The sequence below is a fragment of the Anopheles nili genome, chromosome 2 (assembly GCF_943737925.1).
Source record: "Anopheles nili chromosome 2, idAnoNiliSN_F5_01, whole genome shotgun sequence".
In the NCBI taxonomy this organism is placed as follows: Eukaryota; Metazoa; Arthropoda; class Insecta; order Diptera; family Culicidae; genus Anopheles; species Anopheles nili.
The window spans coordinates 36,362,695-36,504,313 of record NC_071291.1 but is presented as its reverse complement, the minus strand read 5'-3'; the positions used below and the strand labels follow the sequence as shown (position 1 = coordinate 36,504,313).

At 45.5% G+C, this 141,619-nt stretch overlaps 11 protein-coding genes across 15 annotated transcripts; 4 read left to right on the top strand and 7 right to left on the bottom strand.

Moving 5' to 3' along the window:
- The first annotated feature begins 8,773 nt into the window (after positions 1-8,773).
- Positions 8,774-9,664, top strand: LOC128721890 (28S ribosomal protein S11, mitochondrial). Its single transcript, XM_053815691.1, has 3 exons — positions 8,774-9,008; positions 9,089-9,386; positions 9,464-9,664. Exons 1-3 carry the CDS (start codon positions 8,809-8,811, stop codon positions 9,569-9,571), a joined length of 606 nt encoding a protein of 201 aa, XP_053671666.1. The 5' UTR covers positions 8,774-8,808; the 3' UTR covers positions 9,572-9,664.
- A 10-nt stretch (positions 9,665-9,674) lies between these two features.
- On the bottom strand, positions 9,675-15,527 carry LOC128721889 (kelch-like ECH-associated protein 1B). The gene is made up of 4 exons (XM_053815690.1): positions 15,444-15,527; positions 12,552-13,232; positions 11,791-12,473; positions 9,675-11,730 (listed from the first exon to the last, which is right to left on the bottom strand). The coding sequence occupies exons 1-4, from the start codon at positions 15,525-15,527 to the stop codon at positions 10,224-10,226; spliced, it is 2,955 nt and encodes a 984-aa protein (XP_053671665.1). The 3' UTR covers positions 9,675-10,223.
- Positions 15,528-23,890: 8,363 nt separating this feature from the next.
- LOC128731078 (ER membrane protein complex subunit 1) lies at positions 23,891-27,947 on the bottom strand. The gene is made up of 6 exons (XM_053824174.1): positions 27,841-27,947; positions 26,641-27,761; positions 26,461-26,481; positions 25,301-26,131; positions 25,059-25,211; positions 23,891-24,989 (listed from the first exon to the last, which is right to left on the bottom strand). Exons 1-6 carry the CDS (start codon positions 27,945-27,947, stop codon positions 24,424-24,426), a joined length of 2,799 nt encoding a protein of 932 aa, XP_053680149.1. The 3' UTR covers positions 23,891-24,423.
- A 339-nt stretch (positions 27,948-28,286) lies between these two features.
- Positions 28,287-32,098, bottom strand: LOC128731324 (DNA-directed RNA polymerase II subunit RPB2). Its single transcript, XM_053824434.1, has 3 exons — positions 32,080-32,098; positions 28,564-31,982; positions 28,287-28,485 (listed from the first exon to the last, which is right to left on the bottom strand). The coding sequence occupies exons 1-3, from the start codon at positions 32,096-32,098 to the stop codon at positions 28,396-28,398; spliced, it is 3,528 nt and encodes a 1,175-aa protein (XP_053680409.1). The 3' UTR covers positions 28,287-28,395.
- An 8,868-nt stretch (positions 32,099-40,966) lies between these two features.
- LOC128720263 (AN1-type zinc finger protein 6) lies at positions 40,967-77,749 on the bottom strand. Of its 3 annotated transcripts, XR_008410764.1 has the most exons (8): positions 77,676-77,749; positions 69,692-69,748; positions 47,987-48,074; positions 47,033-47,905; positions 46,636-46,947; positions 45,839-45,986; positions 44,594-45,700; positions 40,967-44,207 (listed from the first exon to the last, which is right to left on the bottom strand). XR_008410764.1 is itself a non-coding variant. In XM_053813922.1 (7 exons), the coding sequence occupies exons 4-7, from the start codon at positions 47,129-47,131 to the stop codon at positions 45,552-45,554; spliced, it is 708 nt and encodes a 235-aa protein (XP_053669897.1). In that variant the 5' UTR covers positions 47,132-47,905; positions 47,987-48,074; positions 69,692-69,748; positions 77,676-77,749; the 3' UTR covers positions 40,967-45,551. The 3 variants fall into 3 exon arrangements, 2 of the variants coding, with proteins under 2 accessions (XP_053669897.1, XP_053669898.1); XM_053813922.1 differs by having other exon boundaries at positions 40,967-45,700; XM_053813923.1 differs by lacking the exons at positions 69,692-69,748; positions 77,676-77,749 and adding an exon at positions 64,533-64,609 and having other exon boundaries at positions 40,967-45,700.
- Positions 77,750-78,295: 546 nt separating this feature from the next.
- On the top strand, positions 78,296-79,607 carry LOC128731906 (translation initiation factor eIF-2B subunit alpha). Its single transcript, XM_053825063.1, has 6 exons — positions 78,296-78,392; positions 78,455-78,556; positions 78,615-78,871; positions 78,942-79,054; positions 79,116-79,386; positions 79,461-79,607. Exons 1-6 carry the CDS (start codon positions 78,368-78,370, stop codon positions 79,605-79,607), a joined length of 915 nt encoding a protein of 304 aa, XP_053681038.1. The 5' UTR covers positions 78,296-78,367.
- A 1,559-nt stretch (positions 79,608-81,166) lies between these two features.
- On the bottom strand, positions 81,167-111,685 carry LOC128730555 (tyrosine-protein kinase Fer). 3 transcript variants are annotated; one of them, XM_053823611.1, is made up of 10 exons: positions 111,490-111,685; positions 109,216-109,406; positions 91,882-91,975; positions 91,537-91,732; positions 90,322-90,786; positions 90,077-90,251; positions 87,705-89,816; positions 82,640-82,837; positions 81,967-82,576; positions 81,167-81,895 (listed from the first exon to the last, which is right to left on the bottom strand). In XM_053823611.1, exons 1-10 carry the CDS (start codon positions 111,683-111,685, stop codon positions 81,567-81,569), a joined length of 4,566 nt encoding a protein of 1,521 aa, XP_053679586.1. In that variant the 3' UTR covers positions 81,167-81,566. The 3 variants fall into 3 exon arrangements, with proteins under 3 accessions (XP_053679586.1, XP_053679587.1, XP_053679588.1); XM_053823612.1 differs by lacking the exon at positions 87,705-89,816; XM_053823613.1 differs by lacking the exon at positions 87,705-89,816 and having other exon boundaries at positions 90,077-90,289; positions 90,444-90,786.
- Positions 111,686-122,357: 10,672 nt separating this feature from the next.
- LOC128720976 (DNA topoisomerase 3-beta) lies at positions 122,358-125,700 on the bottom strand. Its single transcript, XM_053814677.1, has 8 exons — positions 125,610-125,700; positions 124,769-125,516; positions 124,572-124,700; positions 124,426-124,497; positions 123,750-124,344; positions 123,010-123,667; positions 122,818-122,945; positions 122,358-122,739 (listed from the first exon to the last, which is right to left on the bottom strand). The coding sequence occupies exons 1-8, from the start codon at positions 125,698-125,700 to the stop codon at positions 122,587-122,589; spliced, it is 2,574 nt and encodes an 857-aa protein (XP_053670652.1). The 3' UTR covers positions 122,358-122,586.
- Positions 125,701-126,166: 466 nt separating this feature from the next.
- On the top strand, positions 126,167-128,378 carry LOC128720977 (aldehyde dehydrogenase, mitochondrial). Its single transcript, XM_053814678.1, has 5 exons — positions 126,167-126,279; positions 126,374-126,563; positions 126,652-126,800; positions 126,860-126,956; positions 127,025-128,378. The coding sequence occupies exons 2-5, from the start codon at positions 126,456-126,458 to the stop codon at positions 128,216-128,218; spliced, it is 1,548 nt and encodes a 515-aa protein (XP_053670653.1). The 5' UTR covers positions 126,167-126,279; positions 126,374-126,455; the 3' UTR covers positions 128,219-128,378.
- A 151-nt stretch (positions 128,379-128,529) lies between these two features.
- On the bottom strand, positions 128,530-134,471 carry LOC128730256 (PDF receptor). The gene is made up of 11 exons (XM_053823292.1): positions 134,309-134,471; positions 134,122-134,229; positions 132,331-132,491; positions 131,970-132,073; positions 131,190-131,349; positions 130,534-130,754; positions 130,331-130,400; positions 129,973-130,242; positions 129,734-129,879; positions 129,412-129,668; positions 128,530-129,227 (listed from the first exon to the last, which is right to left on the bottom strand). Exons 1-10 carry the CDS (start codon positions 134,469-134,471, stop codon positions 129,464-129,466), a joined length of 1,608 nt encoding a protein of 535 aa, XP_053679267.1. The 3' UTR covers positions 128,530-129,227; positions 129,412-129,463.
- A 2,621-nt stretch (positions 134,472-137,092) lies between these two features.
- Positions 137,093-138,601, top strand: LOC128722263 (rRNA methyltransferase 3, mitochondrial). The gene is made up of 3 exons (XM_053816093.1): positions 137,093-137,830; positions 137,911-138,349; positions 138,421-138,601. Exons 1-3 carry the CDS (start codon positions 137,107-137,109, stop codon positions 138,599-138,601), a joined length of 1,344 nt encoding a protein of 447 aa, XP_053672068.1. The 5' UTR covers positions 137,093-137,106.
- The last annotated feature ends 3,018 nt before the right edge of the window (positions 138,602-141,619 follow it).

Genomic DNA, 141,619 nt, shown 5'->3' with positions numbered 1-141,619 from the left:
ACATCGGTTTTACAAATCCACAACTTCATAAATAAATAAGATGCTAATTTAACTGCATATATTGCCGTTCACGTCTAAATTGTTGAAGTATGAATCGAGGATCAACATACAACTGTATACTATGAAGTAAAATAGTACAAGTGAACTTTATGTCATCACATGTAAATTAGTTATGAATAATTAGTTATGAATATATTAATATATATAAATTTGTAAGGTATATATATGATATTAGTTTAAATTAGATAAGTTATGAATAATAATGAATCATAATGATATATATAATGAATGATATACAATATAATGATATATAAATAATGTTCATTTAAAAAAGGGATACTCCGATCATCGGTTTTACAAATCCACAACTTCATCAATAAATGAGATGCTAATTTAACTGCATATGTTGCCGCTCACGTCTAAATTATTGAAGTATGAATCGAGGATCAACATACAACTGTATACTATGAAGTAAAATAGTACAAGTGAACTTTATGTCATCACATGTAAATTAGTTATAAATATATAAATATATACAATACAATATACATAAATTTGTTAGGTATATATAACATATTAGTTTAAATTAGAATAGTTATGAATAATAATGAATCATAATGATATATGTAATGAATGATATATAATATACTCCGAATACGAATACTCCGAACATCGGTTTTACAAATCCACAACTTCATAAATAAATAAGATGCTAATTTAACTGCATATGTTGCCGCTCACGTCTAAATTATTGAAGTATGAATCGAGGATCAACATACAACTGTATACTATGAAGTAAAATAGTACAAGTGAACTTTATGTCATCACATGTAAATTAGTTATGAATATATAAATATATACAATACAATATACATAAATTTGTTAGGTATATATAACATATTAGTTTAAATTAGAATAGTTATGAATAATAATGAATCATAATGATATATGTAATGAATGATATATAATATACTCCGAATACGAATACTCCGAACATCGGTTTTACAAATCCACAACTTCATCAATAAATAAGATGCTAATTTAACTGCATATATTGCCGTTCACGTCTAAATTGTTGAAGTATGAATCGAGGATCAACATACAACTGTATACTATGAAGTAAAATAGTACAAGTGAACTTTATGTCATCACATGTAAATTAGTTATGAATAATTAGTTATGAATATATTAATATATATAAATTTGTAAGGTATATATATGATATTAGTTTAAATTAGATAAGTTATGAATAATAATGAATCATAATGATATATATAATGAATGATATACAATATAATGATATATAAATAATGATCATTTAAAAAAGGGATACTCCGATCATCGGTTTTACAAATCCACAACTTCATCAATAAATGAGATGCTAATTTAACTGCATATATTGCCGTTCACGTCTAAATTGTTGAAGTATGAATCGAGGATCAACATACAACTGTATACTATGAAGTAAAATAGTACAAGTGAACTTTATGTCATCACATGTAAATTAGTTATGAATAATTAGTTATGAATATATTAATATATATAAATTTGTAAGGTATATATATGATATTAGTTTAAATTAGATAAGTTATGAATAATAATGAATCATAATGATATATATAATGAATGATATACAATATAATGATATATAAATAATGTTCATTTAAAAAAGGGATACTCCGATCATCGGTTTTACAAATCCACAACTTCATCAATAAATGAGATGCTAATTTAACTGCATATGTTGCCGCTCACGTCTAAATTATTGAAGTATGAATCGAGGATCAACATACAACTGTATACTATGAAGTAAAATAGTACAAGTGAACTTTATGTCATCACATGTAAATTAGTTATGAATATATAAATATATACAATACAATATACATAAATTTGTTAGGTATATATAACATATTAGTTTAAATTAGAATAGTTATGAATAATAATGAATCATAATGATATATGTAATGAATGATATATAATATACTCCGAATACGAATACTCCGAACATCGGTTTTACAAATCCACAACTTCATAAATAAATAAGATGCTAATTTAACTGCATATGTTGCCGCTCACGTCTAAATTATTGAAGTATGAATCGAGGATCAACATACAACTGTATACTATGAAGTAAAATAGTACAAGTGAACTTTATGTCATCACATGTAAATTAGTTATGAATATATAAATATATACAATACAATATACATAAATTTGTTAGGTATATATAACATATTAGTTTAAATTAGAATAGTTATGAATAATAATGAATCATAATGATATATGTAATGAATGATATATAATATACTCCGAATACGAATACTCCGAACATCGGTTTTACAAATCCACAACTTCATAAATAAATAAGATGCTAATTTAACTGCATATGTTGCCGCTCACGTCTAAATTATTGAAGTATGAATCGAGGATCAACATACAACTGTATACTATGAAGTAAAATAGTACAAGTGAACTTTATGTCATCACATGTAAATTAGTTATGAATATATAAATATATACAATACAATATACATAAATTTGTTAGGTATATATAACATATTAGTTTAAATTAGAATAGTTATGAATAATAATGAATCATAATGATATATGTAATGAATGATATATAATATACTCCGAATACGAATACTCCGAACATCGGTTTTACAAATCCACAACTTCATCAATAAATAAGATGCTAATTTAACTGCATATATTGCCGTTCACGTCTAAATTGTTGAAGTATGAATCGAGGATCAACATACAACTGTATACTATGAAGTAAAATAGTACAAGTGAACTTTATGTCATCACATGTAAATTAGTTATGAATAATTAGTTATGAATATATTAATATATATAAATTTGTAAGGTATATATATGATATTAGTTTAAATTAGATAAGTTATGAATAATAATGAATCATAATGATATATATAATGAATGATATACAATATAATGATATATAAATAATGATCATTTAAAAAAGGGATACTCCGATCATCGGTTTTACAAATCCACAACTTCATCAATAAATGAGATGCTAATTTAACTGCATATATTGCCGTTCACGTCTAAATTGTTGAAGTATGAATCGAGGATCAACATACAACTGTATACTATGAAGTAAAATAGTACAAGTGAACTTTATGTCATCACATGTAAATTAGTTATGAATAATTAGTTATGAATATATTAATATATATAAATTTGTAAGGTATATATATGATATTAGTTTAAATTAGATAAGTTATGAATAATAATGAATCATAATGATATATATAATGAATGATATACAATATAATGATATATAAATAATGATCATTTAAAAAAGGGATACTCCGATCATCGGTTTTACAAATCCACAACTTCATCAATAAATGAGATGCTAATTTAACTGCATATATTGCCGTTCACGTCTAAATTGTTGAAGTATGAATCGAGGATCAACATACAACTGTATACTATGAAGTAAAATAGTACAAGTGAACTTTATGTCATCACATGTAAATTAGTTATGAATAATTAGTTATGAATATATTAATATATATAAATTTGTAAGGTATATATATGATATTAGTTTATATTAGAATAGTTATGAATAATAATGAATCATAATGATATATATAATGAATGATATACAATATAATGATATATAAATAATGATCATTTAAAAAAGGGATACTCCGATCATCGGTTTTACAAATCCACAACTTCATCAATAAATGAGATGCTAATTTAACTGCATATGTTGCCGCTCACGTCTAAATTATTGAAGTATGAATCGAGGATCAACATACAACTGTATACTATGAAGTAAAATAGTACAAGTGAACTTTATGTCATCACATGTAAATTAGTTATGAATATATAAATATATACAATACAATATACATAAATTTGTTAGGTATATATAACATATTAGTTTAAATTAGAATAGTTATGAATAATAATGAATCATAATGATATATGTAATGAATGATATATAATATACTCCGAATACGAATACTCCGAACATCGGTTTTACAAATCCACAACTTCATCAATAAATAAGATGCTAATTTAACTGCATATATTGCCGTTCACGTCTAAATTGTTGAAGTATGAATCGAGGATCAACATACAACTGTATACTATGAAGTAAAATAGTACAAGTGAACTTTATGTCATCACATGTAAATTAGTTATGAATAATTAGTTATGAATATATTAATATATATAAATTTGTAAGGTATATATATGATATTAGTTTAAATTAGATAAGTTATGAATAATAATGAATCATAATGATATATATAATGAATGATATACAATATAATGATATATAAATAATGATCATTTAAAAAAGGGATACTCCGATCATCGGTTTTACAAATCCACAACTTCATCAATAAATGAGATGCTAATTTAACTGCATATGTTGCCGCTCACGTCTAAATTATTGAAGTATGAATCGAGGATCAACATACAACTGTATACTATGAAGTAAAATAGTACAAGTGAACTTTATGTCATCACATGTAAATTAGTTATGAATATATAAATATATACAATACAATATACATAAATTTGTTAGGTATATATAACATATTAGTTTAAATTAGAATAGTTATGAATAATAATGAATCATAATGATATATGTAATGAATGATATATAATATACTCCGAATACGAATACTCCGAACATCGGTTTTACAAATCCACAACTTCATCAATAAATAAGATGCTAATTTAACTGCATATATTGCCGTTCACGTCTAAATTGTTGAAGTATGAATCGAGGATCAACATACAACTGTATACTATGAAGTAAAATAGTACAAGTGAACTTTATGTCATCACATGTAAATTAGTTATGAATAATTAGTTATGAATATATTAATATATATATAAATTTGTAAGGTATATATATGATATTAGTTTAAATTAGATAAGTTATGAATAATAATGAATCATAATGATATATATAATGAATGATATACAATATAATGATATATAAATAATGATCATTTAAAAAAGGGATACTCCAAACATCGGTTTTACAAATCCACAACTACATCAATAAATTAGATGCTAATTTAACTGCATATGTTGCCGCTCACGCCTAAATTGTTGAAGTATGAATCGAGGATCAACATAAAACTGTATACTATGAAGTAAAATAGTACAAGTGAACTTTATGTCATCACATGTAAATTAGTTATGAATAATTAGTTAACAATATATTAATATATATAATATAATATATATGAATTTGTAAGGTATATATATGATATTAGTTTAAATTAGATTAGTTATGAATAATAATGAATCATAATGATATATATATATATATATATATATATATATATATATATATATATATATATAATGAATGATATATAAATAATGATCATTTAAAAAAGGGATACTCCGAACATCGGTTTTACAAATCCACAACTACATCAATAAATTAGATGCTAATTTAACTGCATATGTTGCCGCTCACGCCTAAATTGTTGAAGTATGAATCGAGGAGCAACATAAAACTGTATACTATGAAGTAAAATAGTACAAGTGAACTTTATGTCATCACATGTAAATAAGTTATAATGAATTATGAATATATTAATATAAATAATATAATATATATAAATTTGTAAGGTATATATATGATACTAGTTTAAATTAGATCAGCTATGAATAATAATGAATCATAATGATATATATAATGAATGATATATAATATAATGATATATAAATAATGATCATTTAAAAAAGGGATACTCCGAACATCGGTTTTACAAATCCACAACTTCATCAATAAACTAGATGCTAATTTAACTGCATATGTTGCCGCTCACGCCTAAATTGTTGAAGTATGAATCGAGGATCAACATAAAACTGTATACTATGAAGTAAAATAGTACAAGTGAACTTTATGTCATCACTTATGTTCCATTTGCCTTCTCTAATTCTAATCTAATCTTTCTCTAAGTCTAATTTAAGATATTTATATATTTGAATTCTTATATATGTGTGGGTGTATGAAACTAGTGTTAAACTAATATCATATATCGTTTGCAGTAAAATTAAATTGTACATTTCAATCACATTTTGTGGTAAATGATGGCGCTAGAATTTAATCCCGGTGCATGCATGGGAGTGGCATGTTGCATGTGCTTTGGTGTTAAGCAGCTGTACATTTCCATTACATTTTGTTCAAGAATCCACATTGCGTTAAGTACATTAAGGTAGGGCATTTTGGAATCCAAGCGTGGAGATGCTCCTAATTTTCCACTTCCACCAATAGTATTTCTATGGCTGCAAGGAAAACGGAAAATGATTACGATTTATGAGTGTTATAACAGGTTCATGCATGATTCTTAAAATTACGATGAGCGCAGCACGAAAATTATACAATGTATAAAATAATTATGAAAACAATTGAAGAGAAATTTAAGAATATACTTTGAAAATGCATTGGAAAATATACAAAACAAATTTCATTATAGTTGTCGAACAACTACAGCTATTAGCAACACACGGAGAACATTATTTTAAAGAAACGAAATTTTCAAAAATTTCAAATTTTTCATGCATCGTCTGATTTTCCCCCAAATCGTGTGCAAATATTACAAACTGTACATGAAAAATCGAGAATAAGAGGTGATTTTGTATACAAAAATCTATGAAAGAAAAATGCTGAATTCCCATTCCCCTACCTTTGGTGTTAAGCAGGCATTTGGAATCAAAGCGGGGGGATACTACTACTTTTCCACTTCCACCAATGGTATTTGCTAGCTTAGCTACTTGCCGCGATTTGTTCGTGAATTCGTATGTGTCCATGTCGTTGAGGTAAGCGACGGTTGGTTCAGCACCACTCAATTTCGAAACACTGTAAGGCATCCATCGCTCTACGTATTCAACCGGGTCATCCACGTCGTTGTTGATGCATATTTCTATGCCTGCAAAGAAAACGGAATATGATTAAGATTTATGAGTGTTGTAACAGATTCATGCATGATTCTTGAAATTACGATGAGCGTTTACATTTGTTAACCACTTCATCGGATGGTTCGATACCCAGCTCGTCGAACTGCACGCGAATAGTTTCAACGCACACTATTTTCACACTGTTCTAGACTGCTTTTCACAACTTTTCTTTGGAAACCACTCAATAACATACAACATCTCTTGCCACAACTTACTTACCGCGATTTGTTCGTGAATTCGTATGCTTCCATGTCGTTGAGGTAAGCGTCGGTTGGTTCAGCACCACTCGATTTCGAAACACTATAAGCCATCCATCGCTCTACGTATTCAACCGGGTCATCCACGTCATTGTTGATGCATATTTCTATGCCTGCAAAGAAAACGGAATATGATTAAGATTTATGAGTGTTGTAACAGATTCATGCATGATTCTTGAAATTACGATGAGCGTTTACATTTGTAAACCACTTCATCGGATGGTTCGATACCCAGCTCGTCGAACTGCACGCGAATAGTTTCAACGCACACTATTTTCACACTGTTCTAGACTGCTTTTCACAACTTTTCTATGGAAAACACTCAATAACATACAACATCTCTTGCCACAACTTACTTACCGCGATTTGTTCGTGAATTCGTATGCTTCCATGTCGTTGAGGTAAGCGTCGGTGGGTTCAGCACCACTCGATTTCGAAACACTGTAAGCCATCCATTGCTCTACGTATTCAACCGGGTCATCCACGTCGTTGTTGATGCATATTTCTATGCCTGCAAAGAAAACGGAATATGATTAAGATTTATGAGCGTTGTAACCAGTTCATGCATGATTCTTGAAATTACGATGAGCGCTTACATTTGTTTACCACTTCATCGGTTGGTTCGATACCCAGCTCATCGAACTGTTCACGAATTGTTTTAACGGACACCTTTTTCACACTGTTTTCACTTGGTCACACTGTTTTCACTAGATCACACTGTTTTCACTAGATCACACTGTTTTCCACTAGATCACACTGTTTTCACTAGATCACACTGTTTTCACTAGATTACACTGTTTTCCACTAGATCACCCTTTTTTCACTAGATCACACTGTTTTCCACTAGCTTGTTTCCACAACTTTTCTATGCAACAGATTTTCACAACTTTTCTATGACACTAAATTGCTTTTCACAACTTTTTATGCAAAATACCCAATAACACACAACATTTCGCGCCACAACGTTAATTCAACAAAACTAAGAGTAAAGCGCGCGAGCGTCTTGAGCGTACTGACAGTTACCGACGTCAGATACAAATGTCAATGAGGCTCTCTGTCAGCACGATGGAATGACAATTGCCGGTTTCGTAAAAAAACACCATCCAGTGATTGCTTATTATTAACATTATACAATGTATGAAATAATTATGGGTAAAAACTCGGTAAATACTCAATATAAATCCCCCCTCCCAATTTTTTTTGATAGGACCCTGAAAATTGGACCCATGGATTGGTGACATGTTTATACATCTATTGAGTGAACGTATTTTAAATGAGGAACGATTCATGGCTGTGTCGAACAATGCGTACGTTTTTAGTGCGTGCGTGTGGCGAGATTTACAAGCAATGCCTTAGTTTTAACTACAAACAGTTGAACAGTTGAAACAATCCATTTAAAATCGACGCACTACGCATGGCATGCTTTGACATGATATGACGTTTGGGCGAGTTCGCATCCTGACAACAGACGGTCGTAATTGCGTAAACATTGTGATCGTACGGTGCCAGTAAACCAACTAACCACGGCGTTGTGCCGACGATTGATCAGTAATAGCCGTATTTACCAAACCACGCAATGTCGCTCCTGCGTTCGCTAAATCTACTATCCACGCTAGCACACCAGACGACGGTGCGTGGTGGCAGCATACGGGCCGTGCACCGTACGGCAGCTCTCTGCAAAGTGGAAGATCGCAAAGCGATGCTTGCCTCGTTGCCTACCATGGACGAGGGTACAATAGGTGAACGTTCGATCGATATCGATTCCATGATCGACAAGTAAGTGGCCCCGTTACGGCCAACCCATCGGTGGGGCACGTGTTCAGGTTGCTTTTGACGATCGGATTTTCCATCGACAGAAAGAGCAGCATATTTCCCGACGCAAGCACACCGACGATGCTGTTTAACGGTGTTCCGTTCAACGAGCTACCGATCTGTCACATTCGCGTGTCCCCAAACAACACGATCATTTCCATCACGGACGCCAAGGGAACGCCTCAGTTCATACGATCTTGCGGTATCGAAGGCTTCAAAAACACACGCAAAGGAACCAACATTGCGGCACAGGCCACGGCCATCAGCATTTGTACGAGGGCGATCGAGCGAGGTTACAAAACAGTACGCGTAACCGTACGTGGCCTCGGACCGGGACGCATGGTAATAGTGGCGACGACGTCACGAGACGCTCTCCGTTTGATTGTGTCACTTACGATTTGTTGCTATTTTACTTTCAGTCCGCCATCAAAGGTTTGGAGATGGCCGGTATGAACATCGTGTCGATTACGGACACTACTCCCGTGTCCTGGAACCCGCCTCGGCCAAGAAAGCAAAGAAAACTGTAACGCTACACTCGAACAAACCGACGACTCGCGCGCGCGCACGTGGTTGTGCCTCTTTCAGTTATAGTTGTTGGGGTTTTCGTTTACTTTATTAAAAAAAACGGTAGCAAATAAAATTAAACCATAGCAGTTATTATTCGTCTAGGTTTCGAAGCAGCGACGCATTCGCTGGCGGAAGAAACGGAGCGCCACTGTAGCGAAGTATAGCGAGTGTGTGTGGTTGACTTGTTCCTTGAGGGCACTCCCCGTGCACCTACCGATCTCATACATGGTACAAGACAAACCGGATAGGCACGTCGTCGTCCCACGTCACACCACTATCACTAGTGTCCGTTATCCTTGGGATTTTCTCTTTTAAAAAAGGAATGTCTTCAGCTTGACCGGACCCCTGGCGGACTTTAGTTGGTTCGTTTGGCTCGCCGGTAGTCGACACCGCCACCACCGCGGCACTAGGGTAGCCTCCCTTGATTGTACGAGTTCGCTTTCTTAATCAGATTCATTCTAGGATCGACAGCAACGTTTGCACTCGCTCTGCTTTCGCCTCGGGTTTCACACAAATACTTCCACTCGTCCCGGTCGTAGTGGCTTGGAAGGCCACCGGACAACGAGGATGATGATCTCGTGCGTGTCACATTGAACTGGCACAGTGGTGGGGTCATAACTTGGCATTTGGTGTTGCTGTTCGGTGCTGTTCCATTGCAGCAACGGCCGTTGCGGGTGTCGTGGAGGTGGTTAGCAGGGGGATCAAGGAATAGGAGCTTCGACGCTGATCCACCGTCCGAAGTTCATCTGCTGTTGATAACACGATCGCTGGAACCGTCGGGAGTACGTCGTTTGGTGGCGTTGGAGTGGCCGCAGTTGACGAGGGTTCCACAGGATTAGACGCGGATGGCAGCGTGTTGGAAGTGCCGGATGAATTTGGTGAAACGAAGGCGGACACGAGGCAGGTGATACGTTTTTTCAGTCTCACTAGCGCGCAATTGTCGTCACTCGTGGAACCCTGGGCGGTCGGTGGCGCTTTTCGTTTGCTTTTACAACCACTTCCGGACTTTCGTGTGGCCGGAATCGGTGCCAATGTCAGCGTGTACCGGGCTGTGGAAGAGACGGACCGTTTCGGGCAGGGTGAGGATGCTCGCGTACCATTACCGGGACCGTTGGCACGGTGATCCTTGTTAGGACAGCGTTTCGCTTTTCGACAGGACAGGATACGGCGCGTCAACCGGCAAGGACCCACGTCGGTAACTGGCGATTGACGGTTAACGCAAGCCATCTGCCGCATGGCCAACACGCTAGGAAAGAATTCCGGTGGTGGGGCACCCTCCCGGAAGGGCTCACCGTCTTCTACGGTCGAGACGGCATCTTTCGTATCACATTCCTCTTGACTAGAGTCGGTTTCCATGGCAAACTGTTCACGTTCTGTGGTGTCTTCTTGCGTCTCACCGGTGACCGTCGATGAGCCTTGGGGACATCCTCCGCTACCACCTCCACTGGACGATCCGGGTGCGTCACCTGAAGGAGCCACCGTCGAGGACGAAGTTGACGGTTTCGTTGGATGTCCATTACCACCGTCATCACTGGCTCCACCTCCATCACCATCACGCTTATCTTGCCCGCCCAAATTGAGACCTTCCATGTAGCTGGAGATGCAGGATGGTGTGTAAATGACGGCAGATGCGTGACCACTGCGACCAGATGTGAGCGGTGTACCTTCGTCCCAAACATCCCGCACCGGATCGTACACCTCGACAATGGTCAGAAAGTCCTGCCCGTCGTAACCACCGATCGCGTACAACCGCCCATCCAGTACGGTTAGCGAGAGCGCACTTCGAGCGATGCGAACCGGTGCGACCATGTCCCAGCATTGCTTCTCCGTATCGTACCGTTCCACCGAAGCGAGTTGCCGTGTCCCATCGAATCCACCGACTACGTAAATGTGCTGATGTAAAGCGGCCACACCAGCGCCACTGCGACCGTACTGCATCGCTGGCACCATTGTCCAGGCGTTATTTTCCGGATGGTAGCACTCGACTGTTGCGAGTCGTGTCTTGCCGTCGAATCCACCGATCGCATACAGTAACCGATTCACAACGGCCACTCCAACACCCAGCCGCTTCGAGTGCATCGGTTGCACCAGTGTCCATCGGTCCGTTTCGGGATCATAGCTGAAGGTGAGAAAGTGAGATAAGCAATGGGTACACAACGAAAGGACTCGCGATACTCACTATTCAACCGTGTTATGGTAATCCGACCCGGACGACCCACCAAGGGCGTACAGCAACTCATCCATTACGGCCACACCGACCCGGTTCCGGGGCACGGACATTGGCGAACAAGGACGCCACGTTTCCGTCACCGGGTTGTACCGGTCGACCCAATCCGAATCGTACGACGATCCGGGCGAGTTGTTGCGCCCACCCACCGCATAAAACGTGCCCTTTAGGAAGGCGGCACCCAACCCGGACCGGGGAACCGTCAGTTTTGGCAACGTAAGCCACACCCGGTCGTCCACGTTGTAACCCTCGAGCATGTCAAGCGAATGCTTGTAGTAACCGCCTGCCACGAAAATCATGCGTGTCGTGTTTGGCTTACGTTCGCGTACACCCGGTCGTTTATGCAGCGTTAGGTCCTGAAAGATCTTGGCCAGGTACTCGCGACATCCGGGTGCTCGGCGCAACACGGCACAGTTTTTCATCTGCTCTTTAAGGAAGCTGGGAGTTAGCAGCTGACAACGCACCGCCGACAGGATGCTCTCCATCTTCGGATACCGATTGTCCTCGTCGTACTTCACCCACTTCAAGACCGCGTCGTACACGTCCCGTTCGCCCTGCACGTTCAGCTCGTCCTTTCGGATCAGGCATATCAGTTGCATCACAGATAGTTGCAGGAATTCCTCCTCACGGCAGATCTGTGGGTTCAGGGAGAGTAAGATAAAGAGTTCAGTTAAACCATCTTTCTGATTGTTTCTTCGAGCACACGTGCTTACTTGGGTAAAGTTGCGCTCGATGAATTGGTTCGCCTTCTGACGCAAGGTTTCACAGCCGTGCTGTTCAGCGAAGTTGGCAATTCCGATCGCATTGGTGGGATCAAGCTGGCGCTCGAGAAAGTCACAGCACGCGTCTATCACGTTCGGCACCTGAAACATGGTGGCCGCCGGAAGTAGCTGGCACACGGTCAGTTCGGTTACGCGGATCTGACCGGTGTACATGAAGAAAAGGATGCGCGTCATCGCCGTCGGACAGATGCCCTGTAGTTTTACTCGTGCCATCTCACACTCCTTCAATCCGCCCGTAAACATCGCCTTGAAGTACGGACTGGCCGCGGACAGTACGACCTTGTGTGCGTGGAACGTTTCCTGTTCGACCTCAAGAGTCACATCCGTCAGCATGTGATGGGAACGCATCATGAACATCATCTTCAGCACCTCGCGGGAGTAGTTCGGCATGAAGAACGCCATATCACCTAAGTCTTCCTTTGGGGTTGGTCCACCTGCGCCACCTCCTGTCCAGTGACCAGCTCGAGTCCTATCGGTGTCGGCCGGAAGTGACCCCACACCACCACCACCGCCTACGAGGTGCGGTCTGCCACTTCCGAAGCAATCGGCATACCCAGCGGCCGTCGCTTCCATGCTGGCCGTCCGCCGGTACGGTGTCCAATCTGAAGATTGCTATTTGGAGGAGAATGAAAAAACACACCATTAGTACTTCCGATGTCAAGCCACGGTTAGATAAACAACAGTCTGTCTACTAGAACTACTAGACCGAACTTGTGGACGACTCTTCTTACATCGGCTAAGATCGATCAGCTTGTTTAAGATCAGCTTGTTGAAAACAAACACAAAGCAACCAAAATTCAGCCAACAACGCATTTCCGCTTCGAGTACACAAACGAAATCGAAGCAAGCGATACTTCAGTTCTTTTACAAACGGATCGTTTTTAAATGGCGTTAGTCTACGAAACACTCAACAAAACCTGATAGGTGGCAATGGAAAATACACTGATCATGAATCTTTTGATTGCAACTCACGACTGATCTGTCACGATTTGTCATCTCTGGGATTATTTATTCCCAAAGCGATATAGATATAGTGGATCAATTCGATTATCATTACTATAATGTTGCTTTAAAATGTTCACAAAAGTTGTAAATAAAATTAAACCCAATCGAAGATCAGATTTTGCAGATCATTCCTAATATTGCGGGAGTTGGATGTACAAGCCTTGGGAATTTCCTAACTCGCAAACTGGCCTTGTGTGGTTTTGCTAAGTGTTACATTATCCGTTGTCCATACGGCTACAGGAACACGCCTCGAGTTCGCTTCGCCTCCCTACCCTCGTTCAAGTGATCGCGTTAGCTCCGCTGTTAATTGTTTACCACTTCGCACAAAACGTTAAGTACCTAATTTAATTAATAACCGTCCAGCACGGAAGCCGAAATCACCACGACGCACCGTAAATCACCGAATTCCGCACACACAGACACACAACGCACGCCATCCCGCGAGCGCACATGTTTGTTATCAGTTGCGCGGGGCGATCACATCGCTTAGGTGGGACGAGGGACGGGGGAGGGGGGGGGGGGTGGGATTTGAACAAGAAAAAGTGGGCTAGCTGGGGTAGTGAAGGTCGGTATCGGCGCGAGTCGGAATGGTACGGGTGACATGTGGTACGAAACCGAAACCATCCGCACGAACCGGCAGGGCAAACAAAATTGCGCCTCGTCATGGTGCGATGCGCCACGACCACGCCGCCGTACGCACGATCCGTCATGTGTGCGCGTATTTGCTTTCTCTCTTGTTCGCGATCGCGATCGCACCCGCGTCCTAGTGTGAATTTATTAACAGGGTGCTCCATCAGGCTCCACCGGAATTGATTAAAGAAGGACAATAAAAATAGAGCATTCGGGATTTTACGCGATCGTCACTGACTCATCCCTTTGCGATCTGCTGCGTTTGCTTTAGGGGCTCTATTAGGCAAGGCGTCCTTGAACCCGGTGCGACCGGGAGCTGATCACTGATAGCAACCATCTAGCTGCAACTGGTGAGCCATCAACACCACCACCGGCAAATGTCACGGCGTTTTTTTTTTTGCTTTATCGATTGCCAATCATCGATTGGCCCCTCCTGAATCGATTCCACGCGATCTTGCTGATCTCATCTGTCGTTCGTCCTTCCCAGCGCTCCTTATCTCGTGCGGGTGGTGGCCTCCAAACTGCCTCGATTTGATCTTTTCTCGATTCTCCTCACACGAGCCATCGCAGCGAAGCAACGCAATACGCCACCGGTGGTTTCTTTGTTGTTTACTGTTGCGTGCACGCGTTTGTGGGTGTGTAAGTGCTTTTTTTCTGCTCTTCATTTGTTTGTTTATTGTTTTACGCAGGCCAATGACGGCGCAACATCGTCGTTCGGTTCCCCCCACCCTCGAGGCCACTAATGAGCGACGGAAGAGCTCCAGCTGATAACTCGCAATCAGGCCTTCGTTTCTTTGTAAATTTTTTTTTCTCGTTTTACTCTTCCTTAACACACCAACCCTACGATAAAGCACCGTGCGGTGTTGTCTGCTGCAGGCATTGCGCAGGACGTAAGAACATTTTTATAGAGTTTTTTGTTGTTGTCGTTGTGGTGACGTGCGATAGCAACTAAGCATTCACAGGTTTCAAGCCACGAGAACCACACGATCGAGATCAATTGTCACACAAAACCCGATCCCAGCGAAATCATGCTTTTCCAGCGCACATTTGCAGGCACACGTCATTATTTGCGTCACATTTCCATCGCGATCACTTGCGCGAAAAAACGCTCGAAAAAAAGGTTCACCAACACACGCCCATTGGCTGCAGTTGCACTTTCCCCCTGCTGCTTCCAAAAAAAAAACTCACCGGCCATCCTCCCTTCCATTGGCTCGCGGCCGATGGTGGGGAAATCCCACCGTAAGGATTATTCGCAGGACGTTCGCAACACATTCGCATCCGTGGCCCTCTCGGCGGGGTGTGCTTCTTGTGAAACGAAAGGGAAACCTTCGTGTCGTGGGACGGTTCTTCACACAAACACACGTGCGACCGCAGTCCAGCACGCCAACCGACCTAATGACGGTTTCGAGCTTCGCAACTAAGACTCGTGGTCAACCGGAATGGTTCGAGGTTGAATCCAGCGATGGTGCCACCAATTGTAGGCCCCAAATTCTTATCACCTGCAGCCACTGTTGTCACTCGATACGCTTGCGCATAAGCGATAAAGGTAAATATACGCAGCATCATCGTTACGGCCAGGATTTGTTGTTTGCGTGTGCCAGCTTATCACGATAACGGGCGCAAGGATGCTTTATCGGATCCGGCTGTGGATTGATTGTAATCGCAAGCAGGCCTCGCCACACGACTCTCTATCGAAGAAACGTACAAAATCCAGCCAGGTAACCGTGGATGGCAGTGACTGGGCAAGCTGGATGAAGCCATTAAAAAAGCTTTTTTATTGGTAATGGGTTCTAATGGATGCGTTTGCGAGAGGCTTGCGCTAACAAAAAAATAATTGGTTGTGCCGTAACCATGTCCGATGGGTCTAATGTTTCAGCGACGCTCAAATTTACGCATCTCTTTGAAGATCTTTGTTTTTTTTGTTACATCCATCGTGGATACTTGAGAAGTTTAGTTTTTAATTTTAATGAATTTAATCTTCTACTAACGGTAGGAAGCAAAAGATTTTTTTATACAATGAATTATTTTTGAGCTTAATAACTAACCGATTGAATAAAATGAAAGTTGCGAGGTTTAAGAAATAGTGAAAAACATTTTACAAATTTTTATTCGGCAAAATTTCGCACCTACTCCTGATAAACTGTAGCTGGCGTGATGATCTAAGCGCTACACTCGCCATCCAAATTGTTTAGAGCCAGTTTCAGTGAATTTGGCATAAACCCAATTACGTCAAGCGCTTGCAGAGCAATATATTGCATTCAACGTTACGCTTCCGTTATACCGGAGGAATGCGAAAGAGAAGCAAGGCAGCGGCGTAACAATATCAATTTTTGGTAGCATTACACCACATCACTAATACTGTATCCCAACCAAATTGTATACCATCTTTTGCTAAAAGTTGTTTAAAAGAAAAGATAGAAAAAAAATCCTTACATCAGTGCTGAATTATAGATCGATACTTATGACGAGGATAAGAAAATTAATTTTTAAATACACCTTAGAATATTTAAGATACAACGGGAACTCAAAGTGCGAACCACGACTAACATATTATGCTTAAAAGCAAAACAGTATAAAAGTAGAATAAACTGATCGTTACAACGATCATAGTTTATATTAAATAAATAAACTAACGTCGGAAAATGCGTTAAACAAACTTAATATACAATACAAAGCAACATAACAAAGGGGAAAACACCAGTTCTGAACGAATCACAAAGGGGAAAAAATGCAATTCTTATCGAACTAAACAACCTTGCTGAGGCAGGAAGCCACTGTCAACTGTGCTTAGACATTGGTACCACCTGATCGCATTTTAGCATACTTTTTACAGCTACCGAGCGTGATAAAACTATGTCACACGATTAGCCTGACCGCACATAAAATGTTTATCTTTATGTGCCCCCTTTGGTCCGGTTTATTTGCATATATATATGCGCCCGGATATGCCTCTGGCGAGCGACAATTGGCGCAAGTCATGCTGAGTTTGACGTTTCGTTCATCGATCGCGATCGCACCAACCAAACCGCCAGCAGCCAACACATTGGCTAGTCGGGAGGACCAATGATCTTTTAAGCATGAAGTTGCAAGTCTACTTTGCAACGATCCCCGTTTGTTCACGGTTTTATCCTTTAGGAAAACGCACGACAAAGCTGGTACGCGCATTTGCGTAATCGAGCAGCCGGCGAGAACACGTCAGAGGATGGACGAATTTACTAAAACCAAGCATTCGTCGGCCATCCATCGTCATAGAGCAATGAAAAGCAGACGAGCGGCAATGATCGAAACGCGGGCAGGCTGAGACGAGAGTGGCGTAATAATTCCCCGATAATCTTGAGCGTGCTAAAAATAGTGAAATGGGCTTCCGAGAGGCAAACGGCTGGTTCGGATTGCTCAACGGCAACAAATCGACGTCAGCGGGCGCACAGTGAGGAACACGAAACCGCGCTAATGGGCCGGGAAACTCGGGGGAAATTCGTTCGGGATAAAATGTTTCGCTATCGTGAACAGTTTCTTCCTCGTGCGAAAGCATTTCCAAACATCGAAAGCGCGACATAATTTGATTTCAGCAACGAAAGACTGATCGCATTTTTTTGGAGCAATTTAAAACCTCAACTCCCTCTCAATTAATGCTCGAGATTTTCGTAAGCGTAGTTTTGGTGGCGTTGTGTATAAATAAAACAACCGACCGAGGGTCGCTATCGGAAAGCAAACAAACCAAACCACTGGTACGGGTTGGTTCATTTCCGTCATTTTAGAGTTACTCATAGCACGAGGAACGTGTGTGCGATAACTTCCACTCGTTCCCAAAAAACAGCGAGCAGTGAGATTTTTGCTTATAAGATCGCACCCAAGGAACTGTCCCAACAGCCCACGCAAAAGAGCGCGTTCTTCCAAGAATAGGGGGTGGGAAGGTTTGTTTTATCGCCCAAGGAATGTGCAAGCTTTTTTTTGTTCCAACGAGGCAACATTCTCGCCGGCAGCAGGTTATTAGACGGATCGGAGCACATTTTTTTTATTCATTGCTCACGGCGAACAGGGTGATGTCTTTCGCCACGACTGGCTGTGGCAGTTTTGCCGAATCATGCTGACCGACAACAGCAGCAGCTGTATAGAGAGGAACGCTGGCCCCAACACCGTGAATGAGCAGCAGCAGCAGCAGCAGAATCGCGCGTGTTGTTGATACTTATCGCTCACAGTCCTGTGCGTTGGTGTGTGTCAACATAGTTGGGGTCGTGTCTGCTGTTAGACAAGCTCGGTTCCTCGAATAGTTGGAAGATGGAGATCGCTCACGCACGCAGGTCTGCTTAGTTAGGCAAGGATCGCTCCTTTTCGGAGTTGCGTTAAGCTCTCGTTGCAAATTGAGCAACGATCTACAAAAAAAAAGAGAAAGTTAAGGTTCCTTCCGACAGGTTTACAAGAGGATTCACGGTTTGGCGGCAATTCAACGACGTGAACCAGAGCCAACGATTCCGTTTGCTTTCTAATCAACCCTCCCACTCGCGATAGATAAGATAAAGCGACCGGGGTAAAACGCAAACGACCGGGGAATGTTCGTTGTTCCGAGGGTGATAAATAATTATCCATTAGATGCAGTGGGCGGCGTCGTGTTGCCCTGCGGAGAAATCAAGAGTGCAAACAAGCCACCGACGACGATGCGAAAAGTCCCCTATTTTTTTCGGAAATCCATTCCCTTGGACTTTTTGTGTCTCGAAAGATATGCAATTTGTGAATCCATTGATGTATTTTATCCATACAAAGGACAGGTAATTTTGCATAGTCTATAAAAGGACATGCAATTTGCGGGTCTTTTGATGTATTTTGTTCAAACAGAGGCTCTTTATTAAAAATAAAGAAAGTAATATTATTTATATTTTGTAGGTAGGCTAGATGGTCCACCTGTTCTACCTCGTAGATCCATGATGGCATATTTCGATTTATTATATTCGATAAAAAATCGGTTCCTTCCCAAATGGATTTGTAATATTAATTTCCGGCACATGCACAAAGTACTTGTAGTGATAATAACATCGTGAGTGCTGATGCCTAGTTTACGCAAAGTTATTAAGTTACATACCGCTACAGTTCAGTTGAGGCATTCAAAAACGTGTTGTTAGTGCACGATTACTTGAGAGCCTATTGACGCAACTAATCGAAAAAGGTGCTTTTTGAACGTTCAAGTTTCAGCTAGAATTTGAATAACTAATCAGTACTGTATGTTGCAAATACAAATGTACACAAATTTGTCTTGACCCGTTTTCAAACCAATAGTAATGAAATGGTGTCGCTCAAGTAATCACATGTCCATTGGGATTTTTTTGAATAATTAATACAATTGATCATAAATTGTTCTATGAGATCTTCAAATTAAGCATATATAAATAGCAACTCATTTGCAACATATTTGATAAGAAGAGGAATCAATCGACCAAAGGGTGAAATAAAGTTTATCGCTTAAATATCGGTAAACATTATTTTGAAATCGACGATGATAACACTCGATATTCATGGTTTAAGTGGACTAAATTGCAACTAAACCGAAACGGCATCGTTCACCGTGAGATAAACGAGTACACATGTTTCGTTCTGCAATGATAAACGTCTAGACACTTGCTAGATGACCCGGTACGAGTTTCATGCCTGGTAGTATGGCAATGAATACGACTCGCACGTGGTACCACGACGTTTGCGTGTTCTGCGCGCGCCTTTGCACATCAAGCATGCATATGCCAACGAACGAGCGACGCGAGTTCGCGATACTTGTCTTCGAGTTCGGTCTCCACAAGAACGATAACGGGCACAAGAAAGACAACAAACACCATCGGCGTTTGGTGGAGGGAGGGCCCTAGCTATACGCGGAACACGGAGCACTACACAGCGAACTAATAATCGTGCTGATTCATTGCCCAACCACGTTCAGCAACGACCGCAGTTGAAGCGGTATTTCCACACAGCTAACAAAAAACAACACACTACCGTGCGATGGCGATGATCCAGGCAACCCACGAGTACGTGTCATCCCGTGGTGGAGCACCCGATGACGACAACGACCGGGCGATCATTTGATAGTGAAACTTGCGTACAGGCGTGTGAACGTCTCCTACACACCTTATCAATGCTGAAGTACTTGAATCTCGTAGTTCTGCACATGCAATACCAGTGCAATCCGAACAAGCCAGCGTTCTCGTGCGAGCAGCATGACAGTCTACAAATCGTTCTCGAAACGACGAGATTGATTCGCCGCACGAGAGCCTACTGCGATGCAACTGTTGCGTTACGGGTTTGGCCGATGGCTCATTTGCGCTTAGAATGGAGGAGTGTTCTTCGACAGAGAAGCAGATTTCTAACCCCTTTTCCGTCAACCGAAATGACCGAAAAAGGCATCCCCACTGATGGTTAAGGTTTAGCATTTACATAACACCCGCTTTTGTACATCTGTTTGAGTTGGTGACCTGTTCGGATGCGTCGAGCTTGGGAGAAGAAGTTGAACCAGCCGAGCGATGTTGAGAATTGTAGTTCCAGCGTACTGTTACCGAGCTACTTACTACCAGCCAGATGCGTGTGGAGTGTGATCCTCGCAGAGCACTCGTAACACACGTCGTACGCGTTCACTTATCGCTGCTAGCACGATTTGAAATCTTTGCGCTGCCCGCTGCTGTCTGCTTGCTCCGGATGATTTCTGCTCCTCGTTTTGCCTGCTTTCCCCCAACTAACCGCACACTCGCGTACTTAGTTAGAAGCACTAGCTTGAAATATCACACCGAGCAATCAACAGCCGCGCGCCAATGATTCTTGTCACCCATGCACTCGCTCACCTATCCACCATCACTATGAATTTACACTCTTTAGCTTCCCTTCAGGCTGCTGCCATCACTTTAACACATCTTTTTTGCGTAGCACAGCTGGCAGTGGGTCGAGCGGCAATCGAATACAACTTCACATAACACTGTACGAATGCCGTAGCTAGACGTTTGCAGTGGGTGGCATCTCGCACGGCCGAAAAAATTCCAAAACACAATTTACAACACAAACTGCGAGGGCACGGGGAACAGACAGATATTTACAACCAGCCCCGCTGTGTCAGCGCTTCGAACGGTCTAAACCGAGGTAAGTGACAATCGCAAAAGAGCGAGACAGCGCTATACCAAAGTAAGTAGATCAAAGATGAGCAGGAGGGAATTGGTTCGACAACAGAATTTTTTGGAATTTTTTATGGTATATTTTCGACGAATCATGCGATTAGCTATGAAATAATAGCTGATAATATTTAAAATCATGGTAAGATTTTATTCAGTCAGTTTATGCAAGTAAATAAATACACATCAAGTTAAAAATAATATTTCCTGGCGAAACGGACAGGCGGACGGGCTACAAGTTCACCTTCTTTCTAGTCACTTTGGTGGGAAAAAGTCACACATAGTGGCTGTGACAACCGAATACAACTGAGAATCCAACAGCTGCCGTAACGTGCGCTTTGAATTTGTAAACTAACGCGCGTAAAGCACTTAACCAACTGTTAAGCAATAATCATGACTTCAATTGAAAATTCACGTTGTTACAATTATCAAAAAAATGATGTGCACTGCTTTCCGCGATGTTGTAAATGTTTGTGTTTTACACCGTTTATTTTTTACGTATCCTCGAAAAAGGCAATGGAATTTCTGTCTCCGATACTGAAGGTAAGCTGTTAACAATGCTATCATTTTTGCTTCGTTGGATTATATGGATGTATTCTAATTGTTATATGGAAATTACCTTAGTCTTCGCACAATTTTTTCTGTGTAAATTGTCTACCCAAACCGGATCCTGCAAAGCAACGGGTGTTCTATCGGGAAGAAAGCTTATTCAACAATTTGGAGTTTTTGTCCATTTTCAAGGGTTACGAATACTCAAATCCGTATGATGATAAATATTTTAGCACGGACAGAGTCATTGTAACGGAAAATGCGAAAATCTATCCTGAAATCAGAAAAATGGTCACCAAGCCGATGCCGTTTCCCAGGAAGTTGAAAACATTGTTGAAAATTTTCCCTGCGGTTCATCGTCTGCCTTTTAACAAGTATTTGTCCTTGGTGGACATGTACGAAGACATCATTCGAAAGGAGAACGAAATCCGCAGTTGCTATCGCAACGGAAGTTTAAATACGAGATTGAGCGATAATTTTGATATTATGGTCGATCGCACGCCGCTACACTTGAGAATTTCGAGCCGTACGGAGGAAAAATCGCAAGGAGATTCGTCGAGTAAAAAATCTTCTTCAATTGAAAGTTTTCCGACTGATATTATGGTAGCACGAGACCCACCATCTTCATCGTCGAGTTCTAGCTCGATGACACAGGCAAGTCCGCCAGAGTCCTTAGGAATAACAGACAGTGAGCCTGGCAATGTGAGCTCTCAGCAATATTCTACCCAGGATTCGTATGTATGGCCGGAAAGTCCTAGGCTCTCGAACGTGACATTGCAAAAGTCTCCTAGAGGAATATCCTTAGAATCAACAGCTCAAACCCACAGGAACCCGGAAGAGGGTGAGTTTAGTGGGTTCCGACGTCCACGGCCACAGGAAGATAAGAAAACGGCTTCTGCAGCCAAACGCCGACGACTGTCTATCCGTAAGTAACATCACCGATTAGGTTTGTAACTAGACTGAAAATGTCTATCCTTTTTACTTGCAGCCATGAATCCAACTCCACAGGAGATACAGTCTGGTCCTCCACGTACACAGGGTGCAAGAGTGCCGCGCCTTCCAGGAGGATGATAAGGATGTTTGCCCTACTGAATTGTTCATATTATTTTGTATAAGTTTATGTTAGTGTTCAAGTATTCTAGTATCAAACGATGATTGTAATACATTTTTAAATAGATTTATTCTTTGTCAATAATTGATTGTTGCTATTGTACTAAAAATATAAAATAAACGAAGAAACAATGACCGGATTTGAATCTCGTTAACCTGAGTCGAAACATACCTTATTTTGTTATATACCACCAACTTTCGTTTTATGAAATAATTATTGGTTATAGCGTGGTTTTATGTTTGAAGTTATTATAGTTTTAGTATTTGTTTACGGGGGAATTTGAATTCATGTTTGCTGACTAGTGATTTTGCTCTCAAGCCTCCTCTAATCATCAGACATCGTATCTACCATTGCATTGGGTGAATTAAGTAGGAGATAGAGGTAACTAAGAACGAAAAGCAGTAGAAAACCTCACTAAATTGTAGCCTAAAAGCTACAAAGAAACAATGCCTACTCTTCTAACCACCTTATGTAGGTAAAGTGTTGATTGCTTTTAATACAATACAGCTCTATGCGAAAAGATTCACGTGGATTTGTCTGTACGATCAATTTCTAGCCTAAAACGAGTCAATGCATTTAGGCTGACACATACACCAATCAAGACCAGTTAATTGAATGTAAATTATAGATTAAATGCGTTCATTGTTTACGATAATATAGTATTTTGTATGTCGAAACCCGAAAATACTAAAAATATCCGAGTGATAACCAATGTTCAGAAACGTATTAAGTCCAAAATGCAACTCAGTGTGAACCTCTACTTCCTGAATGCTCTGAAATGAAAAATGTTCTCGTTATTTACAAAAAAGGCAAGTCTTTTACACAACATATTCTTGTGATAAATGGTTTTCCACATTCTTCCTTCTTTATTTGGTCTAGAAAATAATTCTATCGAAAAAAAATAAATGAAAAGAAAAAACAAGTCTAATATACATCCAAAGTCGTCCCCCGTTCGCCCACGGTTGGGATGCTAGAACTGGAAACCACGGGGAAAGGCGGAATTTAAAATAGTTGCCAGATATCATAGGCGTGCCACTGTTGTTGATGATCTCCCTAGGTGATACAACTATTCTAGGACAGCTCCAATTCCTAGCCCAAAAGCGATTAAAACTTAACGTACAAAAGAAAATACCTATGGGCAGTAACACAATGCGAAAACACACGGTACTCACGAGGCGTTCCCTTGCCCAATGGCCCACAAGGTTGATGGTTGTTGATTCAAGTGAAAATACATTTCAATGTCTTTTTGGTTGTACAATAGAATCGTATGGATGACGATGCACACCACGGAACAAACTCACACACGCACGCAACACACGAAATCCCGATGCCAACAAACGCTACGCCGCCACTGAAACGTTGCGTTGGTGTTCTACTTCCACGCCTGTTTGACCAACTTCTTCGAGGCGAGCTGCTTCACCACAAATGACGTAGTGGTCAGCACGATCAACACGACGGTGATGAGGAAGTAGTCAAAATCCTCCTTAAGCAAATCAAACGTCTTAGAGGGTGAGACGCGCGTCACAAACAGATCCAAACCGTGCACTAGCACCAAGCAAGTACTCTCCAGCCCGGATGGAGCCGTATGCATGCCGCGTATATGCGCCACCGTTTGGTTGTAATTGATTAGTATTTCGTGCGGCAGGGGCAGTTCTGGCATGTACGGTATAATGCCCTCTTCGCGGGCCTTTTCCGGGGACGTCACGGGACGGCGAGGATCGAGTAGCGCCCACGACATTTCCGCGACGGCACCCGTGGCCAGGCCGATGAGGATGTGTTTGCTGGTGATGCCCTTCTCGGTGATTGTTTCCTTCAGCGAGGCGACGGCCACCGGAAGGATGTACGACTGGCGTTCGACCATCGGAAGCGGGGGCGCGTCCAGTGAGCTCCACACTGTGCTGTTTGTTTGCGTTTTGCCCTCATACAGTTCGATGGAAGCTACAAGCCAAGATAGACATGGCAGTGTTTTAAAGCAATCTTGCCCAAATCAATAAATTATTTACTTACTCATTTCCGTACGCCGGGCCTTGTCGTTGTAGTACGAATAAACTAGCCAGTTCTCCGAGTGCACCATATGCAGCGGAGGGCGGATGCGTTTGTGGGACATTGAAAATACGATCGAACCAGATACGACATCGACTAAATGCACGTTAAGTATGTCTGCAAAGCAAAACCGCGTGTTATTTCAGCGTGTAGCGAATTCACTGTAGTCTCATAGCCGACGAAACGCGGGGGACTCGTGTACTCACACTTGTGTATGTTATCCGGTCCGTGGGTAGCTACGGCGACCAGGTTAGGATTGATGTACTTGTACAGCACTGACCGGTCCGCCATAACGCGTCCTTGCGAGTGCACGTGCTCGATGGAACTCTTGCTCTCGCAGGCGATGATTTGTTGGCTTTTGCCTGCCCCACTGAGATCGATCTGCCAGGTGGGAATTGTTTGCAGCATCTCGTTGCCCGCCGTCTTTTGACGGTATTGCACGAGAAAGCCGCGTATTTGTGCCGTTTCTTTGTCGATGCTAAAGAGATAGAAGTTGTCAGCGTGCATTGCTAGCGATTCCGGTACCACGTGCGCATGGCTGTTTTCATCGAGCAGCAGCAGGCCTTTCAGAAAATCGGTCCCCGTATGATGGAGCAGAGCTACTTGTTGCACGCGATAGGGCAGCTCAACGATGCCACCGCCCGCTACCGGCATGCCGGAGATGGGATTGAAGATGTACAGCAATCCCTTTCCTGATTGGCTCTTTTCTCGCCCAAGAATAACGCACTGAGCTGGCAAAGGGTAAAAGCGTGAGGTCCTTTGCACAAGCAGCCGCATCGGTTGGCCATTGCCGAATCCGCTGAACGACGGTAAATACCGCACCCAGTGGTGTTTGCCGGATACGTTATCGATGCCAAACACCTTCCCTGTGGATGTGACGACGACGAGCATCTTGTGTAGTCCAAAGTCATCTCGCACGAGTCCAGCTCGCTGGGCTTTCGATGGAGCAGGCCCGACGCCAAGAATGTGCAGAATTAAGTTTTTCACATGCGTTACCTGCGCCGTTAGACGACGCTGGAATCCTCCAAACACATCCCCTGGAGGTGTACAGAGAAAACATATTAACACACAAATCAACGCAAACGAACGAAGCAAAACTTTGTAAAACGAAAGAAAAAAAACATTCTAATCTGAGTCAAAAAGGCAACAGCAAATCGCTAATGTAAACGAACAACAACACTAACTAAGCAATGTCGCAATGAAGAATACAAAAGAAGCATAAAATAAATACTATCATTCTACGATGGTATGCCAAAAAATCCAGTTTAAACACACTCAATAAAAACTAGAAAAATTTTTTAAAAAAGCGACAGGCTTCAAGCGTCCTGCTATCAGCATTAAAACGCCAGGACGCAGCCACACTCACATTCAAGCCCATTTTCTTCTGCTTTTTAACCACGTGTTGAAATAATTGGCACCAAGTCACATGAAGCGATCAAAGAGAACAGGTGTAGAAATGAACGAGATCAGTTCCATTAGTAACGGACGAATGTTCCGCTGTTGCTTCGAATAAGTAAAGAAGCTTGCATGCCGGTGTAAGGCTTACCATTTTTGTTGTTCAACTCTTCCTCGATGGCTCCTTCGGCATCGGATAGCGTAAGATCGAGAAACTCGGCCGTCTCGATCACTGCAAGTGACTCCTCGCGGATCCACTTGACCTTACCCTGCTGTACCAGCACGATGGCCCCATCCTCGGCGGATAGCAGTACACGGCATACAAGCCCAGTTCCGGCGCGAGTTGCCGCACCACCGGATGGTTGCTTACAACGGATCGCGATTAGCTCAGGGTCACCCAGCGTATCACTGTATTCGGTGCTAAATTCGATCGGTTCGAAACGCACAAAGTCACGCAAACGATGGGCCAAGATCGACAACCTGTTATTGACACGATCGACCGTGCCCTGCAGCAAGATTGGTTCTCCATCCTGCACCGTCCGGTCAACTAGTGCCCCATCCCGGGGCCCAAGGGATATCTTCTGATCCGAGCGAAGCGCATAGTACCGGCCATTTTGCACGACGGCCGCCTCACCCCGAACAGGTTTTGGGCTGCCCACTGCTTCGGAACCGAGCGGTTTCGAAATCACCGCACTACTGGTATCGCCGGCAAGATCCAGCGCGAGTAGTTGTTCTTTTATGGCGCAAGCAAAGTACGAATCGACTAGGGTGCACCGATTCCGCGCGATCCAACCGGCAGAGATACGACTCGTCGTCGACCTTGCCTGTTGTCCGGTGACGGCCTGGTAGGGTGTCACCTCGAGATGCGATCCCCACACCGGTACCACGTGGTATAGCATGCCATCACGCTCGAACCACACTGCCGCGGAGGCGGATTCTTCTGCCACCGACGGCGACAGTGACCATTCCCACACGAGCGTACCCGTGTTCGAGTTCCATCCGCGCACAAGCGCCGGATTACTTCCGCTGACGGTAAGTACATCGTATCCGGTGCCACCCCGATTGAGCCGCGCACCAGTTGACGAGGGATTGACGACATGCAAGAGCTTCACCGTTCCGCGGGCACCACTTTCCAGTGCCTGCCGCCAGAGAATGTCGCCTGTTTTGGCACTAATTGCTGCTAGCACGTTGCTCTCGGTCGCGACAATAATGCGATCCACGGAAGTGGTATCGAAGGCACCGTCCACAATCTTACCGACATACCGCTGCTTCCTGCAATAAATCCCAACATTAGGCATTCAATTTAACTGACACTAATTATCCAAAGCATGGCGATCGCGTTAGAGCTTACCAGTCGAACTTTCCTATCTGGTCCTCGTACAATCCACTGCAGGCCGATAACAGGGTGAACAGTAAAACTAACCCTCGGGAGCATGCATTGCAGGACGGGTACCTCATGTTGTAAGCGCACTTGTCTTCGCCACGCCGATTGGCGTCGAGAAACGATGCTCTCCGGATAGCTTTAATTAACAAAACTCACTTATTTTCTAATCCGATTTTCCGTAAAGCAACCCTTTTCACTGCAGTCGGCTGATTAGTCTTTTTTCGCTCAATACGCGGACCTCAGTTGTTCTGTCAACAGTTTGACATTTGAACAACTCAGTTTGACAATCAGCAGTACACCAAGGTAGTTAGGGACAGACTAAAGCAAATTTGAATGCATTATTGATTTGGTGAAGATGCTTGCAAAAGAACCCCCATGTAGGTATATTAAAATTTGTAGTAATTATGTTTATGTATATAGAGGACTATTTTATTCATATTTATAGTGAACGTAATAAAAATACCGCATTCCGTCTGCCGCACAAATTCCTCATGTGCAATGTCGCTAAAAGTACATTTGCTCTTATAATACCATCAAACGAGGCGCAATGTTCATTGCCATCAGTTCCTGGAACAACAGCTTTGCAGCATACGGAAGCTTAACCTGAGATATCTGCAAACGACGAAGAGGAAAAAGGAAACGATTACTTAACGTATTAGTTTGTTGGCCAACCACGCTTGCCCTTTTTACCTGTGTTTTGTTTTTGCATCCCTTGCATTCAAACGTATTGTTGCGCAGGTTGGCGATAGCAATCAGACCGCAGAAATTGCACACGTGAATCCGGTATGGATCCGACACTTCAAACAGACGTTCACGCAGGAACTGTGCCGCACCGTGCGAAATCTGGCAATCACGCTCCATCTCTCCAAAACGCAAGCCACCGTCCCTTGCACGGCCCTCCATCGGCTGGCGGACAAGAATCTGCACGGGTCCGCGGGCACGTGAATGAATTTTATCGTCCACCATGTGCTTCAGACGCTGGTAGTAAGTCGGGCCCAAAAATACCTGGGCATTGATCTTGCGTCCGGTGTGGCCATTGTACATGACTTCGTTGCCTCGCAAATGGTAGCCATACTCTTGCAGGAAGGTGGAAATCTTTTGCACATTAACCGCGTCGTTGAACGGTGTGGCATCACCGATCTCGCCCTTGTTCGAGCCTAGTTTGCCCTGGATGCATTCGATCAAGTGACCGATGGTCATACGCGACGGAATGGCGTGCGGGTTGATGATAATGTCCGGCGTAATACCCTCACACGTGAATGGCATGTCCTCCTGGCGGTACTGAATACCGCATGTACCCTTCTGACCGTGACGGGATGCAAACTTGTCGCCTATCTGCGGGATGCGCACCGATCGCACACGAATTTTGCAAAATTTGTATCCCTCGCTGTTCAGTGTGAGCATCACTTGATCGACGATACCCGTTTCCGAGTTACGCAGGAATGTCGATCCATCTCGCTTGGTGTAACGCTTCGTCGTCCCGTCCAAATCGTCATCTGTTTCTGGGAGTGTGATCGTCTTTCCGATCACCACGTCGTCGCCGGACACACGCAAACCCGGGGCGATGATGCCATCCTCGTCCAGCTTGTCGTAAAGCGCGTTCCTCATACCCTGACACGTCTGTCGGTTCGGTTTCTCAAACTGCTCCTCCTGGTCACCGATGCGCTTGCTCTCCGAGTCCTTGTACGAGCGGTAGAACACAGAGCGGAAGAAACCTCGTTCGACAGCGGATGCGTTCAAGATGACACTGTCTTCCTGGTTGTAGCCTGTGTAGCACAGGATGGCTACGATCGAATTGATACCGGCCGGCAGCTCACGGAAACGCAAGTACTCCATCGAACGCGTCGTTACGAGGGGCTTCATCGGGTAGTACAACACGTGCGCGAGCGTGTCCATGCGCACGTGGAAGTTCGTAATGTAAACACCCATCGCCTGCTTTCCCATAGCGCTTTGGTATGTATTACGCGGGCTTTGATTGTGATCTGGGAACGGGATGATGGATGCGCATACGCCTAGTATCATGGCCGGGTGGATCTCGCAGTGGGTGTAGGTCGTACAGTACGCATACTCTTTGTCCTGCTTCAAATCATACGGTGTCATCGCAATCATGACCGTTTCCTCTTCGAGGGTGTCGATGTACTCGACTACACCGGATGCCACCAACACCTGCCAGCCGTAGTTGTTGTAGTCGCGGTCCTTCAGCATATCGATGTGGTGCTTGCGCAACAGTAGCGAACCGTTTTCCACGATCAACAGCGGTCTACAGATGCGCCCGGCATCCGTGTAGATGCGGATCTCGCGATCTCGAATGTCCCGAATCATTGATACCTCGGACACGATGATGTCCATCTGTCGACGCAGTTTTCTCAGTGTCGCCATCAGCTGCTCAGGATCGCGATGAATTCCTACCCAGCAACCGTTGACGAAAATCTTGGTCGCATCGGCGATGGCGGACGGTGCAATCTCTTCCAGGTTCTCCATCGACCACTCTTCCAAGAACTCGAGAATCGGGGACGGTTGCGAACCGACAGAAATGTACGCCATCAGTGCGAGATTTTTCACCAATCCGACGGCGGCGCCTTCAGGTGTTTCGGCCGGGCAAATCATACCCCACAGAGTGTTGTGCAGTTGACGCGGCTTTGCCAGTTTACCGTCACGCCCGATAGGCGAATTGACGCGCCGCAGATGACTGAGGGTGGAGGCGAACGTTAGGCGGTTCAACACCTGCGACACGCCGGCACGGGCCTGATGAGCTTTCTTCTGATCACCCCAGTTACCGGTGGCCAGCGAGTAGCGCAATCCGTCAGTGATGATCTTCGTTTTGATAGCCAGCTCCAGGTTGAAATCCTTTCCGCGATCGATGAACTTTTGCGCGTACATACGCACCTCCTTCATGAGGTTCTTAAACAACCCACGGAACAAAAATGCTAGCAAGGGACCGGCCAGATCCAGACGCTTATTGCCGTAGTGATCACGATCATCGAGCTCCCGCCGTCCAAGCGCGGCTAGCAGCAATCGATGTACCATGTACCCGAGGAAGTAGGCTTTCTTGGTTTCACAAAAGTCGGACACACCGACGTGGGGCAGCATTTCCTTCTGTAGGATTTCCTTCGCGTATTTGATACGCTTGTCCTTGGTAACACCCGGGCGGGCTCCGCGAGCACCAATGAAGTTGAGTGCTACATTTTGCTCCTGCACGACGAACGCTTCATCGAGCGAGGGCTTCACCATTTCCATCATCTCTGGATCGTCAAAGTCGTAAATGATGTGCTCCAGGATATCGCGATCGGCAACGAAACCCAGCGCTCGAAACACAATCATGATTGGGATTTCCTGCTTTACGTACGGCAGAATGGCAATCACGCGCTGCCCGATGGCGGACTTTTTGATACTTTGACCACCGCGAGCCATCATGTTGACCCACAGCGTCGAGGTGGGTCGGGAGCTGTGTTCCAGACAGGACCGGATCTCTGTCTTGTACGCGTACTTGCCATCTTTCATGCTGAACACATACACAGTATTGGTAGCCATCTTTTCCTGAGCGATCAGAACCTTCTCCGAGCCGTTGATAATAAAATAGCCGCCCGGATCCAGCGGGCATTCGTTCAACTCGGTCAAATCGCGATCCGTCAGCTGAGACAGCAAGCAGTACGTTGAGCGCAACATGATCGGGATCTTTCCGATGAAAGTTTTTTGGTGCTGCGTTTCAACCGGATCCTGTCCTTCGACGAGCTTCGTTTTGGTGATGTCCACATACAACGGTGCCGAGTAGGTCAGATTGCGCAGCCGAGCCTCGTTCGGCATCATTGGTGAGGGCGAACCGTCCTTTTCCCAGTGTGTAGGTTTGGAAAGATAGATTTGGTCAAACTTGAGCAGGTAGCGCGTCGGATTTTCAATCTCGCCCGAAGAGTGTTGCGCTTCGGCCGTTAGTTCGATGGCGGGCGAATCCTCGACGATACGCTGGACGGACATTTGGATAAACTCGTCGAAACTGTCGAGCTGCTGCCGCACGAGACCCTTCTCGTCGAAATATGCGTTGATAACGATCCAGCATGCTTCCTGCCACAATTCGTGAGAAATCTCCTCTGGATCTTCCTCCTCGAAGTGATCTACAAGAACCGAACCAGTGCCACAGTGATACCCACGAGAGCAGAATGAAAGAGTTGAAGTTTCGAGATTTCTCAAGCTTCAGAGACGTTTACTTACCATCGTCATTTTCGTACATTGCTACGGTTAGTTATTTAGCTAGCTCTAAGATAAAAAATGTGCGCTTTAATTGTTGTTTTTACCAAAACTTTCCAAATTTGCGTTGTATCACCGCTTGCAATGGCGGCTGTACGCTTTCTTCTTCTTCGTTTTCCCGGGTTTTCTGACAAGTTTTGATGTTTAGCATGCGATGTCATTTTCTGTGCTGCTTAGGATTGTACGCACGTTTATTACTCCACATTGCATTCTACACTGCTTGGTAAAATATCGTTAATGAGTTCGAGGAGAGCAAACTAGCCCTCCAATGCATTTGATTCGTATGGAAGGGTATTTAAAATGGCTAAACGGCACGATTCAAGTGCGGATACTAATCCAAAGCATAAAAATCGTCAGTTGTTGGCTACGTGATCATCCGCATAATCCAATAAGCTTAAAAAATATTCAGTTGTTGGCTATGCGATCATCCGCACAAAGAGGATTTTTATGGCCTATACGCACTGTTTTCTATTTAGTACTTTACCAGCTATTAACTATTTTAAGTTTCCATTCACTATGACCTGGTAAGATCTATCTAGACAATTTTTCAGGATTGGAATCATCTCTAATGGTCTCCATCAAATGAAACGCACTCAATGTTCCATGAAGAATTAACGAGAAAATCTTATGAGCAGTATTCTGCATCGTCATATCAATGCATTTATTACACTTCAAGCTTTCTTTTTATACATGGGAAAAAAATGCCAACTTTTCTATTCGTACAATGTTTCAATTTGCGAGTCAATTTGATAAATTTCTAGTTTCTGTGCTGCATTCCTGTTCTTGATCTATTCTACCACTATTTCGTATGTTTTGGATTACTTATCGTTCATAAATCGACGGATGGCTTTCTTCTTCCATCAATGATGATATTATCTGCTAGTTGGACCACTACCTGTATGTTGATATAATCGTTTAACCCCTTTACAGTTTTGCACGAGACGTGCACGGGTACTATTAGCGTGCATCTCCTGATTTGCCCGAACAGTGCTCGGTCAGTTTTGATTCACAGTCCTTAAATTTTGAATAAAAGGGTCAAAACTTTGTCTTTATTTTTTTGTGGAAAAAACGTGCTTTACAATTCATAAAATTAAAAGTTTTTATTCTTTTTTGTTGAGATTTTATGGTAAAATATGATAATTGATTCAGTGTTTCAGAAAATTAGTTAAAAACTGCTTGATTGTTTTCAATATCAATAATTCTATTTTTTTAATTAAAAGTAATTTATGTTTCATCGTAGTTTTCTTTTTCCTGGAGCAAGGAATTCTATTCAGAGTCTTATAATAATATTTAGTTTCCTTGCGTAGCTTTTTACCCCACTTGCTTTTGCACGAACGACAAACTTTGCACTCTCGTGACTTGAGTCAAAAAGTTCTTTTTTAAATATTTTAATGACGACCTGGCCGTGATGTTCTCAAAACTAAATTTCTAGTTCGCAAAAACAAGATTCATTCATTCTTATTCTATAATTTCGCATAGTCCGTGGCTGGTGGACATTTCCGTTCATCAAAAATTTGTAGTAATTTATTAAAATTTTACGAATTATACATAAAAGTACAAAATCGCAACACATATATTCATGACGAATCTATGCATGCTCATAAAAAGTGAAGAAATAACAGTGCACAATGCAAATGAAGAAGGATAAAGTATAATTATATCTATAAAGCGGTTAAGCTCAACAAAACCCTTCCAAACCCCCCACAAAAAGCACACGAATAGGTCAATCCGATAGTATTCAGTCATGCCAAACGTCGGCCTTGTTGCAACAAGTGCAAAAAATCAAGCCCACGTGGCTCTCGTCGCAAAGCAGTATCGATTCGGCGTCGGATTTTGCATGCCAAAAACGACAGATTTCATATTGTGAGTAACAAGAGATCATGCGTCGAAGAGGATGCATGTACCAGCTGGATTATCGCACTAAATTTAATGGATTTCCCCTCCTAATGTTATCAGTACATATTGTCGATCTTTCCGGCGCATGATAATCAGCATCCCATCTCATTTACACTCGTTTGCTATCGATCACATATTTCTAAGCACACTGTATGATTTTATTGAGCGTCTTATCTTGCTGGTCATAATTCGGTCGCAGAATTTTGTCGGTCATAATATATTGTCTGGCTGCTAACATAAAATCCTTTTTCGATATAGATCAAAGCACAGAAATGCAGTCCATTAGTTTCTGTGATATTAACAACTGTTCGCCATATCATTGAGCATCTTTTTTCCACAAAACTATATGAAAATAGCGGGTTGATCAAACACGGTGTCCAACTAGCACGCATCACTCCATAGTGCACCAATGGTCACCTTCTAAGCTCGCCTGGTACAAAAATATATAGTAGCTTGTCCTTGTTTCGCTCATGTGATACTTCCGTTATCCGAAATAGTAATCTTTAAGCCCATGCCGCACGCTTTTTATCAGCAGTGCCAAATCTGGTGTCGTTGCGCGTCGTTTTTGCGCACGTGGATTTCAGATTACGTAGCTCACGCGGTCGATCGAAAGGATTTCGACGACAGATTTTGAACGCCAAAAGCGACAAATTTGAATTCGCTAGTACCGAGAGATCATGCGTCGAAGAGGTTGCAGGCTAAATATTATGGATTACCCCACCAAATGTTATCAGTACATATCGTCGATCTTTCTGGCGCATGATAATCAGCATCCCATCTCATTTGCTCTCGTTTGCTATCGATCCCATCGTTCTACGCACACTGTATGATTTTGTTGAGCGTCTTATCTTGCTGGTCATAATTCGGTCGCAGAATTTTATCAGTCATAATATATTGTCTGGCTGCTAACATAAAATCCTTTTTCGATATAGATCAATGCACAGAAATGCATACCATTAGTTTCTGTGATATTAACAACTGTTCTCCATATCATTGAGCATCTTTTTACCACAAAACTATACGAAAATAGCGGGTTGATCAAACACGGTGTCCAACTAGCACGCATCACTCCATAGTGCACCAATGGTCACCTTCTAAGCTCGCCTGGTACAAAAATATAGTAGCTTGTCCTTGTTTCGCTCACGTGATACTTCCGTTATCCGAAATAGTAATCTTTAAGCCCATGCCGCACGCTTTTTATCAGCAGTGCCAAATCTGGTGTCGTTGCGCGTCGTTTTTGCGCTCGTGAATTTCAGATTACGTGGCTCACGCGGTCGATTGAGAGGATTTCGACGACAGATTTTGAACGCCAAAAGCGACAAATTTGAATTCGCTAGTACCGAGAGATCATGCGTCGAAGAGGTTGCAGGCCAAATATTATGGATTACCCCACCTAATGTTACCAGTACATATCGTCGATCTTTCCGGCGCATGATAATCAGCATTCCATCTCGTTTACTTTCGTTTGCTATCGATCCCATCGTTCTACGCACACTGTAGAATCTTATAGAGCGTCTTATTTTGCTGGTCATAATTCGGTCGCAGCAGTTTGCCGGTCATAATAAATTGTCTGGCTGCGGGCATTAAATGCTCTTTTGATATAAAACAAAGTGATTGCACTATGGAGTAATGCGTGCTAGTTTGACACCGTGTTTGATCAACCCGCTATTTTTATATAGATTTGTGGTAAAAAGATGCTCAATGATATGGGAAACAGTGGTTTAAATAACAGAAATTTATCGCACACCGTTTGCTGCTTTGTTTTGTATCGAAAAAGGATTTAATGTATGCAGCAACACAATTTATTAAAACCGGTAAAATACTGCGATCGAATTATGACCGATAAGATAAGACGCTCAATAAGATGCTACAGTGTGCTTAGAACGTTATGATCGATAACAAACGAAAGTAAACGAGATGGGATGCTGATTATCATGTGCCAGAAAGATCGACGATATGTACTGATAACATTAGGAGAGGAAATCCATTAAATTTAGTGTGGTAATCCAGCTGGTACATGCATCCTCTTCGACGCATGATCTCTTGTTACTCACAATATGAAATCTGTCGTTTTTGGCTTGCAAAATCCGTCGTCGAAATCCTCCCGAATAGCAGCAGCGTGCGTCGTGGACTTTGTCGTGATGGTTTATTGATAGAATTTTGTGAAATCCACGTGCGCTAAAACCAAGCGCAACGACGCCAGATTTGGCACTGCTGATAAAAAGCGTGCGGCATGGGCTTAAAGATTACTATTTCGGATAACGGAAGTATCACGTGAGCGAAACAAGGACAAGCTACTATATTTTTGTACCAGGCGAGCTTAGAAGGTGACCATTGGTGCACTATGGAGTGATGCGTGCTAGTTGGACACCGTGTTTGATCAATCCGCTATTTTGATATAGTTTTGTTGTAAAAAGATGCTCAATGATATGGCGAACAGTTGTTAATATCACAGAAACTAATGGTATGCATTTCTGTGCATTGATCTGTATCGAAAAAGGATTTTATGTTAGCAGCCAGGCAATATATTATGACCGATAAAATTCTGCGACCGAATTATGACCAGCAAGATAAGACGCTCAATAAAATCATACAGTGTGCTTAGAGCAATGCGATCGATAGCAAACGAGAGCAAATGAGATGGGATGCTGATTATCATGCGCCAGAAAGATCGACGATATGTACTGATAACATTAGGTGGGGTAATCCATAATATTTAGCCTGCAACCTCTTCGACGCATGATCTCTCGGTACTAGCGAATTCAAATTTTTCGCTTTTCGCGTTCAAAATCTGTCGTCGAAATCCTCTCGATCGACCGCGTGAGCCACGTAATCTGAAATTCACGAGCGCAAAAACGACGCGCAACGACACCAGATTTGGCACTGCTGATAAAAAGCGTGCGGCATGGGCTTAAAGATTACTATTTCGGATAACGGAAGTAACACGTGAGCGAAACAAGGACAAGCTACTATATTTTTGTACCAGGCGAGCTTAGAAGGTGACCATTGGTGCACTATGGAGTGATGCGTGCTAGTTTGACACCGTGTTTGATCAACCCGCTATTTTCATATAGTTTTGTGGAAAAAAGATGCTCAATGATATGGCGAACAGTTGTTAATATCACAGAAACTAATGGACTGCATTTCTGTGCTTTGATCTGTATCGAAAAAGGATTTTATGTTAGCAGCCAGACAATATTTTATGACCGACAAAATTCTGCGACCGAATTATGACCAGCAAGATAAGACGCTCAATAAGATCCTACAGTGTGCTAAGAGCAACGCGATCGATAGCAAACGAGAGCAAATGAGATGGGATGCTGATTATCATGCGCCGGAAAGATCGACGATATGTACTGATAACATTTGGAAGGGGAAATGTTCGGAACGAAATCCAGCTGGTACATGCAACCTCTTCGACGCATGATCTCTTGTTACTTGCGAATTCAACTTGCCGATTTTGGCGTTCAAAATCCGACGCCGAATCGATACCATTTAGCGACCAGAGCCACGTTGGCTTGATTTTCTGCACTTGTTGCAACAAGGCCGGCGTTTGGCATGACTGAAAACTATCGGATTGACGGATTCGTGTGCTTTTTGTGGGGAGTTTGGAAGGGTAACCGCTTTATAGATATGATTATACTTTATTCTTCCTCATTTGCCTTGTGCACTGGTATTTATTCCTTCATTTTTATGAGCATGCATAGATTCGTCGAGAATATATGTGTTGCGATTTTGTACTTTCATGTTTAATTAGTAAAATTTTAATAAATTACTACAAATTTTTGATGGACGGAAATGCCCACCAGTCATGGACTATGCGAAATTATAGAATAAGAATGAATGAATCATGTATTTATTTTGTTCTCGACGAGTATCGTGATTGGACAAATCGATCATCGGTGCACTATGATGTAATGTTTTATAAACGAGTATCGTCTTTATTTATTGCTTCAATTTCACTTGGTTTCGTAACATAAAGACACTCAATGCTATGGAGAACCTTGATTTATGTCGTAGAAAATGATTGCATACACTTGCCTTCTTTATTTAGTGTTCAAAATAAAACTGGTATATGTGGCAAAATAATTTAATCTTGAATATAACCTCTTTTTATGTCCATCACAATCTTACGGTGTTTACTCGCTACGATGGTAAATAGTTAGCGATCGAGCGTAACAGAGAAAGCATCCGAATAATCACGCGCGAGAAAGAGCGACGATATTGATAACGGCAGACAGAGCTAGCAATCAAACCTGACAAATGTGCGGGGGTGAGATCACGCGATTGAGATAGGGAATCCTCTTTGAAACATGATCTCCTGTTACCAAATCTCGCTTTTGGCAAGTAAAATTTTGCCGTGAATCGTGAGGATTTTGAGCTCGCAGCTGCACGATACTAACAGGAGCCCATGCAGCAAAGAGGCTGCATTTGTTCTATGTTGTTTATGGTGGAGCTGTTAGAAAAGATCCGCTAATGTTTTAGCAATATGTTGCCTTGTTAAAAATTAGTAAAATATTAGTACTTATTCCCATTTTTGTATGCATTTACAAACCTTGTTGTTAACAATATTTATCGCATAGTCAGTTATCAATAAGATGATTCCTTTTTGCAATAGGATCTGTAAATTGCAATAAAGATCGACAAATGATGTGGATCGCGACGAAAAAAACTGCGGATTCATTACTATTGGAAAATTGGTGCATCTTATTTCGGATAAAGCTGTAAATTAGATTCCATATAACAGAAGTAACAAGTTTTGCTCTCCTCCAGAATATATTGTACTTTTATATGTGAGAAAGATGGGAAAATGATAAGGTTAGCCATGGAAAAAGCATGGCTTAAAAATTGATACATATTGTTTCGGATAAAGCATCTAATAAGATTGCATAAGACAGAAGTAAAGTTTTGCTCCCATTTTCGAATTCATTGCAAATGCCTACAAGCCAACTGCCCTCACCTATGGTTTCAAATGCATCGCCATAACCATGGTAACTAAATCGACTTCACATCTTTGCACCAACTGTACGCCTACTGCAGCGTTTATCCTGATCAGGTGCGGTGATATGTAACATGAATAAAAAGAAAACAGAACACCATATGAAGTTCTTTTTCACAGTTTATTGTTTACCCTTCCAAAGTTGCGTATCCATAAGATGCACAGCGTCGCCTGGTGTCAGGATTATTGCATCCACTTTCACCAACGGCACGCACAACAAACCACGTTCATACGCGCACACACTGCACCCGGTTGCATCATTCTGTTGTCTCTCTTATGGTGTAATAGTATGCAATACACGTTCATTGTTTCTTTTTTTTGTGTTGTTATCATCTCGCTTCACTTCGGTTGGGTGCTGAATCCCTGTTTCTTAACTCTCTTCTTCTGCTGTCGTTAGTTTTGCGTCCTGTTTTACTATGTACTATTCTACTTGCATTTGCGTTGCCCTTATGTTTCATTCTTTTGCACATTTGTGTCACTGCTTTGTTGCACGGATGTTCGCTCCCTGGCAAATGTTTCATGTGCATTCCCTTTCCTATCGATTGATTCATTTTGCTAGCAGTTAAGTAATAGTTTTCCGCTATTGATAGTTAGCTTTCGTTTCTCGTTTTGGATTGTATCATTAGTTTTTGTTTTGCTGGATTGCGGAATCTCAATTTACACTGACCGCCGTAATTCACCAACGTTCGCAGCTCCGTGCCAAGGGACATAAGAGCGCTTTCCACCACCATCGCGAAAAGCCTGTATACTGAGCCATGTTTAATAATACGCGTGTCTGTTAGTGGAAAGAAACGTAAACGCTAACGGATGCGTTCCACTAGGAAACCGCATTCGCACACACGCAGCAAATATTGGAAACGATCCATTACATCGAGCTTCATTCTACGGGACAGTCAATGCAATCGTATTATACAGCACGCACATACGGTTGCTGGCAAAGTGCAGCGCTTTAGCAACTTAAATTCTAGCCGTTACGGGGGTTCATACATTCCGTGGCGAGCTCCGGTAAGCAGGTCGAAGAAACGGACATTCCTTTGAAAGTGTTTAATCATTACAGCTCCTTCTCGCCAGCTTCCGTTCTATCACGTTTGTTTTCGTTCTATCGCAGTTCATTGTGTGCCACGGAATTTCCTTCGCCTTCAGGATCGGCTTCTATCGGTACAAGCAACCACTTTAATGCCCGTGTCCTTTCTTTCTTGCGCTCGCAATCCTGCATCGTGTAACAGGAAGTTTACGATTCGTTCCAATATGCCCCCCGTTCATTACAGTTCCACTACTCTACTACAAGTCTACGTATAGTACACATTAATATATTCAGCGATAAGGGCGTGAAAATGTCGGAGAAAAGACGGCAATAATTGAATGGCAAGGCGGTGACAAAACAGACAGAGGGCACACTTTCGACATCGTTCGCACAAATTGCGTTCTTGAATGGCTACTAATTATGCAGGCAAAACGTTCACTAAGCACGATTTGCTGCTGATGTTTGCTTTACTTGCAGGGTATATCCAAAGCCACTGCTTGCCTGACGAATAACGACGCTTGGCTTCGATTATACAAGAAGAGAAAACGGGGATGCTGTAGTTCCGCTCGGCAAGGATAAATGTGATTTTCTCACACTGAAAATTACGTTTTGTCAAAATTCGAAGTATACGTGGATGACTAATCGAACCATTAATGCTCAATGAATGTGTACACAGGAAAGTTGAAACGTTAAAACAATCGCAAAAACGATTAGATTCAAGCTAACGTGAAATTAAATGAGATAACGTGGTAGTTCTAGAATCATACAAATTCATCGAATAAAAACGAGGGGCTACGAATTTAGAAAGATCTAATTAAAGAAAATAGATATCAAATACTCAATCGGCAAAACCCAAACATTGAAAAAAAGTGTGGAGAAAATGGTAACAGGGCGAAACAAAGCATGGACGAATAAAACAATAAACAAACAGCATGGATAAGGTAAAATTTTTTATGAGTCCTACTATAATAACACAACATGTATCAATTTCTCTAGTTAATAGCTAAAATCTATCCCTTGTTTCCATTCATACTGCATACCCATTACGTAGGAAAGAAGAGTAAACAAAACGCATATATTGAACTAAACACTATATAGAGACAGGAATAAACCACACACCCTCTCGCAACACTACGGGGAGGATTGGACATACACGCGCGTTAGTGAAAGGGATACTCGTTGAAAGTAAAAGTAGTATAAATCGTCAACTTTCTGTTACTTATTTTCCAAAGGAACCTAATTTTTAAACAGCTCGTAACACAACACTCACCCGTGCCCATACTAGTGTTCTTGGGCACACTACAAGGACACTCCACTCCACACACTACGCACACACCTATAGCAAACTGTGCACGTATCCCTTCGAGATGTTACTGTGGCAATGCTATCAAGTGTCAGGGCCGGCTTCCATTCAGGTATTATTGTTAATTTTTACCGCATTAGTGCGTTAAAAAGTAAGAAATATATCCTCCACATGCACGCCAGTGATTGAAGGGATTTCAACTTGATTGTTCATCTAATCTAACACGGAAAGCATTACCATAAGAACAAACAATCGGGTGAAAAACTTAATGTATACGTTTCTCGTGTTACTTGTAACCGTGTGTTTTCCGTTCGATAAACTCACATCTGCATATATGCCATGTGCATATGAAGGGGAAAGAAGCTGGCGCTTAAGGAAATCTGCTCTGGTCGAGAGTGTATTATCTCTAGATTGCCGTCCCTGATTGTGTACAGAACTAGGGTTAGAAAACCATTCCAACAGTGCTTATCAATCTATACAGATAAAACGGAAAGATCTAGCTAACGTTGAATCTGATCGCGATAAGAAAGCGTCAAGCAGGCATAGAACGAAAATCTCATGGAACGCAACATATGCCATTTAACATGATGTATTGCGTATTGTGTGTATGTGAGGGAGTGTGCAGAAATATATTTATATATTTGTAATATAATATATGCTGTATATTCAAGTTTGACCGCTTCGGCGCATAAAATCAATAGGCTGTCGTCTTCGCAAACTATTTTTTTATAAATTGTTCCGGTCATTGTCCGCAAGGTAACGAGAACCGGTGATTTTGGCAAAATCTGCCCGAATCGTTCATTAGTGTGTTTGGATTATTTAGCTTGTGTTGTGTCGTTACTCAAACAACTGTAAAGTCTCCGAAAAGTGACTCTAATGGCATATAGCAGAGACATTCAATAATTCAAAAAACATTGCTGAATCGTCAATTGTATGCTGGCAACTGATGTATTCTCACATCCTACCGAAATGTTTTTTTGCGCACTACTGTTGCTCTTTCATGGTCTTTTCGTCGTTTTCCTTGCCGTTTTCTTTTACAAACACTACAACACTATTAGTCTATTTTACATTCGATTGAACGGGGGTTCTTCATATATTTACGCACTCTACATTCACTCTTCTATTTGTTTCATCTGTTTCTCTCTATCTTTATCTGTTTTACCAACGATTGTTTCGCATTTCTCATTCATTCTGTAGGATCACTATTATCTTCGTTCGCTTGTTTGCATGTTTCAACAGATTGCGTGCTTTTAATCCTATGTATTAGAATTTAGAAATTAATTCGCTTGTTTTTCGCACTGCTTTCTAAGTTTGTTTAATGTTGACTTTCGGTTGCATCGTGCGAACGCAAGATAGCTGATTCTTTCGACATAATAAGCATATTTTGTCTGTTTTTTTTTGTTTACATTTTCTTTCCTCGTTTTGTTAGTAAAATATATGCAAATATGTATGGTATATTTATATTTTTATATGTATATGTATATTTATATACGAATTACTCTTATTTTATTCTTTTTCGCAATTGGATACTTTTTTGTGTCCATTCATGTTTATCCCATAATTTTCTGTTCCATTATCTACTTCGTGTTTCCGCAATCCACCGAATTTCTACAACTATATCTAAGCGGGAAAAACAATACAACACAACACGCACACTCCACGCACACGTAACACCGTACACGCCCAATCGCAAACCAGAAGAAAATTGCTAAGAAAAGTTTTATGTACTTTCTTACATTTTTTTTATTTTAGTTGAAAGATTGCTAATTGGATTCAATTGCCGATAGAGCCGCAGCAAAACATTATACGGCAATATTTTATGCGATCCTTTATGCTCTATTTGATCGCACTACACCTAGACGCCGATACAACCGGAACCTAAATACATCATGTGTTTGAGATAAAGTATTGTTGAACGAGCGCAGCGGTAGAAAATGAAGAAAAGATACAAAAAACAAGAATTTTGCTTTATCATAGAACAAGATTTTTTTTTGTATATATGAAATATTAGACGAATTTTCCAAGGAGTTACTCTGACAATTCGGTCATAGCCTTCAGCAGTTCGGTTTTACGACTGCGCTGGGCTACTATTTCATTGCCGACGGAATACAAGTTTTAGTAACAAAAACAACAAAAACCATTCGCAGACACACAGACACATTTGGAAAATGAAACACATATCAATTATTTAGCGTTTCTTATGCAACAATTCGTAAAATATCAAACAAATTGTGCTAAAAAAGAAAAACAAATGACCGAGACGGAAAACTCAAACAGCTAAAATAGTTTAAGCTCAGGAAAAGTAACGAGTAAAGTTGAGCCAGAAGTTGAATAATACAAACGTAAATACCAAAGAGACTTAATAACAGATTGAGGAAAGGGAGAGCAATCGTAGTTACAAAACTTCAAAGATAAGAAACGAAAACTCAAACGTTGCAAATGATGGAGGTTAGGTGCTCTATTTAATAAGAATTAAAATTTAAATAAACAACAGATTTGAACACATGAATGCACAAGCATTAGAAAAAAAGCCAACATACGTGGTTGGATAATGAATATTTACAAGAATTAAACTATCGGTTACAGTTTTTCAACGATGCGCATTTAAGGCTTCTGGTGTAGTGTAGTAAAAAGAAGAAAAAAATCACTGCTTGTTTGCTCACATCTTGCCAAATTGTATGCTATCTATCCTTCGTGAACACCGTGAACAGGTGATGTTCGTGCTGGATTAACTGATCATATGCGATAGAAGATATGCTATATATGTATAGCTGTGTGCACTTAGCATAAGCAAATTGCTGCTTGAATTTATCGTTATAGTTCGTTCGGTTAACACACAAAAGCAAGAGAGGGAAGGTGTTCGAAAAGTGCTTACGATTTTATAAACCATATATGCATGAAAATATTTATCATTGCTAAGTCTATCGTAAAAGTGTATACCAAAACATGTCGTTCGAGCATTGCTATTAAGTAAGAATTAACCAAAGAATAAAACACAATAATGAACATACATTTATAGAGTAAATTCTCGGGTTCGTTTCCCGGCAATAGCATAGTCGCGTGTATAGGAATAACACTCGATAGATTGCAATCATCCTAAAACTCATGCACATGCTCGTTTCCCGTTTTGACGCGCACGTTGATCAAGCGATCGACTAAATGAACGCAGATGGTAAATTCAAAGGCGTTTTTTTTTTCGTTTGACTGTAGCAACTGATTTCCACCATGTTGAAGAAGCTCGTGGAAAAGGGAGCACGTTACGATCCTTTTACCATCACTCTCAAGCCCCTGTGAGGTTGCCGTTTTGCGCCGTACGTGTTTGATTAGATGTGTGCGCGTTTTAGCTTTTACAGTAGCTACTTTCGCTACTGTTTCTATTCCTTTCTTACCCAGCAGATTGTGGAGTGTGCCGTGTTGTGTGTAAATAGTGTAAAGGAATTTTAATCCCATGATTATTTTTGTCACGAAAATACACCGCGTGCGTATGAGTTTTGTATGTAATCGTTTTGTTGCTTGTGTTGCAGGGATATATTTTGTATTTTTTCCTCGCGTATAGCCAGCAAATGAAAGCTTTTTCCTGCATTTGCATACACATTTACTCCGGTGCGTAAGCGTCTTGTGCCACGATCCAGAAGACGTCTGCAATAGCTCGCCATACTACTTCGCTAAATCCTTTCCCTGTACGCTGCCGCCATTTCTTCTACCGCATGTGGAGCTTACTACGTTCGCTGTATCTTCTTTGTTCCTTAGGTCTAGGATACTCCCTCCGTTTGCTATAGATTTTCACGTCAGCGAGTCAAATAATATTAAAATAATATTTCCACTGACAGCATCACAGCGAAGCAGAAGCGAAGGGAAAGGACGTAGAAACAGTACACCGTACGGTGGTGTTGGAATTTTTCGTCTTGAGAGTAAATAACTAAAACCAGGCAGTTTTATTGGGAGATGTTTCTCCACATAAATAGCCCAAGATGTTATTAAATTATCGATTCCTCTCAAACAAAAATTAATCTGCGAAGAAATTGCTACGGATTTAGATTTAACGAGACACTTGTTTTTCGCATGGTGGTTGGCTGTGGTGGAAGTGATGATGATATTGGTGGTGGTGGAGGGGGTAGTTGGTGACTGTAACGATGTTGGTGGCTGGTGCCGCTGCTACTGCTGCCCCTGCACTGTGTGTGTAAACTATTACGATACGATGGCACGAAGGGTGTTCAAATTTTCTGAATCTTTTCGCCAACCACGACGGGATTATTACGCCTAATTTCTGCAGCACCGAGCTCCCGGTAGTCAAACGAGCATTCGTGCTTGTCGCTGTATCGATGTATCGCGCAAAACAATCCTCCACATCTGCACTCGAAGCCTTGATTATTCGAAGAAAAAGTAAATTATCACATCAGTTTTGTGCCGAAATTGCCATGAATGAATGACAGCAATCAAATGATAAGCAAGTTGGCAACCGGAAGAGGTGCCCGGCTGTCCACGATGCGCATATACATACCGGTTAGTCCTACTTTCTTGCGGCAGGTTGCACATCGGTTCTTCTTCTTCTTGGCATCCTCCTTATCACCATCTTTGTCATCATTGTCGGCAATGGAGCTGTTATTACTATGACCCCCGAGGCTACCACTGTCATCGGTACAAATTTTCTACAAAAATTAAAAACAAAATGAACAAACATTGTTAGCCAGATCGTCACACTTCAAAAAGGACACGTCTGAAGACAGTAAAGTTAAGAATAAATCCAAAAAGGTGCTTAAGCAATCGCATTGCAGAAAGAAACTACGCTTCTCTCATTCAAAATAGACCATCCATTTACCCTTTTTCTCATTACACCTCCACCTCCGTTACTAGAGGATTGCAAGTTATTTGATTTATCTTTCTTTCCAGCTACAGATTTCACAGATTCCAAGGAGCGACTTGTTGGCGGATCAACACAGGTGCTCTTGGATTCACCCAAAAACTCGTAGAGTAAATATTCATCATTCGAATCCGAATCGCATTCTGCTTTCGAATTAGGACAGTCTGTGATAGAGAACAAATCCACATCCTCATCCTCTTCATCATCTTCTTCTTTTTCCACGATCCACGATTGGACAAGAAGATCTCCGTAGGCATCTGAAGATTCTTGCACGGGATCAACCTCGCAACTATTGCATTTACCGTGCCCGTAGTTAGTGCTATGAAATGACAGATTTTGTAACTCGTCGCCTTGATTTTCCTCCTTGGAAGGAAATTCAAAGTAGGAATGAAACATTACTCTACGGTGTTTGGAAAATCATTTGTGGCGATACTTACGTCCTTATCCGAGCAGAAAAGGGCACTGTGCACTGTTGATTGGGCCGAGTAGCTGGCCGAGACTGCCGGATTGTTGGCGGATGCGGCGCAGGACGACGCCGAAGGCGACGCGGCCGACGGGGACGCAGAGGAGGCTGATGTGGTTGTTGTGCTGCTGCTGCCAATGGTGCTAGCGAAACTCGACGGCGTCGCCACAGGACGGATACTGACTGAGGACGCTGTTACCGATTGGCTGGGTGCAGGTGTTTGAGGTGCATTGTTGCTGGAAGGCGTACTGCTGACCGGTGGCTGTTGCTTCTTTCTTAACACGTCCTGCGGGTTCCGGAGAAGCACAAAAAAACAATACGTTACACATAACGACGATTTGGCACGGAAGACATGCAAAATTTCTACTTACTTTGTAGCAAACTGAACAAAACCCTTCCTGTGCAGGATTGCCGTAGAACCCGCATCCAGCTCTACACATCGGTTGCATTGGATTTGATTCGCGCTCCATCCTCCCCTGTCCACACCAGGCGGCTCGCCCTGCTTTCCACGCACCGTCTGCGTTTGAGGCGGGACGTCTAAGTCAGATGTGCTACCTCTGGCAACTTCTCCTCCGTCGTCCGCCTAACGAGCTAGAGCGCAATCTTGACCTGAGCAATCACGACACAACAAACGCTCACAGTTCACACGTGCACGAGACTATTTCTGCTGCAATAGCACGACCTATTATCGACTCCTCTATATCTCTCCTGTGCGATATTTCCTTTCACGTGCTGTGAAATGGTTACTGGGATGTGACGGGAGAATTCCTCAACGTTGGTGTTTTCAATGGAAGAAAAGCGCTACTGTTGCTTACACCGCCAGCTCACTAAACAACCCCACGGGCCGATTGGTTTTACTAGTTCAGTACACACACACACACACACACACTCTCCCGCTCTGTCTCTCTGTCTGACCTGCCTTGTATTATGACGACGCAAAATTTCGTTTTTACATTTAACACGTCGCGTGCCGCGCGGTATGTGTTTGCAAAATAAAAACAAACCAAACCAAAACGAATGCACTAAAATATAAATCGCACGATTTCCGTGTGTCCAACTCGACGAAGAATTTCCTCTTACAGTAGCTACTACAGCTGAATGTGCGATGGCTCCGCTGTTTGGTCGCGGTGCATATACACCAGGTGTGAAACGAGATATATTTGCGTTTTCTTCTTCGCTCGCTTTGCTGGCAACCTTCGTTCTATCTCCAGTAGGCTGTGACGCCTTCTTTCTACCGAAGGATTCTGAAAAAAAGGAAAATAATACAAACGTCACACGATTTGCACACACCTCTGTCAAGGATGAAATGCCCCACTACTACTTACCTGTGATCGGCACAGTGTCCGAGGTATGTTGGCGAAAGTGTTAAGTCTCGAGTTTGGTCGTGTCACTACGAGTTGTTTGATTTTGGATCTGAAAGAGTACGCCAATAAAAAAAAGAGACAATTAGTCACAACAATACTTATTACTTATATTAGTTAAATCCGTAAATAAGCAACCAATTGATTACATTGCTTTAACATAAACATAAAGGCAAAAAATCTCGACTCAACCATCCCTCTATGAGCCAATCATTTTCGCTGATTTAGCAGCGTATGAAACATGTACATGCGGTACAATTTTCGACCGAAAATATCCTATTGTTTTCTTCATTTACAACATAGCTTCTATTGTGCCGTGCAACACAAGTCGCCGTGTAGTGTGCCAGTGTGTGGTGGTATGTAATCACAGCGGTCTTCCGTTTACTTTACGAGGCCTTCGCTACTATCCGAAGAGCCGTGTCTTTGGGCTTTGCATGTTGTTGTTGCTCTCTGCATCGTCTCCTGTTACTACCGCGTTCACGGGGAGCATATTTATTTATGTGTCTTATTCCGGTTGCATGTGTTCGAGCGAGAGTATGTACGAAGCAGTGGGGGGTAGTAGACGGTGAAAAAAAAGGGTTGGGATGAATTGTTTGCTAATGTTAGTGGGTGGTGGGTGGGCGATGAGACCGAGCTCGGGTGCGTGTTGGGAGGAAGGAGGGGGGCCAGTCGTCGCGAGAGAGCCGCGAGCAGAAAATCAAACGAATGAGGTCAGGAAAACGGACAAATGAAAAATACGCACATAACCTACTTTTGGGATGGATTCGCTATTTTCTGTGCCACATTTTTGCGGGGCCCACCTTGTTGCGCTGTTGTGCAAACCCTTCTTTTGCGCCGTGTCTAGCGTTCTCATTTTTTTTTCGAACACAATCATTTGGCTCGAGACAATTTTTTTTTCGGCAGCATGATCACACGAACTCTAACAATAATGAGTTTCAAATCGAGCAAATGGGCAAACGGGAGAGAACTGGGCTGATTTTTGCTGCCTTTCGTTCACTAGTTTTGTTTAACGAGATATGATTATGATTGGCGGGGCAAGAAAAAGGAATTACTTCCATCGCCTTGAAGCGAAGTGCCTTTGTATGTGCACATAAATCGAATCGTTGCGGTAAGCACGTCGTTGGTTAAAATGAACTAACTCTTTCGGTAAGTGCACACACTCTTCTCCTTTCAAGTCGTACAATTTGGCGCAAAAGAACGATTGTACGGTTGGGTCTATTTGCGAAAACGCAAATCAAGAGCCGGAAAAGGATTCCACACCCTCAAAAAATAATTCTCTTTCGCCTGCTCAAGGATATCATCATGACATCAAGCATCTTGCTCGCACATAATTATTACACCATTTTATATTTAATCGATGTTCCACAATGCTCACGGAGTGGAAAGAGAGACAACAACGAAACAAAAAAAGCACAAGAATTATGCTCCTGTCGAAGCTTCTAGGCGAATAAATCACTGGGAGTATTTCGACAAAACCCGTATCGCTTAATTTCGCCAACGATGTGGCACAACCGGGAAACATATTGGGAGGAAGCGTCGAAGGAAGGAAAACTGATTCCATTTCGCATGATGCATGCGAAATGCATGATTGCATTTCGCAACGCTTCCTGCTTCCGGTGTTACGAGCAGCAGAAGAAGAGCGAATGAAATTTCTGCCCGTGGGTGGCATACATCGTGTGTACAAGGAAAAGTGCATCTAGTGTGAGGGGGTAAGAGTTTGAATGTGTTGCATACTGTTAGTTACTCGAATGGAAAGAAAGCACTAAACTAAAAAAAAAGCTCGCTCGTAATGCAGCTGTGCGTGTGCAAAATGTAAATGCCGATAGTGCTCCATGACCAGTTAACGGTGGTCGAAACTAAACCGAAAGCATTATTACACGGCCATGGACGCCCTCTTCCACGCCCTCGAGACGGTGCGAAAAAGAAAAAATAAACCCCCGGAACTATGGTGGGGATTTCGCGGGGGAAAAAAAATAAAAGCACAGCCAAACGCAAGAAGCAGAAGAAGCAAAACATCACAAATAAATTGGATTAACGAAGCGCGAAAAATCAACCGAGAGAGAAATCGTTTACGTAACCAGCAAACCCCCAACATACGCACGCGGCGCACACGTCAGTTATGCTCCTCATGCTATCTATCACCCCTCTGTGGGCTCCTCATATAATGCATTTTTCACGCACGCACGAGTTTTTCCTGGGTGGTAGGGGTGGTGGGCGCACAAATGAAGCAAAAAATAGCATAAAACGCCTGGAAAGTCCGGCAGGGTGTGCTGAAGCTTTAAAGTAGGAAGCGCAATCTCCTGCTGGAGCTGACGATCGCCGCATATGCAGGAAAATAGCAAAGAGTATTATTTGACGAAGCGTAGGGCGTAGGGAGCAGGGTTTCGATCGGTAGACGGTCGTTAGTGACTTGTTGTTTAGTCGGTGCGTAATAACGTAGGGGCGCACTCGTCATTTTCCGGGGTTTGGGCAACGTGTGAGAACAACGCAAAAAACATAAAGGGTAAAACCGAAAACATAATAAAATAATGAACAAGGTTTGCATGCGCAGGAAACGCGCACACGGAGTACCCACGATCCAGTTACGTAGCACCATCGTGGCATAAGTACTGCTTACGTTCATAATACATTTTGCATGCTATGGCACGCCAGCAGCATTTTGTGCGCTTTTGCGGACATACTCCTTCCCTCCCATATGAGTCATGCCCATCCCGTGGTCCCGTATGCTTTAATGGCAAGTCCAAAATGATATACGGAGGATTTTTCTTGCCAGTGTGTGTTCGTTATTTGTTGACAAATCATAGGCAAAGCTTTTCATGACTCATGAACGTGGCAAGCGAAAAAGCCCGTCCCATTCCCAGCTGAGACCAAATTCGGGATCGGAACTCGAAAGAGATGACTCGCGATGACTCATGGGAAGACCATTCGAGTTTAAACGGCAGCTAATAAACCAACAATATAACAAATTGCTTTATGAGCACTCATGTTTCTATTTATTTTACTGGTGATGATGCAACAAAAATAACTATCCCGGATGATGCAAGAAAAAATAATTTCCTCAACAATGTATAACAGATTAAAAAACATCTTATAATCGTTCCTGTTAAAATTAAGAAACAGCAAATAAGAAAATTTTGCTTTCAGCAAGTTTTCAAGCCTAATTTTCAATTTCATCGAATGTAGAAATTAGGAACTAAATTCAAGACGTTAGCTAAATTGATTGTATTAATTTTTTTATAATTCGTGGCAAATAATGCAAATTAGACTACTCAATCCTATTTTCTGTGATACGAAACTATGTAAAAAATTTGAACTATTTCCACCTAACATTTTCTGCAATATTTGCCAATTATTAGATCAATTCACACGGGTATAGGAAAAATATGTTACATAGTACAACGTTGAATCCAGCCCGAGAATGTGATGCGTTTCCGCAAGCAACTTATAACATATTCCACATAAACTAGCACCATAATGCATTCCACAAGACGACTCACGGAAGTTCCGAACGAAACGTGGAGCTCTAAATCATCGCCAAAACCCTTCGTTGCCCTGCGAAGTTGATTTATAATCCCTAATAACACGTCTCGTAGCTCGACTGTGTGCGTGGTGTGCTGGGAAGGTGGTGCATAACTTCCCGATGCACTATATTTGGCCATTCGACATAATCACACACAGACAGGCACCCAAATACACCCGCCAAAACCGCCAGTGGGCAATGCTAATCGACCCCGCCTTAGTCAGTAATCCTGGCAAACGGTCAGTGATTCTCGTGGGCTGAGAGCATATGTTTTTCCTTTGGACGATGGCTCCGGAAATATGCTCGATGGTGGTAAAAAGGGTTTTCGCTGCTGGCAAACGACGCTCGAAAGGAAAGGCAAAAGACAAAGCAAAGAGCAAAACTGGCGAAAAAGGCGATTAAAAAAGCAATGGCTCGAGAAAGAAAATGGAATGGTAAATTCATAAGAATAGAATATCCAGCCTAAAATGAGACCAATGGAAAGGGATCGCGTGGCAAGTTACTGCGCAAAAGAAAACGTATAAAACAATCAAAGATCTACGGAGAGGACGAAGCAGCACGGAGTGTAAATCTAAAAGAGAATGAAGGAAAATTAAAACGAAAATGGAAAAATTGGAGCAGTTTGGATATATCGTACAAAGCACAAAAAGTGTCCGCCCGTCGACAGCATGGCGCGTTAGTAAGGAGATTGGAAATTTTTTTATTCAATTCCATCTAACTTTGCAGCATATCAAAACAAGGGAGCAAAAATATGCATCCACAAAAAAAAACATACATACGGAGAAACGAAGATAAAGGGATGTTAATGTAATCCCTCTTTTCCGGCCAGCAAATGGCGGTTTCGGCGTGGTCAAGAGGGACAACAGCCGGAAACGAGAAAACACAGCACAGGAAAATGGGAGGAAATTTAACTTTTCTATTTTATTTTTGGAATTACCTTCCTCCCCCGATCGTAGACCCGAGAGGGTGTTCAAAAAAGTCCTGCCCATCCCCCACCCACGGTAAGCCATTTGCGAACGAATCTCAATCAGCATTAACCCAAACGTTATCCGTCAAATCGCGACCTCTATACACCAGTGGGTGGTGGGTGTTGTATTACCTTGAAAGTGATTTGCTATTTAAAGAACGCGATCGATCGAAGCGCAAGGAAAGCTGCTGCCAAAGGGCGCAACATTCTTCAAAGCTTCTTTTTTCCATCAATCAAACTACTTTTTTTTCTACTACACCTAAAGCAAATACACTCGAATAAGCTTTATTCAAAAGAAAGCCCACAATGCGTTGCGGCAGGGTTGGGGTTGAATTGTGCTGTGATGCTTACGAAAAACCCGCTCGTTGGCTTCACTCTGCGGATTTATTTCTGATCTAGAATTGGGGAATCTTATCGTGTTATACACCACGAGAAGAGATTCATCAAGCACTACTGAAGCATTAATCAACGCCATACAAAGCCAAGGGCAGGAATTATTTGGGAATTACCGAATAAAGCACTTTTAGCTAGCAAAAGGGCCAGAAAATACTCTTCTGAGACGCACAAATTCTCTTGCTTCATAAACCAGAGCAGCTCCAGTTACTTTCTCATGTTGCTGCTGACAACGAAAGTGTGCTTTCGACGGAACCAAACCAACCACCCCACATATTTATTGATGGTGTGTGCGAGTGTGCGCTTCTTGGTGCTCTTTTTATTCAATATGTTTTTTCCCTTTATATTTTTGTTGTGACGTCTCGGCGACCTTCTTTCTATTTCCCCCGAAGCGGAGACTGGGCCGCACACACACACACACAACTCGCCAACTCGGCAGCAAAGATAACCTACTTTGGGAGCCACCATCATGGGGGGCACACATACAGCTTCACGGATTCCCCCCTCCCAACGGCGCACATCTTTCACCGATTTCTCACCTTCAACCCATACAAGAGCCACGATGGAGCATCCAACGCCCCCTGCTGAGACCATATACCCCGTCGTCTCGTGTCTCCTCCACTTCGCATTGTACATTAATTGCTAAACAATTTTCCTTTTCTATCACCCTAAGGCTTCACCTGGCCGAGTGGAGTGTGTGTGTTTAAGTGCACGTGAAAAACAAGCGCTCCAGTGATTCTCTCTCCTCTATCTTGGCAGGAGGGAAAGGAAATTCGCAATAAAATGGATCTGAAAATTAAGCGTCCCCGAGGCTCGATTACTGTAACACGAGAAGCTAGTTTTCACTTTTGTCCGATTTATAAAGCTAACACAATGACAATGTTTGAGCAACTTTGGGTAGAAAGCGAAAACAATGGCTCGTTTTTGTGATTTTCCCGTCATTTTCTTATAGCTGGGGATTTTTTTATGACATTACGTGCTATGAGAATAATTCTACATATTTGACCCCATGGGAATTGAAGTAAGAAAACTTAACAAATGGTATTAAAATTATTTCCGTTTTTCGGGGATACTGTACGGCCACAAGAACCTGGCTGGAATATATTGGGACAACAAACCAGAAAATCACTTTAAGCTCTAATCCAGGCAAGCAGAGCTTTACTATCAGCATATTCCGCTAAGGGTCTTTCTCGCTATTTTCTCAGCCCTTTAATCGATACCATCTCGCCTCTGGACGAAAGTGCACAAAAAGGCGAGGCAGGAATTAGGCGGGTACACGGCTATAAATAAAACGAATCCCTCCGGCCCTTTCTCATGGGAGGCTTGCTTTGTGTGCTAAAATAAAACCCTTTCAAAGGGGAGTTTTGTTGCAGATCCAAAACTCACTCCTCTCGTTCTTCTCCCAGAGCGCGAAGTTTCTCCAAAAAAAGCAACACAACGAATGCATAATAAATGAGCATCCTCCTTTTTCCAGAGTTTGCTGCAGAATTATGCACTAGCACCGCGCATATGCCGATGCTCCCACGGCCAGCCTTCTCTCTATCTCTCTCTCTCTCTCTCCCCGTCCGATTATTTTACATTCCATAACCACCCATGCATTTTCAGCACAGATCCCCCTGGCTGCTCCTGTGCCAGGCACTGTTTTATATTCGACACACCTTGAACTTTGAGAGGTGAGGTTTCGCCCTTTAGCGAGGCTCTGCTTCTTCGATGCTCGTCTTGGGTTGTTCTAATTCCACCACCATTGACCATCGAAGGTCCTGCGAAAGGCTGCGAAGGCACATAGCTCCTTCTTCGGCCGCAAATGCACAGAGCGTGGGTTTCTTCTTCTGCCAAAGCAGCCCCAAACGATCTTGTGGCAATCGAGTTGGGGAAGCTTTTATTTCTGCTCAATGCTACACACGGTAAGGGGTGAACTGGAGGACCCATCCCCATTTGCTGGACGGCATGTACACGGCATGCTAAGGCTAATGACCTTGAATCGGATATGGTATGGTGGGTCCTTCGCGCTCTCTCTCTCTCTCTCGCTCTCTCTCAGTTGGTGGTTGGTTCGTTTCGTTCCGTTGCAATAATAAAACGTGCTCCAAGTGGCGCTGGTTCTGGTGCTTTTTCTGCCCAGTTTTATGACCATCGGAGAATGCAATGACGAACAGGGAAGGAAGAGGGGGGAGGGGGGGGGAGAGGGTGCAGCCACGAACAAGCACACACGTATAGCATATTGCTATCCTTGTGTTCAAGACGCCGTCCAGAAATTGTATTGCAAAAACTGCCATAGCCTAGCAAGAGAATTTTCTTTTCCACCATCACATGCTTTATTCACAACACCCTTTTGGATTATGGATTGAATGAGCACAAAATGCGATTTTTCTAAAAAACAATGAAATAGAGCACCGTCCCTGCATTATTTTCTTCATGCAGTTCGCTTCAGAATGTCGTCAAGAAGGCAAAATCATTTGAGTATCTTTGAATATTGTGCAACTTTGCAAGCTTGGTGAATCATGATTCTAATTTACCTTTATCTACTTGTACTTGCGTCGATCAAACCGTGAATACTGGTTTTATTGAGCTAAGCTTACGTACCTGTAACAAAACAGAAACAATAAAAACACATTGTAATATTGTCATTCATAGCGTAACAGGGTTAATTCTATACAATGGATGTATTCCTTTTAGACGTTTTAAGCAGACCGAAAAGCAAAAAACGTGGCAAGCAGCAACATGACTTATGCGAACGATTATAGAACGTGTGCACAGACGGCACAATATGCCAAGCCAGAAACAAAACCTGCCATCCGTTACAGAATAAATCATTTTTGTTTTTACGATACGCGCTTGACCTCCAGCTGACAAGAATCGAAGCATGAAAATTTGGTTGAGTAATTGCGAGCCAATCTTATCCACGAAAATGTCCCATTGTGCCCTTACGAGATGTGCAAAACAACGCAAGAGAAGTGAAACCATAGGAAATAAAGCGTTTCAAGCTTGCAAAAGGAAAACTTTAGCTGGTAATTGTTGTAAAAACAAATTTAAAACTCATTTTGCAAGGAGTTAAATAAAAACTCTGTTTTGCTTTGTTATATTTTACTTCCTTCCATGATGGTTGAAGGAGAAAATCTCACCAAAAAGGACTTTTTTAACGAAACCTTTATATGCCTCAGTGAGGCCCTGAAAACAGAAGCGCTGCAGTTTATTATATCTATGCGTACATTAATTTTCGCACTCAGTAGGAAATTGCGCGCATCTGGACCACTTCATCAAGAAAGTGTATAAGATGTTTGAAAGCAAAAAAGCCTCATGCAGGCACAAGAAAAGGAACGATAAATAGGAGAAAATAAACCAAACGTGGGTGGATTGCGATTGTAAAATTACACCCAAAAGCAAGAGGATTTTTTTTTCGGGGGTGGAGGGCCCATTGACCCCACTATTATAGCAACCCCCTCCTCTACAAAGGCGGAGCATGAAAAATACTCCACACGCGTAATTACGCGTATTATTTCAATTTTCCTGCGTATTTTGTTCTCTTTAACGCAACGTTTCTTATGGAAAAGCTTTTTCGCGCCGTTGCTGCTCCATTTTTGCCACTTGAACTCCCCCTACCCTCCTCTCCGGTGGCATAGATGCATATGTGCTTAAGTGAAAAGTTCACAGTTATCCACAATTGCGCACAACACCCCGCTCAAACCGAGAGAGAGAGAGCTTTTCTCAGGCATTTCACACAAACCGAACAGGCAAAGGGTAAACCACCACCGCCCAGTTCGTGCGCCATGGCAATTATATTTTACTTCACTTTTCTGGCTTCTTAACTGTACGGAACACTTCTGCTGCCGGTGGTGGTGGTTGAGTTGGATGGGTTTCTTTTCCCACTACGGGAAGTGAATGACTTGACGACAGCTGATTGTAAAAGCGATTTGGCGACAAACACAAAATGCACCCAATTACATGAAGTTTTCCTTAACGGGAGAATTATGTGGTTATGCTGTTTAGTCTATTTTTAGGCATCAAAAACCGCCATGTTCTTGGCGATGGGAGAGATTCGTCGTTGCATTCACACCCAAAAAAAGCCCCTCATTAATCATTCATGCCGTTTCGTAGTATTTTTCACTTGGAAATCAGGTCAAATATGGCATGAAATCAAAGCGAGAGTTGTGCAGAGGGGAACCAAACACAGAGAGAGAGAGAGAGAGAGAGAGAGAGAGAGAGAGAGGTTGCGTCCTTCAGGAAGGTGCGTTTCGTCGTTCAAAAACAAAAAAAAAACACACATAACTACGTTTAATCTGGAGCATATCTTCTGCCCACTGCCAATCTGAGGGTCTGAAAAGCAGCCGAACCTTTCCGGATGCTGCTTTCTTGCGTTCTTTTTCACCCTAACACGGTCTGACTAGGCCCTTGACGGGACGAGCAAATGGCAGGTGGCAAACGTCGACGAGAAGCGCGATGGAAATGGAAAGAGTCTTCCATCACGGGGAAAATCCGAAACCAGATTAAACCGAACGAAACACACGGATGACACTCTCCATTTCGCTCACACGCAGCGAGACCAGAGCCAGATAAGTGAAGGTAAGCGCGTAAACGGGATAATAAGGTCCATCTCCCTCTACTGCTGCTATCGTTTGGGTCAGAGGCTTTAAGAGCAAACATGCTGCTGCTTTTCAGCAGGAAAGCCAGCAGGGCAGGAAAACGGACCAAAAGAAGCGTGGTCATTTGCTGCCACCAGTGTGGGGTTGTAGTTGTGCCCGCTGCCCGACGCGTATGTGTGTGCAGAACTGACTGACGGCGACGACCCATCGTTTGAGGTCATTCAACCACCAGGGGGAAGAGAGGAAGGATCGCCGGGAATTCGGGGGCATAGGAGACAGACGCAAGACGTCTCTTGCCTGTGTGTTTGTTGTGCGTTGTCTGTCTGCGGGCAAAGGACTGTTCTGTTGTGTATTGCTGACTCGACTGAGGGGTTGTAAGGTTTTTATTAATTCTCTACACACCCCCGGATGGTAATGGTGGTGGTGGTGATGGTAGTAATTGTGCGTGGAGGAGGGCATTCGGAAAAGCGGCACAAAAGCGATGGAAGTGATTTCCATCTAGAAACACAACGCGTACGAGAGAGAAAAAACAGCGTAAACAGCGAGCAACGCAACATCTAGCATCGGATTCGAATGAATAAACCGCGTTACGGAAATTAGGAGCCATGCCCAGGAAGCATTTTGGCGAAGATCTCTGGTAGCCAGAAAGAGACAAAAGCTCGGTCCTATCTGCTTCTCGCTTTCACAACGCTAGCCGAACTGGAAATTGAGCATGTGTTGAGCATAAATTCATTGCTCGACCCGTTTTGGTTTGCATGTGTGCAACAGCGCAGGCTGTTTTGTCAGAGTGTGCGCGTGCTTCCACATTTGGTGGTTAAATGACGCGCCAGCGAAGGGGACTTAGAGAATTTTCAGTCTAGACCAACCACCGCAGTGTGAAAGTGTTGTTCTTGAGGACTTGTCGTTTTTGGGTTAAACTACAGAGGTAAGCTTATAAGTATTGTTCTTAAACATAAGATTGCATCTTCTAATCCATGTTTTCTGATTATATGTTGGCTTCTACGCGATGAGAGGAAAAAATCAATCAAAAAAAATCAACACACATCAAATCAATTTTTTCGCCGCATATGCTGTTTAAGAAGACTGCCTAAGATAGAATTTGATGCATACCGCACATTCAAATGCCGCTGAACGATATCTACAAACGCTGGGCTACAGTTGTGCTACCGTGCTACCTAGCAAATTTGAAGCCGTCTCAATGACGCCGCCGTTGCCTTCAAGCCTGTGGAATAACCTCACGTGTGTAAACCATGCAGGAAGAAAATGAATAAACGTAAACACTACGCATAACCCAAAACTGCATGTGTTTGGCTTAAGGAGAGAGAGAGCGGGTCGATTTCTCTAGAATGCGGGGAAGGGCGAATGAAAGAAAAACCACCGAACTAGAAAAAACGTACCGAAAGCAACCCGAAAAGGCACGAAGGCGCTCGTTTTTCCCGATCGCGCGGTCGAGCAAAGTCGCCTGCTCAACCGTTGCTCAACCGCTGCTCGACCGTGATTTTGCCCGTTGAGATGGGTTGCGTGCGTGACAAGGACCGAAACAGCGGGCTAAATGATGGAGGAAACGAGAACTCCCGGCTTTAGGGGAGAAATAATTCTCACATCTCCGGGGCCTTTATGCTCAATCGAACGTTATGCTCATGCTGTTGATTTTCTCCTATGTTGTTGCCCCGTCAGATTCGTCGGCTTAATTCAACCAACATTGTTGCGCAACGTTCGCGTAGAAAGAAAAGAGCGAATAAGGCGACCCTCATATCCGCGCGCCACCTCGGGGGTCACCTTCTTCTTCCATTTGCTGTTGTCTGGTGGAATGCCATTGTGTGTTGCTAGGTTGTGTGGAACACAACGCACCCCACACACATGGTGCTCGAGAAAAATTAAGCCAGAAAAGCCACCATCCATGCAAGGCTCTATCTATGCTGTTGCTGTGTTGCCATCGCCATGGTCGTCCAGGCCACCAGCTGGTTCGGCGACGACTGCTTCTCCCTTTTCCCTGTCTTACCCCTCTTACCACTGATAGGACTGAGTCATAAAAATGCGTCGTCGTTGCTCACATACTACACAGGGCACACCACACCACCGAACCACACACAGAGGGACTAAGGCAGGCCAACAGTAGGCCGTTGCTATGCTCTAAACCGCACACACAAGTGTACACAAGCACGCGCGTTGCTCATTGTTTCGTTTTCGTGCGTGTGTATGCGAGTGTGATTGTGCCCCCTTTTTTCCTCTTACCATTCCCTCGACCATGCTACGAAAGGAAGGAGGAGGTTTTAACATTGAAAATGGCCAAGGACCCCAAAACGTAGGCTTTGCTCTGTTGTACAGATGCGAAAGGAACGCAAGGAAAAAAAAAAGGATGAAGCAAGCGAGAAAACGAGTGTACGTGAGAATGAGCGCGTGCGAGTGTGAGAGAGAGAGAGAAAGAGATAACCGAAGGTGTGTGTGTGTGTGTGTGAAAGGAAAGCATGCGTAGAGAGAGCATATGCTTTCAATTTTCCTTTCAAGTGAATCAACCCTTCTTCCCTTGCATTCTGTTCTGTTGCTCTCTCTCTCTCTCTTTTCCACCCCCTACCACACGAACGGGTGTCTCGTGGGATTTCTGTTCAGATCGCATGGGTTAAGTGCTGCCTGTTCTGTGAACCCTTCGTTATCACCCTTCGACCAAGTTTCCCATCTGGTTTTCCAGCGTGCTCTTTCTCTCTCTCTGCAGGAGACCGTGTGCCCGGTGGCATATTGCCCCGGGGGTGTGGAAACCATAGGCGTGGAAGGGATGGATTAGTTTCGATTTCGGGGAAATTCAGACGAGGTAGCCCACAGCCGGCCACCACCGAAATCGTAGGCCGTCAAAGAGATCGAAAGGAAGACAGGACAACGGGGATGTTGGTGGAATGAGGCACGACCTCCTCGGCGGTGGCAAGTTGTGTTCGTCCTCCGGGAATTTCCACCACCGGCCGTGAACCCGTCACCGAAACAAAACGATGGGAAAACAAAGCTGCGAACGTACGTGGTTGAATTGAAATGAAAAGAAAAAATGCCCACATGGAGAACTTGAATATCCTTATGACACATTCTACTCAATTTATCGTTTCAAAATCATCATTTTAGGTGCTCTTTGTTCCAGCACTTCAACAAAGGAGAGATTTTACCAGCCAAAAATTGTTAAATGTTTTTGATTTGGGGCTCTTTCACAATATGTTTTTTTGTGACCATCAAATAAAAAAGATTGAACCAAGAAATTAAATGGCAAACATTATTTTAGAACCCAAGACAAGGTAATAAAGATACAGATTTCGCCTTTTGGACTAGGGGTGATGCTAACTCCTATTGCCTCCTATTGCCTATTCGATATCTTCCCCTTAGTGGCGAAAGGAATTTTTTATGTAAGGCCATACCGTAAATATCCGAATTCTTCAACGATGTTTATGAGCAGTGAGAAAAAGATAATGCTATTTTTGGTGCTGCTGTACGGTACGTAATTAGCAGAACTTTCATTCCTCTTCGAACACGAGCGGGTGGTAAAATGAGAGAAAAACACGCAGAATGTGGAACAGAGCGATCGTAAAAAGGCAAAATTGCGATCGTTGTGCCCTAAGTTACGCAAACGAGAAAGTTCTGTAGCTTCTCAATCTCTCTTTCTACCTTCTCTAGAGTATTATCTCGCGTGTTTGCGATTATTCTGTAAATGACCGCCGCATGTCGTTACATCATGCGCTGCTCGTGCGAGAGAACGGCTAAACATAGCTGAATTCGAAAACAAAAGCACGTATTTTCGCCCGTGCTGCTATGGGCCACGTTTGTACGTGTACGGGGATAGTATGAATGTTCGTGACACGGGAGTTGTATAGGAGTAAAGCTATCTAGAGAAATGATCACCAGACATTCGTCACTTAGCAAATAATGAACTAAATTACTTGAAAAACGATATTAAATTAGTCTTGCAATTCGAACCATAAATTCTAGACACCATGTTACTGCTCTTGTTTATAACTCAGGGTTGCGAGGATTGACTAACCCGAATGCGAATTGTTGGGTCGGTAGGAGGGACAAGACATGTAGGGGGTAGATTGCGCGATTCAGAAACAACAAAATGTGAGCGAGTCAACATGCCACGTGCCGTCTCATTCGTCAGTACGCTCTCGCTCCCTTCGTCTCTCTCTTGATGTCATTGGAAAATAAGGAAAAGAATGCAACTGATAGTGGGTGGGAAGCAACCCAATAAAGAAGAAACGTCACAAGGCCATGAGAGAGTGCGCGAGTGCGAGTTGTGAAACAAAAACCATAATAAACAGTCCCGCATCCCGTCGATTGAAAGATGAGCGCAGTCGTTCACTGCTAACACTGATGATGACGCCAAGAAGAAGAGCAATCTAATGCAAAAAGACAAAAAACAAGCCTTGCTGATTGAGCGTGAGAGTGGGAGAAACATTCGCATTACGTCTCTCCCTGTACTGTTTCTAGGTTCGAGCAAGCCGCGAAGTATGCGGCGCACAAACAAATAACACAAACACACACGCCACTATTACCACTCTTCCTCGCGATCCCCTCCTCCCTCAACAGACTGCGTCACTGAGACGCCAACAGATTGTTGTGAAAACGTCAGCAGCACACCACTAAACCAAAGCAGGCCGGTGGTGACAGTACATTTGCAAACAGTTCTCCACGACGGAGAGGTTCGAAAGGCTATCATTGCCTGACCGACTGCCGCGACGCAAATGGACAGAAAATGGGTGGCCGAGCGCACAATTGCCTCCCCCTAGCCCTTGATGACGTCTTTGCCGATCCAAGCGCTAATTGGATGCCCTTTTTTCCTTTTTGTCTCCATCTTGCGGGCGGGCAGCGGTTGCGGTGGTCCTGCTGTTTGTCAAACCAATGATAACATTGTTTGGTTGACGATGTTAGAGCAAAAACGCCTTTCAGCCCACATGTCACATGATGTGTGAGTTGAAACGTAGTGCCTTCTCGCTCGCTCGCTGACGTGCACGAAAAATGAAGCTGCTGATTATTTTTATCGTCAAACGGACGTCGTGTCGCGCATTTAACTGCACGGAAACGCGCGTGTGGGCTAGGAGTATGTTTCTCTCGCTCTTTTTTTCTCATTCGACAATTTTTTTATTCGTTTTTTAAAGCTTGGTCTGTGTTTTTCATTGGAAATCTCTGAGCGCGAACGAGAACGAGAAAAATCCTCGCGTTAATTGTTGTTTTCAGTAACTTTGTAATTGTAGCATAAACACGTACACAAACACACACACACACTGCGCGTCAAATGATCACTCTGATAAGTTCACTTGCATGATATAGTTGTTGATAGTCCGGACGGGTATAGTATCACATCGTTTTTTTTTTTGCTGAACGTATGGCATGCAGGGAAACCTTCCTTAATTCTCAACAAAAAGGAACACACACACTGTTATCGACGCAGCAGTAATGCAAAAAAAAGTGGAATATTGCGTATCACGCTACACCTCATCTTGAAACACTTGCCATCAAGAGCCACACGGAAAAACTAGGCCAGCGACACACATACAGCAAAACCATTCGCGCACACACAGCAGCCCACATTCACGCAAACAGGCCACAAGCACACCCGACGACCAACGCCTTCTCTACGATGCAATTTTATACATTTCTGCTTCATAGCGCGGAGGTGAAGGTGATACACACACTCTACACGATATATCCACACTGCTGCTGCTGCTGCTACGCCCCGTGGCCACACAACGGGTTTAAAAGCTGACGGTTTCGTAAGAAACAGGGTGACTAAGCGAACAATTCAAGCAAACATTGTACGACGAAACCAGCTGTTGTTGGATTGCAAGAAAAACTCGTATAACGTGTATCTAAATCCTGGTGTTTATTGACGACGTGTACGAGAGTTTTACATTCAAGTTGCAATATTTTCCTCACAGCTAGCCCACGCACAGCACAAGCACACACACATACACTTATACACCTATACAAAGCGACATTAAGAAGCGCACGTACAAAACCAACACACAAACACAACATCGACAAACATTCCCCGCAGTAGGCGCGGGATTCACTTCATGTAAAACTCCTGGTGACGATAAACAGTGACGCAAAACTACGGGTACGTTACGAGTTATAAATTCATTTTCTGACGACAGCGGGCTAAGTCGCAATACCATAAAATACGCAGGAAACTGCGCCTAGGACACACAGGCCAAAAGGGATCCCCCCTTCCACATCCGCGGCCCTTTTTCGTATCGCGCATCACTTGATCTTTCCTTTTTCGCGATGAAGCACGAATTGGCCCCCGCAGCAAGTGGGCCCTCGTAACGCATACAAGCAGAAGCGCCCACTGGCGTGTGGTGCAAGCGCAACATAACACATGACAGGCAGGGGACGCACACGGGACCAAATGGAGGAAGAAACAGACTGCATACAGCGAGACGGCAGACGTTATGCAGGCGACTCCGTCGCTGCAATTGCCCTATTCGCATTTTAATCGTATCTCTGTTTTTGAGCGCTCGTTCTCTCTGTCTCTCTTTCTATCTACAGCTATCAAAGCAACCAGTCAGCGACAAAATGCTGTCCCCAATGAGAAGGGGCTGGGAAATGTAATGCGATAGGCTTCTTCCCTTCGCTGTACTGCTACAAGAGCACACATACACACCCCGGAAGTAAACACTTGCAGGGGCCTGCTGTCAAATCGCTATGCATCGCGCACACCACACACCAACACCATCCGCCGTGCGTCAACAGTGGTGCAAAGCGGAAGGGGCACACACACACACACACACGCATACATTGCTTGACAGTTGTACGGAAGGTTCGCTGCGAAGAGAGCAGACGACAAAGCAGGCCAAGGGGAGTTTAACTCCGCGCTGCTACACAACGGAGGCTTCTGCTGGCACACACAACTAACAAACAAACAAAAGGCGAACCCACAATCGGCCACATGACTAATGTGATGGAATCGATATGGAATGAAACGAATGACAGATGCTAAAAACCCTTCAGCAGGCGTTGCTGACTATTGTTGCCCATCCCACATCAATACGAAAGACGAAAATGTATTGAGATTATTACCATCAATTGACGTGGTGACGCCAGCACACCCAACACACACATGTACGCACACACGCACCGTCGTTGCGGGAACCACCTCTTCCTTCACGAACCGCAACAAGGCGGGCTAAGAACAAGGGTGGGCGCACACTTCACGCCACCACAGCACCAACACAATCACAACGGCAGTCACAATGGCAGAAAAAACTGCTACCAGCAAAAAAAAAGCGAACAGTCGACGCGCACACACGGGAGAACGGGCTCTGTGACCAAGATCCGAACGATTTCACAACTTGGCTCAAACTGAACGCTGAACGGCTGATGGCGAACCTTCGAACGGGGTGCCCTGATGACAGCCGCGAGAGAACTGCCCTCTTTTTACTCTCTCTCTCTCTCTTTCGCTGGCGTTACGCTCGCTCTTCCGTCCATTCGCTTTGTGTGCCTTTATTATCTCTTTTTTTGTTCTCTCTCACTCTCTCTATCTTTCTCTTTCTGTCTCGTATGTTGTATTTATACCCACGGCTGGGTCGTCTCTTTGTGCGTCGTGTGCAGACACGGCGCGTGTTTGTTTTTCTTTTTCATGCGGACCACCACCGCACACCACCCCCGTGGAGGTGGGATGTGCACCAAACCCCTCACGCACCCACCGAGCGGCGGCGGTGACAAGCACAACTTGATTTTCCACTTCGTCACACGCGCCGCCTCGCGGAAGGACACGCACACACGAGTAAAACGCACCCTAATATGTGGGTGGGGGGAGGTGGTTTCTTACGCAGGTTTCGCGTCGTTGTTGCGTTACACTGCGAGGCAAACACGACGCAATGAAGATTAAAGCTGAACCACGCGCACTCTCGCACACACGCACGAGTGCTAGTAAAGTACACACACGCCAAACACAACAAGCGGTGCGCAATTTAATAGCAATAAAAGCAAAAAAAAACCGCGTAATAAGAAAACCACGCAGCCTACAAAGGGACAGCAAGCATACCGGAACAGAGTAACGAACAGATGTTACATACGTTTGCGAACCAACCAAACGGTAAGTTAAGCGAATATTTCTCATCATTTTCACTCAAGGAAGCGCGCGGGCGAGCCTAGTGACACGCACAGCAAAGTGATTATTGTTTGCCCAAAGCCACAAGCCACCTGAGCCATAAAAGCGCACAGCCCTTCACGAGGCGACCTACGGTTCAGCCAGACGGCGACGTGCATGGAGGAGGGGCTCTGTTGAGCTTAGCAAAAGGCATTTAATGGCGTCAGTTCCGGCTAATCGCCTTCTAGGGGCAACAGCAGCAAACAAGCAGAGCCCGCCTTATCAAAGAAGATGGGCCAATAAAACACAACGCGAAGAGAAAGAATGTGCGCCAATGATGCCGCAGGCAGACGACGATCAGCACAAAACAGGTTGTGACGCATAAAAGGGGCTAAAATCCGAATTCCCCCCCACTCCCTTCCCGGGTGGTCTTTCCAAAGCCTAGCCTTGGGACTAATGGGAATTGGACGACGCATACTTTAGCTGCGCCAAGAGTCGTTTGCCTACACCGCAGCAGGACAAGACGGCACATATGTGAGGGATAATTACTGTACGGCGCAGAATTAAGTACAGCGACACAGGACACAAAAGTTCCCGTGTGTCCGATCTCTAAAAGGCAGTCGATTGCAAGAGGGAAGAAGGATATAAATACTGCGCCAAAAAGGGTAACAAACAACTGCATTCTCGCTTATTGTTGCTTAGCACAATGAAAAGCGCTTGCTGGCACAACACTGGCGTGATGGTGATAGCAAATTTCTAAAGAAATGCCGTCTGACTCGTACATTCACGCCTGTGTAATAAGCTATGCAACGGCGATAAGATAAGTAATGCCCTCCTGTGCTCTGATAACATATTGCTTATCTATTGTAGGGGGGATACGGTGCAGGGAAGCAATCAATGCCGATTTAAGGGAGCTTCTTATCGGGGTGGTGTGTGCATGTACGCATGACTGATGGAAATTTCAACACGCCCTTAAAGATAAATGGCACTATCTCTCTGTACGTGCGTGCTCTGTCCTGTCCGCAAAACCTCAACCGAAACTTGTTCCTCGGTCAAACAAAACGCTCACATAAAAACTGCCTAAAACCAACCGCGAGAGTTGTGGTCAACAGTTAGATTAATGCCCCGCGTGATTGCCATTCCCCGCTTGCAAGCTCAATTAGTGTCCATAAGCCACTTTTGAACCACACTTCTAGGGACAGTTACGAAAACCAAGCCTGTTATGAGGCCTCCGATGAAGTGGGTGAAGAAGAAACGCTTTGTATCGCGCAATTGTGAGAAAGACTAGCGCTAAAGTGCCTCACAAAAGAACGCTACCTATCAAGACCCGTGGTCGTTCTTCGACTTTGTGAAGGTGGCGTTGCAATGGAAATGAAATATGAATCTTCACTTCCTGCACCAACGGCTAACCGACTGCACGAGACAATGGGCGGTCGTCCGACAACACTGTATCCGGGAAGTGTGTTGCTTAATACAACGCCAAACAACAAAAAAAAACGAAACCCCACAAACAAGGACGGGTGGCGGGTGCACAAGCGATTCCCAGTATACTTGGCAAAATTTACCGTCGTCGTTGTTACATCAAGAAGAGACCATACCAGCACCCTTTTTTGAGAGTGAGTGAGAGACAGAGAGAAAGCACAGAGAGAGAGCAGAGCGGAAGCAGTAGAGAAAGGATTCTTTCTTGAACGGACGCCCGCATTTGTGGGGATGTGCGCCCGTGGAAGTCACGTAAAAAAAGCTGCTTCTTCGTCTTCGTGGAAGTGCTGTAGCTGTGTGTGGTGGCGGATTTAGTGTACCTTTCGTTCGAGCACACCTTCACCCGATGGACTGGAGTACCAAGAAGACGACAGGCAGCACCAGACACACTTAATTTCCTTTGTCACAGGTCATGGTTAGAGCGACTCGGTGGTGAAACCCATCGGAAGCAAACCAATCTTATTAAAAAAAGGAATATTAATTACGCGACAGTCAGTAGGGAAAAGCATACTTCACATCGTTGTGTTGTTGGGTTGGGGGGGCGAATATTGAACAAAGTCGAACGGTTGTTTAAACTAAAAACAAAGAATCCCATCTCACCGTTTCGATGCAAGGAAACACGATGGTTCGCAGCAAAATGCAACCGCACGCGCCATTATGATACGAAAATACGCAGTACACCATTCCATGCCAGGAAGGCACGTCGTCGTAACGAAGCAACGCTCATGTTGGTTTATACGCCCGGATTGGACCTCCGCTTGACGACCAGTTTGGGGCGGTTTAGGAAGATGGATCAAAATAAAAAAAAGTCCCATCAATTTACATCAATCATCGACCGGCCACTACACGGATCGGGGCGAGAACGGGCAAATATGGCGTCGGACAACAGCACAACCCGGTTCATTGGAGTTGTTCCAAGCGCACAAGCAAACACGTATCGCATACTGCGTTTGTGCTCGTAAACGCAAGGAAGAACGCCTCCGTCGGGTGTGGAACAAAGAATTCGAAAAGCAGCACAAAAAGTGCAAGCTTCGCTCGCAACCGGCGGCACAGAGGACGATCAAGCGGCGATCGTCACTACCAACAACCTTCTCGAGAGCAACACTTCCGCTAAATGCTGCTAGCCGCACCAACACAATCGCGCCACTAAGCCACCCCCATTTAGGGTGGGGAACGCTCGGTAGTGATGAGGGAGCGGGTGATGGTGAGTTTTTGTTGTTTGACTCGTGGATGGGATGGTTTTCTTCTTCATTCGCCCCCTCGTCCGTCTGACGCTTCTCTCACACCTCTCCCCGGAAGTCCTCAAACGGGCACACACACACACACACACCCTTATCTGGGTGCTTTTGTGCACCAACCAGCTGACCAGAGAGACGCAACAGCGATGGGCCACACGCGAAGCATACACGCGGGGAATCCCCGCGAATCAGCCAATTTGACGCAAATGGATCACCTTTTGCTCTCTTTCTCTCTCAAACACGAACGTTCCCCAGGGTGTGTTTGCTCTCTTTTTACCATGACGACCTTAAGCGAGAAGTGCTCGGTTGGCATGATGGGTGGGTAGAAAAAAAAAAGGAATAAAAATGGCAGCAGGCTGCGAGAAAGCTTGAACAACCCCGTCGGCATAGCCACAAACGTGCTGTCTCGCTCGCACACGCCCAGCTCCCAAAACAAAGCCCCCACCTCTTGTGGGCGCGTGCACGTGTGTGTGTGTGTTTGAGTGTGCAATCGTCTCGTACAATGATCAGCGAAAAACAAAGCCACAAAAAGCGCATATCGCGGTCGCGCACTTAAGACTCGCAGTTCTCGCAAAGTCGTGATAAGTTGCGCGTGCGCTTTAGTCTGTGTTTGTGTTGACGTTGAGCGGGTTAGGGAGGCCGAGGCTGCAGAAAAAAAAACAACCTTACTTAAGGTTTAGTAAGAAATGGAGGGGGATGTGGCTTCTTTATCCACAGACGATACCACCTCGTACAAAAAACACGTTAATTGTCGTTGTTCGATGGACCACACCAGCTAAGCAAGCATGGGGGGAATGCTCCTTTTTTCCTGTCAAGAAGGGGGGGGGGATGATCCCGCAACCTTCTCTTCTGGCCCACCAAGGGGGGTGCTTCCCATTTGCTTTACCTTCACATTTGGGCCGCGAGGCGAGACAGAGAGCATTTAGAAGATTCCGAGTCACTCTGCGGGTGGGGTACAAGCGGAAAAGCTCTAAGCTACGCCAAAGCAAGCAACACAGGTGAATGTATGTGTGTGTCTGTGTGTATTTGAACGTGGCGGTTGTTATAAAGGCATTCCTTCGATCGACCTTGCGCGTGACAGCAGCCAAAGTGCCGTTAGCGCGGGCTTTTGTGTCAGCAGCAGCAGCCGCACCAGTTTGAGGTAGACTCGTTTCCACTTGAAGGAGGGAGGGAGTTGTGTTGTTGCTACAAGGGAGAGGAGGTGGAAGAATTCGCCCAGTCCGGCAAGAAGAAGAAACGAACCAAAACCACACACTACAGAGATTGTTCGAGATATTTCCCAGATGTTTCGTGTATCGAAATAACGTTTGCAATTAGTTAGGGGATTTGTTGCGAGGAAGGACGGAAGAGGGAGAGAGAGATGATAGGAGCCACCCCACCTACCCCCACCCACTCCCCTGAAATCAACGATGTAAAGCTTAAGTGCTTACCGTGAGAAGTGTCAATCTGGGAGTGGATGTGGTGTGCAGGTTGGTTTGTGACTATATCTGCAAGAAAAAAGACAAAAGGAAACGCAACAATAGAGCACCGGTTCGTAATTAGATCAAAGTTTCGAAACCCGAAAATATTTTTCCACCAAAAAAAACACCCGGAACAGATTTCCTTTCACACAGAGTGCGCGCGAGTAATTTGTGACAGAGCAAATAATCGATGTCGTGTGTTTGTGCGCATTGGAGCCGTACACAGAGAACATCTTGTAATGTTTAACGCGGGTTAACACACGCGCAACCACACACATGACCTGACCTTGGTCAATAACCGGAGCACAAGGGGGTGGGGTGTTGGTTTTTTTACGAACTGATATTTACACAATCCAGTTTCGGAGTTGCGGCAATTTCAAAATCAGTTTTTTTACGAAAACGTCTTCTGTTTCCAGGCGTAATCCTTTTTTGTTTTTTAACTGCGAATGGAAACTCAACAAATGCCATAAACCTGTTGCGAACGAATGGCGCGTGTGCGCGCGCAATAGTGATTTAATTAACGCTTGATTGAAAACTATTCGCAGTTTTAGCTAAACGAAACACAGCCCACAGGCGGAAGTGTTAGCATTCCGTGAACAACCCCACGACGATTCGCAAAGCACGATATTATAATATCATGCGCACACACCGACAAAAAAAAACAATCCTCTCACGAATGATCGTGCCTCCACAGCCACGACGGTTGAGAAGGCCACCCCTAATGTGGCTTAACCGACCCGAGACGGTGGTGGTGGTGTTGGTTTTGGCGGAATTGTACTACACACGCTTGTGTTAAACGCCGGGAGCGAATAGAGTCGAAACGAGAAAACACGATATGGCGGACGTCATGCACGAGTATGGATTTCCATCCCGTTAGCTGACCTCGCGCGGTCAGCACCACCGAACGGAAAAAGGAAGTCCGTCAGAACATACAAAACTGCGCTCGAAACTCCTTCCTCTTGCCAGAACCCTCGACGACCAACAAGGACCAGCAGGGACAGGCACAGACAGGCTAGGTGAACTCATACAGGAAAACCGTGGATTGGATCAGCGCAAGCGAACGAACTTCAACCCGCGCTTAGTTATGCATGACAGAGCGTAGGCCCCAAGACCCCAAGTGTAAACAGGACCCTACGAGCTGTCATACCACCCACACGCCTGTTGGCTTTTCACGACGCACAATCACACACCTCCCATATGAAACGGTGGTTAGCGAATGTTCGCGATTCGCAGCTGAATCTCGTCGGCACACGAGCTGGCTAATGGTGGGAGAGTGGTCGTTCTTTTTTTTCTCTCGCCTTTTTATTCTAATGACGATTGTCGCACGGAAACAGACAGCGACATCCGGGATTTGCGGGCCACGTGGAGTTATGCCTCGATTCAAACTCATTGTGCAGAGCACACGTACCTTGCCGCGGCGAGTTTAATGGTCCGTGGATGGTACATGGTTGTGGGGATTTTTTTTGGTCAGGTTCAAACCCCTACCCACGAATCAATCGCACCACGGAATCATCTTCCTGCTTCGCTCGAGAGCACCCCCAGAAAAACCAACCGCACACACGCGCGCGGGCTGGCGTCTGGGGTTGTTGCTTGTGTTTTTTTTCTTGTTGTTTGAGTTGCCTTCCCCCGTGAGGTACGGGGCGGTGTGGGGGAGAGCGATAATAAATGAAAAAGGCCTTCAGAGTTCGTTGAATTCTGCCCGCGAAGCGATGCGTGAATATGATCTACGCCACGGCAAAGAAGTACGTTTGGACGAGATGAGACGCGTCCTTTTCCTGGTTTTGCTTCCACGTACACGACGCCACGTAAGGGAGAAGGAAGAGCCGCGCAGATCCAGCGGGTGTGCTCCTGCTGGACTTGTGTGTTATTTGTGCGTTTGTGTGTGTGTCGGGGGGTTTTGGATAATCCTACGCTCCTCCCAACCGAGGGGCCGATCTGTTCGACTGAGCTTGGTACGGAAAGGTAATAAATGAATAAATAAATTATACCATTTCCGTCTTGCGCAACCTGTAGCAGCAGTTGTAGCTGTTTTACAGCACATTTGGGAAGTAACAAAACTGAACTGCAGCAAAGCCATAAACCAGGCGAAACATGCAGAAATTCGGGCAGTTTGAACATGCCAATTAAGGTGGCACAATCGCTTATTATTAGTGCTAAAAATGGGTATTTGTTTTACTATCACACCGGTTCCGCATGAACGATCTGTTATAGCCCAATATTTTGTGTGGTATTTCATTTCAATTGTCATGAGCTGTTTGATTGAGCATAAGTCAATCAAACATTACATTAGCGTTATGTCAAACAATTTCTTCTTCAGTTTTAAGAACAGAATCAGATATGATCGAAAAAATTTCCCAAAACTAGCCAAATTTTTTTTGTTATTCTCGAAGAATTTCATTGAAATAAAAAATACTGCAAGCCACACGACTTTTGCTGATCTTCCTTATTCCATTTTTTTTGGCTTAAAATTCATCCAATCTCGCATCCGAACTCGACGTCCAAAGATCTTCGAGAACCAGCAATTACGGGTGGTTCGAAACGAAACTATAAATTCGTACGTTCCACCACAAACACCTATGTGCGGGCACTCGTCGGAATAATCTCATCTTTGTGTGGCTTGCACGATCGGATGGAGGGACAAGAGCATCGAGTTGGCGAGGCTCAGGAATAGGAGGGGGCGGGGGTTAATTCTTCAACCCCTCAACCGAGGTCGAAGCTGATCCCGGGGGCGCACGTTCAAATGGAACGCGCGAGACTCGAGAAACGCCGATGGCGAGGATAACGCAAGGAAAGGAGAGAGAAAAAAAAAAGATAACGGTCTTCCTTTTCTTGTGCGCCCGCGAGAGAAGGCATCGTCGTGTTCGCGTTCCAAAGAAATCCAGACAACAAAAAGCAGCCGCAACAGCAGCAGTTCGACGCGATTGGCTTAGACGAGACACGAGCTGCTGTCTGATCATTATGCGGGGCGAAGAACAATGAAGCAAAAAAAAAATATACCCCAACCTGCTGAGTCAGCAACCATCATCGAGAGGGCTTTATATGCGCGCAGGTTTGGTGTGCTTTTTATTTAAGGTTGGGAAAGAGTACGAGCGATCAAAACTATCGACACACGGCACACGGGGTTTTTTGATGCAAACCTAAAAAGGGCCCTTTTTTTGTAGCCGCGCAAAGAACCTTCATTTCCCACTGCTACGCAACACGGGCGGGTTTGGTTTTCAAATATATCTTCGCTTTTCGATAGCATTCATCCTTAGGGTTTGCTGCATCGGAGTTTTATTGGAGCTTTCCTGCCAACGTGTGTCTCCCTCGAGCCTACGGGAAATGATTCCATCTCCCGCGACTAGCCCACTTATTTCACTTCCTATCCGGCCACTTTCATAGCCCTACCAGTCGACCCGCCACCGCGTAGGACCTTGAACTTTGAAGTGAATGTGGAAGCATTATTTTATTATACATCCCTCCCATATCCTGGGTGCCTTGAGGGAACGCCGCATCGGTGGAAAGGGAAAAAAAAACAAGCGCATCCTTAGGACCGTGGCGCGTTTGCGCTCCGGAGAAGGGCTCATCTTTGTTTTGGGTACGATATTAATTTCCGTTCCACTCAACTGGCTTTCTCTTCGTGAGTCGTGGGTTTCCTTTGTGTCCGGACTTTTCGACTGCGCAGTAGCGTGCGGCCAACACAGGTGATGGCCGGGACGGGTTGCCTTGAGATGTGAGCTGATGCAGAAAAACTGCATTATCGCGCACCAAACGCGTCCTGGTGCTTCTGACTGCCGTGGCCGTTTTTCTTGCACGGTGCAGCGTTCCTAGGGGAATGGTGCGGTGAAGGAATGCTATTATGATATGACACACTCATCCACCCTTCCTCCCTTTCTCCTTCCCGCAGGACCAGACGAGTTCCATCGTCCTCCCGGGAGCAAATGTTCCGTTAGTGCTGAAAATGGAGAAGGTAAACCAGTTTCCACCCGACCGGTCAGAGAAACATTGTTTTCTCCCGTTTTCCCATGTCCCCCATTCAGGATCTGGGTGCTTGTGGGGGGTGGGACGCAGAGCAATGCATATTTTCCCTTTACCATGGTGGTGTGTGCGTGTGTGTGCTGCTCGGGAACGAGTTCTAAGTCCGAACCAGCCAGGACAAGTGCACCATATCTTTTTCCACACGTTACTGAGTAAAGAAAAACCAACCCTTTCGTACACATACACTGGCGGTATTTTGACTGCCAAGGTGTTGGTGGGTGCGTGGAGAAAACTATCTCCTGCTGACAGTGGGAGTTAAAAACATTTTTCCCCACGCAAAACATCGTTCGCAAAGTGCCTGCACGTGACGTTGAAGGGAAAAAACGGGCGCCCTGCACGAGGAACGGAAATTTTTCCCCAATGATGTCCTCCCCCAACACTCGCGTTCCTCGTGGGTATTTAAATCTATCACTGGGGGCTGCAAATAGCACCATTTTTTCAGTCCATTTCCATGGCCGCACGTTCGCACGCACGTGTTTAACCTTTCGTGCAAGGCACAGGGCACGTGCCATGTGACATTTCATACAAGCCTCACTTTGTTACGATTTTACATGCCCTGTCTGGTGGGGCTGCGGAATTATTAGAGGTATTTTGTTTTCATTAATTGATTGCGTTTAACCTAAAAGACAATTATACACGATATTCTTCTCATCACACGGAAACCCAAACCATGCAGCACACGTTGCCCGAAACACGCAAACGTGCGGAATTTCAGTAGCACGGTGTGCGGAACGTGCACCACGTGAGCTGGCCCTTTTAGCTGCTGGCAGGGCTGACTCGCAACCGCATACGAGAGAGTGACAAGTGGTGTTGTTGTCGATCGCTCAAGCGTGTGTATCAATTGCATCCGGTTGTTGCTTCACAAACAGAACCGATGCACTCGATCGGTAGCGTATCGTCGTAACTCGTTCCATCAGTCTCGGGTTTCCGGCCACGACCTGCGTCATTATCAATGCGTGGCCACGGGTTATATCTGCGCCTCAGCAATGTGGCAATGAATTTATCGTGATAGCGGGGGTTTTGTCAGGTACAACGCGAAACAGAAACGACGTGTAATGGCCCTGGTGGCCAAAAGGTTGCCTGCTGCTCGTTGGCAACCAGCAATGGCGCAGTTGCGGAATCCCCTCAGGGAGGCAGAATCGAAACAACCGCAACCGAAGTAGAAGGGTTCGCTGCGATAAGCCAGAGAGATGGATTAGTTCTGCCCCTAGCGAACCAGGAATTGAACACGCGCGGAATGTGTATTTGTGTAGGCGTGCTTTTTAATCCAACTAAGAAGCCGCAGTCGTCGGTTCGTAACTTGACGTGTTCGTAATGGCTGGAAGACCTTCCTTCACGCATAGTAGGCAATGTGTGTCCACTCACAGGTGACGATGGTTACTGCGTTTCGATTTACGGAGCACACATTGACTAATCAATCGTGCAGCGGTGGTGTTGTGTGTTGGCACTGCTATCAGCGAAAAGGCGGCCATCGTCATAAATATTGGTCCCGATTTATAATTCGCTTTGGCACTCTCCAAGGCTCCACTCTCCATGCCCGGACCTGCGCTCAGAGCCTTCTTTATTTCGCTCCCAACCGAGCCACCCCTTCTTCCTCGAAGGCAACAGTGAGACGACACCGACCAGCTAGCTATAGCTAGTAAATCAGATAACGAAAAACGGTGTCAAGTGGCGCGCATGTCCCACCAACCCAACCCAGTCTAAGCGCCGCTCCCGCCACCACACACTAATACCACTGCCACTGCTGGTTGAGTTAATGTTGCCTTCTTCTTGCTTATTTGTGTGCGCCTGTCCCTGCTCTGTAGATTTCGACCACTTTCAAGAGAAGGGGGACTCCTTCTTCGTGTGGGGCCAACGTTGAAAACGATGCCCGAATGGAAACGTTAAAGAAAACGTCGGAAAAGAGCGCTTCACGGTGGCTGGGTCGGTCGTTCGTTGCGTGACACTTTCGAAATAAACAACCGTCGACGAAACCAATCCGTTTTCTCTCTCTCTCTCTCTGTCGCTCAGAGTAGATTCAGTCCTAGCATGATGCTTACCAAAAAGAACACTTCTGCGCTTAAAGCGGATGTACACATCGAGCGGATGAACAACAAAATGTGCACCGCGAGCGTTTACGTTGCCTGATTGGTTTCGCGATCACCAAGGATTTTCGATGGCGATTAAAGCGCATTTAGGTGGGCTCGATCGAATCGGTCCGAATGTCGATCGAGCCTTATGTGCGGTTACGTCGAACTATCGTTTTTTTTCTAACCACGATAAAATCATCCATACACCACCGACACTCGCACTAGTCACTCTCTTTCTTTATCGCACACACTGGGACACGTGTTAAGGATTTCCCAAATTTCCACACTCTCCCGCAAGCACACGGCGTACACCCACGGTGATAAAGAAGCCGCGCTACAGTTACTTCACGCACGCAAACACACACTTAAAGTACACCGGGGGACATAGAACGCAAGCGTACTACCGATTCGTGAAGGAGACGCAGCCGACGGCGGTGGGAGGAAAAACAGTTGCACAATCCGTGTGTGGTGAGGGTGTTAGGTGTTGTTTATCTGGGAAGCATTCGCGATGAGTACCAGCACGCACAGCATGTGAAAAGTGAGGTGTTTTCCTCCTTCACGCTTAATTAAAGTCCTTCTCGTAAGAGCCTATTCGTCACTTGAAACCCATCACCGGCCAGCCGTCTGGCACCTCAGATAAACCACAACCGAATGGGGGGACGAAGCGATGATAAGGCAAAAAATACCCACAATGGGATTTTTTTTCAAATAATATCGAACCAAGCTAAAAAACATATCACGCCACTCACGAATGGAAACCTGTCTCCGCCACTAAGCCGGAAGAGAAGGTACGATCGCCAGCTGCAAAGAGGCAGAATAATCCTAACCCTCCGCAGTGTATCCCGGTGTTTCGTTTACCTGTAGAGAGTGGAGAGAAGAAAAAAAAAATGCTGATAATGAAATCCGTTGTAAAGCTTGCGAAATTTGTCGTTTATACATTTGCCAAGGTGGCGATAGGAGAACGTTGTGACACTTTGATAGGGCTGATGTAATTTATTTTTTGATGAATTTTTGTAGAGACTTTGATCTTGAAAGATTCGCTCGCCCCTCCGCGTGAGGGCTGATGTAAGGCAAATAGGTTTCTACTGTTTACTTTGTCGTTTAACAAAACGTCGTCAATAAAGCTGGGAAATTTATCATCGGGAGTTTTTGTGCCGGAGAATGACGCAGCATCAAAATTACGACTTGCCATTGCCATTGTTGTTCAATTTATCTTTCTTCTTCGTTCGTAGAAGAAAAGCTTTGGAAGTTTTTTAGAAACAAAGCTTCGGAAAGCCCTTTTATAACCGATTTTTGTTTTCGAAATAACGTATAACGGACATCATTTCCGTCACATAAGTCGATGCTAAGTGTGGCGTAGAAAAATAAGTTAATCCACAGAAAAAAAAACACGATATTCGATCAATGCCTACTATGCCCAACGTGATAAAGCAGCACAACCGTCAGTCACGCGCTCGGTTGCGTGCTCTTTCGCTCTTGCGTAGTTAAGCAGCCTCTCAATAACGCTGCTGCAATGACGGGGGAGAGAATGACGAATATTTCAGCCGCAGAGCAGGATGTTGCAAAACCACAAACAATATTGCAATCCCCTCCCAGCTGCGGGGGTACGGGCCATACGGATTTTCCATTTGCCACAAGCCGCAGGTGAAACGGCGTACAGCGACCGAAAAATCGTGAAACCAAGGCCGTCCGCATCGTCCTTGGGCGATAGAAAATGTGTACGCCTTCGATCGCGAGCCACCGCCGCCATGTTGAAAACGACATCATAGAAACGAGTCGAACTCGAACGCACAAAATGGGATTGCTAGGCTAGATGAATTGCTGCGTCATTTTGCGCGCGATCTGCATCGCTTTCGGGATGAGCTTACCTTTGATGGTTGTAGGGTGCGGAAATTGATATCAGGACACGATCCAAAACGCAATTTTTGGTGACACGGCAAACCCGAACACTACACCTTTCGTCCAACAAACTTGCAAAGTAGAAGAAAATCTTCGACTGGCCCAACGTAGTGGGTTGTCAAAATGGGCTAAAAGGCGAAAACGTAACGAGTAATGGCACTTTCAGACGGCGCGAGAGAATCTCAATATGTCATAAATGGCGAGAATTTAATCCTCCTCGGAAAGCGATTTGGTTGTTTCGTATTTGGTCAACTAACAACCTTGATTATTTTAAAATTTTTTTGAGAAGCATTTCTTCTCCATGTACTTTGCAACAGCATTAAAATTCAAATATTTGAAGTGCCGTCTTTCTTCACCCAATAAGAGCAGACAGCCAACATATGCCGCAAGGTACAGCGAGACATTCGAACTAGCGGTATAGACATTTCGTTTTAATGTCAAAATATTGTTTTCAAAATAAACTTGCATACACGGGTACCATCGAAAAAGGAAAATATCAACTAACAGTACGTTTATTTCACAAAGTGCCACTAAAGAATCATTTTGCACCATAATATTGGTGTTGTAATATTTTTTCTTGGTTCACAAGTATATTGTTTTACAGTAAGGGAAAAGGAGTACAATCTTGTACAGGTTGCCACGAGGACTATTCGGTGCAATTATGGAAGAAGTAAACCAGAAGATTGGTAAGTTTCGTTATAGTTATCCTAATTAGAAGCAACTAACATATAAATTCCGCATTTCCCAGACATCGCCAGCTATTTCGTCAATGTCCTTGAAGGAGACGATAACATGTCGCCAGGTATCGCTGCAATCAAAACGCTGCTAATGGTTCTAGAAACCACAAAATGTAAGCCACTCTGCTATACTATATTGCATGGTATTACCACGAATTTTTACCATTTTAGTCGATACTGTTCAGGAGCTAGATTCAACCATCCAGGCTGCGGTCAGTGCAATGCGTAAAACGGACAAACCCATAACGTCGGTCGTATCAGGCACAGAGCTTTTCTCGCGGTTTATCACGCTGGCCAAGTTCGACGACAAAACGATGGACGAAGTACGAGAAATCATGCTGCGGCGGGGGAAAATGTTTCTGGCCAAGCTGCTCGAGAGCAGAAACGTGATTGGCAGGCAGGCCCTCGCGTTTATCAACGACGGATGCGTACGTATTTCAGCACTCGAACACATGGTCTAAAATATGTACGATCAACGGTGCTTCACTTAATTTTCAGCGTATCCTGACCCACGCACGATCCCGAACCGTTCGGCAAGCACTGGTTATGGCGGCTAAACAGAAAAAGCAATTCCACGTGTTCATCACCCACAGCTTCCCGGACAATCATGGGTAAGCTTTGGTGGTGGTTTTCGATCATTGGCTTTAGTTGATTACCGATCCGTCTCAACAGCACGCAGATGGCCGAAGAGCTGGAAAGGGCCGGCATCGAATGTACGCTTATCCTGGATTCTGCCATTGGCTACATCATGGAAATGGTCGACATGGTGATGGTAGGCGCTGAAGGTGTGGTGGAAAGCGGTGGCATCATTAACAGACTCGGGACGGTGACGATGGCTATTTGTGCAAAAGAACTGAAGAAACCGTTCTACACGCTAGTGGAGAGCTTCAAATTCTGCCGTTTGTACCCTCTCAACCAGCGAGATCTGTCGAACGAGTATAAAGTAAGTAGAACGAAGATCACTTACACTCGCCGCTAAACGATTCCCTATACTAGTTAACATTATCACGCTTTCAGTACAACGAGAAAAATCTAAACGATACGACTAAAGTACACCCGATGGTAGACTACACGCCACCTGGGTTTATTACGTTGCTTTTCACTGACCTCGGCATTCTGGCACCGTCGGCTGTTAGCGATGAGTTGATCAAACTCTATCTGTAAACGTATCGAAGCTGAACAATAAAATCATCGTTGGAAAACCTACCTTACACTGCTACCGTATTCGGCTGTACGGAATGATATGTGATCATATCGGGCCGTTTCATGCTACGAGACTGGTTATCTTTTATACATGTTATTGCCACTCGATGGATTTCTCAATGCCCATCACAAAACTTGAAGAAACGTTATTTTTCTTCTCGTAGCAAATCCGAAAAACATTCTAACGACGTTAAACGATAACAGGCAGACTTCTTGATTTTATCTTACTCGTTTAATGTATGTAAATATCGCGATACTTAACTTATCCGGCACAAACTTTCCGGTATTTGAGTACACATGAATAACCGGAAAAAAAACTCGTGGCCTATAGATGAGATTAAAACAAACAGACAACTAAACCGACTCCTCCCGAATGTGTTTCTCTATGCAAGAAAGATACCGCTAGCGTTTGTGTAAGTTGTTCGTATAGATGAGGCGATTTGCTATGCTGTTGGCGTGCGCCAAGAATACCGATCACAAGAGGTACGCGCCTCCACCGCGCCACGCTGTGACGCCAAAAATGTGCATCGAATGAGTAAGAGGAAATTGGAAACCATCGTTCCAGTTACGAGTATTCGTATCTGATATTGTAGTACTATATATGTGCGTGCTTATTACTGCCGGATGCATTCGCTTAAATGCTGCTGCGAGTGTTTTTTTCTCTTCTGTTTTTCAAATGGATTTCCATTCTCTGCGCTGGCTCTGCGTCAAAAGACGCTAATCTCAATCGCTGGTTGCGTGAAGCGTACGCGCCGCTGAAGCTAATATGATTCATGTACTATTCGGCTATGTTCGGTATTAATGTGATGAGGTTAAGCTGTACCTATTAATAAATACAAGCACTTTGGAACACATCGCCAGCTGGGTTTGTTCGTTTGCTTTCCGGCTCGTCCTTGGTTCCCAGCGTGGATGCCGCCCGCTCCCCGGTTTCAATGCTTGATTTCTTGCATACATCAGCGCCTGTTCCCTGGCCAGACCATTTTTACTAGCGAATCGCGTTTCCCGGCCAACTGATGCTGGATGTTTCATAATCAATTCCTCCTCCCGCTCGCAATCGTCTATCACACATGATTTTTTTGCCATTTTGCCCCCCCTTTTTGTATTTGGACGCTTTCGTTCACACATTTCCCGTATTTCGATTTCACTGTAGTCATAGTTTTGTATGCATTCAAATTCCCACATTCATCCGTACGTGCATTCGTCTTCACTCATTCGCATCTCAGTACCCACTCGGAGCTTTACCGTTGGATTTGGCCCCCCATACAAAAGCTGTAACACCGATCCTTGCACGCGGTTTAAAATCAATTCCCGATCAGCTACCCTGCTTGGCCCTTCCCTTGTTCCCCGTTTGCTATTGCCTTGCCCTTAAATAATCCTTGCCAGCTCTTCCGAGCTGTTCCCGTTAAATCTAGCGCAACTTACATAACACCTAACAGCTTGCCAACAGTTTACACTTCCGACCCGGCCTGTACCCAGACCTGCGGGTCGGCCTAATCTAGTCTAATCGATCCCAGCTTCGCATAGTGTGGCGTGTCCCTTTTTTGATCCTGCTTCTGCTCAGCGCAATGCTTGCCGAAAAAGCACCGTCCAGATCGCTGTCCCCCGGGCACGGGCGTTTCCGTTGCCTTCGGGACGAGTTTTCCACCGGCCATTTAGCACTCCCCGCGAGCGAATAAAACCCTTCGGCAAAGGTGGCCAACGAATGGAATAAAGCTAAAGAAAAGCATCGATTGCAGTGCGTCGCATGCAGCTGATAATGGAAGAATGACACCCCTGAATGCCGTGCCACTAAACGCCACTCGGAGCGTTAAACAGCTGCTGCAGGATGGTCAACCCTTCGGTCCACAGTCCCCGGGCTGCTGGCCACCCGCCGGTGGTGCCCTTCGCAATCGGCACACCCACCCCGGTCACCCCCGTCCGTCATTCCTTGGTGCAGAGCAGCAGCGCATCGACCACGCTGTAGATCTCGTCAAAGTGCGGCCGGCTTTCCGGTTCGTACGACCAGCACTTCAGCATCAGGCGGTACATTTCCGGTGGGGCACCTTCCGGTGCCGGCATGCGGTAGCCCTCATCGATCCGTTCGCGTGCCATCGAGTTGCTCATGCCAGAGTAGGGCGTATCGCCCCGGCTGAAGATCTCCCACACCAGAATGCCGTACGACCAGACGTCGCAGAGTGACGTGTACTTGCCGAAGTTCAGCGCTTCCGGGGCGGTCCACTTGATTGGGATTTGCTTCATCCCACCGGACACTGGAAAGAATGGAAAAGAACGTGCTCGAGTAGGGTGTTGGATGACGATGGTAAGAGCGGCCGGTTCCTACCGATGTACTCCTCTTCTTCGCGTGACATGCCAAAGTCGGAGATTTTCACAATGTTTTCGCTCCCGATCAGACAGTTGCGGGCGGCCAGATCCCTGTGGATGCAGTTCTTCGACTCCAGGTAGCGCATACCGGCCGCCGCATCCCGACACATGCCCATCATCTGCCGCTGGCCAAGTGTGGAAGCGTTCTTGCGCAGGAACATCAGCAGCGATCCTCCAGCCACCAGCTCCATCACGATCATGATCGGTTGCTTCTGCACGCAGATCCCGATCAGCTTCACGATGTTTGGGTGATCGTACTGCTTCAGGATGCGGCCCTCCTGCAGGAACTTGCGCTTCTGCTCCTCGGGTAGCGTCATTCGGCAGGTTTTCACCGCCACGAGCGTGTTTTTGGAGGATTTCAGCTTCGCCTTGTACACGTCACCAAAGTTACCGCGGCCAATCTTGTCCAGCAGAATCACGTCGTCGTTGCTGAGCTCCCAGCGTTCCCGTAGGACCGGTTTTCGAAGGACGGCTCCCGATCGACCCGTTACCGGCAGCTCCGACTGGTACTGGTGCACGATCAGCTCCTGTATGCTCGGGAAAGCCGGTCCCTCGAAGCGATAGTGGCCCTGGGAAATGGAAGGAAAATGTTACGTTCCCTCGCCGCTCACGTGGGTGAAATGTTTGCTTACCTCGGCCGTCGTTTGCACGATGAAGTGCTTGTGTCCGTTCCAGCAGACACTCAGCACGGTTTGGCTTTCGTCGTTGCGCGTCGTTTCGCGCACCAGGAAGTCGCCCTCGTTGCGCAGTAATCGGACCACTTCCTCGCGCGGCAGGACACCATGGAACCACTCTTCCTCGTGCAGGGGACGGTTCGTCGACAGCGTCATCTGTGGGCAGATATTCACATCATTATTTGACATTGGACATGTTTACGGCATCACGCGATTCGTTGTGTGTTTCGCATAGTTTAAGGAAAGTGAAAACTCATAGCTGGTGCAGGTGGAAAGAAGCGAAACGTGAGACTAGACCAGATGTGCCATGACTACTTCGAGGTTTGCGCTGGTCAACATGCTGATGATCCTTGAGGCATGCGACCGAGACGTTCATGGAGTGAGATTTGTTGCAATCGATCCCTACAATTGTTCCCGGAATCGATCGGTCCTTAATTGTGGCGAGCAAAATTCAATCCAAGAATAAAATCCGATGTCAATTGAAATTTTTTGCTTGTTTTTTTTCTTCAAATCTCTGGTAATTAATTAATTGGTACCATAATTTTGACACGTTTCCTAATAACCATATCGATAGCGACCTCGATACGAACGATGTGAGCTCAGGTGCACTCAATCGGACGGTGTTTCCATCCAGAGAAGCTCCGCCTATTAATATCGCTGCTAAAAGGCCATCAATTAACGTCCGGATCGGTGTGTCAGCGACATGGGAAGCGATCATGAAATAACACTCCCATTAGCATGCCAACGTTACAGCGCTTTGCATCGTAAACTATCGTACGGCGCTCACAAAACCGACGGAAAAGCTGCCAACACTTGGCAAACGCGTCCTGATGCTGCTGGCCGGTGTGATGATCGACGAGTCATTTGAACCGAACGGAACATTGGGACTGAACAAGATGCATCTAGATCAAAGGCCGTAGGGATGGAAAAACAACCTAATGCTAGCTATTCCTTTTGCATATGATGATGTTTAAATAGCAAAAATTGGCTTTTAAAAACGTTCATATCAAAGCGTTTATTTGAGCAAAGAACGTTTTTTTATAGAGTGGTCTCTTTGGCTTAAAATACTTATAAAAGCTATAAATTTTTAATTGATTCTAGACTCTTCTCGAGCCAAATTCGAGAGCCCAATGCATTAGACAACCGTTTGAAAAACCCCCCAATACAGACCATTTTCAGAGCTTTGGGAAATGTTTGGACTTTTATGCTTTCCTCGCAATAAACAACCGAACCTCGCTCTGGTGCGCTTTCAGATGTAATTCGGTCAAATTAAAACCACTATCGATGGGTCGGATTGAAAATTTTCCCCAGTACAATCGAGTCATTTCCACATCTTTTCCCAGTGCGGAATGTGGGTCAACTCGTAATTGAATTTGAATCTTTGATGCATCCCAACCAACCAGTGGTCGGGTGTTTTGGCTTCTCGGTTTTCCCAAGGACACGGCATACTCCGTACGGGGAGTGCTTTGTTTTTGGGGTCAATCGGAGCAACCAATCGGAAGGATAACACCGGACGTTCTTGCTCTCAATGCTTTGGACGTTCTGATCGACCAAAAAAAAAAAATTTCACCGCAATCAACCAACACTGGTCCCGTTCACGGCGTCAAGCAGATTGCAATATCGTCGGCATGCTCTTGTTGAACATGGACGTGACCGACTGTTTGGCAAATAAATACACAACTTCTAGAAGGGAAGCGACCACCTGCAACCAAACCAACTGCAAACGCCCGGCCAGAGGGGGTGAAAAATTTGCAATTTTTCCCGGCACTCCATTTTTGCACCATCCACCTTTAGTAATTCACCCCCGGGGACTCGTTGGTGTAATTTATGATGTCGCCGCGTGCGTTTCGCAAAATCGCACAACCCCATGGACGGGCAGACAAAAGCACTGCAGATGACGCCAGGATGGGCGGAAAAAAAGGGACTATTTCGGCGCAATAAAAGTATCTAAAATAAAGGCAGACTGCAATGTGCTGCTACTGTGTAAAGCAAAGATGCATGTTGGTGATTTTTTGGACTTTGTGTGTGGAAATTTTCACGCTTGTTTTGTGTCCAGAGAATCGCTTGAAGAAATGCACCCTAAGTGCGTTCCAGAGAAAGGCCAAACCCCGTTGATTTTCCCGTTGCCCGAGGGTTGCTGGCAACGTCACAACCATACGCCACAACCAAAAAAATACCGGAGCATGAAATCTGACGGCGTACATAAAAAATATGCTCGATGCGTGAATGCGTGTTGCGACGGGTTCGATCGGAAATTGAAATTAAATTTTTTATCGCTCGAGAAATGTTCGCCGGAGATGTGGGATGGGCGAGTTCCTTCTCGCTTTTTCACGCCGCGTGTATCGGTGCGATGCGCGCGAGGATGATGAAGCCAAGCGTGGTAGCACGCTTATCAAACGAGAAAAAAAAAGAAAAACGCTTACCATCGCCTTAGTAACTTCACCCAGTCTCTAAAAAGAAGAAGCAGAAGAGGATAAAGAAAAACATACGCCCACATCAATCCGGGGTCGGAAAAACAGCAACCGAATACAAGCGTCTTTCGCAGGCGATCATGTTCAGGATGTGGGATGGAATAAAAAGGAGGGGAGGGGGATGGAGTGACGCAAAAGAGGGTTGCGAGTCACGACGCCGTATCGAGTGACGTATTTTCCACACGGCTCCGATTGACGACATCGCACCGAGTGAAGCGGTCGTTGGAAAAGTGTCAATTTTCCCAACCAGGAGCAGGTACGAAGAAGATAAAAAAAATCAGACAACTAAACTTGAGCGAGTAGAAAAAAACTCATCGGGTAACGAGAAAACAAACGGGGGGTGGTGGGATTTGCTAAAATTATCGCACTTTTTCCCTGCAGTTACATCCAAACCCAAATAAGAGAGAGAAAAAAACAGTCTTTGTAAGCGCTTTCCCGACTGGAACGAAGGGTCCTTTATCGGGAGAGAACTCGCTTGCTCAGCGCCCATGCGGTTTCCTCCGGGTTTTCAACAGCTGCACTAACTTCCCCCCCCCTACCCTGCAGCCCACATGTTTACCATCAGCAGCGTGCGGATGCGCTTCTTGCGCACCGGAGGCCGCGGTGGGAACAGGAAGTTGTGATAGACGCTATCGGTTTCGTACGAGGACGACGTCGACGCGGTTGTGCTGATCTCGGTGCTGCTCATGCTGCTTCGGAGGGTGGGAGAGGAGGCAGGAAGATTTTCCACCGACGGTTCCACTACCCACTGCCACACACACACACACGCGTACGCACGCCTACACAAACGTTGGTCGTTACGCGATTTACGGTTGGGGCAAGTTTCTAGTTTTCAATTCGCAACGTCCTAGCGGCACTTGGTTTGATCGAGCTATGAACTACATTTCGGTACATCACACTGCACTTTTTTACGGACCGGATTGTGTCATTCTCTAGTTCTTCGTTCCTAGCTGCTAGCCGTGCTCGATGAAAACTGCCTCACCACACAGTGGCCAACACGGCTTGCCGAGAGGGCCGCTAATTTTTCACTGACCATCATAACCGGGTGATCGTGCGTGTTTTTTTTTTCACTGGATGGTCGGGAAAAATTGCCTCAAGAGAGAAGGAGTGAGAATAAGAGAGAGAGAAAGAGAGAGAGAGAGAGAGCTCGAGAAGCTGTGTGCAAGAGACAACGCGAATGAAGGGAGACTTCTGGGAGAGTAATATGGGTGTTGAAAAACGTGCATTTTCATACGATCGTGAAAATATTTGCTACACTGCCTGTCCAAGCTGTTTGTCTAGAGACGTTTGTACCATGTGTGACGTGTTAAGTAACGTTCTACAGTTACGCCTGCTAGGAAGTAACACTTTTGTGTGTTTAAAACGGGCGATGTAAATCACATCTTTGCGAGTTCCTAGCGAACATCAATCAGCACCGATCCAAGCAGGCACAGTGCTCACTCCGTCCAGCACTGTATGTAAATGTGGGACCTGTAATCTGTCCCACACATTGACGCACTGGCTGATCGTTTTCAAGCTCCGGGAATGTCAAACAGCATCCGTTTGGGGATTGCATCCCGGCACGTTTTGCGCACCGTGGTGTTACGTCTAAAGCAAGCACACGCTTGGTGGTGTGTGAATGCGTCAGGTTATTTTTCCTTGGGTTACGTACCATACAACATTAGTTCATATTAAAAATAAAATTAAATCATCCTGGCGTGTTCGGAAACACGCGCACATGTTCGGCGCTAACTCTTCGCAGGGCGGGTGTTTTCTCGCTTTATCCACCGTGCTTTGCCTTTATTCGCTCTCTCTCGATCGCGGACGAGCGCACGCGCCAATGGATTCTAAAAGCGTCGAGATCGCAATCGAGAAGGCTTGAACCTGCCCTTCACGCCAGCGGCACCGACGAGCGGATCTCGGAAGGCTCCCGATCCGTCAAGCCGTCAGCTGGGAAATGTCAACGCCAGGCGTTCGGCAGCGAAAGGTCAGTTTGGTCGTAATACTGTAGCGGCATAAGCACGACGGAACATCATGAGATCGTCATCTGAACGGAGCGAACGCCCTTGTCGTCGTTTATGTCGCCAACAAATAAAGTTGTCGGATGGGATAAAATTGTGCAACGTGCCGTGGGGTTCTTCACGCGGGGAAAGTGCGATCTTCGGGAAAAAGGACCGCCCGCCGTATCTGGGTCAAAGACACGCTCGCTCGACACAACCCGTCGCCGTCGGTTGGTTGGAATTTTGATCGGAATTTTAACGCACCCCTTTCGCTACTCCTGCAACGGCTATGAGGGAAATGTGCGGATGATGAATGCAATGAAAGAGATACAGCTAGAATGAAGAAATAAACGATAAGTACTACTTCTGCTACTATTCTACGTGCACGCGACATCTACATGCTGCTACAGTGCTCCACAGAGAGCTAACATCAAGTGATCCTTCGAGTCAATCAAGCATTATGAAGCAATCCTGAACGAAGCGCAGAACTACAGTGGGGTTAGCAGAACAACGCAACACAAGAGTGGCCCTCATGCACACACAAACACACAAACACACACACACGATACTCACACTCGCGTCGGTGCCACCCTCGCAAGGATCGATTAGTTTGTGGGGCTTAATCGTTAGCACATCGATATCTTCGTACTCGAGATTGATCATCTCGGAAAGTGGCCACTCGCGCCCGTCCCCTTCACCGGAACCACCCATCCCATGCCCGTGGCCACCGGTACACAGATCCAGCTCGGGAAATTCCTTCCCAAAGTCGAGCACCGTCTGGCTTGGGTGAATTCCGCCCGCTGGCCGTACGATTCGCTTCGAGCACGTGCGGCATACTTCCGGTAGGCTGGTTTGGCCACTCGCGTTCGTACTTTTCTTCTGCACGAGCTTCGTCAACCGATCGCGTAGGTTTCCGGTCTTGGCTTTATGTCCACCGGTTACAACCGGGTCTTCGGGGACGAGTAGCAGCGGCACGCAGTAATCGGCAGGAGTGCCCACATCCGTTACGTCCTCTGGCATCTTCCGACCAGCAGCATCCGAGAAGGTGAACCGTATCGATAGAAGACCCTGTCCTGGGTCAGGATCCGCGATCAGATCGAGCTTCTCTTCCGGCTTCCGGAGCGTGATGGCACCCATCGACGAGTCCTTCACCTTGTTCGTGGAGTGGATCAACTCACGCCAAGTTGCGCGGACACTCTGCGAAAAGGACGACCCAAGACCGGCGGGTTTCGTGGGCTCTGGAGATCTCCCAGATTGCGGACCTGCGCGTTCATCAGCCAACAGTTCGTCCTCGGAAAATGCCGGTTGACGGTGGAGTGGCACTACACCCCGCAACTGCCCACCACCGTGCCGTCCGTGTCCGTGAGCACCTCCTCCTCGGTTGACTTTGGATGCACTTTTGCGCTTCTTCTTCTTACGCCCACCACCTCCACTCGGTGCCACCGACGAGCGGTCCGTGGAAGGACTCGCCGAATCCGTGTCACGCATCAACCGGAACTGACGTTGGCCCTGATGGGCGGCGATTCGGTGTCTCAACCGGCCGGAAAAACCCTCCGCAGTGTGGTCAGGTGTGTCGGGTGGGGAAACGCCCCGTTCGCCCTCAGCCGCCTTCGCACCTTTGATGCGCCGCTTGATCCGTTCGCGGAAACTGCTCGCCTTCTCAAACGGTGACCCGGTGGAAGGCTTCGGTGGGTTTACAACCACAGGTCGAAGGGTTTGCACACGCACGTACTCATACTCCTCGGAAAGCCGTGCCGCCAAGCGCCGGTGTTCGTCCAGCTTCTGATTAAGCGCATCGATGTCATCCAAATGCCGCTCGATGGACGATTTCCACCTGCGCGTGCAGGACTCTTCCGGGTCTTCTCGTTTCATCGTCAGATAACGCGCGTCCTCCAGTACTTGCGGTACCGTTTCGCCCGTCGAACGGTTCTCATCGAAGCTTTCACCTCGCAGCAGATTGTTCTTCGAGTCATTCAGCTCATCGACCGTCCCACAGCTGCCGGCATCGTCCTCATCGTCCTGACCGGTTCTTGCACGATCACGCCCCCGCCCAAGGGCGCCCAACAGGTGCGAGTGTTCGCTGTCCTCGCTGCTTGCGGTTTGCGCGCGCAATCGCCGGTACTGAGGCGTGCGCCCGTTGGCCATGTTATTAGTGAGGTTAGGCCGATCGGTCATGTTAGTGTATCCAAACGAGCGCTCCAGTTCGGGCCCGTTCAGCAAGCACGCCTCCATATCAACGTACACGTTCGACAACCGCTGGTCGGCGGAGTCGGACCCATGCACCGGAAGTAACTCCGCGTACGTGGCACCTCCACCGGCCGGCTCGTTGTTGTCGTCCGTTTGAGAGCAATTAGTAGCGAGCGGTGGCGATTCAGCACCATCCGAAGCAGCAACAGCCAGCACACGGTCACACACATCAACCGAAGCAAGCGTAGTTACCGTAGTTGTTGGAGTTCCACGATGTCCTGGTTTGGGTGTTGCCACCGGTGTAGGACCAGCGCGTGGTGTCCGGTTGGAACCACTCGAACCGAGTGCGGCAAGCGCTGCAGGACCAGATTTCCGCCGCAGTTGATCCATAAGCATTGACATCACACCACCACCACCACCACCGGCACTACTGTTTGTGCCAGCTCGCAAGGAGAACAGCCCGCCTGCTGATGAGGAGGTGTTCTGAAGCGAGTCCACCTGAGGCAAGCACCAAGTGTACCGTGATCACCATTCCCAACACCGAAAGTAAATGTGAGTGAGTCAGCATGACGGAGCAAAACGGGGCAAGAGAATAGAGAAGAGTCGTTGATGTTGACGTTAGTTTGCAAACATAAGTGAACCCAAATCACCCAACCAACGAACCGGCTGGAGATGCCGGAAAAAAAGCACTACGGAGCAAACACGTGAATGACCAGCACCACCAGCAGGATGCGCCTCGCTTAAGGCTGCGTACTCACCGACAGATCCTGGCTGACAGACTTCTTGTTCTCGATCAGATGTTCCACGGAGAGATCGTCACAGCCGGAGGGCAGTTCCTCGCAGCCAACTTCGTTTAGGGCCGAGCGAATCATGTCCACCAGCTTGAGTGTTTGCCGTTCCTGGCAGCGCAGCGTGTTTAGCTCCTTGGAGGATCTGTCACGTTGATGGATGGAAGATTCAGATATAGCCAGCTGTATGCGTATCACCCACACCGAGCGCTTACTTGTTCGTGTTGTGGTCCTTCCCGAGTACACCATTACCGTTGGCACCGTTCAAGATGGGCGTAGAGGGTTTCGTACCAGGTGTACCAACGGGGCTGCCTGACGGACTACCACCGCCTCCAACACCGTTCGATCCGTTCGTGTCGGCACACAGCTTGCCTTGCCGATCCTGCAGGTCCTTAACCGTGCCCTCTAGCTCCGTTTGCCGGCCTCTCAGCCAATCAACTGTCAAGTTGTCGACGGTCAGCGTGTTGGCCTGTAGCTTTCCGAGGCTATCCTCGACGAGACTCTCATCAAACTGGAAGACAACCGGTGCGGCCGGTGAGGTTTTGTGCTTTTCCGTAAACTCGCGATACTCCTCAGCCGCGTTGATGCTCGCCAGGCTTGATTCGATGCGTCGCTGAATGTCGGTGTACTTGTCGGATGTGGTGTCGCTCAGTTTAGCGATTTCCTGCAGCAGGTTGCTCCTGTGGGTGGATGAATGGGATACAATTTGCAGCTTTTTATCGATTTGTTTAAAATCCACGAGCAAATGTGGGGGTTTTGGAAAATGACTCATCGTCGCTGGACGTTATTTCCCTTCGCGAACGGTGACTTTTGATGCCACACCCGCAACCGGTAATTAGCTAATCGTTGAAAGCAAACTGTTTGCAATTTCACCACGAGCACGCTTTGTCTGAGCAGCAATTTGAATAACAACCTAATCGCCCTCCCCCAAAAAGGATTAGGGCTGATCGGGGAAAGGGCGAGGCATTAAAATCAAATAAATCATATCCACACTATGGCCGCAACGGTCGTTTTGCGTTTAGAAGGCTGCGTTGAATGCTAAACCGCTTCACCGTTCGTGCAAGCCAGCCAGCAGATAACACCACCAGCCTACTAGGACACGGGCTGGCTGGGCTTTCGGTGGGATGACTTTCATAAATTAGATTGCTTCGATGATTTGACTGTATTGTGTGTGGCTGGAAATTTGGCAGGAAGTAAACCTGACAGGAATACGCACCGGGGATCGTGGCCAGAAGGCTACGATCGCCTCCGGTCGACCAAAACCGACCGGATGTTAATCAAATTAATTCCCAGCAATCCCGAACCGAACAATTACTCCGAGTTGCCTCGCCAAGCTCTCCACCGGTCGGCGCATAATTTGCTGACTAATTCGTGCCCGGCCTGCGGGTGTTTGTTCGAGGTGCGGTGTAATGGGCCCTCCCCATACGTACCACGCCTGGATGAAGCCCTCCTGAAGGGACTGCTGGTGCTCGAGCAACCCGGGCAGCAGTATCGTCCGGAAGTCCTTCTCCACCTCGACCGCTTCGGTGATGAGGAGGACGTACTCGTTGTGCGCTTGGTGCAGCTTCCGGCAGGCTTTCTGGTACTTGTCGATGACATCGTCCAGCTTCCGTCCGGACCGCCCGGCTGGTCAAAGGGAGGAAAAAAGGGCACGAAGAAAAGGAGCATTGTAGTGGTACGGGTTTAACAGAAAACAAACAAAACGGAGTGCAGTGTCGAACGCGGAAATGACATTGCCCGAAGGGATGCTCTCGTGACTGTTGCGACTGACTTACATTTGATGTGCTCCTCGAATCGGCCCCGCAACAGTTTGTAGTAGTCTAAATGCTTCTGGTACTCGCTTTTCTTCCGTGCGACGTCTTCTGTGAGCTGGAAGTGGAAAAGGAAAACGATTAGGATGGAGCAAGAAAGTTGATTTAGATCGCCTTTGTACACTGTTCAGATTCTACGCTTAGCAGGGATCCCAATGAAATTTACGATCTTTTTATATGTCAATTGTTCAACAACTTGACTTCCGTTTGACAGTTCCAACCTAGCCTAGTTTTACTTCCTAACACCACAACCTCAAATGCTACAGCAAACTCAAAATAACGTTATCTTTAGTAGCACTTCACTTTGCTCTGGACAGTGCCAATTTTACGTAAAATTGCACCGTGCATGTTTCATTTTCCACCCGGGGACATTCTGACGTATTCAAATCGTTCCACAGTTTTGTGTAAATCTATGCAAACTTCTGCCGCTGCAGGCGAACAATGGGCCCGGTGTGCTGTGCAATAAACTTTCCCCAGGGTGGGCTATAAATCATAGTGCAACCGACCGCCGGGCGCATCGTATTGATGTCACGTAAAGGAGATTTGATTTAACCTCGCGCTCCATTCCGAACCAACGGAAACCCGTTTGCGGGAGCGGTCGAGGTCGAGGTTTTCCATTTTTGACCTTCTCACCCCAGAGCTCTCCTTCTCACGAACCGTGGCTATCAATTTAGTGTGCGTGATTGGGATCCATTTGGATGCAATTTTGAAAATGCAGCTGCAACCGGGGAGTGGCCGACTGGCCGCGCTGTCTACAATCTGGTGACCCCAACTGGGAGCGAAAACGCAACAAAAAAGGATGGTCCACGCGGTGGCGAGTCCTTTGGGACAGAGTTCGAACGGACTGGTTGGATTCGTTGTGGTCCAACGGTGATGAAACCACCATTGGCCAACGAACCGAATGCATTCGCTTGAGTCAGCGTAGATGGAGTCCTTTTTTTCACGGTTTTGCAGTTGCAGTTTTGTGAGGGGAACCTTCAACACGTTACTTTCGACGAAGATTGATGATCGAAACTGGCCCACGCGGTGGCTGGGAACGAATGGAAAAGCCAGCAAATGGTGATGGATAAAAGTTAAAAATATCAAGAAGGGGAAACAAAAACTCTCTCTCTTTACTAGTTTCCCTGCTGGTAGTTTTCCCATTGCTGAATATTCTTGTTTGCCCAGTTTCAGGCGACTGGAAAAGGTATTTCTGTCCGGCACTTTATCAACCGTAATTTAACAGCCCTTTTTTTAGTGACGGCATATTAATGGGGCGAGTTGTAGTGGAGCTTTGCCATTAGAAACAATAGATGTACTAAAGCAATGAAACATTTAAATCGTGTTATTCCCACCACATTTACTAGAATGATAAAGACTGTTCATCTGTACTGAATTAAATAAGTCTAAATGGAAAATAAGATATAATCAAGAAAAGAAATCAAATAAACCGGATAAACAAATCATTAAATTGCTTTAAAACAAAATAAATAAATAAAACAAAAAATCTCGGCATCTTTTTCCATGGAATATAGCACAAACTATTACTATAATTCCACTAATTTTCGTCATCTCCATTTTGCGCAATCGTTTTCACGCAACCCTTTTTTGGTTCAAAAATGTCTAATTTTCATGTCCAAACGCAGGAGCTTTCGCTGTTCTGCGAGCAATTGTGCAATTGTCCTACACCACGCTGCAGTGAGCTCATAACGATTGCATAAATGATAAAAATCAGTACACCCGATTACGTTGTTTTGATGAAATGCGCCAAAGAAGGGTTTTAATTACTTTTGCTCATTATTCCGCTCGGATTGGTCCGGAGATTCGTCCCATTCGTCGGCAGGTATGGCCGCTCTAACGCAGATGAATTACCTGCCGCACTATCCAATCTTCCGTCGGTGCTGATTACCAACTGCATTGTGCATTAGGTGCAGCGAGTTGCAGCGCCGTGCAAGCAAGCCCCGAAATCGATGTGACCTCGCGCTAGTTGGAAGTTTGCGTGGGTTCTCCCATTGCGTGGCATTTCTTATTAGCTATTTTAGGTTCCTGTGTACGGCATGCAATTTTATTTCGCATTTTTCACAATACAAGGTTTAATCAGGTTTAGTATTAAAATTAGCTTAGTTTAATATTAAATTAAACAAATTTTGTGTAACTTTATTAATTTAGGATTAGCGTGTAAAAACTATTAAAAAAAATTATAACTAATTGAAATAGTATGCGATTTATCCAGCATTTTAACGCTCATTTATTTGCTTAAAATGAGGAGTTTTTTGTATCAAAATCATCATCAGCAAAATAGTAGATAAATGCCACAAAATTCAGCAACACAAATGTCAATTTTTAACAAATGCAGCCTGTTTCACAACAAAGAGAATGTAAATAAATAAAATTATGCACAGCTCATGATGTCTTGTCTTCTTTTTTGCCGGAAAGGATTACAATAGCGGATAAAAAGAGAGAGAGAGACAGTGATGGAAAAAAGTGACAACCCTCACGATAACCTATTTTCCACCAATAAATCCGTTCATCCCCAAGGCGTATCTAGTTCAGCCAGAATCAGTGCGATTCTCGAACGTCCAGCAACGCGAAATGCACAACGCGTCCGCACTCATGCATCACATAATGCCGCGATCAGCTACCGGTGCCGCGGGGAGCTTAACAAGTGCATACATTGTAAGTGCACCTGCACCCGAGTGCAAACGGGGTACAGATGCAGATTTTCTCCCAACAGGTACCTTGCGGGGACTACGATTAACATGCAGATTATGGTTCACACAAACAGACCCGTCCCACCCGGACGATCCTGCTGATAAAGCTGGCAAAATTAAATGGAGTCAGCCACCGTCGAAGTGCATCTTTTGTGTTTTTTTTTTCGGGCCACGATCTTGTTTACCGATCACCCTCTGCCCTGCCGGTCGTTTGTTGAGAGTGAGAGAGGTTTACTTTTGTGCATAAATGCGTACCACGCAACACTTTCTCAGCTGGCATACAGGCCGCAACCAAACATGCATAATAATTAGCTCCATGGGGAAAACTTTCCACGCATGCCGTGCATTCTCGTGGCTCCCGAGGCTCGTCGAGAATGGCCTCGTTTCGTGTAGGCTCCACGCCCCGGAGCAGCATCTCGCAGTTGTCCCGTTGCGCTTCGGTGCTGGTGTAACAGGCAAGATGAAAACGGGGTAAAAGGAAAGCATACACGCACGCCACCCTGGACGTGACATAATGCACACGCTGAGACCTCCCAAGCTGGCTGCACATCTGCAAAGGCGATTATTAACAAGCGGTGGGTTTCAACTAGAGCTGCAAATTAACAAGCACATTGTCCACCAGCGTACAGTGCGTTCTGCCGATTCCCCAGCGGCGTTACAACGCACGTAAGATTTTATGCGTGTCGGCGATGTGGGAGTGGGAGTTACCCCTTTTCGAGAGATGACCCGAACATGGCCAGCAGAATTTCGGTGTGGATGTTATGGGAGACAGGGGCCAGAGGGGCAATGTAATTAAATTTAATTGTAACACCATTTTGAAATAGGTCACCGAGCGATGCGACACGATGCGACTTATTGCGAGGCCGGTTGTTGTCGTTAAGAATTCATCAATCAAACACGTGCAATTTGCTTTGCATGAGACAAAACACGAAAGAGCACATTGTTGAAGATTAAACGGAAAAAAAAGATAAAACACCCTAAAAATAAAGCAAATTTAAAGCAAATGTGTGTTATTATTACTATCCGACGATGCACTAAAAATGCACTCTCATGCAAGCGTCTCTTAATTATCATTGACTCACGGACTCCTCACAACACTCGATACATTTATTCACTTCTATCAGACCCTCCAACACGGAGGAAAAAAAAGAAGCACTGCAGAGCGTGATGTACTAAACTACAAAGTCCTTCGCCGGCGTCGGGCACGTCCCAACGAACGCATTACTTGCTCATCATTCGCCGGAAACCGGGATGGGTGGAACAAGATAAATGACGCCGACGATTAGATCGATTGCAGTTTGGTGAACGTTTGTAATTAAAGCCCCACCACAGATTCTGTTCAGACGTTGATTAAAGCGACGCGATTAGGTTTTGCTTGCTTTATGTTTTCTTTGCGGACAAATAAAGCACCATTAAGCTGTTTTTTTGTTGTTGCTGTTTCCCCCGACCATATGGTCAGCTCGTGAAAAAGAAAATAAATAGCTAGAGAAGGAATGAAACACACGTCCTTGTATCGTCTCGTTCCTGCGAGGGATCAGCGCTTTACGGAAGTTATAGAATCTCTCACTCAAACAAGCACCCTATCAAACCGAACGAAAGAATTGTGCTGATACAATTTGAGAGCTGACTTTCGTAATGCTGCTTTGATGGGATTGAATGGGTTACCATAGCAGAACAGCAGTAGTACCAGTGGAAAATCACCCACGCCTTTTTGGTTCTTCGGAAAAATTTCAAGCAGTCGACGTCCGTGCCAGACGCTGAAAAGCATCTTGGCGTGGGTGAGTTGGGAAAAGTGCATCGTCCGGCTGTTGTTGGGTCTGGTCGGGTTGGGTCCTTCCGTTGGCCAAATCGATTACAACGTCGCCGGACTACTTGATCGAAGGATGCTGCGGGTTGCAACGACCTGCACGGCAGGGTGCATTACAAAACGCGAGAGAAAGAAAGAGAGTATGTGTGTGAGAGAGAAAGAGAGACGCAAGAAGCCCGGAAGTAGTGCATCGTGTTCGAGCGAGGAATTTCTACCAGCGTCGTCATTCATTTCCAGTACCAGACGTCTGGCAAAAGTTCGAACCAACTTCACCATCATCAGCCCGTAGTCCTGTCCTCTTTGTTCCCGGTTTCCCGAGGACACCCACCCAAGGATGAATTCGAGTTTCGTGCCGAGGGATGCACTTTTCGACCCGGCACACAGGAAGGTGCAGGATCATTATGCAGGATGCGAGGCGTTTCTTTCCGACGAGCATGGCAAGTGTCTGGTCGCGTACTCGCGAATCCTGTGCGGCGGTCACGTGCCAACGTGGACACCTTTTAGATGTGCTTTTGCTCTCTCTTCTCTCTCTCTCTCTATTTCGGTGTACCCATGTGGAAAGCAATTTTTCATTTTTCGCCTGAGAAACGGGCAGGTGCCGAAAGCACATCCTGACGGTAGACGTGCAGGCTCTGTTGCCGGTGCTACCGAGACAGCAAGGACGACATTTGCAGCTCAATCAAGCATCCTGTGACCGGTGAAGGAAAGCAGATGAATACGAAAGTGCACTTTGCAAACGACTCAAGGTGAAGCGCATACTTTAAATGTTTGATCATTTTCTAGAAATTAAAATGAAATTATCACAAACATTAACGTTGAACAGAACACGAAAGAGAGAGAGAGAGAGAGAGTTTAATGAACTTTTACCTTAATGTATTACCCAGGACATGCATGTGATTTCGCTCATCTGTTTTCCCCTGTGGAGCCCCGTTGAGGTGCGAATCTGCAGCTACCAAAATTTCATTATCCATCTGGAAGGAGCTTCTGGTATTTCTGCTTAGCAACTCCATCTTCAAACGTGCGCTCGCTTTTTCCCTCCCATCTGAAACTCGCAAGTCTTGAGCGCCTTTGTCATTAAATTCCAGCAGACGCCTGGGGCTTTCAGAGAAGGGGCAATAAAAAAGCCACTCGTTCCATTGTTCTACTCCTTGGGTGGGATTAAAATTTCCCCGATTCCATTACGGAAAATCGAAAAGGAGGAAGCTTCGCTCGAAACAGCAGCGAGGATTTAAAGTTTGGTGCCATAAACGTCGACCAGACGCCGTCGTGGTCGCTTTAACACGGCAGCAAATAGCTGTTCATTCGCGAAGCGCAACGACCTGCCCCAAGGAGGAATGCATCTTGGCTGGAAAACTTTTGCTCGAAATCCTGGAACCGATCCGTATTTCCAGCTACTTATTGCGTTCTCTCATTCTCATGCGGCAACATTCCGCAAAAGGACGAGAATCAAAAGTCGTTCGGGTGGAAGTTTAACTATCAAGAAGTTGTTGCCCGTCGCGCTCGGAGGCTGACTGGGTGCATCGCAAACAAGGAAATGATGAGAACTCGAAAAAGAAACCCTCCAAACGGCGACAATTTCCGTACAGCGACGAGCAGCGGATCAGCTCGTTTGCCAACGCCGGGCACCGGAAGCAGCACGATGAATTTCGTGTCCACGAAACAAAGACCGTTCGTTGGTTGGCGTCGGGTCGCGCTCCTTGTCGAGTGAATCGACAAACGCCGTCAGAAGGATTCGTGGGAAGGACCACACGATTACACGGCCAAAGGATCAGCTGAGTGCGCGAAGAGGACAAAACATCGGTACGGAGTGATAGAGAACGATGCACAATGTTCAAACACATTCATCTGGTGACTCTTCCCACGGGATCCTTCCATTTCGTTGGCCAATTTCTACCCCGTATCATCTCGCTGGCGGATTTTCCGAACACTGTGGGGACAATTTCTCAACTCCACCAACGGTGTCTTAATCAAGTAACGGGTGGTTGGTGCCATTACATCGCCCGCCGGAGCGAGATTATGTTTCGAAGCTGATTGAGGGTGACACATTTCCCGTACCAGCGAGACCTGCCAGGAGGGTTGGAAAAACGGGAGTCGGTCTTTGGGCCGCGTTTCGTTCCAATCGTGTAGCGTTGGCTAACGAAACTGGTCACGAGTGTGGTTCCGGTTTGTCGAGTTATCGCGCCGGCCAGATTAGATGGAATGCAGTTTTTATGCACAAATGGGCTCTTTGGTGGCCCATTTTTGCTGCACCACCTGGCTCTGGTTTGGTTGGGCTCGATTTTAATGCCCTCAAAGCCACGCTGGAGATGCGACAAGTTAAGGCAAAACCCGTCACATGTGTCATTTTCAACCACACGCGCGCACGTCAATGAGTCAATCGGAAGCCCAATGATGGTGGGCCAAAAGGTAAAGGTTCCCGGGAGTGTTTTGCTGCTTTTGTGCGCCGAGTTATTTTGACCGAGCCGTTGCCAATTACGATGAGTAAGCGAGCGGAACAGAATTGCCAGCCCGGGCCGGGTGCTGGCTGAATCATCGGTAAAACCTTCGATCGATTGCATTCTGCTGAGATGGCACCCTTTTAAATATTCTCTTTGTGCTTCGACATATTCGGGGGAGCTTTCGCTCAAATCAAAATCATCTACCACAATGAAACGTATTGTATAAATAATGTTAAGCTCTTTTAGAAGTCAATTGCCGATTCAATTATCTAATAATTATTGATTCAATCGTCGTAAATTTTACGCTTCCCTAAATGGAATATTCTTCTTCAGGCAATACACCACTCTATAGTTACAGCATAAAATGTGCAGCTCGTGCCATCGGCGTAACCACTAAACGCAATCCTGTGCGTCATCGTTCGAAGGAACACGTGTGTTAGAGGATTGTGGGTCAAGATTGCATGACGTTCGGAATTTAATCAGCTGGCGGCAGAATGAACGGAGCCGCATTTTGTACGTGGCATCGTGACGAAACATTGCTATTGGGGGCAAAGGATGTGCGACAGAGGAAGTATGAACGACTCTTCATCGGATATGCCCAGTAAGAATCGATATCTTAGTGAGCATTTTTAAGAGAGAAAAAAAAATGACTAAATAGTTATTGCAGCCAGTCGCTCCATGGTGAGAGAGTTTTGAAGTTTTGCATCACTACGACGGAAAGCTCTAGATTTTACAATGCAAATTTGATCAAAACTTTTATTTCTTATGCTAGAGGATACCATATGGCTTATGGCTTATGGCTATCTTGCTATCTGATTACAAAACGTACCAGAAAGGAATAAATCCGTAAAGCAAAATTTGGACTAAGTGATCCTCATCGTATTTATGATATAAGTTTCGATATCACATTGTCTTTAAAATACAGATCAATTTACAAAAGAAATATATTAAGAATCATGCACATGCATTTTGCAATATAAGGAGATGCTAGTGAAAGAAGCATTTGGCGTTTTCTTCCACATACTTTGAGGATGATAATGGCACAATACAGCAAGAAAAGAGTATCTTATTCACCTTGGACACAATCAAACTCCTCCTTCACAAAGATCGCTTACGTTCCTTCCCAAACTGGATCCCGCTTCGCAAACTTCCTGCTTGGTTTTTCATTTGGTTTTGAACCCCAACCGGTAAGGTAAGCACTGTTTGGATGTCTGCAGTTTAGCGCGAACCCACGGGGCCATATGCCACGTGCAAACGCATCCCGGTGCCGGCAACTCGGTGCTTTAACGGTGACGCATAGCGCGAAGCTTTATGGTTCCTTCCGCAGCATAAAACATCCTCGCGACAGCGAACAATGCTGCCACGGGGCAGGTACATCCGATCGTAAAATTCCAAAGTTTTTTACGGTACAACAAACACCAGACCCACCGGTGCCCGCACGCTTTCAGGATCGGGCTGGTGGTTGCACAAGCGTATCCTTTCGTTTCCTCGGCGAATCCCAAGCCATGGCGACCGAGGTAATGTTTATTCACATATTTTTTTGATGGCTTTACGCTGCCTTTTAAAACTGCTTTATTTCACTTTCCGCTAAAAGGCACAAGGCACAAACGTTGCTTAGAATGATGCTTATGGAACCCACCAACTTGAGGATAATTGCCAGCGAAACGGAACAATCGTCCAATAGCACTCGAGCTAATCAGCAACACGTCCGCTCATCGCGTCCCACTTTCGCAAAGAGGCAGGATTCGTTTCATAATTCCAGCTTGCCGCTTAATCCGTCTGGACGCTTTTTCCGCAGCGAAAAACTCACCATCTAACGGTGGCAGCTATCTCACACGCACGAAACGGCTTAACCGGAAGGGGAACGATCCGTTCGAGTGTGGGTCTTGGGCGCATATTTTTATTCCCAACGGCGAACATCATCCCTCCGAGATCCGGTTTCGGAATTCATTTGGGATTAAAATGAGCAAAAGCCCTCATCGCAGGTCCTCCGTTTCGCAGGGTCGAGTGCACCGACGGGCATTCCCTGGGCAGGTGCGTAGCGTGTGGAAGGTGAACTGGTTTGTGAGACCGAGTGGAGAAGCGAAGGAGACAGGCAAAAACACACACACACACAGACACACATCCAGCTGCATCGGAAATGGGTGCATCCAGATGGGTGCAGTGCTGCCGATGCACTGACCTGCCTTACGCGCAACCTGCTGGTGCAAGGTGAAGATCAAACCCATTGCATGGGTGAGTAAACCGGCCTCCATATCACGGGAGTCTCGACCGGTTTCGAGCCCGAAGTGTAGGGTTTATGCATTTGGCCCAACTGCATCGCCGGAGCATGGTTGGGTCACCTAATCTGCAATTCCACCGGCGTTAGGGTCAGATTTTCATTTCCATTTTCCATTTGGGAAACGGTGCACGATGGTTTACCGGTGGCAGCGCTTCCGGTGTGGCCAGGACATGGGTTGGAAACCGGAAGGAGCTGGTGCACCACAAATTGAAACTTTTTGTGACCCACATTACACGGGAGAATGAAATATTGCGTTTGTGTGATAGCGCACGAGGGCGAATAATTGCATTTATGATTCTGGTAGCATGTTTTTTACCTTCAAACCAGGTGGATGTTAAATATGAAACACTGTACAATTGTACTTTAAATGCGTTAATGTAGACCAACAGAGCATAGATCGTTTCTTATTTGTTAAATCGTTAGAAATGTAGTGAATTTCAATGAGGTTCAGTGTTATCATGCAATGACCAGCAAAATTAACTTCAACATTAACTTATGCAAGTATCGTTTATCAGACATCAGCAAAAAAAATGAGTACAAAAAAAACCTGAAAAGAAAGTACGGCACGGAACGCACTCTTGAAAAGTGTACTAATTTAACATCTTTATCACTAAGTGAAAAAAATGACAGTCGTATTTCACCACAGGTTTGCAGGGTCTTTGGCGAATCAAAAAAAAAGCCTTCCAAAAAGTTACCGCAATTATTTCTCACAAGCCCCCACGCGTGGAGCAAAAGAAAAATCTTCTCATTTCACGGGTCAATTAACCGTCGAAGGGAAATGTTGAGCTCCCGCGTTGGGTCAGAGCGCCGAAACGAACATAGAAAATGGAAAGAGTTCGCGCGTTCAGAGTGCAATGTCGGACCGCAAAAGAAGACAAACCCAAAGCCTTAAAGCCATGCAAAGCGAAAGAGTTTCCATTCGCTCGCCCAAGACCCACAAGCCCGGCGGTATTGAAAGGAAAATTTGTCAAAAAACCCACACGGGATTCTGTGGGTGGAAGGGCGATAAAACGAGATAGCTGCTCGCAATTTGGCTCGCTCTCGACCGTGGGTGGAAAGAAAAATCATCCGTCTAGAAAACGGTTCCATCGTGGTAACACGTTCCACCGGGTAACTGCTGCTGCTGCTGCTGGACGAATAATTGAATAAAATTGACTAAATTGATCGCCCGTCAAATGGCGGGGGGAGTCGTGAGACGCCATGTAATGGGTGGCACACGCGAACGATAACGGGGGGGGGGGGGGCGCACCGGGCGGCTTCCTTTTGGACGGTGGCGGTTAATTTGTGAGACGATTTGGAAATTATTAAATCACCTTTCGCACCCTGGGGCTAGCCTCGCGTGGCGTCCCAAAATTTTATCTTCAATTTTCCGCTCATCAACTGAGCTTCCCTCCCAACTTTTCAACCACCCCCTCCTTTCTTACTGTCAACACGTCACGTCAACGCTCACATAAAGCTTGGTAGGGGTGGATCCCACGATGACCTTCTCGCCTTGGGGTGTAATTGGCCACAGCGAGCATCAAATCTGACACAGTCGGGTTGGCACACTGGCCCGAAGAGAAATGCATCGACCCATTCACACCCTTTTTGATGCGCCACCCTTATCGGCACCCCGTATGGCTTCGAATTTCACCGGAACAATCCAACCAGAAAAGTGGCCGAAAAAAAAACAAGGCTTACCGGGGCCAGATAGATGTAATGTTATGATTTTAATTGGCCGTTCGAATTAAGCGATCCGACCGAGCGAGGGGGTGTGTGAAAACATTAATGCAACGCTTAACACACAACATTTTGCTGGTGTGTTTTGTCTTTTCACCCCTCGGGGGCGTGTTGTGTGGGCGTTTCCGGTTCGCGTTACAAGCGCGTGGGAAATGCTACCGATTTTCCACGCGTACAAACCCCCAGCTTCGATAGCATCTGTGTGTGACGAAGGACGGAAATAAATCTCCATCCTTACGACGGCAACACGAGATCAATAAAATGATTATCGGACATTATTTTTAGGGCGCTTTTAGGATGTCACATCATCGCGGGGGTTATTTAATTGAATTGTTCCGCCCCCTGGTTTTGCTCGGTTTGTAATCAAAGGCGCTATTTTTAGGATCAGTGGTTTTAGAGGCGAACGTTTTTTCTTTGTTTGTTTTGTGACGTGCGTTTCATGTGGCTTGTGGGAGATAAACCGCAGCAGAAGCTCGGAACAAACGTCACCCTCGGGGAGGGTGTCTGATGAGCTAATAAATTAGTCGATCGATTTTTTCTTCATGCACTCACCACACAAAAAACCATCGTTCCATTGGTGAAAATTGTCCTTTGCTTCATTATTTTCCCTTTTGAATTTGAGCAAATTTTAGTCGGTTTATTAAAATATGAAAACCAACATAATGACAAATAAGGTTCGCAATCAGTACGAACGAACGTGATTTCCCGATAGATGAAACTAGCTGTTTCCGGTTAATGTAATTGTTTCTCAACACTTGAGCAGTTATAAACCCCACTTCTGCTAAGCGTGGTACACTTCTGCCTGGGGGGAGGGAAACTTTAAACTCAATTTATTGTTCACTTTGCGTTGCACTCAAGATCACTCTCTCGTTATCGCGTTCATCAATCAACCAGGGCTCGGGACGGAACCAGAACACTTAAGGACCCACATCCTTGGCCCGTGGGGCCATCTCCGCACTGCTTTCCTCGACATTTCGCCGGTTTAAATGCACCAAGTGCCCAGAAACCATTTATCATCGAAAGAGGGTAGCATAAAACACACAAGCACACATACAGAGGCATGCGCTTGTTTAGCTTTTCCGGTTTAAACCAGTTAATCGTATCTACCTTTTTTTTACTCCAACCCACCAGCGAGCCGGAAAAGCTGGAAAACAGAAACCATACCAAGCGGACTAGTTGTTCGTTCGCGTTTGATTTTCACTCGATAACGAATGACGAAAGATAACTGCTCCAATTTTGAGGGAAACAAGACGAATGGAGAGAAAAAAAACATCCCCTGCTACCGAAAAGCAGCTTACCAAACACCAAAAAAAAAAACGCTCCGTTTGGCGTTTAACAGCATCTGGTATTTTTTTTTATTCTGTCTTCCGCTAGTTGGACCAACCCAAAAAGGGATGTGCGGGAAGGCATTTCGGAAGGTTTTGTTTCATTTGTGTGTTTTTTTTTATGGGTTAACCTCTATCCGTTTACACGGCCATCGGAAAGGGAAAAACCGGTACCGGTAACTGTACGAGCGTTCGCCAGCAGATTTGTTTTTATGTGGAGAAAAACAGCGCCTAGATTTCCCACCCCGGGGGGCGGGGCGTGAAGGATAAACAAACAACCGGGTGGGTGGGTGGATGGAAAGAAAAGTCTCGGCCCCCATGCACTCGAAGTTTCACCCGATGGTGCCAATTTTACCAGTACCACTCGATCGCAACGCAACGAGATTCCACCGACGGCACATCCACAGTCCACTAAAATCCAATTAATATCAATTCCGCGATAATTGATGGCAATTGATGTTCTGGAGCGCTCCGTCTGGTCTGGGGGCGGCCAGGTCTCCTTCGATCTCGGGCCCTCGTTTCGTTGCTCTCCGTTGGGCAAAAGTTGTTCAATAACACGCGTTACCGAGGCTCCACCAAAAGGGCAGCTGCGCCGTGTTGCGCAGCAAATGGAAACGAATGCTTCTGCCCACCTTGGCCGGCGGCTGAGCGCAATGTTTCTTCATTTAGATGAGTTCGGAGAATCGGCCAAACAAATGTACGAGCATTATGCATTGGCTGTTCTAACGGCCACGCCGGAGGATGTCGCCTGGAAAAGGCGACTCCTGACGGATGGAAACGTCAAAATGATCCTTCGTCCTGCTGGTAGCGTAATAAAACGCATGTCGGTGTAATTCCTTCGGGTGCATTACAACCGTTTGTGGGCGAAACGCAGGTGCTAGAGCGCTATCCTGTGCGAATTGAGCAGTCCTGACGGTGGTGTAATCGCGTTATTCGATTGATTACGTCGAGCAGTGGTGGGAAAACTGTAACGTCTCGCAGCCCATTTCCTTTCCCGTACAGCGAGACCGCGCGATCTTCTATTTTTGGGGTAATTCACCATTACGACGCAAAGCAGACCACCCGTACAGGGAGGATGGATAATAGGGGGATTTTTTTTATCTAAGTGAGTACCAACAAAAAAGCAAAACCTAATGTAATGGAGCATCTGATGTTAAGAATTAACCAGCCGATGGATGAAGCGTTTTTTCTCTAACTTATCACCGTTTATTAGAAACATTATCTTAACAAGAAGAAGTAAAAGGAAAAAAAAAACCTAAATTTCCAACTAACACACGGCGTTGTAATAAAACCCTTCGCACATTAACCTGGGGGAGGTTGTTTTTGTTTCCTCCTCCATGAAAAATTTCATCACAAGAACCGGATTTCGCGCCGCTCACTCAGCCCTCCCCCTTTAAGCCATTTTGTCTCTCTCTCTCTCTCTCTCTCTCTCTCTCTCTCTTTCTCTCTTTCTATCGATGGGCCAACACGTGTTTTCCACCCCCACTCTCGCCCTTTTTTCCGGACGTACATTGTACGCAACCCCACCAACCTGTGGGGTGAACTTTTTCGTTGTTTATTTATACTGTCAGCTTCTGCTGCTGCTGTTGCTGCTGGTGTGGCTGCCTTCGCCGGTTATGCCAGTCGATTTTGCCCGTTTAATTCGGCTCTCCCACCCACCTAGGCGCACCCCAAAAGGGAAGGGGAGGTGATCATACACACCAACACACCGAGTCCGTGTGGCGTGAGGGCGCACGCGTCCACTCGGTTCGTCTTTCTCCGTTTCAATTTTGGCCACGTTCCAACCATCCGCGTTTGTGTCCGCGATCACGACCGAACGACGCGACGGGATCTGCGTAGCAAAACACGCACCACGGGGGTGGTTTTTGAGACGGTTGATGGGGTTGTGGTAGAGATTCGTTTTGCCTGCCACCATTTGAAACCGGTTGGGAGATACGGCCAGAGAGAGAGAGAGAGAGAAACGAACATGGTTAACCTCACAAAACGACCCCAAGAGTAAAGCCATGTGCGCCGTGTGTCTGGGGGTGGCGCTAGGAAGCGGAACGCGGTCGATGGTGTTGGTGTGTGTGTTTCGCGCAAAAAAAACCCACCACCCAAACCAACACCACCCCCAGGAGGGCAACCTACGGTGGGTCCGGCTCCGGGTGACCTAAAATTGGCGCTAATAAAAATCCGATCGCGCGAGTCGCGCTCGTATCTACGCGTCATTTTTCGCGCGCGCGCGCTCGTCTTCACTTTGCTGCAGCGTTCTTAGGATGCCCTTTGTGAAATTGGGCTCACAAAATGAACAACAGAAAACAGGCAACCTAAGATGAGCAGCCAAACGCGAGGCCCCATTAGCAGGTTTACGCGAGGCCTCGAAGCTCCATTAGGGGCATCGTGATGCGCAACAGCAGGAACTTCGCGCAAGCAACGAACGCTAAGGGTCGGATTAATTGATTTGACAATTCGCTGACGTTCACACCGTCCTCCATCTCCGGTACCGGCCGGTCGGGAAGGCGGTTTGTTTTAAATTAGACAACATGAATGACGAATGGGCGCGCAACGAGCCAACAGCGACCCTACAGAACACACGTTAGACAAACGACGTGCTCACGACGATACTGCTTTACCCACCCACCAGGGGCCCATCCATCTAGCATCTGGCGGTTGTGTGTTCCCTTTTTTTCCCGGCTGTTGGCGCAGAGAAAAATGCACATCTCGCGTGTCACACGTCAAGTCACCGGAAAGTCAACGCCGACCCGAAACCGTGCCACACGTCAGGCGGACGAAAAAGCGAAAGGGCGCGTGAATAATTCATCTTTTCGCCCGTTGGGAGAAAGAATGGCATCGGCCGAAAATGCCAGAAGGCAACATTCGGCACGCAGCCCCCGGACGAAGCTGCATTTGCCGATAGAAGAGCTTCCGATCGCCACGTTATTGGAAGTTGTTTGAACTTACAGTACAATATTTGCTTCATGCGAGCCAAAAACTAATCGCTATCAACACGAGAAGCTAACTGATAAGAAATTCCCATAATTCAGATGGATGTTGTACGCTAAAATGTGCTAATCTCTGATATGAGTTCAGTACGTCGTTAAGCCCTGATTAACCTTTCTGGTGTTGCTTTTTCCACGAAGCTAACCGTGTTCGAACCGTGTGGGAACTACTTTCACCCAAAAATCGTCAATATTTATGCATCCAAATACCGGGAAACCCCGGGGGCTTAAGCAGCGGCTGAACTTCTTCTAGCGAATAACACGCTACTTCGCGTATTTCAACCGGGTTAGGTTAACCCGTTCGCAAACGCACGTGATAACTCATCGGCACTGCTGTTGCGATTCGCACGCCGATTGTGCTGAGGTAGATTGAATAATGGGACCGAAGTGGAAGCTGAGAGTACGTACTCAGTGGCGAAAATAGCGGCGAAGATCGGTAACACGTTACACCACGCCTGGGTTGTGGTTTGGAAGGAAAAATGTGCAAATTTCCCAACCAAATTTCCGCTTTGAACGCATGGCAAGACGCCGGCGAAAGATCTAATTATGAAACGATACCATATCGTAACCTAATGAAAGGAAAAGGAATAGGCCATGAAACACCCATATACAGCCGCCGGTTTGTGATAGTACAGTTCGCTCTTGAAATGAAAGGCAAGCGGCTACACAAGTGTCTTAAGTGGTTAAATAAATTGTGCAACATGTCCTGCGAATTGTTAAGTAAAGAGGTCATAATTGGGCAAATTATGTATCCTCTTTTCAAGATCCTCCGTCTCACGATGACGAGTGTGTTAAAATTTGTCATACAAAATGCTTTAAAAACCGCCAAAGAATTACATTTGGCAGACGTTCAAATAATGAAAGAAAACCCCATACCTTACACAAAATTTGACGAATCATTGAGATATAAATACACTTCAATGGAACAATAGGAAACAGTATCAATGTGTTTAATTGTTACGGCTTTTCCCGGTGGAAAACCGGACCTGCAGGCGAAATGAGACCACCAGCATCCGGTTTGCGCTTTCCCAAAGGATCGCGGGGAGGCATGATCATCGATCCAAGCCGCGTGTTCTACATGGCTCGGTCCTTCGTGTTACGACCAGACATCCCACCCTCCCACCGGAACAACGTCTCGCTCGCCTTCCCCCAGAGCTGAGACCGAGGGACATATTTGTGCAATGACACAACGGCCTATTTCCACTGCTGTTACAATGCCGGGTCAACTAATAGGTTCAAGAGCGAGAGCTATGCAGCTGCGCGCACATACGACGCAGTTTATGGAAACGGTCGTTTTTCTGCTTGCAGTTTGTTCTAGTTTTTTTTTCTCTTATCCACCATATATGCGTCCACTGTTTTCTCATAGATAAATCCCCGAAATTGGCCTGAATTTGGAGTGTAAATTAATTTCGTCCGGTTCTTCCACCGGTGTTTTGCGTGATAAAACACACACTTGCACGATCGATTTTGTCTAACGGGCTTGCATCGGACGCACGGAGTGGCATAAGTAGGTCAGGCTATGTTTCATTCCAGCCATTAAAAGCCCATACAAATGTATCATCAGCACGAGCATCTCTCTCGTGGCGAGAAATTTTCACACCGCAGCCAATGCATGTTACACTTTAGATGGTTTGTGAAAATTTCTTGAATGTTTTCCTGCGCTTGCAGTCCAGAGAGTTACTCGAGTAATCGGGCTGTGCTGCGATGTACCGCGAAAAGATCTCGTAAATTGCTTGGAATAGCTATAACAAGACCAGCTTACGAATGTCCACAAGCCGAACCGGGATTTGCGCATTCGCGAGTGTATTAGCAAACATGAGCGAAAAATGCTAAGCGTTATCAGCCAAAAACGGAAACCACTGGATTATTCGTTTAAATACGACATTAAACCGTCAGCGTTTTGACCCTTGAAAATAAGGCTTGCTTTCATTTAATCTAGCTTGTAGAAGAGCCGCTTGATATGGCTTAAATAAAAATAAAAAATAATCTCCATTTCCTGCTGGGGTTTTCCCGCACCAAAGCGCGGCAGTGCGCACGACAAATGTGACTCTATTACTCACATGGCTGAACTGGGTGGCGATTTTGGTGTGCTCCTCCTGGTACTGCTTCCGAACGCGTCGTTTCTCCTGAGACAGGCTGGCTAGCTTGTCGTGGCACACCGTCTCCAGCTGTTCCGCGTTGGTGCGAATCTGTTTCGCCGTGTGCTCCAATTCCTCCATGAAGCTGCGCCAGGCTCGCATAATGTGGCTTCCTGTGGGCGGAAATAGGAAGCAAATAACAATAAATGACAATCCGATTGGCTGCAAAGCCACTCCTGTGGTGACGGTTAAATCGTGGGTTTAATTAAATCCCTATACGGTCGGGGTGAAAATGGTTTAGAACGACACTAATTAATTTGAATATTAATAATAAAAAACTGGCTATCCTTACGCTATTTGAAGTTAAAAATATGCATACTAAAAGGGTTGCAACACAAAACGCAATATTTTCAGAAACAAAAACGAAAACATCTATTGAATTGTTTCCACATCAAAATAAGACTTTAGACGCCTAAAATCAACTTGCTAAAAGTGCGCCCATTTGAAGTGCAATTAAATTCACAACACTGAGAAACACTACCCGTAAGGTTGCTGGTGCTTAGTCGGGTGGTATGAATGGAAGTATTGCATTTGATTCGCTAATGTGCGGCCCTGACTTTACCTTCAGCCAAATTTCGGGTGCACACAAAAACGTGTTTGATTAGCCGTTAGCATACATTTGATATTCACAGCCGTGTCGTTGCAGCACAGCAACAAAAAAAACATCGCCTTCAAAGCGGACAATGTATTCAAATAAGCCGCACACAGATGTTAGATGTGGGGTGCGTTGTACAATTTACCTCTTTTTATTTTTTTGCTAATTGCCACGAATTGAAGGCTTTTGTTTCCGTTTATTCGTGTTAGAATTGTATTTCATTTCATGCTAGTAAATAAGTAAGTTTAATGTTAAATACAGCATTCATTACACATTGACAATGGTTAGCCGGTTTTTGCGCCAACAAAAGTGTGAAAAACTGTTGACTGGAGAATCAAATAGGATAGCAGGAAAATAATTGACTCTTTTGCGAGCGCAACATGAAATTAGGTAGGAATACCTGTAGGCTTAAAATGAAAGAAGAAGAGTGTCAAACAAAAAGGTTAGCTTTTCAACAGCCTTTACTGTGAATCAAAAGCTGATAAATATTAGCTCAAATGAAAAAAACTTTAGTAGAAGCGTCTGAAACAAAGTAGTTGATTCACAGAAGATCGATTGAAGAGAAATTTTAGCAAAACGTATACGATGATAAAAAAAATCAAATGAAATCCACTGGTCCAGGATGCTTGCTGCTTCTTCCAATTTTACATTGATCTCGAGCAATGAAACAGGAAATGAATAACAAACGAACTAACAAAAAAACACGCTCCGAAAGACGGCATGCGTCGGAAACATCGATGCTCGAGCGTCGATGATAGTTTAAAATGAATTCCACGCAACCGTGCGTGATTGAAGGTGGTATTAAAAAGGGGAAAAAAACGGTGGAAAAAAGAGCAAAACCCAACACAGCCGCGCCATGGCACTGGGGGCGAAATTTGAAGACGCGATCGAGCGAATGGCAAGGAAGTCGACCGGAGGCACGAAAGCGAGAGCCATGATTAGTAAAAGCGGTGATGTGGCTGAGTTTTGGGACGTGGGAACCAACCCGTGCACCGTTTGACCGAACCGAAGCGAACCGGGATGGTAAGCTTCTACTTTCAGCAGGATTTCGGGAGATTGATCAATTACTCTCGAGCAAAACGATGTTCACATCCTGCTCGAGTCGTGATTGATGGCGAAGATTATTTATTTACGATCAAATCGGCATCGTTCATCACGTAGGCATTAATTGTGTGGCAAAGTAATTCCTTTCTGTTTCTGAGAAGTCGTCAAACTAATCCTAATAATACTATAAACATGAGAGGATTCAAGGCTTATGTTTATTTATTATAAATATTTCTTTTGATAATGTATAAAAGTCAAAAAAGAAATAAGCTGTCATGTTAGGATCAACAACATTGAAACGCTTATTTGTATTGAAAAAATATGTTGGTTCTACTACGAAATTGAATGGTGTTAAAAATGTGATAGGGATCACAAAATTCTTTTTTTACAGTATCACTAGAAACATTTATAACACCCAAGAAAATAGAGTAAAAACTGTAAGCAAAGCGTAATGCATAGCATTGATCCGCAATCTTAAATTTCTCTGAAACGAAATTGGTGCATTTTCCGAATGGAGGCGCCCAGTCGCTTATCATCACATGCACCAGGGCACTTACCTTGCAGGTCGTCCGATCGATCAATTTTGAGCCCTTGCTGTGTGACGGCCGCAAGCGAAACCGCGTACTCGCGATCACACTTGGCCTTCTGCGCCAGACATCGCTTCATCGTTTCGAGCAGCTTCAGTTCGGCCTCCTGCCGGTTGAGCAGCGCATCATGCGCCGCTCGACCCTGCAGAGCGGACGAGAAGCCCATCGCGTTTGGTGGAGCGGTAGAACCGTCCCAATCCGTTTGTTTCGCACACTGTTTCCTGCTCTCACGAATCGAATACACAAGCTACTTAGCCACAACCCACTTAAACCGTCTACCACCCGCGACACATGAACCAGCGCGATGGCTGCTACGATCTTGGGGACGCGCGAGCCAACACACGAAAAACCGCACAACACACACTGTTACTACCTGTCGTTGTGTAGCTTCTGCTGTTACACTAATGAAAGGGAAATAAATATTAGCCTAATACAATTTTCCACACCTTTAACGCGCTGAAAAGTAAAACACATCAACGCGCCCGTGCGCATTCGCTGCGTCGCTTCTGAGAGTTAAGCAACAACAAACAAAGCAACCTGAACTACTCGATCAAGGACTGTATACGGATTCGATGGGCGCCCAGGTTTTGACACTATTTCACTTCCGCACGCACATTCGTCCGCAGATGGCGCACACGATCGCGAAGGAAAAGGGATGCATCTATTTTCGGTGTGGGTTGCAAATGGCAACTGACGGTAATCCTGTAATGCACCGAGGCACGCGGATTACTCAATTGCCTTCCTGTGCACAAGCCAGACACATGTTAGAGAGTAAACACAACCGATCGCCACTTTGACACCGTGCTGGCTACAAATAAACCACACGAAACTTTGTGTTTTGCTTGATGGGGGCGCTTGTTTTTTTCTTCGTTTTTGGCTGAAACTTTCTTTCTCGTAGCGGGTGCACTGTTTTTAGAATAAATCGACACCTGTCGACGGGTGCATATAATCTTTGTGAATGTTCTTCAACAGCCTTCAACCATCAGACACGGGTAAAGATTACATGTTCTATTAGGGCCCTGAAAAGATAGAAAACAAGCATTTGTGAAACGGCGCAATAGTATACAACTGTTATTAAAACGCAAAAAAAAATTTACAGTTATCCTAACAAATTTAAATAAAGCATGTCATTGATAACTGCCATGCTAATAAAATATTGTTATAAAAAATCCCAATAATGTCTTCTGAAGAAATCGAATGCTAATTCATGATGTACAAATATTGAGACAATTAGATTTCAAAAGGGATACCCTTTGGCACTATTTCTTATGTAGATTTAAATATGTCAATATATTTGTGCCTCACAAAATGAAAGCTCAATATGCTTTTGAAGGATAATTTGAATTTAACTGATGAACTCTCAGTGTTTGTCAAATAAAGAAATCACATCAAACTGGACTGGGTTATTCAAATTACAAAAAGAAATAAATTTAGGCCAATTGTAAAAATAGATATATCATGAATCCGTACAGCTTCAAGCGTAAACAAACCGACGGCAATAAAAAAAATAGCTGACGGGCATGTTAAAACCAATTGCGGTCAATTGAAAATCCATCGAGCCGTTTAAAATCTTCCACAATTGATACCACTAAAACAAACGTTTGCTTCAGCAGCGCATCCAACAGCCATAAGCGGCACGAGCGAACGGGACAAGAGGGTTTTGGATGTGGTTTAAAAATACACCAGTAAAAAAATCGTCCCTCCTGCATTGAGCACGGTTTACAACGCCCTCGAAGGTATATACGCTATATGCGGCAACAATTTCTCTTCCAGCTTTCCAACACGTAATAATACGTTGTAATTTTAAAGGCAGCAATAAAACGCACTTTCAACCATGCTGCTGGCTATTTCTGCACAGAAAAGCTCCACCATCAGAACACAGTGGGCTTATATCGTTGATCGCGTTTCCTTCACACACACACACACACACACACACACACACACACACACACACACACACACATCACAAGCTCACGTTACGAAAAGGCGAGAACGGTGAGAAATTAGCGGCCCGTCATCTTCCTTTGTCTGCGCTCGCGAGGTAACGTTATCTGAAGCTGCGGGCAGCAGCAAAACTGGATCAGGCGGATATGCTTCATTAGCTACCGATGGCAATGCTCGCAAAATCACCAAACTGGTTACCGAATGATAAAGAAGCACAACGGAGGATGGATGGCCCTCGGAAGATGGGCACGGACCGGTTCCGGGCTAGACATCCTCAGATCCACGGGTGGCGAGAATACGGTTGCATCTTGCACCAATTGCAACACCATAATACTTTACGAGCAAGCGACGGTGCGTATTACGTCGATAATTATAGCTGCATCGTGTGGCGTAACTGATGCGTTGCAATGCCTTGCAGGTTTGCAGTTGGAGTGGTGTAAAATAATGCGAAGAATAATGCGTTTACTGGCAGAACTTTGCGTTTGATTAACCGGGGAAATATGATACGAATGCATTTAAAAAATGTTCCATATCATTTAAATCAATCAAGCAATTGAAAAAAATCGGAATAATAAAAATAATTTTTAAAGTAAGGCGTTGAATGCAAATGAATATTTTCAACCGTATTCTGACTAATAAACAGCCCGAAATCTTCATGTTCTGGGTTGCAATGGAACTTTACCCATGCTAGACCTTCATAAGTAGAAAGAACAATGATTCGGTGGCCATTTGGATACAATGTTTATGTGCAAACAAACTAAAAGAAGAGAGAAAAATACAAAAATGGACAAACATGAGACCGAGTACGAGCCCTTAAACGATGGAAAAATACAGTTTTAGAGAATAGAGAAGAAAAACACGCTAAAGTCTCCTCGTTGTAACGGGTTAATTAAAATTGACGTAATCTCGATATGAGGCAAGGCTTACAAAGTGGAATACTTTGTGTTGTGCTGCTTACGTTAGGAAAGGCAGAAAGGCCCTTTCACCAGCAGTACATGTCCATTTGTGCGATTCGTTCGTTCTTGGGCGCCACCTTTAGCGTGTCTTCTATTGAAAAAAAGGAAAGAAAAGCTCCACCGTTCTTGCCACAACGCATAAAGCTTCGGAGGAGGCTTTTGGGTTTTTTTGTTGTTGTCGATACCCGCCCTCCAACACTCCATTTGGGACGCCATTTGCGCGAGCCTCTTCTTCTTTTCAAACATGAGCTCTCTTTCGGTCTCCTCTCCCCCCCCTCCCCCCCTCCCGTCTTTCGCCTCCTCATCCACCTGGATCGGTCGGGCGTGTTCTTTAAGTGATGCTGCGTTTCCCGGCCGCTTGGTCAGCCGAGCCGAGATGGTTGCTTTGCAGCATATTTTCCTCCATTTTTCTTCCTCCTTTCCATCGACCCCCCCTCGGAACCAAAACCACTCTGAGTGCGTGCTGACTGGCCTACCCCCCTCTCCCTTCTCTCGCCGGTTCTTTACCCACCACCCCCCAAGCACCGATGCCGCCCCGGCTAGGAGGATCATTCGATAGGTAAAGTGTGCTTTACGGCCGGAGGCTTCGTGGAACCAAAACAAAGCGAACCATAAAATATGATCTCGTCTGCGGAAGGGAAGGAGGGGAGAGACGGGAGAACTGAAAAAAAGGAAGAAGAAAAAAGAAAAGAAAGGGAAGCAAATAAGCAGCGGGAACAAAAGAGAACCAGAACGGGTTATGGAACGGTGAGCCATAAGCCGCGACGCCACGGACAGCATAATGAGTGAGTGGGGAAGGGTTCTGTTCAATGAACTGACCCCGCAGGGATCGCTGGTCGGTTGTCCCTTCGAGTGGAGGGTTCTTTTTTTTTGCTTTCTTTCTCTTTCCACCATCGCCTATCGGGGACGCTAATGGATGCATCAGAGAAGGCTGCTCCCAACGTTGCTAGGTGACATCGCCCTTTTGGAGCCGGTGATATGATCTGGGAGTTGTTGTGGGGTTTTTTTTTTCTATTGGATTGCCATTGCGCGTCATGAAGCGTACATGAAGCCATACTTTCGATGGAACAAATTAAATGTCCGCAAGCACATGCAACTAGCCGGCATCGAACTTTCGAATAAATGCCCACGAGTTGTTGAAGTCTGGCGATGAACTTCTCAAAGATCGTTAAGCTTGGCGCATGGTGCAACATGAAAAGTAGGCTATTTCAGGGAAGGTGCATATAGCGCTAGAGACTGTACGGTATAAACACGTGAGGCTTACAAAATATAGTGCACAATATGTAGGGCCAAACACGATTTTTCAATGCAAAAATAAAGACCACACCATCAAACAACATATTGGATTTTGGTGAACTTTCGGAATGCTTTCGAACAGTGCCGCGTTCAACAGGACGACTTGCTCAAGCGCACAAATGCACTAACTGCATCCAAAACATGTTTACAGCCCATCCCCAACGATGCCCTTAATTACAAGTGCGTGTCAGAAAGGGGAATGGTTTCCTTCGCGCCGGGACGGGCTTGGGTGGAACTGGAATGCACCGTTAATGTAGTGTGTGGCGGTGCATCGCACCAGGCTCTGACGCATTGATGTATTTACGCATGATGTGCGTCCAAGGGAAACGGGAATGAATTGCGAAGAGAAAGAGCAGCTGGGGGGGAATAGTAATAGAAATTATGCAATGCAAAATATTCTTCGTAAAATGCAATGTTGAATGTACCGACTGATAAGTGTTACGACAACTAACACCTGATACTTGACACTTCACACCCCAAAATAGCTGGCTGTCAGAAAGAAAATACGTAAACGAATGCATATTTACACGCGTTTTAGCATTGACACGTCGAAGAAGAATAAAAAAAGGCGGCCAATGAAAACAACAATCCGTTTTAAACTATGTTTAATCTCGTCCAAAACTTCAGCCCAATGTTACACAACGCCACCACCATCCCCATCCTTCAGGTGTTTGTGGTTCATTTTATGGAAATCGACGGAAATCCCTGCGCGATCGCGCGAATAAACATGCACACGTACACTTTCACATTCGACAGCGCGGATACATGCGTCGCCCGATCGCGACCATCCATTCACGAGCATGATGACACCGATCACGTTTTGCGATCAACCACCATGTGTCTGCGTGTGTGTGTGTGTGTGTGTGTGTGACATGCACACGGACAGCAACAACAACAACAATACCATCAACACCACGGGCGTGGTTTCGCTCGCTCACGCACTTTCTCCCGAGCGCGCCGCGGTGGACATCAGCGGCCCCTTTTTCCACCCATGGCCCACCCCCTCGCTTCCTCCGTACGCTTCCGGCTCTGCCAGCGGCCCAGCGAGGGGAGACTTCAGCAACTCACAACTCGCGGACGAATGTTGCTAAAGTTGCACTTTTTTCCCACCTTTTCCTCGCGCTCGCGCCAGCAGCCGAGAGTGTGTTGGTCGTTTTATTTTTGTTTTTTTTTTAACTCCTCTATCCACCGTTCCGTGTGTATGTGTGTATGGTGCCACCCAGTGGTGGTCCTCTTGGCCCTTGCACCATCACGCCGGGCACGGAAAACCGGTTAGACCGAACGACGTCACGGAGGAGCAGACGTGCACATATCCTCTTCTCTCGCGAGAACCAGCGGAATAGGAAATCGATCGATAGAGAACGTGTTACAGTGGTGGCCACGATGTTGGGGTGCATCATCGCCCATCCCCGTTGGTCTTTGATCATCTCTCGATAACAAACGGGAACGTTAGGAGCAAAAAAAAGGGCCCACCGTGGAAACGCGTCGTATCGTGCCCTAGGTTTCCCTATGGTTCGTTTCCTCTCAGCTGTTCTTATTTTTAGCCTAGACGTGGAAGGCAAGGATCAAGCGCCATCGATTACGGGCGATGGGGATCGGAGCGATGGAACCTGGGGTGGAACACGGAAAATTGGGGGCGTGAACCGACCGCACCGAAAATGACCACCCACCGGATTAATCTGGCGCCCCTGCCTCGGTCAAGCGGAATTAATTATCAAACACGTGCACAACATAACGATCGTTGGTTCGATGTTTCGTTTGCTACAAGTGGGATCATGTTTGCGTGTGTGTGTATGTGCTTTTTTTTCAAAACCTGGCACGTGTTTTAGTTGCTGTATGCAAATTTATCTCCGTTCGGTGACGTTACGACGATCACGAATCGATTGAATAGGCACGATCTCATGTTTGAGCGATCTAGCTAAAGATCAACAATCGATAAATGCTGAAACAAAGGATGCAAATATCCAAAATGATACTGCTTTGTGTTACAAAAAGATTATACAAGGAACAGAGGATCTTAAAGGGGTGACAGCATCCCTTAATAGAGGTTCTCCCAACACCCCCATCAAAAGCAGGCAGTACAACAAAAAAATGCAATCTAACTGCAATTGACTTTTTGCAAACCCCTAAAACGAAACAAAATTCATCTTCCCCCACCACGAGAAGCAACAAATTTAGCAATTTCGATGCATACCGGTGGCGGTTCTGGCAGATCGAGGTGGCAGCAGATCGATCCTTCTCTCGCGGAATCACGGCGATCGATCGTTTCGCTACAGCGATGGAGCCGATAGGAGAAGAAAAAAAAGGAGCACAATGAAACGCGCAAAATTTACTTGCGAGAACATGTTTTTTTCGCCGCCGCCGTGTGTGGTTTGGAGTCCAGCCGCCGGCGAGCATGTTCTTCTTGGCCCCGGGAGGAACCAAACAGGTTTTCTGGCGTGTATGTATGAGAGAGCGAGAGAGAAAGAGCGGGTTTTTTTTCTCGCTTTCTTCTTCACCTGGATTTCGTTCTCGTGGTCTTTGCCACCGTCGCCACCGTGGGCCCACCCCCTGTCGTGTAGTAGGCCTTTTTCCACGCAGCTTCCCGAGCGTGTGCTCTATATATGCCTTGAGCTGGTCCGGAGAGTGTTGCATGGCATCGCACCAACCAAACTAACACGATTGCAGTTTGCGGCGGTTATTACTATTTGGGCGTTAGCTAAGCGAAGTAGGCAGTTCTTTTGCCGTTGCAAAAAAAAGCACTCGCTAGTAAACATTGCATGGAAGGGCATTCTAAAGACAGAGCACTGCCTAAGCAGCAGTAGTGATTGCTTTGTTTTTTCTTCACTCTCTCTCTCTGTCTCTCTCTCTTTCTTTCTTTTTCACCCTCGACACTTCAACCATTTCGGGCAGTGTTTTTGTTGCTTTGTTTCCCATTAATTTTTTTTTTGCTTGCCATTTTGAAAGCTGGAAGCTGCCGTTTGTTGCTGTTTGGTGCGGTTGTTGTTGCTGGTCCGACCCGAGAAAACCGGAATCGAAACGAAAGCCCCCGGTACGGGGGTTGCGCCGGGTGCGGTTTTCGGCTGCGGGAGGAGTTGGGGGAGGGGGAGCAACAACACGCCAGACACACGATGGTGGAGAAGGAGAACGAAGACGGAGATTTAAACTGTTGTGTGTGCAGGCGCTGCGCTTTTATTGGTGCGCGCACGAGAGAGAGAGAGAGAGAGAGAGAGAGAGAGAGAGCGAAAGGAAAAAGAGGTTTGGTTTGGGCAGAGCCGAATTGTTTCACTCACCTTTGGCAAAACGCGCTGGACGTGTTTTATTTGTTTTTTTTTCTTCAATGAAGAAGACCGCACACGCATATATGGGCGATGGGTCCGAAATCAGAACAGGTTTGTGCAGCAGGTTGACGAAGTGCGGAAGGTAGCCAGGAGTGATAGTGAAAGAGAGAGAGACAGCGAGAGCCAACACAGGACCGATCATGAGGAGGGCTTTAGAATGTCGCAAGGTGAAGATCTTTCTTTTTGCACGATCACAAAACAACAGCAAACATCGCTACTTTTTGACATTTCACCACACAAACACAACGCCACGGGTACACGGTGCCGGAATGCACTTTCGCTGCATGCGCGTTGTCGAGTGCAATCACACACTTCAACTGCGGGCACCAGGTAAAGCACCGCAGGATAGCGCAAACAAACCCAAAACGCACCCGGTATCGTGGAACATCTCCTGAACGAGAGAAAGAAACGGCACCTACGCGCATTCTTTCGCCCGCTCGCTCGCGCACACTGTTCCGACCACGGGCACGGACAAGAGAAAGGGCTTACCGCAGCTCCACCTAACAATCGAGAACGCACTCACTACGCACTGACGAACAAACGGCGCCACACCGCGGTGGCTTCACGCGCGTCGAACACGGTCTGGTGGGAAAAGTTGAATGAAAGCAGACCGCGTGAACGGATGAAAAAGATTCAAAACCCGACCGTTCCCCGAACGCGGATGGTCTGCACGAGAGCGACCCGAAGTGCGATTTCCCAGTCCCAGTGAACAAGCAGCGTCAGTTAACCGTCGGTATGGCGTATTGTTTGACGTGTTTTTGATGGTAGTTGGATGCTGTTTTTTTCGCTTGATTGCACGTTTATCATGGATACATATATCGATGTTGTCATGGCAAATGCATGTGCATGCCTGTGCATGGCTAAGGAAGCCTCCAAACTAGATACAGAATCTTACTCTTTCAATACATAACATCCGATTGGCACATAGTAGATAGCTGTTATATTTCAAATTTAATTTGATCTTATTCATTCTTGATCATCATTTTGTAACATTTATTGTTCTCTTCACCTAATTCCAATTTGATTTCTCATTTATTAACACATCCTTTCTGCATCTACATCGTTTCATGTTTGATAGACAATTTCTTTTATGACCTAGTCGCTACTTATTAATCTTTCTAAACGGTATCATTTCATAAAGTTGAAATGAGTGAAAGGAAGAAATAAAAAGATCGAATTTACTACAAGAAATTGCAAGGATCGATAAATGTTAGGATAAATTTATTTTTTTTTAAGAATACTTTCGATATCTGGGAATTACAGCATGTAAAGAATGCTCTTTCGATTTAGCATAAATTTTACTAGTTTAAGTTATGTATAAGCCACATTTGATATGTAGATGAATGATCAATTTCTACAACAAACAGTTTATTTTTAAACGTAGTATTTTCTTACATTATTCATGAATCTATATCTAAATATCTCCTTCATTGATCCACGATTCATTGATTAGCTTAGCAATTTACATGTAACATAGGCATTTAACTTTGTTCAAATATATTGTTCAATATTAAGCAAGAATAGCTATTCCGTTCAAATCAAATCAAATCAAAATAAATTATATCATGAAATAATCAAGCGTGCTAATCGCAACATTTGGTATCAAACCAGTCTCAAAAGCCGTGAAGTTGCTTTCTTCACCTGAACAACCGCGTGTTGAATGAAAATGCTGAGTTGTCATAGTAACGTGCGCTCCTGGTGATACTGTTCAAATTTAATAAACCAACTGCGATTAGGGAAACCCCTTCGCGATAGCAGCCACACTTCCTACAGACATTGACCGCTAATCACAAGTGTTTGCCGGCCGAATGGTGGATAATTGGTGAAGATTGGCATTGTTTGGCGGGTGATAAGCAACTGCCACTTTTTTTTTGTCTCGTATCTTTATTGATTGAAGCTTTACCGTTTCACAAATACGCATAAAAGCAAATGCAGTCCCACAGAACGTGACTTTTTTTCCTTCCACTCCAGCTGGGGTTTAGCTCACAACGGTGTATTTGTACCGATCTCATCCCCTCCCACAAATGTTGTCGATGTTGGGGGTGAAGTTCTACGCTTACTGCGATCGTTTGTTGTTAGCCTTCACGATGCGGTAGTGTTGCTGCGGTTGTCACGCTGATGGGGTGGTTCGAAAGGTACACCCTGTGCTGCGTAGTGCTCGTGATCGTGACACTGTCCTGCATTCTGGTTGCATCGGTAGAGCTGATGAACCGACTGGAGGATGGCATCAACCGGAACAATGGTGTCCTGTTGCAAAAGCTTGGCTCGCTCCGGTTAGCGGAATCGATGGCGCAATCGGAACTACTGCACGAACGTGAAGCGAGCAATGGGCCACTGTTAGTCGTGATTATCAGATCAGTGAAGCGTAATTACGCTCTCCGACGGGTCATTCGACGAACCTGGGCCCAGTCGGACCGGCGCGTGGTGTACAGATTTGCGCTACATTCTAGCAAGGCTGTAGCACCGGTAGCACACGGAGCCGTAGGTGAGACAAAGCTCGATATCTGGCTGAATCGGCTACATCGTCGTGCTAGCGACAAGATCGACGCACGCTACTTCCTGTTCGTTGATGAACGCGTCTTCGTGAACACGCGGTTCCTGCTGGATGCCATCGAACGGATACTTCCGTCGAAGGAGTTCATCCTCTGCATACCGTCCGGAGATCCTCGACAAAATCTCCCTTGCGATCCTGCTAGTCCCATACTGGTGACAGCGGACGTACGTGGATCTGCGTCGAAGAAATACGCCGTACACGACGGAGGACGATTGTATCTATCGCAACGTGAGACGGAAGCACTTCTCCAACACCAGATAGATAGTGCACCCTGGCTGGCGTACTTCTTTACGGCCTCACTCGATCAGCTCACGATTACGGCCCCACTGACACAGCTGATCGATCGTATTTGGCTCGCAACGGTCGATAACTATACGTCCGTGGAATATTGAACGCTTGTGCACGTGGTTAGCATGCTGACTTAACGCTCTAGAGTATCAGAATACAGTTACAAGATATTATAGGGCCAATAAACTCAAAACTTTTAACATAAGACTCATTGTGACTCATAAAGGGTTTGATTAAACAGATAAAAATACGAATATAAGGAGTTTATATGAATCCAAAATAGTTACAAATGTTGAAGAACAAATCTAGTACAATGAAAGAATGAATACTGTAAGTTAAGAGTACAATATAACAAACCTAAATGTCATTACTACTCAAAAGTATTCACAGTGCTCATTAACAGTATTAAACCGTTAACACAGTTTCTCTTATTTCATTTCGTTAACATTTCTCAGAGACTTTATTTTTAATGTTCTCTATTTTTTTCCGTGAAAAAAGATTACGGTTTGTTGGCTTGAAAAATGCCACAGTGCCTGGGGCTAGAAGCTATAAGGGAGTTGTATGATTTCACAAATCAAACGTAACCGGGTTTTTGTCGGGATGGTGATTTTCGGCAGGAGGAAAAATTCGTTGACTCCCGATTGTACCGATAGATCCGCGAGTCTCCCGAGTAAGTTCGAGTGGGATTGGATTTTGGATTTCAGCGACACTACACGAAGTAATTTGCCAGCTGCGTCATCTTGTCCTTGGGTTGTTTGCTCCTGCCACGACCTCCTTTGCCTCCCCTGCCACGGAAACCCCGACCACGGCCGCGACCGCCCGCATGGTTCCGGCGCATCTCAACCGCCTTGTGCTTTTCAACCTAAATGACCGTTAGAAAAAATACGAAACTAATGCGTAAGAAGGCAACAGAGCCAGGTTTGGATCGCGTAATAGTTACCAGAGGCATAAAATCAGCAAAACAAAAAATGCAACCCTTCTTCTCCGTCACCTCGTCCTTAAACGGAGACTTCTCCTGCTTGTACACGGCCGTCACCTGCTGGGCACCGCATTCTTCACACGAATCGGCTGAAATTGAACGAAGATTGAAGTAAGACTTTCCATCCTCGACAGCTGCAGCTGTCCGGCTTACCTTCCACAGTAACTTTCACCGCATCCGCGAAACAGTTGACGATGACATCGCACATGCCGTTACATACCAACCGCCACGTTTTCGGGGTCATCGTGCAATCAAGCACCAACACACCCCGCTCACACTCCATGCAGCTCGAAACACCCAACAAGGATACCGAATGTGCACAGGTCGGGTGCGGGCAGTTGTTGCACCCGGAGTTCTTCATCATATCCCTGAATGGAGGATGATTGTAGCAGTACGGGCAGAGCGGGTACGCCTTTCCCATCGCGCCATTCGTCCACGCTACCAGCTCAAAGTCGTCAAGCGGACACTTCAGTTCGCGGTACACCCGAATCGAACCCTTTATTGGCAGATTGTACGTCTCGTCGCACGTTGGGCAATGTAAGCGGGCTGGTTTCGATTGAATGTATTTCATGTAACGGCGACACTTGCCGCAGCGCGACAGTGCCTTACCGGACGAGCTGAGCGAGGAAAAGGTGGACTCAAACAGTATGTCCATGTTGCTGATGTTTTGCACGAAGTACAAGAACTTTAAACGGAATATTTCGACCGCGTGTTTCAACACCAACCGAAAGTCGGCGGAACCGTGTGCGATGAGATTCAGCTGTTGCTCCACGGCGGAACGCATCGTCGGCAGAACCAGCTCCGGATCGATCTGTGAATGAGTGATGCAAAAAAAAAACATTCGTTAATAACAAACAGCCCTAACTAAAACGCAAAGCCAGTTGAGGTCGTACCTTTTGGTAGCCGTGCACAAGCACGATGCCCAGATTCGTCGGTGTTAATGTGCGCCCGCTCCCGATCGCAACGTAATTACGTTGGCATATATTGTTGATGTGCACTGGAATGGAGGCGTCTGTGCCGATGCCATGCTTTTCCATCAGCGAGATCAGCTCCGATTCGGTCAGATAATCAGGAGGACCCGTCTGGCTTTCGACCAACCGTACGTCGCTGATCTTCACCTTATCATTGACCGCAAACTGGTGCACGAGCTCGTTTTTGCCAAAACTTTGCCACGTCATAACCTTCGTGAAACCGGGATCAATAAGCATGTTCGTGGTGGCCGTAAAGAGCTCACCACCGATGCGAAACTTGGTCGTGTGCGTGCGGTACTTCAGATCGCGCGAAATGGTACCGAGAAAGTGGCGGCAAATGTAATCGTACACGCGCCAACAATCGCTCTCCAGCTCATTGCGGGAGGCCAGCTTCATCGGTGTGATCGGTGGATGGTCACCGGCATCATTACCCTTCCGGGGGTGACTCATATCGCGTGAAATCGCTTTTGCTTCTTCCCCGAATTCCGCTGACGGTTGCAACATTCGTGCAACTCCACTGAAAGAGTCGAAAGAACAATTGCATCATAGAGATCAGTCAATGAACACATTCAGGAAAACAGAATAAGGATCTACATACTTCAGATCAAAGTTTGTTGGATACTGTGTGGTTTCCGTTCGAGGGTAACTGATGTATCCCCGGATGTAGAGTCTGCAAGAGAAGACAAACGTTTGATTGAAATGTTTGTAGAGCACACTTGCAAAAAAACAAGCCATCGTTCGTACTTTTCAGCAATTTGCATGGCCGTATGAGGACCTATGCCCAATCCTGCACTGGCAGCACGCATGAGTTCGACAGTATTTAGCGCCTGTGGACGTCCACGTGTCTGTTCCTTGGAGGTTACCGCTTCAACACTGTTCAGGGAACACGATAAAAGATTATCATTCCGGTCACACAAGTCGACAATAGTGTTGTGTCTTACATTGCTTCCTTTTGTTCCTTAACCTTATTCAGATATATACATGCCACCTCCTTCTCAAACACACGCACCCGGTGCCATTCGAGCTTCACTTCCGGACTTTCGCCCACTGTCACCTGCACGAACCAGAACGTTTCTGGTTTGAATGTTTGAATTTCGTCGTGGCGCTGGACGCAAAATCCTAGCGTCGGCGTTTGGCACGGACCGTACGATATAAGTGACGCGTCGAGGTCTGCGTATTTGTCCTGGAAGAACTTCGTTTGAAACCGGGTGAACGCACAACCAATGCGCAAATCGAGCTCTTGCCGTGCGTCGACGGACTTGGCCTCGTTTTCGTTCGGGTGAATTAGATTGTCCATCGCGTACTTGATGTCCTTTTCGGTGATGGCGGAAAACTTGGCGCGGTACGTAATCCTGTTCGAGTGCACGTTATGTATCGAATCGGACACGGCCGCCATCACTTCGTAGCAAATGTTCTCGCCCTCCTTGTCGCAATCGAGCCACAGGATGAGGTAGTCGCACCCGCGAGCCTCCTGTGACAGGAAGTATGGCATTCGCAGGGAAGGCGTGGATTCTTTCTTCTCAGTAGGACACGAGAACAGCTCCGCCGGGTCTACACGATCCCAAGAGTTGTACTTGCCCACAAATTCCAGTCCCATAATGTGCCCACACACGGACGTCATCTTGAAGCGTGTGGTTTCGCCCCGGAACTGACCCACCCATTCGTGCACCGAGCACGCGTTGTTGGAGCCTGTTTTTAAAGAGAAAACGTGGACATAAGCAGCGTGCCTGTCGGTAAAGATCCGCACATCGTATTGGTGGCAATTTGCATACCGCACAGTACCTTTCCGCACCGAACACTTCCCGTTGCTCAAGATGCTTGCCAGCGATGCCGCAAGCGATGGCTTCTCCGCCACCATCAGTGCGACCTTCATGATGCAGTAGATTGAGCGTCGCTTGTGGTGTAATACTTGTGATAGTTGTTTTGGATGTAAGTAATGACTTAAATCACGGAAGCCGCCTATACTTTAATCAAATAAATACAAATTCTGTGCGGCGTTTCGTCCGACACCTTTTTTCATTTTGACGTTAGGCAGCGTGTGACAGATTGATTACTCACAAATCGTATCGTTTGGCAGGGCTGCTTCCAATGTCTGGCATTGTGCGATCATAAGGAATTTAAAACATTATAACCCAATAAACTACGCAATTGGAATTGCTGATTGTTTTTCTCTCATTGGCCTAAATAAATCTGGTCATAAATTACAAAAATAGCATTACGATTGTAAAACTAACCTCGTTAAACGCTTGCGAAAACAAGCGGTGTGTCTGCGATGCTTAAGTTATTTTTGCCGGTCAATGTTGTTCCGTGTGAGTGAAACAGGCTAAACCTGCCGCCATCGTTTATTACGCGGTTGCTGTACGTTTTCTTGATTAATTGCAAGATTTTCTTTGCATACAAATTACTTCCCCGGTCGTTAAACGTAAGCAAGATCAATCAAGCACTGTACCAAGTACGTAAAATTCTTGTCAGAGAAACTCTGCCATTAATACGCGACTTATTCCGCAAACAGCACATAACGTTCGTAGGTCATTCTTATCATCCAGCAGGGAAGGAGATAAAGCCGAACAACTGATTTGAGCAACTGCTTTCGGTCATTGTTTAATTAACTGCCCGTGTGTGCACACAATGCATCGTTTGGTGAAGTCATCTAGCGTTCTGCGTGCCCTTGCGACGTCCGCCAGGAACTACTCGGTGCCGGCTCCCAAATCTTCGCCCGAGATTCTCTATACCGGTGTAGGTGTTTTGGGATGCCATTCCGGGCGGTCATCGGGACGGGTCGGTGCAATGCCGAGGCTATAACTGGTTTCATCCTTATCGGCAGATTTTTATCAACAATGAGTGGCACAAAAGCTCCACCGGAAAGACCTTTCCCACGATCAACCCGTCGAATGAGCAAGTGATCGCGGAGATTCAGCAGGGCACGAAAGCGGACATCGATCAAGCGGTTGTGGCGGCGAGAGATGCCTTCCGGTGAGACTTCTGCTAAACACACAGTTATGATCGAATATTAACCGCTCATTCATTGTTAGCCTCGGTTCGCCATGGCGCCGCATGGACGCTTCGAAGCGTGGACAGCTGTTGTATCGACTGGCTGATTTGATGGAACGCGATCAGGTGTATCTGGCGGTGCGTAGTAGAAGTGAACGTGAAATTTAATAGACATCATTGAGACCGAATTCTACTTTTGCTTCCAGAGCCTGGAGACGCTGGATAATGGCAAGCCGTACTTCATGTCGTACAACGTCGATGTACCGATGGCCATCAACAACCTGCGCTACTACGCTGGCTGGGCCGATAAGAACCACGGTAAGGTTATACCGATGGATGGGGAGTTTTTCGTGTACACCCGCCACGAACCGGTCGGTGTTTGCGGACAGATCATCCCATGGAACTTCCCGATCCTGATGGCGGCTTGGAAGTTCGGTCCGGCGCTGGCTACCGGCAACACGATCATTTTGAAACCGGCCGAGCAGACCTCACTGACGGCGCTGTACTTGGCGCAACTGGCGAAAGAGGCCGGATTCCCGCCCGGTGTGATTAACGTCGTGCCCGGATACGGTGATGCTGGAGCCGCACTCGTCGATCACCATGACGTAGACAAGGTGGCGTTTACCGGTTCCACGGAAGTGGGCAAGAAGATCCAACAGGGCTCGGGGTTGAGCAACCTAAAGCGTACGACGCTCGAGCTGGGTGGTAAAAGCCCCAACATCATTCTGGCCGATGCGGATATGAAACACGCCGTGGAAACGTCACACTTCGGGCTGTTCTTCAACATGGGCCAGTGCTGTTGCGCCGGATCGCGCACATTCATCGAGGACAAGATCTACGACGAGTTTGTGGAACGAAGCGCAGAGCGGGCAAAGAAACGCACCGTGGGCAATCCGTTCGATTTGACCACCGAGCATGGACCGCAGGTTGATCGCGATCAGTACGACAAAATCCTCGGATTGATCGACACCGGCAAGAAGCAGGGTGCGCGTTTAGTGGCGGGTGGTGAAAAGGTGCAGGACCTGCCCGGCTACTTCATCCAGCCGACCGTGTTCGCGGACGTGCAGGATGATATGACGATCGCGAAGGAGGAAATCTTCGGTCCCGTGCAGCAGCTGATTCGCTTCAAGTCGCTGGACGAGGTAATTGAGCGTGCGAACAAGACCGATTACGGTCTCGCGGCGGCCGTGTTCTCGAAGGACATCGACAAGGTGAACTATCTGGTGCAGGGATTGCGCGCTGGTACGGTGTGGGTAAACACATACAACGTGCTGTCGGCGCAGGCACCGTTCGGTGGGTACAAAATGTCCGGCCATGGGCGTGAAAACGGCGAGTACGGGCTGCAGGCGTACACGGAAGTGAAGAGCGTCATCACCCGGATTCCAGTGAAGAATTCGTAAAAGCCACGTAACAAATGTCCACATAGTGGATCACCGGTTCAGGGAAGTTTCTTTTTAGGAAACGTACACGCACACAAAGAGCTAGAATATCCTTAAAACAATACAGCATCACGTGTTTGTCAAACAATTCCGTATCATATGTTTTTGAATGTCGTTTTTCCTGTTTGTTCAATAAAGTTATTTACACCAACGCGTCGTTCTTGCTTTAATCGCATAAGAAAAGAACCAATAAAAAGAACTCTTCGTCAAACGGTTCACCAACGGCGAGCATGGAACAGTAATGTATAGCGTTTTCTATAAAAACGGACAACATTGCGTTTATTGGAGCGTTAAGACTTGACTCTTACACGTACATAAATTAATCTAAGTTGCGTTGCCAAATTCGTCGATGCGTAGTAGTTTGGTTTACTGTGCTGCCTTAATTTTTTTTTTGGTATCCTGTTCTTCAACTCCCTTCCAGGCGTTACACGCTATAACAGTTACGAAATTGACTTAAACAATAAAACAATCGACATCATAAATATCTCCGACACACATGCACACCCGTTAGCTGGTAAAATGTTTCATTTATGCATATGCAACGGGCAAGCAACGTACGTTAAAAGTGTTCTCTTTTGCCTTATTTACTCTATACCTTTACTCTATCTATCTATCCACCCGCGCCACCTCAAATCTAGACCGCACACTGTATATCTTAGTCGTTTTCTTTACGATCGCGTAATAATTTGATACGTTTCCGTTTCCCTTGGTCCGCCAGCCAAGCGGATGTAACTTTTTTAAAAATAGCATTTCTGTAACAGGCGCAGTGAATATAAAACCATTACGCGTTATTGTTGTCCCTGCCAGCTTGGCTCCTGCTGAAAAGTGGTTCGATTTGGTGCGGCTACCCTGATAGTTGTTGCCGGTTCCGAGGATCCGTGATCGTCGGATAAAGCTCTACTTGTTTCTTATAGTCTCTTGGATCGGTGTACATCGAACGTGCGCCACCAGCTGCCATCACACGCTGGTTCTGGAAGGAAGAGCGATCGTGAAGATTAGCTGGATTTGTGTGTGTGTGCACGATAAATGATGAGATAAAATGGTGAACATGATAAATGAAAAACGATAAAGTTAGCTTTGTATGAATTTGGTTAATGTTGGTTTAAATGTTTTTTTTTTCTCACTCAAATCAATCGATGAAACAGAATACGTACAAAGACATACGGAAACCAAAAGAAAAGAAAAAGAGAACGACAACGCAAGCCACTAGTCGGAAATATCGAATACAACTGACTCAGGTGGGGCCGGTTCCGGTGCGGACGGGTTGGTATGTTTTTGTACTAGGAAGCAGCGGCCAAACCAGCCCCCGCGGAAACCACCCCCATTGTTGGCCGCGCCACCACCCCCATTGGCGGTGTGGTTGTTGGCACCGAGCAGGCTGTTGTTGGCGGCGGTGTTGCGGTTGGTGTTTCTGCAAGATACAGTCAGGTCAGACATGGCCAAAGCATAACCGTAGGAACTCGCTCGGACGCGTACCGGTTTGATTCACCCGCGTTCGGTGCCTCGTTGACCGGAGCCGTAGGATAACCGGCGGAAAACAGCGACTGCCGGCGAACTGCCCAATCGTGGTGTCCTCGCAGGGACAGATACACGCTGATGCTCTTCATGAGGGCCGTGCGAACCTGCGAATTGTTGGGGGGACGAATTGATGTTGGTAAAAAGCGTTAAGCCCAAAATAATCGCTAGTCCACTCGGAGAAAACCCGGAAAGCTCACCTCGCCGTTTAGGAAGCAGTAGAGCAGCGCGATGAAAAACCCTTGAAAGGACACGAGAAAGTGCGTCACGTACGACCAGATGGCGAACTCGAGCACCGTCTTATCGAGCGGTGCTTCCGTCATGTTGAGTATGTTGGTGATTCCTAGTAATGGCACAAGGACGACCGCCGCTCGGACCGCCTTGCGGGCTTGCTCCACGTCGCTGGTGTGGCTTTGGCGTAGCTTCACGATCAATACTCTTATGATATTTAGTAAAAATATGAAATTCAACTGTATCAACGGAGAGAGAGAGAGAGTGGGTGTAAAAGTACATGAAAAATAACGCTGTGATTGTTGAGCCACCATGGTTAAGATTTACCACGACTACTGCTAGTCTTGGACCTTCCAAAATCCAGTAATAAGGCGTCAAGTTGTAACCCCACCAGCATCTGGAATAGAATTGTATGAAAGATGGTGCTGCAAATCGTCCGAAATCCGCCACAACACATGAACAAATCGTTACCGACGGCCACCCAAACCCCGTTGGCATGTGCCGTCCAGGACATTCTGGTGTCTACTTACTTTTGCTGCCGGATGTACTGGGCCGTTGTAACCGCCCAGATGATGGTCAGCAGGAGTGGGCCACCCCAGCCGACGGCGGCATAAAGCGTGTGCGGAAACCTTCCTTGAAATACTGTAACCGTTACTACGTTGTGTAAATATAGCCCCTCTATAAACATCCACATAAACATGCAGGTCCTGGCGTACTCCAGCAGCACGTACGACGCTTCGCACAGGAATGACTGCCTCGCGTGTGAGACCAAGGATCCAGGACCAATAAAAAAAAGAGAGAGCAAAAGAAAGGAGAAAGGCAAACAAAAAAAAAACATAAAACCAAAAAAATTATTCATGTATCAATACAAGTGATTATGCCGTTTGATCGTCCGTATCTTTGGAATCCTCTTCCATCTCGAAGTCACACCAAATTTGCATAGCAAACAAGCGCCAGCTCACCGGCGAAAGGCCACGAAGATCCTTCGCGAAAGGCTGGTGAGCATTGCACTTGTGCCGCTTCGTCTTAGCCTTTCCGGGCTTTCGGGGGTTGCTCGAGTGTTTGGTTCCCGAGCGAACGTGCATTGCCCACCACGCATTGGTACGCTAAATATTTGCACACAACCATGCGCATCCGGTCCAGCAAGGATGCTGGCCGGATGTCACGTTTTTTTGTTGTTGCTTACCGTGTTATCGATCCCCTGGCGGGAGCTTGCGTTGCCGAACTTCTTGCTGCCGCTGCGAATGATCGCTTGGTCGATGTATAACGTCAGGCGGATCACCACCTGTATCACCATGGCAACGAACAGGTTCTTGTGTATGCGCGTCCGATTGTTCCGGAGGCCACTGAGGACGGTACGCAAGTGAGGAATCATTCATCACACAATTCGGTATACAGATTTTGTAGAATACGATAAATCGCGTCCTAAGGATAGACACCTACAACTTTAAGCTCGTCTGGATCCGGTGCTTGACCAAGAAAGTGGTTTGCAATCACATTTGTAAAAAAAAGGATGGGCATTTTTGAAGATAGCTTTATCTCTATGACGGTATCATGCGATAAAAGCATGTGTTCGGTAGCTCACACACGAGTTTATTCCCATTGTAATTGGATTAAATTGGATTAAAACATTCGGCATGCCCATGCGAACGGTTTGCTTACGATGCGAAACGCAACGGGCCCAACTAACGATTGGCAAATGTATCAAAGGACGAAAGGATAACCGATTATTACGGGCTGCAAGCATGCCGCATATTGACGCACGGGTTCAAAGCATCTTCCGAGACTCGTTCGAAGTTGTAGGTGTCTATTTCTGCGTTCACCAGCCCGATGAAAGGGACCATAGATTTAATCTCGTTTGCTCGCCGGTCCTGGGTTGGCCATTTGGCCAAACAGCGGAACAGCTCCCAGCGGTGACATTCGAAGCCCGGCGTTAACCCAAAACCCCGATGATTTGATTACTTACCGAAATTTGCAAAATATAACCAAGGATATAATTAGTGCTACGAGCGAAAGACTAAATCCTACGAGTTCCAGCATGCGCGTTCGCTCGGCGATGTCAAATTTGATCTGCAACGGAATTCGAAGGATTATCCTTTGTTTGTTCACACTTGATAGCGAGTATTTTGTTTTTTTTTTGTTATTCGAGAACGCCGTGCAGGCGTTTGGGAATCAAGCAACAAGGTGGGTGGGATAAGTTTGTTTTTGTGATGCGTTTTTTTTGCTGTTGTTCGTCTTGTGTGCTTTGTTTTAAAGGGTAAGGAAAAGACTCGTCTTGTGTGTTTTTCGCGTGCCGGTTTGTCCACCAAAAAATTGGTCACACATACGTTTACATCGTCGATGTTGCCGCTGGAGTAAAGCTTTCTAAACAGTTGTTTAGCTTCCGCGTTGTAGCAGGGTGTGTAGTTGGTCCAACCGACTGGGGACGGCGTGGTGCCCGGTTTGCTTTCCCACTGCCCCTCGGCGCTGCATCGTCGTTCGGCAAACTCTTCCCGGGCGAAGCGGTCAGGAACGGAGCATGGAATGAAAATGGGAAACAGAAGCATTACGATTGCATAATGGCGTTTTGGAAAACTATACGTGCGGTGTTGCGGACATAACCGGTACCGGTAAGTTGTTACCGGTAAACCTTCTCTCTCACTCTCTCTCTCTCTCTCTCTCTCTCTCTCTCTCTATTTGAGCACCTTGGAAGTGACAAAGATTTTTCGACCAGAATATCGAGTGGCGTCATATTCGTTCTTGCGCATTCACCTGAACATCCTCGCCCACCGAAAAAGGAAGCAATGATTATTATCAGGACTTACACCCCATTACGTAAGGATATTTCCACCGCGGGCTTTCCCCACTCTGCATCGTCACCCGCTCGATGGTGCGATACTGTTTCACGACATTCAATTAAAACGCCTCCAGATGAGGGCTTACGGTTTACGTAAGCCTTTAACCGTAACGATAATGCTTACCATAACAGCTTAAGAGATAACGGGAGCGCTGCCACGGCTGCCAGTGTAACGCACCTACGCGTTCTCGTTCCAGCTAATAAGGCAATATACCACCGTGGCACCGTGTTACCTCCAAAAATGTTCGATTTTGCACCAGGCGCGCGCAGGGAACGTAATGACCGTGATGGGCTTATTATGGGGCAGCGAATAGGTTGAGGTTGATGTTAGGAAAAATCCGATCCCCGGTACCGTACGGGGTGGCGACAGAAACCCGGTCCGGGGTGTTGCACAATGCACAAAAGCCTCCAACTCCAGCATCCAGTTGGCATTGTCACGCAATCTGGCACCCGGGACCGGGAGCCTGAACCGACGACCGTACCGAACATGTGTACCGTACCGTGGACGGAGACAATGCAACGAAACGACACAGGCAACAGGTGGCTTGGTGCCGTGGTTACACAACTCACCCTCCCTGGTGGTACACAGGGGCGTAAGGATTCCCCGGAAAGCCCTCGAGTGATATCCTTTTTTTTTTATTTTGCACAAAAACGGGAGCCCCGGCGGCTGTGTATCAGACAAAGTGATTACGTCGAAAAACCCCCGTCGAAAGCGCTAAAGCGTGCCACATCGCTCGAGCTTCTCGCACTGCCCGCCAGAGGGCGCTTGGTTCGCGATTCGGCCGTACGGCGAGTCCTTGCGGTTGAGGCAAACAATCGTGAGGGCTAATCTTCGAAAGACCTTTCTAGAGTGAGCTCGGTGGGTTGGTTTTTTTCCCCACCCCCCCTGCTTTGCGTGCGTTATTGCGAGCTATTTTCATACATTCGTATTTTTGGCAAACGCCCGTCATACGAGCGCCCGCGTACGATAATGATGCAGTGAAACGGCACGAGGCAGGTCGGATTGCAAATAAGCAGGTCTGCGAACGGGTGAATACGGGAATTAATGTACTTAGCGTATTATGCCACACGAGCACCGGCCGGGGCTGCTGGATTTTGGGGAGTAAACATTGCAACGGCACAAAGCACTCGGAAGGATAACGATTGTAAACCGCAGGATCAACGAGATCGTCGCGTTCAAGGGTCCTAGGTTCTCCTCGCCAGTTCAATCGTATCGAGAGCTTAAGCGGAAATGGATACAAAAAAACCACGACACAGGTCGCGTTGATGAGGTGACACTTACTTGTGGTATCGACTCCGTGTGCTGGAGGGCATCGCTGGCTTATTGTCAAATTGGCCGCCGTCGGTGGCCAGCACAGTACGTTGTCCCAGGTCCAGTTGCAGTAAGGAACTGAAGCGGTCAGAAGGTGGGCATTAGAAGACTCCTCAAATGGGGGGAAGAGCATTCCTTAGGGTCAGGTTCGACCTACCTGTGTTTGGTATAACGAACTCTTCATACTTAAGGGCACATGAGTCAAGCGTTGTGTTGATGAACAGCTGCGTCCCATCACTGCTGCCGTTGGTGGTTCCGGCACCGGCAACAGCAGCAGCAGCAGCAGCGACAGTAGAAGGGCCACCGATTATTGACACCATGGCGGACCATATCTTGGCGAGCTTTTTGGAGTGCGATTTCGTTCGTTCGCTTTGCAGGCGGTCGGTGTAGTTCAGGTTGTACTTCAGTGTTGGCTCGGTGCACTTGAGGTATAGCGTGGTCGTCGTAGTGTACTGCTTCGTTCCGTTTGTTACTTCAGCGTTCTCTTCGGTTTGGTCGGCTTGCGGGATGATCCTTGCGGGCGCAAGAGAGAAGATAAGAGCGAAACGAATCGTTAGCTTCATGACGGTGGTGATGATTTGATACCGATGCCTTGCGTGCGGTGAGCACTTTTTGTGGTTTTGCAACATTTAAATCCATTTCGCAATCCTTGCTGACCCTCTGGAGCTGAGGTACCACGAGTAGGGCGGGAAAATGTGCGAGTAACTGGCCTCGTTTGTCGATTGCTGGTGGGTGGAAGTGAAAGTTGTCAGCCCATTTTCAGGCGCAAACACGCAAAGGCGAAGCGAGAAATAGCGGGCGTGGAAGAGATTGCACACCCACAAGAAAAAAAAAGAAAGGATGCTGCAAACAAACCTGGCTCCTGGCGTATCTTGCCGTGGCCTTTTGTGGTAAGTCCATCCGTTAGCCAAGCCGACCGTGGTGTGTGGCCTTTCAGATTGACTGGTTGCTAACAATGGTTCGGTTGCTCCGTGCGCGTGGCCGACCGCCCCAGCCGACCGGCCCCAAGAAAGAAGAAAGACCCGGCGGATGAATAATATTATGGAGAGAGGATAATGAAACTGCACAAGAAGCACCCGAGCGGGTGGAGAAACTGCGAAATCAGGGCTTTTTGAAGTATGATTTCAAGTGTCATCAACAGTTGCTATTATACTCCCCGCTGGCGGGTACAAGGACCTGCCCGCCCCAATTGAAATCGCCCGGCGACGCGAGACGAGTCCGTGCAAGGACGCGAAGCTCGGTTTCGACGGCGGACGGCGACGAAAGCGTGGAAGAACTTGAGAAAAATACTTCTTTAATCAATAGTTTCCTGCCTGGCAGTGTACGCGGCACTGCGGTTTTAGGCGATGGAGGCGCCTGGTCTTTATTGGCATTGAAGCGAGCGCGAAACGTGCCCCAGCAAATGACAAAGTGATTTGTTCGTACGCTGGGCGGACAAAATGAAACTCTTTTTTTGCGAAGGATGTCACGCTACAAAATTTACTATAAAATGTGGCACGTTATGCAGCGCCAAGTGAGTTTAACGCATTTTCACAAATTTTCCGGACCGACCACCTCGACGTCGTCGTCATTCATGCTTGTGTCGCGTTCATTCATGGCCCCAGCTCATTGAACGTAAAACTGTCCTTGTCAGCGAGAAATGAGCGGTGAAAAGCTCATTAACCATGAGCTAGACACATAAGTACTTTATGGCTGTTCCTTTTTTCTTTTGCTGTTGTTACAGCGGCGGCTGCGGTACTCGTTGCTGCTGCGGGCTCATCTCAATTGATTATCGATGGGCAGCTTAAAATGAGCATGTTCATGTCGAAGTATGCCATGCCAGCCTCGATGCGAATCCATGCGGCCGTTGGAAGGGCGAAAAATGAAACTTCCCTGAACTGTTTGTGTATTGGGCGGAAGGAACGCGTTGAGTAACGAAAATATGACTAATAATTGAACATTGTAGCTGTTAAAGCGTATTAAATGTACTCTGTTTAACAGTACATAACTGTCCATGAACATGTTTAGATAATTATTCAATCGAGCAATACAATAATATAGTATACAAGTCATTTATATTTTGTAACATTGTGCGATAATACGGATTTGAAAATTGTGTGTTTTTTTTAAGTTATATTGTATAACATTTTGTCGCTTATGTCTTATAGTTTTACCATTAACGTGAATATTTGAAAGTGTAAATAAATCAGCATATAAAACTCATCACTTCAGGGATCAAGGACATAAAAGTTTATTGTTTAGTATTTGCTGATCATTTGAACAAACAACGCTGTAATCTGTATTTCTCTTTCCTATCTGTAATTTAGAAACATCGACTCTTAAACAGTAATAGGCGTTTCAGAAAACAGCAAATTTTTGATTTGCAATTGCTAAGGAGATGAAAAAACTTATAAATCATGTTCTGCGCTAGCACGGATAGACCTAGCTACTTTTGTAATAAAATGATGCATAACACGTTGTTCTTCATTTATCTCCCTGATTAACCCAGAAACTTTTTTAAATTGTGCTACCGGCACCAATTCTAATAAATTTTTCAGTCAAGCTTTGGCAGGATTCTGAGAAGGGCTCAACCTTTGTTAGCAATATCGTAAGATCAAGCTGTGGAGATCAAGTTGTGGAGATTCATTAAAATGTTCAACAGCATTTAAATGCTACTTACGTCTCGCAAGCGACGAGTAGATTCAAGGGACCATTAGTTTGCATTTTCATGGTTAACGATGTTGGTGCAGCGTGTTTGCCAAAAACTTTTTAAACGAATGAAATGCATTTTGTTTGTACCTTTCATAACGGATTTAATTCCTCTGTGCATTCGGATCGGAGCAAAACTAGGGCTCGCCGTGCCATCACTACTTTGAAGGGTGCAAAACAAACCATATGTTTTTGACAGCTCTCACGCACGTGCGGCGTTGTTTACGTTTTGCTTTCATACGTGCACGTTCAACCGGGACGCCAAAAATGATTCGCACGTGGAATGTGGTGCGATTTTGTGCAAAAACAGCTAGCAGCACCGTACAATGTCGCCGGGAGTTCAGTGTGGTGCGTAGTGTGCAACAAAGGCTGTCTTCCGCTCTGCTGGTACCACGTGGTTCACGAACAGTCGACTCATCAGCTGCTTCGGAGTCCTCTGTGTTGGACGCTACGGAAGAGCTTGCCGCCGAAGACGAGCTGCTGAACAATCAGAGAAACATACCTAATTTGAAGGTGAGGCAGCTGCTGAAAGATGTCCCGAAAAAAAAGTTTCAGCACGACAAAGTCCCACACAACGAGAACAGGAAGATACCAAAGCCGGCACACAAGCAAACAGACATCGAGAAAGACACACTGCGAATCGTACAGCATCGCTACCAGGATCCGTGCGCATCAGAGGATCGGTTTGACAAAAATTTAAAACTACGCTACACGCTGCTGCAGTCCAACGACGACCGGTACCGTGATTTACAGTCGCTGATGGGTTCTCGGAAAAAGCGCGAACGCGAAAAGCTCCTGGTACTGGAAGGAAGGCGGCTCATAATGGACGGCTACGGTGCCGGTTTACGCCTTGAAGCGATTGTAACGAGCGACTTAAAGCTGCTGGCGGAGCTCACCTGGAAGCCAAAGCCAAAAAACTGTCCCACTTTTCTCGTCAACCGGCAAACCATGCTGGAATGGTCCTCGTTGACTACCAGCCCGGGGCTAATAGGTGAGCGAATTGTTTCGTGTTTTGTTCTACGGAATCAGCTGATCATAATTGTTCGTATTCTTTGTTTTGTTTCGTTAAAGGCGTCTTTGCCGAGCCACCCAACCTGACCGATTTAATCACCCGAAACGCGCAGGGCAGCAAACGACTTCCGGTGACGGTGGTTTGCGACAACATTCGCGAACCGAACAATTTGGGCAGCGTAATACGTAGCTGTGCGGCGGTATCGGTGCAGGAAGTAATCTTGCTGAAAGGCTGCGCTCATCCGTGGGATTTGAAATGCTTACGCGGTGGTGCCGGTGCACACTTTCGCGTTCCCGTTCATGGTCCGTTGGAACCGTACCAGCTGCCGGAATACTCGCGCGCCGGATCTATTTATGTGATTGCCGATAATAAGAAACCGAACGACGAACGGCATGGGTTCCGGTGGCGGCATTACGACCAGATCGATTACGGAAATGCCGAGCACGTGGTGCTGGTAATTGGTGGCGAAACGTACGGCGTTAGCGATGACACAAGAACGTATGTTAATGTGCTTTCTATCGTAATGCAGCTTGGGCAATACATTATCTTTACTGTTGTTTTGCTTTCAGCCTGGTACACGAGCTTACTCAGACAGAGAACAAGCAAATGACCGATCAAGCTTTCGTGGCACACATTCCACTCTCGAACGGTGTCGAAAGTCTAAATACGGCATCGGCGTTGAGTGTTCTACTTTACGAAATGAGACGATCACTGGTGCATCTGAGGCAGGATGATAAGGAGACGAATTGAGAGCCATTCAAGTATGAACTTTTTCAGAAATATGAATAGTTTGGTAGTAAATATTTATCGTATTTTAGAACGGAATAAAAACGGTTTTTTTAACTTATTGCGAGAAAGAAACTCATTAATTTACCTTTGAGTCGTGTAATTAATGAAATAGTTTTTGGAAAATTTTAATAATATGGACTAATGTATAACAAATCATTCAGCTTTTGAAAATTATTTATTTATAATCTATCTGAATCCCCGAGCATCGGCGTAGTATTCAGAGTATCATTTATAAAATTCCATAAACCGTAAAGCACCTCTGTACTAAATGTTCAGCTCACAAAACTTTCGCAAAAAAAACTTCATGGCCAACTCGGATTCACGGCACAATTTTGTTGCACTTCAATTCGGCTACAGCAAATGGTGTTTTGTGAAATTGGCTTTGAAGCGCCCTGTCGAAAGTATTGGCGCCGCTGACGGGATGAAAAACAAACATTTATCAATCTGCCATTGCACGGCTTGGCTGTCGGTAGTGATTTGTTTTGCTGAGAACGGTTCGAGCACAAAAACAGTTCGATAACAAAAATGTAACGACCGGGATGACCTCTTATGGCACCCGCGTGGGACGGCATACGATGAACGGATTCTGTCATCCTGTCACCAACTGTGCTTGTCGGGCAATTTTCGTGCAAATATATTGCACAATAGCAAGGAAGTGATCCGGAACATCGAAAATCCCACTCACTAAATGGTATTATAATACAAAACATGCTAAACTAGAGTTTTTACTTTTCATTATAGGTTTATCAGCATTCTTGGAGGAGACTATTTTATGCTCTGATCGTATGCTTTAAAATGGGATAAGAGCTTTTAACACCCACACTATACGCACCACCCGTTTTTGGGGAACCCACCCAGTACGAGCCAGCTTACCGTCGTTAGCTTTATCAGAGCACGGTTAATGGTGGTTTGAACGGTTGATTTTCAATTAGCATATCGTTAGCTGAGTTTCTTCAAAAGGTGTGTATGCTTTCTACGTTACAAAATTGGTAAAATCATGACCATTTTTAACCATGTGCTAACCTCGGCAAAAACGTTTACAGCACAATTTTACACGCGCCGTAGTGCTATGATTAAACTCCCACGCTGAATATTTCTAGACCGCGACGGAAAGAAACGTAAATGTGATTAACAATTCAAATGATTAAAACCGCTCCGAGCCGTTCTCGTTTTGTGCGCTTCGCAGATATTGTGCATTTCAGTGCTTGACTTTAGCTAACCTAATGTCTAATGTCTTTAGCTCATCCACGGGGATGATTCGTCGAAAAGATGCTAACTAACCTAAAAATCCGTTCATTCGCACTCATCAACACGATTGCAACGGAGGGAATTTTAATGCCTGCCAGTCGAGCTTTTTCAACCACACGCGTGTGTTGGCCAACTCGTATGTGAAGAATGCTGTTCATTACATTCGGTTAGCGGGAAAATGGTTATAAAAGAGAATTCTTGCCGGCGCATCAATCAATCAATAGCGATTGATGGAGCTGCATGAGCATTTCAAAAGCTCGAAAGAATGTGGAATTTTTTGTTTGAAAAATGCGTAAACAACAGCGAGCGTTTCGGGTTGCGGTAATTACTTTTTATCAAGATAACTCAGCGTATCCATTGCATTCTGTCGTTTGAATGGTACATTCTAAAAGCTCCCCAATTTAAATGTTAAAAATAAATACTCTTCATTTCTTTTGTCAGCCTCCAAGGGACCGCTCACAGTGCAGGTTTAACTGATACGAATTTGTGCTTGATGGGTTCCAATTTTTGCAATGCACTAGAATGGTGCAATTTTGGGAAAGCTCTCTCGTAGGTGCAGCAGATGAGCCACGATCGATCGAGGTTATGACTGTGCGATATGCCTGCCAAATGTCGCTTGCTCGTAGCTGGTGGGAATAAATGGCCTCCCAGGTGGGAAATGCTCTATCCAATGAATTTAAGATGTACCTGCTACTACTCGTCTAATTACTTCCGTTCGCGGTTAGACATTTCTCGTGTTGTTTGGAAACTTCTAGCTTAATACATCGGTTAGAACACCAAAGGAACACTTTGTGGATTTTTGTTTTACCCGTTGGAACGAGTAGGGTTGTTTAATATCAACTCCATGAACAACATGAACCTCATCGATCGAAGACAGTACAATTTTGCTGAACCTTCGCATCCATCACCGTGGGAGAACATGTTGCGGCTGGTCTTTCCATAGCACCGATTCTTCAAGCCCGACCCTGTGCTCGATCATTTCGTTCCTTTTAGCTCCACAACCCACCCGACGTCGGGTTGGACGTGAAAAACAATATATCCTATTTCTACGCTAGCCTACGCACCAAAGTGAAAAGTTCGTAACAAATCTTTGCCCCTAAAATCGACCGCCTCCGCCCCCAGGGCTGGCGTATCGAGCGAGCTTTCAGCGCTCATCTGTGGTTTGGAGGATGAGAAAGTGCTATTTCGCCACCGATAAATTCCCTCACGGTTGCGCCTATTTGCTTGAGCCATAAACATTTGCCATCGCGGGGCCACTCCGGATCGTCTTGTCTGCCACGGCCCTTCCGCCTTAGGCGTTCAACACGGACACAGGCTCCGACGGAGGGTGCTACATTTTGCCACATTCGCGTGCCAACTCAGTGAGTCAGGTCCGCAAAATGCGATAAACATTCGCCAATCGTATCGAATGCGCGGTTTTCCCTCCCAACCCCACCACAGCTCATTTCTGCAAAAACCCGCGTTTGACGGACGCGTGACCGGTTTCGGACCGCGTGTAAACAAATGCCACCTTCCTGTCGACCGGAAAAACACTTGAAATTGATTGCAGCCAGGCGGTGTTTGGTAGCATCAACACCTCGGGGCGCGAAACGCAAACACACCCTCACGGTCTGACAGGGAACGGCACTTTTCAACCATCTCCGACGAGGGCCGTTCCGGTGCGTTTCCGCAGCCCACTCCTGTGCGGGCGTGAATGAAGCTGTAAAAACCGTCAAAAAGGGCACCGGCGAT

Excerpts from the sequence above, each read along its gene's own strand:
- LOC128731906 (XM_053825063.1), top strand. The coding sequence starts at position 78,368 with ATGGAAGAAGTAAACCAGAAGATTG. Across the intron at positions 78,557-78,614 it reads GGTTCTAGAAACCACAAAAT|TCGATACTGTTCAGGAGCTA; the intron begins GTAAGCCACTCT and ends TTACCATTTTAG. Across the intron at positions 78,872-78,941 it reads CGTTTATCAACGACGGATGC|CGTATCCTGACCCACGCACG; the intron begins GTACGTATTTCA and ends CTTAATTTTCAG.
- LOC128731324 (XM_053824434.1), bottom strand. Across the intron at positions 28,486-28,563 it reads GATGCAAAAACAAAACACAG|ATATCTCAGGTTAAGCTTCC; the intron begins GTAAAAAGGGCA and ends CGTCGTTTGCAG.
- LOC128730256 (XM_053823292.1), bottom strand. The coding sequence starts at position 134,471 with ATGGTGTCAATAATCGGTGGCCCTTCTACTGTCGCTGCTGCTGCTGCT. Across the intron at positions 130,401-130,533 it reads CAGTACATCCGGCAGCAAAA|ATGCTGGTGGGGTTACAACT; the intron begins GTAAGTAGACAC and ends ATTCTATTCCAG. Across the intron at positions 129,880-129,972 it reads ACTGCTTCCTAAACGGCGAG|GTTCGCACGGCCCTCATGAA; the intron begins GTGAGCTTTCCG and ends AACAATTCGCAG.
- LOC128722263 (XM_053816093.1), top strand. The coding sequence starts at position 137,107 with ATGATTCGCACGTGGAATGTGGTGCGATTTTGTGCAAAAACAGCTAGC. Across the intron at positions 137,831-137,910 it reads TACCAGCCCGGGGCTAATAG|GCGTCTTTGCCGAGCCACCC; the intron begins GTGAGCGAATTG and ends GTTTCGTTAAAG. Across the intron at positions 138,350-138,420 it reads GTTAGCGATGACACAAGAAC|CCTGGTACACGAGCTTACTC; the intron begins GTATGTTAATGT and ends TTTTGCTTTCAG.
- LOC128731078 (XM_053824174.1), bottom strand. The coding sequence starts at position 27,947 with ATGAGGTACCCGTCCTGCAATGCATGCTCCCGAGGGTTAGTTTTACTG. Across the intron at positions 25,212-25,300 it reads ACCGGATAACATACACAAGT|ACATACTTAACGTGCATTTA; the intron begins GTGAGTACACGA and ends TTTGCTTTGCAG. Across the intron at positions 24,990-25,058 it reads GGCCCGGCGTACGGAAATGA|CTTCCATCGAACTGTATGAG; the intron begins GTAAGTAAATAA and ends CTTGGCTTGTAG.
- LOC128721889 (XM_053815690.1), bottom strand. The coding sequence starts at position 15,527 with ATGTGTTGCGAACGTCCTGCGAATAATCCTTACGGTGGGATTTCCCCA. Across the intron at positions 13,233-15,443 it reads AATGGAAGGGAGGATGGCCG|CAATCTTCAGATTGGACACC; the intron begins GTGAGTTTTTTT and ends TCCTCCAAATAG. Across the intron at positions 11,731-11,790 it reads TACCATAACACGGTTGAATA|CTATGATCCCGAAACGGACC; the intron begins GTGAGTATCGCG and ends TCTCACCTTCAG.
- LOC128730555 (XM_053823611.1), bottom strand. The coding sequence starts at position 111,685 with ATGGGCTTCTCGTCCGCTCTGCAGGGTCGAGCGGCGCATGATGCGCTG. Across the intron at positions 90,252-90,321 it reads AAGGACCACAACACGAACAA|ATCCTCCAAGGAGCTAAACA; the intron begins GTAAGCGCTCGG and ends TCAACGTGACAG. Across the intron at positions 82,838-87,704 it reads AGGGTGGCACCGACGCGAGT|ATGACGCTGTCGACGAACCG; the intron begins GTGAGTATCGTG and ends ATCTGCCCACAG.
- LOC128721890 (XM_053815691.1), top strand. The coding sequence starts at position 8,809 with ATGTCGCTCCTGCGTTCGCTAAATCTACTATCCACGCTAGCACACCAG. Across the intron at positions 9,009-9,088 it reads ATCGATTCCATGATCGACAA|AAAGAGCAGCATATTTCCCG; the intron begins GTAAGTGGCCCC and ends TTCCATCGACAG. Across the intron at positions 9,387-9,463 it reads GCCTCGGACCGGGACGCATG|TCCGCCATCAAAGGTTTGGA; the intron begins GTAATAGTGGCG and ends TTTTACTTTCAG.
- LOC128720976 (XM_053814677.1), bottom strand. The coding sequence starts at position 125,700 with ATGAAGGTCGCACTGATGGTGGCGGAGAAGCCATCGCTTGCGGCATCG. Across the intron at positions 125,517-125,609 it reads GAAGTGTTCGGTGCGGAAAG|GCTCCAACAACGCGTGCTCG; the intron begins GTACTGTGCGGT and ends CTTTAAAAACAG. Across the intron at positions 123,668-123,749 it reads TTGTGCACGGCTACCAAAAG|ATCGATCCGGAGCTGGTTCT; the intron begins GTACGACCTCAA and ends ACTCATTCACAG.
- LOC128720977 (XM_053814678.1), top strand. The coding sequence starts at position 126,456 with ATGCATCGTTTGGTGAAGTCATCTAGCGTTCTGCGTGCCCTTGCGACG. Across the intron at positions 126,801-126,859 it reads GCGGCGAGAGATGCCTTCCG|CCTCGGTTCGCCATGGCGCC; the intron begins GTGAGACTTCTG and ends ATTCATTGTTAG. Across the intron at positions 126,957-127,024 it reads GCGATCAGGTGTATCTGGCG|AGCCTGGAGACGCTGGATAA; the intron begins GTGCGTAGTAGA and ends TTTTGCTTCCAG.
- LOC128720263 (XM_053813922.1), bottom strand. The coding sequence starts at position 47,131 with ATGGAGCGCGAATCAAATCCAATGCAACCGATGTGTAGAGCTGGATGC. Across the intron at positions 46,948-47,032 it reads TTTGTTCAGTTTGCTACAAA|GACGTGTTAAGAAAGAAGCA; the intron begins GTAAGTAGAAAT and ends CGGAACCCGCAG. Across the intron at positions 45,701-45,838 it reads CAAGAAAGTAGGACTAACCG|GCTTCGAGTGCAGATGTGGA; the intron begins GTATGTATATGC and ends CGAATAATCAAG.